This window comes from Rhododendron vialii, chromosome 6a (genome assembly GCF_030253575.1).
Source record: "Rhododendron vialii isolate Sample 1 chromosome 6a, ASM3025357v1".
Lineage (NCBI taxonomy): Eukaryota > Viridiplantae > Streptophyta > Magnoliopsida > Ericales > Ericaceae > Rhododendron > Rhododendron vialii.
In genome coordinates this window covers 11654608-11798786 of record NC_080562.1, presented here as the reverse complement: position 1 = coordinate 11798786, position 144179 = coordinate 11654608, and the positions used below count along the sequence as shown (strand labels likewise).

Genomic DNA, 144179 nt, shown 5'->3' with positions numbered 1-144179 from the left:
CTTATCTTCTCTTTTCCCTTATTGTCTTTTCAAAAAACCTTTCTATTCTCATTTTCTTTCTTTTACAGAAAGGCAAAGGAACCAAAATTGTTGATGCCTTTGAAGAAATGGAAGAAGAAGAGGAAAATTCTTCAAAATCCTCACAAGTTCAGAAATCCTCCTTTTCAGCAGGAGAGACACTTGACACCAAAATGGCAATCGATCAATATGAATCTTTTGATACAGCAGTATCAGATCCTTTGGGTCAGGCTGACTAGTTGCCAGAATTACAGGAACAACTGCTACACCAAGAAAATCCTTTGCTGCAGGATGACAGTCCTTTTATGCAGGTTGATGAGGGCTTGGTTCTGATGCCAAATGTTGCTGAGCTTGGTGTACAATCCATTCGACAACCCATTGTCACAACAACTAATCCTGCAACAGATGTGGTCAATGCTGTACCAGGGCGGAAGACCACTGTTGACCCCAATCCCCAACGAACTCAGAAAATTGATTTAAATCAACAGGGCGACGGTAGGGAGGAAATGATTTCTCCACGGGTGGCAAATGTGCCTAATTTGGAGGCTCCATCAGCACAAATCGAAAAGGATTTGGGAAAGAAAGGACCAGTAGAGGGTCCTGTTCAGATTGCCCCCATTGCCCAAACTAGTCCTAACCAAGGAGGTGGACAAGGGGCAGAGGATGTGGCCTCTAGTCCTTCTGGGAATCAAGTCCTATCACCAGCAGGTATGATCCCTGCAAGTATTCCAAAGGTCCTTGCTCTAAACACATCTCCACGCTCAGTGAACAAAACGGCAACAAATCCTGTGGGTGTTGAGGATTCTGCTCACGTTAAGTCTTCTAGTGATTCACTGGACCATCTGATGGAGGAGATAGAGTCGACTTCTCAAGTCTTTCGATCCCTCACTGAAGTTTCTGAATCCAATAGCTCTTTCTTCTTCCTTCAATTCAGTGCAGAGACCCAGAAAGAAATCCAAATATTCTTTGACTTCCTAAAGCTTCCTTTTGAGGAATTAATGACAGTAAAGTCCATAGATTTTAGTGCCTCTGTTGAATCCCTATCACAAAGGCATGTTTTCCCCCTCAGGGAACAAATCATCCTGGAAAATTATGCGTCATCATTAGGTGACAACATCAGCCTCTTTCGATATTACCAGCAGGAAATAAGTCAAAAGCAGGACTTGATTGGTAACCTTTCCAACTTGACAGTGAAGTTATCGAATATGCATGCTGATGCTTCGACTTTAAAGTCGAGACTCGTGGCTATTGATCAGGAAGAAAAGGAATTGTTACACCGATTGGGTCAACTGCAGACTGAGAAAGGAAATCTTCTGGTAACAGTAGGCCAACTTGACAAAGACTTCAAACACTTAGCAGAGGAAGGCAAAGGAGTCTCAGTACATGTCTCTGCTGCCCGTGAGGACTTGCAGAGAAACAGAGTTAAATGTGATGAACTTGTAGTTAAATGGGAGGCTTTTAGGTCCTCCTTTCTGCATGATTGACTTTAGTTTTGCAGTCAATCGACTAGTCTTGTCAGTACAAAATTATAAGTACTTTTGTTTGCTGTTTATTTTCTACCTATCAGCAGGTGGTATGCCAAAACTTATCAATGGCAACTTGAAACGAGTGTTAGGCCTTTCATGGCCCTTCTCGTACTTATTGTTTGGGATGATTTTTCTTACACTAATGTTTGGATTGGATCGAGGAAATACTCACATGTTTGAGTTAAGGACTAAACTCACATAAATGTTCACATAAGAATAAATAGGAATGAATAGGAATAAACCTTACATAATTGGTTCGTATTCCTTTACTTACAAATGTGATGTGAGCAAACCATACAATCAGAACCCTTGATCCCTATATATTCGGATCATGGGCACCTATAATCATGGCAATACCACGTCATGATTAGGGTGACGTTTCCCTTCTACTTTTAGGGAACACGCACAGTAATAAATGACGGTTAAGTACAACAAATAATGTCGTGTTGCAACATTTCAGCCGCTTTACTTTGGGAAACTACAATTGAGAGCCCACTAACCCTATCAGCTGTCACGTCTCTTAATTTCCCCTCGGGGTAACCGTCCACGACCCACGTCTTTGGATCTTCCTAGTCTATAAATACTAACACTGAGGGTAAGTTCAAACACTTGTGCTTCTACATTATGGCCACCAACGTCTCCTCTACTCCTCTCTCTACACAAATCACCCCTGCTCATATCAAGCAATTGGCCACCGAGCTCTCGTGGGCACTCATGGAAGATCATAATGAGTGCAAACGAAGGATTTAGGCTATCCACGATCGAGTGGAGGGCATGGCGCTTCGATTGGAAAAGATGGAGTCTGCCATCAAACTTGTGGTGGCCAACTGGGACACCATCGACTACAAGCCTCCTTCGATTGATCCTGCTGACATCAGGTCCTCCATGGCTGGTACCTCTGGTCAATGGAAAGAATGGCCTAAAGAATAGGCCTTCTTTTGTGGGGGAGTCCTGGTGTGGTTTTCTTTGTTAGATCTCACTTGAGATCTTTTCCCTTTTTGTAGGTTGGTTCCCACAAGGGGTTTTCTTTTTGTTCTGTTAGATCCTTCCTGGGATCTTTTCCTTTTCTGTTAGATCCTTCTTGGGATCTTTTGCTTTTGTTTGGACTTTCTCTTATAATGCTGCCCTACTCATGGGCAGCTTCTGATTATGAAATGGAAGATTTTGTTTTAACTCATGTTCTCCCACATAGACGGAAAATAATGTTTCAAATATTTACCATTAATGGTCCTTTCATGAAGGACCCCTTCGATTGATGCCAAATGATATGCACCTCCCCGTAAAACTTGGGCAATACGGAAAGGACCTTCCCAATTTGGAGACCATTTCCCGAATCTCCCCTTCTTCCTTTTTGAATCGATTGGGAGGATCGTTTTCCACACTAACTCTCCAACTGCGAAAGATTTTTGTTTTACCCTTTTGTTGTAAGCCCTTTCTACTCTTTTCTTTTGGGCTTGAATTTGGTTTAGGGCGTGTAACCTTTTTTCTTCCAATCCGTCGATGTCCAAAAACATTGCTTCCTCATATTGCAACTCTGGATCATAATGACATGCCACCCTTAGAGATTGAACATTAATTTCGACTGGTAAAACCGCTGCGTACCCATAGACTAATTCGAACGGAGTTACCCTAGTACTATCTCTTTGTGATGTTCTGTATGCCCACAATACTCTGGGCAACAGATCATGCCATTCTCTTGGGTTATCATCGATTACCTTTGCCAAGGTGTTCTTTATAATTTTGTTAGTCGATTCGACTTGCCCATTGGCTTGGGCATAATACGGAGTAGAATTCAAAATCTGTATTCCATATTTTTGTGCATACTCGATAACTTCTCTACCATTGAATACAGATGCTTGATCAACAGTAATAGTTTCAGGAATTCCAAATCTACACAAAAGATATTCCTCAATAAAATCAATCACTTGTTTTTGTGAAACACCTTTTAAAGGTATTGCCTCCGTCCATTTTGTAAAATAATCAGTTGCTACTACCACAAATTGGTGCTGTAATGAAGACGCTGGGTGGATTTCTCCTATCATATCGATTGCCCAACCTCTGAACGGCCAAGGTTTGATAATCGATTGCAACTGACAAGCAGGTATCCTTTGGATAGGTCCATGCTTTTGACATTGTTGGCAACCTTTAGCATACTGAATACAATCAGCTTGGATGTTTGGCCAATAATACCCGTGTCTCTTAATTAACCATCTCATTTTATCACCAGCTTGGTGGGCACCATAGGTTCCTTCATGAACCTCTCCTATGATCCTCATCGATTGGTCTTTGCTAACACACAACAGTAGTAGACCATCAGAAGTTCTTCTATACAAATCCTGTCCTAACAGAACATAATTGATGGATCTGCATTTGACAATCTTTTCTACCTTCTCATTAGGATTCAGAAGATAATTCTTTATTGGATCCATCCAATCATCAGAAACGTCGATTACCAACACATCCAATCGATCTTTTTCCCTTTCCTCTGAGAAGGGTAAAAACCTCTTTTGGATTCTGATCACTCTTTCCGTGTCCCCTTCAGGAATTTTAACTCCCGAAGCTGCTTGGGCCATTTGATTGGCCTCACTATTTTGAAGTCTCAAGATATGCTGAAAACATATCTCGTCAAAGTTTTGAGTAAGACGTCGAACTTTTTCAAGCTGCAAATTCAATAATGGGTGATTGCACTTATAATGCCCTGTAACTTGTTGAATGATCAATTGTGAATCCCCAGAGACTTTCAGATATCGTACATTCAAATCTTTTGCTATTTCTAAGCCTATGATTAAGGCCTCATATTCTGCTTGATTATTCGTCAAAACTCTACTCTCATCAAGTTGGAAGGAGAATTGCAACATTTTTCCCTTTGGAGATGTCAAAACAACACCTGCCCCAACTCCATTGTCTGTTTTTGAACCATCAAAAGACAATTTCCAAGGTCTGAGTTCCAAAAAATGCACTTCAAAGGTATCCTCTTCCAGGGGTAAATTTGGATGCTCAGATAGGAAATCTGCCAATGCTTGTCCTTTTACTGCCTTTTGAGGCACGTATTCAAAGTCGTACTCGATTAGGGCTGATATCCATTTCCCTTGTCTCCCTCTTAAAATAGGCCTAGACAAGATATACTTTATTATATCGGTTTGGGAAATGATCTTTACCCTAGCTAGCAAAAGGTAATGCCTTAACTTAATTGCTGAAAAATATAATGCCAAGCAAATCTTTTCAACACATGAATACCTTCCTTCACAATCATTTAACCTTCTGCTTAGGTAATAAATTGATTGCTCTCGGCCTTGTTCATTATCCTGGGCTAACAGGCTTGCAATCGAACGGTGTGTTGCTGATATATATAGCTTCAATGGTTTGCCATTTATTGGAGGCATCAGAACGGGAGGCGTTACCAATGATTGTTTTAAAATATCAAAAGCTTTCTGATGCTCTTGTTCCCATTTGAAATCCTTTTCTGACTTCAATTTTAATAATGGGGAGAATGCCATTGTTTTCCCAGATAAATTGGCAATAAATCTTCGAAGGAAATTAATCTTTCCCAAGAACTGTTGGAGCTCTTCTTTATTAGTTGGGGCTTGTGCTTTCAAGATAGCATCAGCCTTAGTTTTATCAATCTCAATTCCTTTTTGATGCACCAAGAATCCCAAAAAATTTCCTGCTGTAACACCAAATGCACATTTCAAAGGATTCATCTTTAAATTGTAACGCCTCATCCTTTCCAGAGTCTGTTCAAGATGATGCAAGTGCTCATCAACTGAATTTGACTTTACAACAACATCATCTATATAAACTTCCAAGAATTTATGTAGAAAATCATGAAAAATCAAATTCATAACTCTTTGATAGGTTGCTCCTGCGTTTTTTAATCCGAAGGCCATAACCACCCACTCGAACGTCCCTATGTATCCAGGACATCTAAATGCTGTTTTATGTGTATCTTCTTCTGCTATATATACTTGATTATAGCCAGCATTACCATCCATGAAGGACAGCATTTGATAACCTACCGTTACATCGACTAGCAAATCAGCAACAGGCATTGGATACTCATCCTTTGGTGATGCGGTATTTAGGTCTCTGAAATCAACACAAACTCTAACTTTCCCATTTTTCTTTAACACTGGGACCACATTTGAGACCCATTCAGCATATTTGACCGATCGAATGAACTTTGCCTCGAATAAACGTTCCATTTCTTTTTTTACTTGGGGAAGAACGTCATCTTTCATTCTCCTGGGTGCTTGTTTAAAAGGTACATAATTCTCTTTTATAGGTATTTTGTGCTCGACTAAAGATCTATCTAAACCTGGCATTTCATCATAACTCCAAGCAAAGCAATCTTTAAATTTACGCAACAAATACTTGAACTTCTCCTTTATTTCATCAGGCAAAGTGGCATTTACATACGTGATCTTAGGATCTTCTGGAGTTCCTAGATTTACTTCTTCCGTGGGATCTTTCACTTGGGTCCCATCATCATCCAGCTTAGCCGGTGCTGGTTTCAAGTCTGCTAGACCTAACTCTTTCATGTTTAATGGGCTATCATCAAAAACACATTCAGCCCAATTACAAGAAATAGGCTCGTCTGCCTGCAACTTTCTGTCAACAAAAAAAGAAAACAACCTCCTAAAAGTGGCTTTAATAGTAGCCAACTCTTCACTTCCTGTATTGAATAACTTTCTAAACATTAAAAACTTTTTGGTCGCTTTTGACAGGCCTTGATATAATGTTAGGCCTGGTGAAATCCTTGCTTAGCTCCTGGAATCCTTCCTTAATGTATGTGAGGAATTGACTCTCAGTTACCCCAACTTGGTTAGATCTGACTTCTGAGTCTTCTATCCTTGTTGGCCACAAATGTTCATTGTAGAGATCTGCTTCGATATTATTGGTCTCTGCTTTGAATGGATGTCGGTCTACCCAAAAGACCTCCATTCCTGTTGCTTCCTCCTGCTTCAGAAAGATCAAAGCCTGATGTAAAGAAGATGGTACACAACTATTTATATGGATCCAATCCCTGCCTAGCAAGGCATTGTAATTAGATGAAGAATCGATTACAAAAAACGTTGCATTCATCTTCCTAGTCCCAATTTGAAGTTGTAAAGATATAACCCCCTTAGCAGGAGAACATCCTCCAGCGAAGTTGCCCACTGTGACTTCTGTTGGGATCAAATCATCATCAGTTTTATTCAAGACTTTCAACATCCTAGAGGGTAATATATTGACTACTGCCCCATTATCGACCAACACTTTTGAAATAGGCTGGCCATTCATATGCAGTTTAATATATAATGGTCTCAAATGCCTTATGGAGGCATCATCAGGTGTTCTAAGAACCACGATACTGTTTCTGTGTTCATCTATCTTGACGTTAATGGGCTGTGACTGAGAATGCTTCTTTTTATCCATTATTTTTACAATCGATTGGGTGGTATCTTCGACGTCACCTGCCAAGTTCATAGGCTGATTTGGTTTTGCCTTGAACTGCTTTGGCAGAACTAAAATCATATTACATTGATAATTTATAGGTACTGACCCGAATTGGATTGCAGCCAGACTTTCACCAAAGGTTGCAGATCTCTGCGGAGATGGGGAAGCATCTTTGATCAGGTCTTCTTGTTCTGAACCCTCGTCAAAGAGATCATCATCGTCTGCTTCCATGAGTTTCTGGAATTCCTCCATTTTCTTCTTCAAGCTCTGCTTCAACTCTTTCCTACCCTTTGGTTGGGCAGTCGACTGGGGAGAAATTGCAGCATCACTTTCTTGCCCCCCATGCTTGAGAGTTGGTTTTCTCTGCACACTGGCTTCTCCTTGCTCTCGGGTCCACACCATGTTTGAAACCTTTGATGGTTCCACTCTTTCTCGTGGTTCAAAAACATGGTCCCATGGATCACCATAAGCCTTGGCTACAAATTTCCTTTGAAGCCTCCTCTTCTGTGAACTGGATACTTTGGTATACCAACCCTCTGCTGGGAATTTTGGGTGGTTAAGCGTGCTCCAATCCTCATGATCATGATTAGGCGGCATTATCATCCTGGGTTGGTGCAACCCACGTCCATAAAGTCCTCTTCCTCGTGGTCCAAAACCTCTTCTAGAACCAACACCCCTTTGATTAGGGTATCTCCCTCGATTGGGAAATTGGTACCCTACTACTTCAAGGTCTTGGCAAGAAGGTACCCAGGCCTTGCAGGCACCACTGGGTGTCCTCTAAATAAGAATGGTCCGTCATCTGGCCCATAGCAATGCTCTGACTCTATTCTGTTAAAAAGCCCTGGATCTATGCCTTCATAAATCAGTTTGGCTCCAACATATATTTGAAGATCGTTTCCCCCCATTGTGTTGAACCTCAGTCCGGACTTGGAGAATGCACTTTTCTGCTCCTTTTCTGCTATGATTGCTTCTCCATACTGGACCTCATGTCCACACCTGATACAGAGGTAATCATTTGGGAACCTGGAAGTATGAGACTTTGCTGACTCTTCTTCAGTCTGCATTTGATCTTCATCCCTCTGCTTTTGTTTCTCAATATTAGAACCCAACCTTTTAGCTAGGCTGGCCGTCACCATGTTCACTTCAATCTTTGGAAACGGATTGGATTCAATACCCATCTGGTCCTTGTCACCTTTAGCATATTGCAGCAACCCCTTCTGGATCAAATCCTGTACACAAGTCCGAAATGTGACACAATTGTTAGTATTATGCCTAAATGAATTGTGCCATTTGCAGTATTCTTTTCCTTTTCTATCTTTATCAGAAGGAATAATATGCCCAGGACTGAGGGTGATAAACTTTTGTTTTAACAGTTCATCAAATATTTGGTCAGCTTGTGCTAAGTCAAACGAATACTGTCTATAATTTGCTTGCCCCCCACGCCTATTGGGTTGGGATGAAGGCATATTCATTGGTTTTTCTGCTTTAACCAGAGTGTCACAAATTATGGGGGTCTTTCCCACAACTTGTGCTACATCGATTTCAATATCTCCTTCTACATCTTGGTAATACGTTCCTAGAGATGTATTCTTTAATTGCTCTTCTTCCTGGAGAATAGCTTCAAATTGGGATGCTCTCATAGAAAGCTCAAATAGATATTTGAAATTAGATCCATTAAACTGCTTTTTAAAGTTAAACTCGAGACCATCCTGAGCTATTCGAACTATCTCAGTCTCTGGCACATTACAGTGGCACTGGTTTCTTAATCTCTTAAACCTAGTTAAGAACTGTTCTGCCGTTTCATTTGGCCTTTGTTTTAACTTAGCCAAATCAGCAATCGAAACCTCTGGTTCGTGCTTAAAGTATTGAGCATGAAATTGTTCTTCCATATCTTGCCACGTATGAATGGAATTTGCAGGTAAACTTATGAACCACGTGAATGCTGTTTTAGTTAATGAATGCGGGAACAATTTCAATTTAAAAACATCATCCAAGCCTAGTTCGCCTAACTGCAGGCAAAACCGGCCCACATGTTCGATTGTTTATTGGTTTTCCATACCACTAAAGAGTGATAACTCAGGTATTTTATATCCCCTTGGTAAAGGCACACTGTCAACCCAATGTAGGTAAGGCTTCCTAAACATAGGTTTCTCTACCCTGCGCAGCCCTGGTCCGTATACATCTTGAATGACTTCTAATATTTGCGCCCTATTAATATTCATGGGATCTGGGGCTCTAAGAACATTTGGTACGTGAGGTTGTACGAAAGGGACGTTCTGACCGTTTCCATTGCCATTATTTGGCAAATTGTGAACGTACTGACCATTATTTCCATTATTTGACACAGCTGGCATAGTATGGTACGTGTAATTGCCATGATTTGGCACAGTTTGTGCAAAACTGTATATGTGCTGACCATTGTTCATAACATGGACCCCTGTGAAACCATTTTGAGGATTCTGACTAGGATTGATACCATTAGTTTGACCGTTCCCACTACTGTTTCCAGCTTCATATATAGATGGAACATTCTGATAAAAACTGGTTGGCCTTGCAGACCGTAAAGCAGTTGGAGCTACAAATGGTCGACTATGCATATTCATATTTGAGTCAAATACCGGATTTGAATATACCTGTTGAGGGGCCTGTCTAGGCAAATCACCGGTTTGCAACTGTTCATGAACTACACCATTTGCATCAACATCTATGATAGATGGAGGTGTAACCACCCTTCTCATTAGGGTAATCAATTCCTGTGCCGCTTCGTCTTCTGGGTTAGACAAAACCTGTGCCAACTGCCTGGAAAGGCTCTGTATATCCGTTGGCGCACTCAAGCCATTTCCTTGGCTATTCTCTGGCATCCTTTGTTCAGAATGCATCACATCGTTTTGGGTTTCCAAGCCTTCATTCTGAGGCTCTGTTGGTCGGTCACCTTGCTTTCTTGTTGCCGATGCCATTACTTCCAAATTAGTAAGAGCCCTCCTTCTAGCGCCAAAATTGTTTGTCTATTTTACTTACAGTCGACGAATCGACTAAGAGTTGATGAACGTGCTAGAAATGTGGGTGTTTGTGGTGGTGGAGTTTGGTTCCTTGCCGTATTTCAGGACTTCTTTGGAAGCAAACTTAATGAAGTGAATGGAGATGGAAGAAGAACAACAAAATGGACTTTATTATTCCTCGAGGTAGAAGTCAATCGACTATGAAAGCACAATCGAACAGACAGTTACGTTACAAGCTACTCCTAGAGCAAGAAATGTAAAGTATAGATAAAAGTAGAAGCCTTTGGGCGATTGATTGGGGGTTCTAAATATCTTCTATTCTTGTATTTATAGGCTGTCATCGACTTGAAATTCAAATCATATGGAATTCCCTGCTTCGATTTGAATTAAGTGGCTCCATGCTCCCTATTCTTGCTCCACTATCTGCACGAGGCGGTTACTTCTCCATGATCTCACATGTTCCCAACGTTGTAATTACTTCAACTGCCTGCTTGCATTAACTGTCATGCCCACGATCTATATGTGACGCGTATTCTGAAACATGTTCAGTTGAATATCAACCGTCGATCAGTCCACTTAATTTTTCCTTAACAACCTTCATACTGCATTTTATTAATTAGTCTAAAACGTGTTGACACGTGTAACATTCTGACCCAATCGATCATATGAGACTAAATACTAAAATATGGTGTAAACACGACCGTATCTCCTTTTAATTATTTGAAAAGTACAGTTGTTTCCTTAAGTTTTATTAAATCTCAATCAATCGACAAGGGATGGCTACCTAAGAGCCCGTTAAATTAGTAACAACCCAAGTTTTTATTCAACATACATCACCGTCTCTGTGGATTCGACTCCGGATTAACCGGATATTATGCTGCGTCGGTTTCAGCCCTAGGCTTGGGGCAACCCATTAATTTAGGTTTAGGAAACCGCCAAGCATTTTTGGCGCCATTGCCGGGGACGGTAACGTGTGTTAAGAATTTGGGTAGTTTTTGTTTTTTTATTTATTTTCCTTTTAGTTATTTATTTTGAGTCAGAATAAGTAGAGGTAGGCAATCCTTCATCGTAGGAAAGCAATCACCTCTAACCTATTTTTATTATTATTGTTGTTGAAAAGAAAAAAAAATGACCAATTTTGCGAGGTGGTATGCAGGTTATGCAAAACAATTTGATTTTTCAGTGTCACTTCCTATATTTTATGGTTTGACCTCAAAAAATCCTTTTTCGCATGTTCATGACCTTGAGAAAGCTTTTGCTAGCGATGAAGTGGCTCTTTTACATGTATTTCAAGCATCTTTGTGTGGTAGTGCTCAAGATTAGTTTAATTTTTTGAGTCCAAAATTGACATGGAATGAGATTTAATACAGTTTTTCAAAATAAAATATGAGACCTCGTGTTGTGACTTTGCCTAGGGCCTCTAAATGCATTGGGCCAACCCTGCCTAAATTTTCGATTGATGTGGGAAATGCCGGCACCTCCATTTCTGGTTGAAGAAGAGACCATGAGCGGCTAACACTTGAGCAAGATGTTGAGTTCTGGTTCCGGTTGATGTTGGATGTTGGAAATATGCCGATGGTGGAGGAGGACTGGGCGTGGTGGTGGTGACACCACATATCTCTTTGAACCCTTGCTTTTGGGGCTGCCACGACGCCGTCACTGCCATTTTTTCTGATAGTTATAGAGCGGAGGTTTTGATAGTGAGTTGGAGTTGAGTCAGTCAACATGGCGGAATAGTCTTGGGATGGTTCGGAATAAAAAGAGCAAAAAAATCATGACATAACATATCCGAACTTACACAGATTAGGTAAAAAATATTAGGATTGGGATAAAACCAAACCTAAAAATGTGGACCGATCTCTAATTTTCTACTTAAAAATAAACATTTATTAAGGAACAATTTAAAATAAAATAATGAATTCTAAAAAAAAAAGAGGGTGTACCTTTTTGATAAGCTGGTCATTTGACTCATTTTATATTTTAATCTATTTGGACTCGTCAGTGTATGCGTGTTCTTTACAACCCAATCATCTGCTCAAGGTTTGTAAATCTAGAGACACTACGACGTCGCATATAGTACTGGGAGCGTGTAATTAAATTTTCCTCCAATCTGAAAGACGCGTTTGGTGTGTAACGCTCTCTCCCTCTCTCTCTCTCTTACCAGATACCAGCTAATAGCTATGATAGAGCTTGGCTGGCCACTTTCCTAGCAGGTTCATTACTCACGGTACACACACATCCATATGATCAATTGAGACGCTGCATATAAATAGCCACCACTACACCTCCATTCACTCACCACCAGAACAGAGCAAACCCCAACTTAGACACACTCTTCTCTCCTCACACCCTTTTTCTCATCTAGATCAAAAAAAAAAATGGCATCTTTCATTCCTAAACTCCTCCTACTAATCTCTCTCTTCCCATTATCACTCGCCACCAGAAGACTCACCGAGTTATTCATACCACCCACTACACTCATGCAATACCACGACGGCCCTCTTCTCGTCGGGCATATCAAAATCAATCTCATTTTCTACGGCAAATTCACTCCTTCCCAGCGAGCCATTGTTTCCGATTTCGTTGCCTCGCTCTCTTCTCCCCCAGCTCAAAACGAGCCGTCGGTCGCCACCTGGTGGAAAACCACCGATAAATATTACGAGAAAGCGAAATCGAAGAAATCCACCCTCTCTTTGGGTAGTCAAATACTCGACGAGGACTACTCGTTGGGAAAATCCCTCAAGCAGAAACACATCAAGCAGTTGGCGTCGAAGGGCGATCAGATGTATGCCATCAACGTGGTTTTGACTGCCGCTGACGTACTTGTCGAAGGGTTTTGTATGACTTGTGGCACCCATGGGTCTTCGAAGAGTAGCGCCCCGATAAACGGCAAGCACCATAAGTACGCCTACATTTGGGTCGGTAACTCGGAGACTCAGTGCCCGGGTCAATGCGCTTGGCCGTTTCACCAGCCTATTTATGGACCACAGAACCCACCTTTGGTCGCGCCCAACCAAGACGTGGGTATGGATGGGATGGTGATCAACCTGGCTAGCCTATTGGCCGGGACTGCCACGAACCCATTTGGAAAAGGTTACTACCAGGGGGAGGCCGGTGCTCCGATGGAGGCCGCGTCGGCTTGTTCTGGGGTTTACGGCACGGGAGCATACCCTGGCTTCCCGGGAAATCTCTTGGTGGACGCTTCAACCGGTGCTAGCTACAATTGCCATGGTTCTAATGGGAGAAAATACTTGGTTCCGGCTATATTTGATCCAACGACGTCGTTGTGTTCCACTTTGGTCTGAATATATAAGATGCTAAAAAAAAGTTTATACGGACGATAAAGCTACAGGAAAAAAAATGTCCCAACTCATTCTTTAATTTATTGTGTATAGTGTTACTAAATCATTTGAATTAAAGGTTGCACTATTTATGTGGTTCTATAAAAATTTTGCTCAATAGCCAATCTATTTCATAGTCCTGATCCATTGCTTTTTCCAATACAGTTTTGTGTTCAATATTGTTCTATCTCTTTGCATGTACCTGTTTGGAGGAAGTAGAAGGGTTTGAAGTTTTCCCTGCTTCGGGGGCGCTCCTATTCTCTATCATTTCCATGGGAAAATTCCCTGCATCATGCCCTGGCACGGCAAAATCTTCCTTCCCACTTTTAAATCAGTCATAATTAATAGTCGAATATGGGCCGTGATTCGGTCAACAAATTGTTCAAAACCTATTCGTGATATGGTTCCCAGTTTCTTCGGCTGTGGAATGGTCCAAACCAACTCCTAGGTGTAACAAATTATAAACACTGATGGCTCCCTAGACCATAACGGCTTTGGTGTGGACGAAAGCTTGCTGATGGACAATGAAGGTAATTGGATCTCATGTTTTTGTAAAAACATTGGGAAGTCTTCAATGGTGGCAGAAGAACTTTGGGCTCTAAGGGATGGCCTTAATCTGGCCTGGGAAAAAGGAATTAGCAACATAGACGTTGAGATTATGCTTTGCATGCTCTTCATTTGATGAAGGAGCAACAAAATTCACTGCATCCACTCTCACTTGATTTCCGATTGCAGGTCACTTCTAGGGACTCGAGATTCCAATCTAGTTCAATCAGGTATATTTTCAGAGAAACCGATGAATGTGTGGACTTTCTCGCAAAAGAAGGCCTCAAAGCCAATCTTGGATTAGTTGCTTTTAATTCTTGTCATTCCTTTCTAGTACTCCCTTCGTCCCTTATTTAGAGTCCAGTATTTCATTTTGGACTATTTCTTAATAAGTGTCAATTTTGTAAAGTTAGTGGGTAAAAGTTGGTGAATTGTCTATTTTGTCCCTAAAAGTATATTCCATTTTGAAAAGTTAGTAAGTAAAAGTGTAATGATGATGGGTAAGTAGAGAAAGTGGAGAAAAAAATTGATATGAAAGATATAATGATGATGTCTTTTTAATAAGTTGGAATTACGAAGCGGGACACTTAAAAAGGGACGGAAGGAGTATTTCAATTCCATGGAGATGTTGTAGGGATTTTATATCCCAGAACTAATATTTCCTAATTAATTCGTCATATGCAGTGAGGTTAGGCTAGACACTATAGCTTATGGAGTATCTTAAAAGCTGTTGATTTGGGCACTCCCTTTTTTGTTAACGCAACTCTTCTGTAAGTGTATTTTTGGTGCAAAAATATACTTGCAAGAAAGTGACGTTAACAAAAAAAGAATAAAAAAATCATTTCCCATAAGATTATCGAGGCTTCTTTTGAGGTTGATGCAGGATAATTTTTGAGTTTTCACTACCTAAAAATACCTAAATTGGACATTTGCCTAAATAGGCAAAACGGAGTCACTCCGTCGGAGTGTGGCATCTCGAATTTTTGTTGACGATGCTCTTGAGTGCCAACTGGGATGGTCCAGCCCCCACAGCGTCCAGCCTGTCCCGCTACTTTCCCCTTGGTTTCTTCTGCAACGTCTCTCTCTTGGATTTCCCAATTGGTCCTTCCCATAAATGTCCTATTCCATCTTTCTGAAACAGGAGTCAAATTCCAATGGTCTTTTGGTCATTTAAAAATCCACCAGCTGCAAAATCCGCACTGTATCTAAGCTGTAATCTCCTTTTTGTTACATAGTGGGGGGCATCTCTTCACAACTTTACCTTATCTTTACTACTTACATAGTGGGGGGCATCTCCTTTTTGTTACATAGTTGGTGACTCGCCCCTTATATGCGTAGATTTCAAAACCCAATGCCAACTTGCTTTAAAATTAAAATTAGCTTTTCCACCGGTTTTAAAAAAGACGCGTATGAGAGAGTTCCGTTCTCTCCCTTTCTCTCTCCTCTTAGCAGTAAACAGCTAAGAAGACAATGGTCAGGTCAAGTTTTGGCCTCTTTCTCAGCACCTTCATCACTTCTATCCATATATCAAATGCAACCCCTGTATAAATAGCCACCACTACTCCTCTATTCGTTACACCAGCAACAAACCCAACCAAAGATCAGAGCTACTGATCATTCCTCATATCTCTCTCTCTCTCTCTCTCTCTCTCTCTCAACCCCATATTTTCTCATCTAGATCAAAATTATGGCGTCTTTCTTTTCCCAACTCCTGATCTTAATCTCCCTCTTCCACGTCTCACTCGCTGCCAGGAAACTCACCGAGTTGGTCCAAGATCAACCCAATACACTAATGCAATACCACAACGGCCCTCTTCTTTCTGGCAAAATGCCAGTCAATCTCATTTGGTACGGCAAATTCACTCCTTCCCAACGAGCCATAGTCTCCGATTTCGTCACCTCGTTGTCTTCTTCCTCACCTCAAACCCAACCATCTGTCGGCACGTGGTGGAAAACTACCGAGAAATACTACGGCCTAGTTAAATCCAAGAAATTGTCTTCGCTTTCTCTCGCTCTTGGCAATCAGATACTTGATGAGAACTACTCCTTGGGAAAATCGCTCACTCAAAAACAAATTGTGCAATTAGCATCAAAGGGAGATCAGATGAACGCCATTAACGTTGTCCTCACATCTGCCGACGTCACCGTCGATGGGTTCTGTATGAGCCGGTGTGGGACGCACGGGTCTTCCAAGGGCAATGTCCAAGCAAAAGGGAAAAATTACAAGTTTGCCTATATCTGGGTCGGCAACTCAGAGACTCAGTGCCCGGGCCAATGCGCTTGGCCATTCCACCAGCCCATTTATGGACCACAGAGTCCACCTTTGGTCGCACCCAACCAAGATGTGGGTTTGGATGGAATGGTGATCAACTTGGCTACCCTTTTGGCCGGGACCGCCACAAACCCATTTGGAAATGGCTACTATCAGGGACCTGCTGATGCCCCATTAGAAGCCGCATCGGCTTGTCCAGGAGTTTACGCCAAGGGAGCATTCCCTGGCTACGCAGGGAACCTTTTGGTGGACTCTACGACGGGTGCTAGCTACAATGCTCATGGTGCTAATGGGAGAAAATACTTGGTTCCGGCTCTTTTTGATCCTGCCACATCGTCGTGTTCCACTTTGGTCTGAATCGTTTGATGTTAGAGATGTGTACGAAAGGGAAAAGCTATATATAGGGCGAGCAAAAGTACTTCCGAATTACTTAGGCATTCATTTAATTCATTTTGTATAGCCTTGTTCAATATAATTGTTGCACTATCTATGATATGATTCGAAACTTTTGAAAATTTTGAACTCCACTTTAGAGAGGCTTACCTTAGTCTTCGTTTTGTCTGGGTTGTCTTATTTTAGTCCGTATATTAGACCAAATGATAAGGGATATCCGCAATTCCAAAACCTCATACTCAAATTCCAAGATATTGAGGCATAATTTAATTCCTACATAATTTAAACACAACCACAATTACAACCAATGGAAGTTCGATGAAAAATAAAATAGAGAGAGATACGCAAGATATACATGGTTCAGCAAAAACTACCTTCTCTATGCAGAGGATTCCGTTGTTTTCACTATGAGAATTTCTGTACAAGTATACTTGGATATAAAATAACCCACAGCCAACTCTTATACACTCACTCATACAAGAACACACTCTCACCAAGTACTAGACTTACCCTTGCACACACAAAATTTGCAGTAGAAAAACCCGTGTACCCGGTGACTCGCAAAGGAGCTGCCCCCCACACACGTACTATTTTTCTTCCACTCTTACTCTCTCTGTGTCTACAGAAAAACTCTCCCTCAATGCCATTATATACACCCACCAACCATGCATTAATAAACTTATACAAGTTCAATTCCCAGCAAGAGAAGTTGGAAGATCACGGCAGCTAGCACTTCGGAAGAAAAAACAGAAAATGGAACCATGTGCAAGACATTGACTTAGGTGGAATTCGAACAACACCATTGGGAACCCCAACCATCCCAACAATTACAACAATCATGTTTTCGACTGCTGAAATAGAGCACTACTATATTAACATGTCATCCTTTGGACTTGTCTCTGTTGCTAGGTGAATATACAAAACTGTCAACTTTTTATTTTTTGGATGGCTAGTCATGATGTTGTATTTCCATATAAATGTGTCGATAATTATATGTTTGAGGAGAGATATAGAGGAATTCTTTTCAATTAATGTCTGTTTTTTTTTTTTTTCACTTTCATATTTTGGTTGTGCTTATTTTTACCCAATTTGGAGCTTCTGTTGATGGGTTTTTTCTTAGAACACTCACTATTAATCTGATATGTTTGGAGATGTATAATGTACTCTCAGATCTACATTTTTTTCCTTTCCTTATATAATTTTTCGTCATAGTGATGCAGAGCTCTCTTTGATTCCAAATCACTCTCTACCTTGTCACAATCAGATTCGATTTTGTAGAGAGAGAGAAGGGTGACTAGCTTTGGTGGTCGTCGGTTGGAAAATACTGCCAAAAATGGTTTCAATGGCGTTTAGGGCAAAACTTTGGGTTTCCTTTTTACTGTGATTTCCCAACGTCTTTTGGACCAAATTTTGAACTGTAAACTATTCGGGTGTGCGCCTACACCTAAGCATCGCAATCAGTAGAGTACTTAAATGGTGTACCCATAGCTTTTTTGGTTTTTGAAAATATAACCACACCGAGCAAGTCTACACTTCCCGATTGGGAAATCCCGATCGGAATCCCGACGTCCCGCTGGGAACGCTCCGGCCACCGGACGGCCGATCCGAACCGTCCAAAAATTTTAAAAAAAAATCGAGTGGGCCTCCGCGAGAATAAACGGCATCCAACATGTGTAAGTGGCCGATCCAAGCACTCCATTTTTGTGTTTGGATCAGCCAAAAATGAAGTGTTTGGATCAGCCAAAAATAGAATGCTTGGATCGGCCACTTACACATGTCGGATGCCGTTTATTCTCGCGAGGGCCCACTCGGTTTTTTTTTTTAGAATTTTTGGACGGCTCGGATCGGCAGTCCGATGACCGGAGTGTGCCCGGCGGGGCGTCGGGATTCCGATCAGGATTTCCCGATCGGAAACTGTAGACTTTCTGAACCACACCAGAGTGCGAAATTTTGATTTTTCCAAAATCTACGTAGGTTGCACCTTAGGAATCAAGATCGATAAGTAGGCAGGATCCGGATCCAAGTAGGCAGGCTAAATAAAGTGTCCGAGGGTACATCTGAGCATTGATATAGCGGACTGAGTTGAGTTAGAGAATACCCGTAGCCAAATTGATTCACTTAAAAACTACTCCCTCCTTCCCGGTTTGTTTGTTCTCTTTTTGAGTTTTTGAGAACGTTTGACCTCTTAAAAAATTGTCTATAATTTTCAATTCGTAATATTTTTAATATGCAATATGAATCTTGTTTGATAGATCTCAATTAGTTTTATTATACAAAATCTTTAAAATCATAAAAAATGTTATAAAATGTAATATATAAGTATATTTTTGAAAAACACAAATTTCGACGATTGGACAAACAAATTAGAACGGAGGGAGTATGTTTTATCCGCCTAACTCTACCCACTCTAAATTTCAACCAATAATATTTGGCGTGGGTTGGATTGGCTCACGGAGTGAGAAGATTGATAGGTTTTTTGCACACCCCATATAGAAAAGAAAAAAAAAACCAAAATACCATAGAACACAACTATGGGTACCGAACTTTTGGGGTACCGAAAGTTTACATCAGCTAGTGGAGTCCATTTTTTGGTCCTACAAAAATAATCTGAACCGTTTATTAAATTTAAAATAATTTTAAAATCAGCTCGTTAAATATGCATAAGTAGTTGATCCAAACTTAAAGTTTTCATCCAGAATCCATGATCCTAAATTCTGAATGAGAAATATAAAGATTGCATCGACAATTTACACATATTTAATTGAGTTGACTTTTTGCAGGGTCATTCAACACATTATTTTTGAATTAATGAATGATTTAAATTATTCGTGTGGAATCTAAAACTGAGCCCCGCAAACTGTTGTGCATTTTGGATACCCCAATAGTTAGGTACCCTTCGCATTAGTGTATAAGATATGTTGAGGTTGTTGCACATACTGACATACTCTTCTCGGGAAAAAGAAAATAAAGAGTGAGGCATCTCAGGTTTTTGATTGACGACGCGCTTGACTGCCAACTGGGATGGTCCCGCCTATTGTCACAACATATAGGGTCTCAAATTAAATTTCTAAGCGGATCAAAAATTAAATTAAATTTTTAAACACAATTTTCAACAATATTTTTTTATTTATCTCTTTTCATTTATTACTCTGAAACCTTTCTCCACTCATTATTCTTAACCCTCGCACCAACAATTTTAGTAGATTGAAAATATATTTTAAAAATATTTTCACACTCGACCTTACGCTGTTGCACCCTTTCATGCTACCGAGTACGTGACCTTAAGTCCAGCCCAGACAGCGTCCAGCCTGTCCCGCAACTTTTTCCTTTATCTTCTTGTACTGGCTTTTAGCAAAACGTGTCTCTCTTGGATTCCCCAAACAGGGGTCAAATTCCAATGGTCTTTTTGTCAATTAAAAATCCACCAGTGTGTATTCCGCTTGACCAAAAAAAAATATCCACCAGTGCGAAGTTCGCAATGTGCCTAAGCTGTAAAGTGTAATCTCCTTTTTGTTCTGTAGCATAATACTCCATAATATAGTGGGGGCATCTCTTCACAACTTTTGTTTATCTTTGCGTCCCTATTATAATGAGTTCACATCCAGTCTGACTCGACAATTTTTATTTTTTTTGAATGGCAAATCTTCGTTAAAAAATCCAAAACGGAACAAAGATACAAGAATAACGGGATTACAAGGAAAGGACTTGGACAAAACCCACCTAAAATCTACTACACTTGGAATCACACCACAAGCAAACACAGAGACAAATCCAAACCAGAAAAAAAAAAAAAAAAAAAAACATCTCTGAACCCTAAGAAGCCGGCTCATTAGTGAACAGAAAAATTCCCAACGATAGTGTACGGTTCGTTGCAGAGATCTCTTATATGACTAGATTTCACAACCCAATGCCAGATGAATTTCCAGCAATTGTGTAGGATTCGTCGTAGGGATCTTGAAGGGATCTCTTCCATGACTAGATTTTGTATAAACTTTATATCCAAAACAACATGGAACTCTATTTCCTTTACATCCTCCCTTACGTGTAGCCGCATTTTGAGGTCTATCACGTGTGACCACTTTTGGGTCTTATCATCGTGCAACCTATTTGCTCATCTGTCATCGTGAGGTGTAGATTGTAAAAAAAAATTTAAAATGTGGGGGGTGAAACGAGTCCCGCTCTGATACCATGTAGAAACTTTATATTCATCTCAAAATCAATTGACAATGAGTAGAGAGGTCACAGATGTTATTAAGTGATCACTCATTCCATTCTCAAGCAATGTGGGATTCATTTCCTTAACATCCCCCTCACGTGCAGCCGTGTTTGAGGTCTGTCACGTGTGGCCACTTTTTGTATCCTATCATCGTGCAGCCTTTTCTCTGGTCTATCATCTCGGGGCGTGGATTGTGAATATATAAAATGTGGGGTGGAATGGACCCCGCTCTAATACCATGTAAAAACTTTATATCCATCTCAAAACCAATATTGACAATGAGTGAAGAACTCTCAGATGTTATTAAGTGATCACTCATTCCACTCCCAAGCAATATAGGATTCCAATCATTAACATCCACTCGCGTGCAACTACGTTTGAGGTCTATCACTCATCCCCTCAATGTAGGGATCTTGATGGGATCTCTTCTATGACTAGATTTCACAATCAAATGCCAACTTTCCAAAAAGTTTGACACAAGACCAATAAATACGAAAAAAAAATTAGATAAAAACAAAACTCGAAAAACCCAAAAGCTCATTAAAAAAAGCAAAAAGAAACAATCCCTACCTAGTTCGTTCAAGGATTTTAAATTTTAAATTCTATTCTCTCTGCACTCATAACCTCTAAATTAAAATTCAAAATCCCAAAACCAACGAGGTAACGTTAGCTTTTCCTCCGATTTTAAAAAAGACGCGTATGAGAGTTCCATTGTCTCTCTCCTTAGCAGGAAACAGCCAAGGCAATGGTCAAGTTTTGGCCTCTTTCTCAGCACCTTCCCCACTACACGGCTGTAGTGCAAGAGTACTACAGCATCCCCAACCCCTTGTTTGTATCCATATCATCGAATGCAACCCCTGTATAAATAGACACCACCGCGCATCTAATCCATACATCAAACCCACCAAAAATTAGAGCCCCTCGTCTCTCTCTCTCTCTCTCTCTCTCTCTCTCTCTAAATTTGCTAATTAAGATCAAAAAAATGGCATCTTTCTTTTCGAAACTCCTGGTCTTAATGTCTCTTTTCCACGTCTCACTCGCGGCAAGAAAACTCACCGAGTTGGTCCAAGATCAACCCAATGCACTCATGCAATACCACAATGGCCCTCTTCTTTCTGGTCAAATGCCAATCAATCTCATTTGGTACGGCAAATTCACTCCTTCCCAACGAGCCATTGTCTCCGATTTCGTCACCTCGCTGTCTTCTTCCCCACCTCAAATGCAACCGTCGGTCGGCACATGGTGGAAAACCACCGAGAAATACTACAACCTAGTTAAATCCAAGAAATTGTCTTCCCTTTCTCTCACTCTCGGTAATCAAATACTTGATGAGATCTACTCCTTGGGAAAATCGCTCACTCAAAAACAAATTGTGCAATTAGCGTCAAAGGGTGATCAGATGAACGCCATTAACGTTGTCCTCACATCTGCCGACGTCACCGTCGATGGGTTCTGTATGAGTCGGTGTGGGACGCACGGATCTTCCAAGGGCAATATCCAAGCAAAAGGTAAAAATTACAAGTTTTCCTATATCTGGGTCGGCAACTCGGAGACTCAGTGCCCGGGCCAATGCGCTTGGCCATTCCACCAGCCTATTTATGGACCACAAAGTCCACCTTTGGTCGCACCCAACGAAGATGTGGGTATGGATGGAATGGTGATCAACTTGGCTACCCTTTTGGCCGGGACCGCCACAAACCCATTTGGAAATGGCTACTATCAGGGACCTGCTGATGCCCCATTAGAAGCCGCATCGGCTTGTCCAGGAGTTTACGCCAAGGGAGCATTCCCCGGCTACGCAGGGAACCTTTTGGTGGACTCTACGACGGGTGCTAGCTACAATGCTCATGGTGCTAATGGGAGAAAATACTTGGTTCCGGCTCTTTTTGATCCTGCCACATCGTCGTGTTCCACTTTGATCTGATCCACTTTGGTCTGAATCCTTTATATGGTAGAGATTTTAGGATGGATAAAGCTATAAATGATTGTTATAGATGGGGGGAGGGGGAAATTACTGCCACATCGTCGTGTTCCACTTTTGTCTGAATCCTTTATATGGTAGAGATTTTAGGATGGATAAAGCTATAAATGATTGTTATAGATGGTGTGTGTGTGTGTGGGGGGGGGGGGGGGGTGTTATAGATGGTGTGGGGGGGTGGAAATTGTTTGAATTGCTAGGCATTCGTTTATTTATTTTGTATATCCTGATTATTCAATATAATTGTTGCAGTATCCATGATTCGAATTTTTAGCTAAACTTCACTTTGGAGAAGCTTAGCTTAATCTTTTTTTTTATTTAGTTGCTTAGATTAATCTCTATTATAAAACAGAATAGTGTGGGGACAAGTTGTTAGAACGGCTCAGATTCATTTGATTCAAAAGCTGTAGTGCATCATTCCACTTTCCGGTTAAGTGCCCATGATTTTCACTTAAATCACACAACTACCATCCCCTTTTAACGGGATGCGTCGTGCCTACGGCACGGGCTAACACTAGTCCATTTATAAAAACAAAGGGTAAATTTCACTGACCACTCTTGAGATTTCCTACAAATTTAGAGACCTCCCTAAGGTTTCTGAATGACACTAACCTTCCTTCCTTTTTAAACTATTATCATACCAAGATTTCTACTTTCGTTAACTAAATCATTAACGGTGTTAACTTTAGCTCTTAAAAGACAAATGTGCCCATTAAAATACATTATACTCCTAGTCTTCTGAATTTTTTTCGTAATCTCTAGTTTACATTTTATGTACCGACAAATATTAAGTTTTATTTCATTAGTTGAGTTAGGACTTAGGAATGAATTAGCCCAGTTTTTTTATTGAAAAATTTATATAAATGGTCCTCATAGTTTCACCCGAGTTTCATTTTCATCCTCCAAGTATCAATTGCAACTCTTTAGACCTTCAAGTTTGATTTTTGTACCAAATTGGTCCAATTGATAACTTTTGTCAGCCAAACTGAACAGAGGCTGACAGACGTTATCAATTGGACCAACTTGGTACGAAAACCAAACTTAAAGGTCAAAAGAGTTGCAATTGATACTTGAAGGACGAAAATGAGACTCGGGTGAAACTATGAGGACCATTTATATCATTCTAATGTGCGTAAAACTGCGACAAAAGCTTAAAAATCGCTAAGTGAGTGCTTTCAGAAGTCCCTCATCCGACCAAGACACTTGAATCATAAATTTTCTGACAATATTTGAAAAAGAAACTCACATTGTAATTTCAGCGGTGCTACAATTCTCGACCGAAGGAATCCCGACTGGATCCCGATGGCATGCTGGGCCCACTCTAGCCATCGGACGGCTGATCCGAGCAGTCCAAAAAATTTATAAAAAAAAAAACCGAGTGGGCCAGTGCGAGAATCAACGGCATCCGATGTGTGTAGCTTGTCGATCCTACAAAAAAATAGAGTGTTTGGATCGGCCACCTATACATATTGGATGTCGTTGATTCTTGCGTGGGCCCACTCGATTTTTTTTTTTAGAATTTTTGAAGGCTCGGATCAGCCGTCCGGTAGCTGAAGTGGGCCCGGCGCACCATCAGGATCCCTTCGGTCGGGAATCTTAGACTTTCTGTTGTAATTTTGTGCATATGAATCTATGATAGAAGCATTCATATTAAACCAATCTTAACTCACCACAAAAGGCATCGACCTCTTTCCCCTTAGAGTTAGAAGCCATAGCTGTTACTTGAACTCACTAGTCTGAACTGTTGTTATGCTTAATATTTGAAATCTTAAAACTAACAAAGTTTAGATAAAATAATTTTCTAAACATTCTATGCATCTTCTTTTTTTAAACATAACTCCTTAAGCTTCAATTTCACTAAATATTTGACCCACGTTATGTAATGAAGTTATGTTTGTCTTTCTAATCTCGTTCCAAGTTTGGTTCATAATTTTTTTGCTTTGTTGTTTCTCTCACTAGCTATCACAAATAAATAATCAAAGTATATTTGATGCAAAACTAATGAAAATACAAAAATAAATAACAAATAAGATGAAATTGATAAGTTAATCTAAATCATCCATAACTTAACTAATAAAATACTGGTAATTTATATTTGTTACTAAATAAAATTATAATTGCGAGGAGGATAAAACAAAAACACTTGAAACATAATCTATTTAGAAGGGCATTTTTGTTTTTTAAGAATTTAATTTCACAGTGTCGAGTGATTTAGGTAACGGAAGGGAGACTCTACGTAATAGTTTCAAAAGTAAGGAGGTCAATGTCATTTTAGAAACCTCAGGGGAGTCTCTGTATTCGTTAGAAACTGCAGAGAAGCTAGAGGTCAGTGAAATTTACCAAAGAAGATTTGTGAAAAAAAGAAACGAAAAAAAGGAATTGTGTCCCACATATTCAAATTCCAAGATATGGAGGCATATTGTAACGACCCGGATTTTCGACCCAATTTTTTTTAATGCAAATTTATATTGTTAAATTCCTAATTCAATAATTAATTAGATTGAATAATTAAAATTTATTATTATGTGTACAATTGATATTATTTACACTATTGTATAAGATATATATTTATACTTTAGATATACATGGATACATATTCATCTCTTATCTTTCCTATCTAAACACTAACTAGAATTCTATTCAAACTAACTCTCTACTTCCCTCTCACACTCTACTACCTCTATCTTTATCCTTCAAACTACTCCCTACATTTAAGGGATTTTGTTCCCCTCTCTCTCTCTCTCTCTCTCTCTCTCTCTCTCTCTCATCCTATACATACACGCATCCACATATATTAGAATTAAAGAAAATCCCACCAAATGTGGCACTTGTCCCCTATCCATCTTATCATTATCAGTATCTCTCTCCTTCACTCTCCTTCCCTATCTCACTACTTTCACACTTATCCTCTCACCTTCTCACTACCTTATTTTCTCTCATTATACATACCCACATAAATCCAAAAATTGAACACCAGTATATTATTTCACTCTCAATTCTATTGTTGAGTCTAGAATAGATATATATATATATATATATATAAACGGATTTCTACATAAAATCCCTTCGTACATCATATTTAGGTTCTCAATCAACCGCTACATCACCAAGCATCCACAAACCACCTTCTAATCATTTCGAGTTAGTCTCGAGTCCCTCGCCGCCGCCGCCGCCTTTTTTATTTTACCGAAATCGTCCGCAAACTAGTACCCACTTTTTCGGCCGGATTTAAGGTAGATTAATCTCTATCATACCATCTCCTAAGTATATTTAGTTCCTAGATGTTAGTTTTAATGGATTATAGTGCTAGAAATCGAGCCCATGCATCAAAACCCATGAGCCGAGATTTTTCTCTGTTTTTTGGAAAGCTACTGTAACTGAACGATGAGTTTTAAAAATGTTGTGCTAGAATTACACTTAGGTCCCTGTACTTACTTCTGCACTAGATTCGACCCTAAACTTGTTTTTGACTTATTATCATCATTTACATTTTAAAGTATGAAATGACAAATGCATGTTTATCCATGATTAATGTTAATATGATTATAATGTATATAAGTATACATTAACTAAACTGTAGGTAAAATAGTGAACATGCTAAAATAAATAATAATCCATAAGGGACTTATAAATGGATTAGATGAAAAGAGAAATTAGTAGTAAAAATGAAAAAAACAAAAAAACAAAAAAAAAAAGTTAAATAACTAAACTTATTGTTAACTTAAAAGATTTGTATTAACTGTTATATTAATGTCTTACTAAGTGAAAGTGTGAGGTGAATTGATAAAAATTAGATATGTCCAAGTATCTTAAGGTTTACGAGATGCTACAAGATTAATAATCTCAAGTATAATAAAGATGGAAACGAAACCTATTCAATAAAAATATAATAATCCAAAAGGCACTAGCCCAATCCAAAACCATTACGTGTTTAATTACTTGCACATATCATTTGGTATATTTTGTTATGTCATTGAAATGTATCATTTGTATGCGTTATCTTGTTATTGATAAATCATGTTGTACGTGCTAGATTGGACTTAAGTTCACTGGGTGGTTACGAGTAGTGAATCATGTAGATGATGATAAGTAAATGGAAAATGGTAAAGTATTGAAAGTGTAAGTACTGTATGGATTGTGAATTGAGCCATGGCGACGGCAAGGGTAACCTATTGGGCCCTGTGTTGAAATGGGTTACTTGCGGGGCCCAGTGATGAGATATGTTGCGACACTAACGTATGATACGTCATGGAAAGTTTCTCTTCGAGAAAAAGAATGGGTCCCATGAGACGGTTATAGTTAGTGAGACGTTAATATATGATACATCATGGGAAGTTTCTCTTTGGGGAAGAGAATGGGTCCCATGAGACGGTTACAGTTAGCGTGGGGTAGTGGATGCCCGACCTTAATGTACGATACGTCATGAGATGACTCGATCCTCCTGTTATGGTCTTAAGTGAGAACATGCTTGTAGAGACCCGCAAATTTTTTCTATTTTCTTTAATCGTTTAATATGTAAAAGATCGTATTTGCTTTAAATTATATGTTTATTAATGAAGTTATTCGGATACGTTTACCGTTGTGTATCGGACATTCGGAGAATAGTTCGATTTTGAGTTTCGGTGTTGAAATGATGTGTGAAAGTGTTGGTAGTAATCGGGGTTTGATTTGATGAACGTTGGCAAAAAATTTCGAATCTATCTTTGATGTACAGGTACAGCTTTTTCCAGTACAGGTACATTGCGGCCAGAAACTGTGAAATGCTTAAATTTCTGGGTACCTGTACCGGTACTATCATTCCACGGTACCGGTACATCATGCAAAATTTCTGATTTTTCAGCACGCATGACAGCTCCCTGTAAATAACCCCCTTTCCCATTTTCACACTCAAAACCCTCAAACCAGACCTGAAAACACCCCTCTCACCTACCCAACTCTAATCTCACCCAAAACTCTTGATTTCAACATCAAATCTTCAAGATCTAAGGGTTTTCTTCCTCAAAATCACAAGATTCTTGCATTTGGTGAACCAAGGGTGAGCTTTGTGTTCTTGTTCTCACTCTTTGAAGCTCTATCATGTTTTTTTCTCTCTCCTCTCAATTATTTGTTGATCTTTACTTGTTATTCATGTTTTTGGACTTTATTTGCTCTAAATCTTATATCGAAGCTTGGGTGAAGCTTGTCTTTGAAGGATTCAAGCTTATTGCTCTTGGTAGACCTAGGGTTTTACTTAAAACCCATCTAGGTAGGAATTTCTTACTCTTGTTATGCATTTATGTGGTGATTGTATAGCTAGATCATGCCTTGCTTCGTTGTTTAAGGTTGTTCTTTTCATTTCCGAAATTCTACAAAATCGGTCACTGTTTATGGAGATTTTTCGTCATCTTAAACTCGGAAATAAATTTTGGTTCCTTCATATGAAATAGAGTAGACTTAGAGCCCATTCTAATGCCGCTAGAATCACCCAAAACCGTGGAGAATTGAATTAATGGTGGATTTTAAAATTCTGGTCATGAATCTGTCTCGTTTTCTGGATTTGCGCTCAACTTCGAACAGCCATAACTTTCTCGTCCGATGTCCATTTCATGCAAACTTTATATCGAATTGAAGGTCTTGAAGTCAGCTTTCCATTGCCACAATAATAGCCTTAAATGTCTTAGTACACAGAAAGTTATGACCATTTGAGTAGAGGTGTGTCAATCTGCCAATGTCTGTAGCTACTCCTAACATTGTTTTCGTTCCGTGTTATGGCTCCCTGTATGGTTAGAGCATGTTTAAGTCACTCTCGAGTATGATTTCTTGTGCCCCAACGGCTTGTTGTTTGATCTTGTCTCCTGGCACTCGTTAGAGTATAATATTAGTGTCGTTAGGTGGGGAATGTACTGTAAGGTTGATTAGGAATAACGTGGATTTAAAGTATTTATTAATATGCAATGAGGTAATCTTATGAGTTTGTAATACATTGTTGATGATGTATGAACGAATGTGAATTTGAAAAATGATGTTAGCTTATATACTGATTGATAATGCTTTTATGTTTACGTGAGTTGTGAATTCTGAATTGAGGGTTCTGCAATGTAAGGTGTGGTAATGCAGAGACTCTAAAGGGCCCGCAAAGCAAGGTGTTGTAATGTGGAAATTCAGGTGGAGAGAATTCAATGTGACGCAAAGGGTGGTAACACAGTTGAATGTCTCGCATGATGAAGAGAATTTTGATTGACTTCAGAAGTCTATATTGATGTTTGGATTATTTGTAGCTTGGGATTGTGATTGTCGAAAAAGAGAATGAAAGGTTGGTTTTATCAAAGTTTTATTAAAGAAAGAAATTTGGATTTTGAAAAGAGGATTTTTTTATCAAAAATCCTTCGGTATTCTTGAGCGAATCAATGGATCCGGTATTTGGGCACAAATCAACGAACTCCGGTATTCAAGTTCGAATCAACGGAGTTTGACCCGTAATAGTCTTGAGTTTTCTTAAAATTGTTTTGGAAATTGTGGGCACGCGCACCAAAATTTTCAATTTTGTTATTTTAAAATATCGGGTGCGGCCCTCTTTGGAAAGCGCGGTGAAACGCTTCGATTCAGAGTCGCCACTCGGGTTTTGGCGGTGAGAACACCCAAGGAACCGAACTCGAAAACGTTTGCCACGTTTGTTTGATTTTGAAAAAAGCATAGACCGGTCCGTCGTCGCCTTCGATATCTGAGGTTCGGGAGCCAGATTACGAGAGGGGAAGGGTTTTATGGCACCCCTCTCGCCCAATCCAGAGATCGGTCTCTACTCAGGTATTTTTGTAAAACCTTTACATTTTTCTCTCATTTGATTATTTTTTAGCCAGTTAGGGCGGGCGAACAGTTAATGGGGGTTAAAACTGTAACAAGTTGCAATTACGTGACAAAATGCTTTATGAATGACTTTGCTTGCAATGATAAATATAGATTGAGAACGAGCACTGGGGAACCCGATTGAATTGAAGTACGCTGCCCTGAAGGAACATGAGCAGGGTCCGCACCAGCATGCACTGGCCGAGCCAGTGCGTGCCAGTGCGTGCAGATATGACCTGTGCACGTCACAGCCGAGCTGGCGTACTCCACTTGCAAGGCTTCATAGTCTTTGTTTGCAACCCTCTGGGCTCTGGAAAGGGACCAGCGCACACCCAGGGCAAACCACACAGTCAATAGAGCAGAATATATATAGCTACAGATAGATGAAATGGCTTGAAGCCATAAAAATAGACAGGAAACCGCCTAAACGGAGTGGGGACGTAAAAGAGGCCAAGACTGAGCTAAGATGCAAGGGTCAGCCACTGGATCCTGGGACAAACTGCCGTACGCCAGCTGTATAAAGCCGTACGCCACTTTGATCCTGGTCCAGTGCTTGGCTTTGCATCATCTGGGTTCTGGAACACGACCAGAAGGATCCCAGGGGCCTTCTAAAGCGTAGGAAAGCAAATATTGAACGCTATAGCTAAACAGTTCGAGGATATAGAAAGCAGTAAACTGGTTGTTATCATGCTTAGGTGATTGACAGAAATGTAAGTAAGCAGAAATGACGATCCATGATCCCCACGCCAGTAGTGCTCATACTGCCATTACTGGCGTACGGCGTAGGTGTACTGGCGTGCGCCATGTCTCATCTCATACGATTATTGTATTTTACCAGTTTAAGGCCAGGACTAGTATTGTTTACTAGCCTGGGCCTTACTGGTTCCCTTCAGGAGTCCAAAACAGAAAAGAACGTAAAGGTGGTATACCTTTTCGTATTTGAGGTTTGAGGATGGTATGGAGCTTAAAGGTGGAAGATGAAAGTTTAGAAGGTAATTGGATGTCAGTAGGATATATGGAAGTGAGTTGCCTTGCTTTCTCTTTCAATAGAAAATGAGAAAATAGAGAGCAAGAGAAGAGAAGAAGGAAGATGGCACCTCTTGATGTGGCTAACCCCTTGCAAATGAATGCAAGGGGGGTATTTATAGGGGAGAGAGAGACTGAGATCAGGCTGGACTAAGGCCTTGTTTGGCTGTTTCAAGGCAAGAAGGGAGCCTCCCATGCATTAAATGCATGGGACTTGCCTTGATGGGGGGTGTAGGAAAGAGAGGGAACGCCTCTGCCGAGAGTAATCATCAGGGATACTGTGGTCGACGTCAGGGTGGCCACCAAAGTCTCGTCCATGTGGCTGAATAAAGTTGATTTGACTGGTATTGACTGGCGTGCGCCACATATTGACTGGCGTGCGCCAGTAATAACTGAGTCAACGGTCGATGACCGACACGTGGCAGTTCACTGGCGTACGTCATCCAGGTACTGGCGTAAGCAGTTGGGTTTTGCTGGGGCTGTTTGGCTCTGGTTTTGAAGGGTTTGAAGTGGGTTTGAAAGAGGTTTGGGATGCTTAAAGCTCAAACACACCATCGTCCTCAGACTGTTCTCGACCATTAATCATCATTGGGGAAATAAAAAATCGAAAAGTAGCGCTATTTGGACGGTCCAGAATGGGGTGTCTACAGAAATCAAAAGGAAAGTTTTATGAAATGAGACTCTATTGTGAGTGGTATGAGTTGAGGAAGTAGTTGTGGTGTTCGTTCGAAAAGTTATCAGATGATTGAACTATTGTTGTAGTTTGTTAGATTGATACGAGTTTCAAAGTTGCTTCTAGTTGATGCATGAATGGTTAGGGACATCTGTACGACGTCCAGGATTTTTCGATTTTGGTCCGTTTTTTCGTAGTGGTAACTCCTGTATCTCTCGTTTGTTTTGTTAAAATTCATTCACTCTAGTTGCATGCTTCATCGTATTTTCATATAACTTGAGTATAGATTTTTCTACTAGGCTAGTGTAGCTCAACCTATCATTTTCAGGTACAAAGTAAGGAAAGTGGCATGGCGTGCATTTAGTGCTTGTTAATCATATGTTTTGAATGTATAAAAGCGGCGACATTTTGCATATGACTTGATAGAAATTTTTGAAAGAATGATTATTGTAAATTGTAATTCTATTTTGGTATTTGGTGACTTAGGGCCTCGAGTCAGGACTGTAATTTTTAAATTTAACTTTGAGAATGGGAAAAGATATGTCATTTGGATATTATCGATACTTTAGTTATCATTTTATTTATCGAAAATAATTATTATTTATATTGAAAATCGTGGATGTGACAAATTGGTATCAGAGCATTAGGTTTAGAACACCTCGAGACCGTGTGGAGACTTTTAGTCTCATGGGTTCAAAAATCGCTACATCTTTTTACAAAACCATATGCGTGCTTGCATGAGCGAGTCAGTACATTGATATGACATTGCATATGTATCACAATAGAATGGCGCAGAGTTGTTGATCTATGATGGATATGTTGGAGACCTATATCATGTAGTGATTTGATTAATGTTGATAATCTCGTTTCTTATACTTTCGCAGTAGAATGTCGTTGAGGCGTGGGTTAGGTAGGGTAAGATCTAGGATCATGATTATAAGGGCCGAAGTGTTTCCAGGAAGGATGAGGCGAGTTGGTGTACTAAGGAGGTAAAGATGTTTCCTGAGATAGTTGAGTGTGCGAAGGGAGTTAAAATTCTAGTGGGCATAGAGAAGTATGAACATGGGGGATATTAGCTGTCAAGTTGCTAGTGCGGGGTTATCTTCCGAGAGTGTTGAGAGTTTAGGAGGGAAGATACCAAGAAAATTGTGTCAGTCTTTGCAAGGCCAGCAGGGTTTGAAACCACTTTCTCATTCTGAGACCCCAGGAGTTGTCCTCCAACCTCAGATTGTGAGTCATCAATGTCGTTAGTCTGGTAATATTCGTTCTTAATGTCCATGGCGTGAGGGATCTTATTATACTTGCGACGAACTTGGCCACATGGCAAAGAATTGTCCTTAGGGATTGAGAGTACATGGTAAGTCGAGCTCAATGCAGCAGGATAAACGTACACCAAAACAGTAACAGATGCAGTTCCACAGCTAAACTACTATTTCCTACCATTCCTTCTAGTTCTCATAAATGTCAGTTGTTCGAGGTGTCCTCTTTCATTTGTTGTTCAGTTCATTTGTTAGTCATTCCGTCTTAAAGTAATGCCTTTGACTTCTTTAAGTTGCGTAAAGCGAGGATTGATTTGATTTGGGAAGGGATTAGTTGTATCCATGATGGATGGTGACGTTTCGAACGTGATCTTATTGGAGTTGTTTCTCTTGTTACATTCTTTTATTGGCCTAGCTGAATCTTGTTAAAATTGTACCAAAGACTGTTTTCTGCAGAATTTGTCGTATTGTTGACCCGTTGTAATTCTTGACATCTTAGTTAATTATCACACAATCCATTCCTAGCTTTTCTTGCAAATATTCGAAATCTTATGGCGAAGCACCCTATGAAACACTTGCTATTGCTGTTGGTGACTGTTTCCTGTATTTCATTCGAAGTTTTATTCTGACATCATCCTGCTTGAGATAAGTTTTCATTGGTCAATTTAGATCCTTTTGTGGCGATTATCAGTTTGTTCGTTTGTCACCATTATTCTGCGCAAGTTCTTGTGTTGCTACTTTAATCTATTAAACCCAATTTGTGGTCACATATTTTATGATATACAAATTCTGTGGTGTCGTTAAATTCGGACTTGTTGCTATTATTGCTCGTATTCGCCTTGTATCTGTCTATAAGCCTAAACCTATTTAGGTGGTTTGAGTTTCCTTGTTGGAGCTACCAGTTTATTTGTTAGAATGTATCATCCTACACAATTCTCATGTCAAAATTTGAGCCAAATCGAGTGGTGACATGTTTTTTGATACCCATTTGTTGGTTCTATTAAATTCGAGTTCACTTGTTGTAGTTGTCCTCAATGTCATTCAACTCTGTTGTGATTCCTCGACTCTGGAGGCATATGATGGTTCGTTCTATAAATCTCAATCCCAATTTGTTAGAAATATTGCTCAAATTTGGTATTGGACCAATTTTCAACCTTGTATGAGTTGGATTACTAGGGATCTGTCTTATTATTTGTGTTCGTCCTCAGTAAAGTTATGATTGATTGTTTTAAGATTCCTCGGATTATCATGAGTTTGTACGATGGTTTGTTGTCTAACTATTCTAAAGATCTCATGTGTCATTTAGATTTGGGTACTTTATTACCATTCTCGTATTCTTGATCAGCTTTGTTTGAGTTTTGGAACTCGCTTATCCCATTTGAGATAATCAAAGAATTGTGTTGATCATTATTTTCACCCGTTGCCACTCGAAGTGGGAAGATTCACGTATTTCGTAAAGTACCGCCGCATTGAAGCTTGTATTGTCTCGGGAAGAAAATGAAGCGTTCACCGCTAGAAGAAGAGATTAGGTATCGGATACGGCGCGTGTCTTTTGGATAGCCAGGCGACAACCGATGAAATCCAGTGAGAAGAGCCGCTTGATCACCACACCTTCTAAATGGAAGTCTCGGGAAGTCAATTGGATTATCAGGTTACACTTAGGTGGTAAGATCTCTATGGCGAGATAGATAGTCGTGTATAGAAATTTCGTAATCAAGGGAAGCTTAGAAATAGCGTACCGTTTGGAAGTGTCACCGAAACTTTTGAGCATTTGTGATGCGTTATATATATGTGTGTGTGTGTGTGTGTGTGTGTGTGTGGATAATAAAAAGGTACCAGCCGAATCCATTGCATGAGTTAGAAAGGTCCGAACGTGAGTTAGAAGTCGACGTGTCCCATGGTGAGAGTCCGATACGTATCCTAAATTTGCGTAGTCAAGTGTTGAAAGGTAAGCCGATGCCATTAGCGCGAGTTTACATGAGAGAGGGGGGAACGAAGTTAGAAAGATATACTCGTGTTTGTTGTGGTTTAATTGATACGAATCTTTGCTACAAGTTTTGACGGTTATTGAATTGTTGTATGATGGATAGCAATACGATTGGAGTATGTTTTTACGTTGCTTGGAATGATAGGGCATGGTTTATAAAATTTCGAGGACGAAATTTCTTTAAGTAGGATAGAATGTAGAGACCCGTAAAATTTTTCTATTTTCTTTAATCGTTTAATATGTAAAAGATCATATTTGCTTTAAATTATATGTTTATTAATGAGGTTATTCGAATACGTCTACCGTTGTGTATCAGACATTCGGAGAATAGTTCGATTTTGAGTTTCGGTGTTGAAATGATGTGTGGAAGTGTTGGTAGCGATCGGGGTTTGATTTGATGAACGTTGGCAAAAAATTTCGAATCTATCTTTGATGTACAGGTACAGCTTTTTCCAGTACAAATACATCGCGGCCAGAAATTGTGAAATGCTGAAATTTCTGGGTACCTGTACCGGTACTATCATTCCACGGTACTGATACATCATGCAAAATTTTTGATTTTTCAGCACGCATGACAGCTCACTATAAATACCCCCCTTTACCATTTTTCACACCCAAAGCCCTCGAGCCAGACCTGGAAACACCCCCTCTCACTTACCCAACTCCAATCTCACCTAGAACTCTTGATTTCAACATCAAATCTTCAAGTTCAAGATCCAAGGGTTTTCTTCCTCAAAATCACAAGATTCTTGCATTTGGTGAACCAAGGGTGAGTTTTGTGTTCTTATTCTCACTCCTTAAAGCTCTATCACATTTTTTTTCTCTCCTCTCGATTATTTGTTGATCTTTGCTTGTTATTCATGTTTTTAGACTTTATTTGCTTCAGATCTTGTATCCAAGCTTAGGTAAAGCTTGTCTTTGAAGGATTCAAGCTTATTGCTCTTCGTAGACCTAGGGTTTTGCTTAAAACGCATCTAAGTAGGGATTTCTTACTCTTGTTATGCGTTTATGCGGTGATTGTGTAGCTAGATCGTGCCTTGCTTCGTTGTTTGAGGTTGTTTTTTCATTTGCGAAATTCTGCAGAATTGGTCACTGTTTATAGGGGTTTTTCGTCATCTTAAATTCGGAAATAAATTTTGGTTCCTTCATATGAAATAGAGTAGACTTAGAGCCCGTTCTAATGCCTCTAGAATCACCCAAAACCGTTGAGAATTGAATTAATGGTGGATTTTAGAAATCTGGTCATGAATCTGTCTCCTTTTCTGGGTTTGCGCCCAACTTCGAACGGCCATAACTTTCTTGTCCAATGTCCGTTTCATGAAAACTTTATATCGAATCGAAGGTCTTGAAGTCAGCTTTTTATTGGCACTGGAATAGCCTTAAAAGTCTTAGTACAGTGAAAGTTATGACTATTTTAGTAGAGGTGTGTCAATCTGCCAATGTCTGTAGCTACTCCTAATGTTGTTTTCGTTCCGCGTTATGGCTCCTTATATGGTTAGAACATGTTTAAGTCACTCTCGAGTATGATTGCTTGTGCTCCAATGGCTCGTTGTTTGATCTTGTCTCTTGCACTCGTTAGAGTATAATATTAGTGTCATTAGGTGGGGAATGTACTATAAGGTTGATTAGGAATAACGTGGATTTAAAGTATTTATCAATGTGCAATGGGGTATGCTTATGAGTTTGTAATACATTGTTGATGATGTATGAACGAATGTAAATTTGAAAAATGATTTTAGCTTATATACTGATTGATAATGCTTTTATGTTTACGTGAGTTGTGAATTCTGAATTGAAGGTCCTGCAATGTAAGGTGTGGTAATGCAGAGGCTCTAGAGGGCCCGCAACGCAAGGTGTGGTAATGTGGAAATCCAGGTGGAGAGAATTCAATGTGACGCAAGGGGTGATAACACAGTTGAATGTCTCGCATGATGGAGAGAATTTTGATTGACTTCAGAAGTCTATGTTGATGTTTGGATTGTTTGTAGCTTGGGATTGTGGTTGTCGAAAAAGAGAATGAAATGTTGATTTTATCAAGGTTTTATTAAAGAAAGAAATTTGGATTTTGAAAAGAGAATTTTTTTTATCAAAAATCATCCGGTATTCTTGAGCGAATCAACGGATCCGATATTTGGGCACAAATCAATGGACTCTGGTATTCAAGCTCGAATCAATGGAGTTTGACTCATAATAGTCTTGAGTTTTATCAAAATTGTTTTGAAAATCAAAAGGAAAGTTTTCATGAAATGAGATGAGTTGAGGAAGTAGTTGTGGCGTTCGTTCGAAAAGTTATCAGATGGTTGAACTATTGTTGTAGTTTGCTAGATTGATTCGAGTTTAAAAGTTGCTTCTAGTTGATGCATGAATGGTTAAGGACATCTGTACAACGTCCAGGATTTTTCAGTCTTAGTCCAGTTTTTCGCAGTGGTAACTCCTGTATCTCTCGTTCGTTTTGTTAAAATTCATTCACTCTAGTTGCATGCTTCATCGTATTTTCATATAACTTGAGTATAGATTTTTCTATTGGGCTAGTATAGCTCAACCTATCATTTTCATATACAAAGCAAGGAAAGTGTCATGGCGTGCATTTAGTGCCTATTGATCATATGTTTTGAAGGTATAAAAGCGGCGACATTGTGCATATGACTTGAAAGAGTAATTCTATTTTGGTATTTGGTGACTTGGGACCTCGAGCAAGGATTGTAATTTTTAAATTTAACTTTGAGAACGGGAAAAGATATGTCATTTGGGTATTATCGATACTTTAGTTATCATTTTATTTATTGAAAATGATTATTATATGTGTTGAAAATCGAGGGTGTGACAATGCTTAGTACATAACTTAGGTGCTCTCACCTAGGACCCTGGTACAGGATAAGCAAAAGGAAGGGTAGACCCATGAGACGGTTGTAGTTAGTGAATGTGGGAGGGAAGGATCTCGTGGAGATGATCTTTAGATTTCATGTAAGATGATGGATAGTAAAGAAAAAGACGATGTGCTATAATTATGTCCCTCTCGCGTATTATCAATAGTGATATTATTATTGTTATTGAATGTTAATTGTAGAGTAAGGGGTTGATTGTATTGGGATTATTCTACAGAGTAAATTATCAATCACGGATATGTTTGTATTCTGGTAAATCGGTTACTTCGGTGATCAATTTGGCAGATGGTGCAAGGTTCAATGATGGAGTAGTTTGACACAAGAGGAATACCAAGGGCGAAGACCGAGGATGCTTGAAATCTGTATTAACACTAGAGTCGCTTTGAAGATGTTAAAATAAAATGTTAGATTTTTTTTATTTTTAAATGTAAATTTTGTATAACGACAAATAGAGGCCTAGTAGTTTGTAAAATTCAATGTATTTTAGGGTTAATGCTTTCGAAATTTCGTGAAAAATCCCGGGAATATTCAAATACTAGGATATAAAGGCATATTATAGATTCGGGAATCCTGCAGTGAGCAAAGTCACTATAAGATTTTTGTAAGCAATTTCAGCCGTCCACAAATGTTTAAGAAAAAAACTCTAATACGAAAGAAAATAAGTATTCCTTGTAAGACTTTGTTCTAAATCCAAACCGTTAGATTGCAGCTAAGATGCTCACTACAATCCAGTAGTGACTTTACTCACCAAGGCCATAGGGTCCCAGGTTCGTTTGGACGGCCAACCCTAGGGGTAAACATGGTCCGGATTAGTTCAGTTTTATAGTAAATCAAGAATTAAACCAATACCAACGAATGATGAATTTTGAAAATCAAACCAATCCATAGAATGCATTAAACCAAACCATAAAAAAATGATTTGGTTCCGGTTGGAACCATGGTTTGTCTAAAAAAAGAATATCTGTCTTTATAAACTATTTAAATTATTACTGAGAGACATATTAAATTAGTCATTATTAGAAAAATCAGTTCTTCTCCTATGTAAGGAATATAGTAAAGAAAAATCAATTAAGAGAAAACATAAAGGCTAACAAAGAATGCATATTATTGATCGGGAAAGAAAGATATGGATGCAATTTGCCAATTTATATTTATTATATTAAGTTTAGATAGAATTGGAATATAGTTTCACCATACAAATTTAGAGTATTAGAGATTAGGAAATTAATTGACTATGACTTAGACTAGTTTTATTTGGTGTACCTAAATCGTGTATATATCAATATGTATACATACATACGGTTCAGATCGGATTGGAATCCGAACCGTTAACATAAATCCACAGACCAAATGATTAAACACGATTTATAATTTTTTGAAACCGGAGCCAAACCACACTTATAAAAAGTGAAATCAAACAATGCGATTTGGATTGATTTGGACTGAATTCGCGGATCGATGATTTTTTTCTCGCCCCTTGCCGAGTCTTGTGGCCAGCAGGCTCCCCAATTCCGTTTCGAATCCAGTCATTTAAGATATCTACAGCTAGCTAAGCTCCGGAATAGAGCGCATCATTTTCACGGTTTTTGTACAGCTGCACCTCCCAACCCAGTCCAGCCTGTCCCTCAGCTCCTTTTCCTTTCTTCAATAGCATTGATATGCCTATGGTGAGCTCCATGCGGTGCTCATAGTCATAGACCCCAAGCAATCATAAATGAGGTTTTTGACACGCAAAGCATTTTCCTTCCTCTTCTCTCTCTCTCTCTCTCTCTCACACATTCACAAATTGGTCCTTTTTCTCCTAAATGCCATTTCTTAATATGTTCTCACCGAAGAGGAGTAATTTCTAAGGGCATTTCGGCCAATCTGTGACTGTAATCCACTTGTCCAAAGTCCACACTGTACATAAGCTGTAAACCCGTTTTTTTCTGTAGCTCAAAACAGTAGGTGGCATTGACCCAATGAAAACTATACATCACCTAATGCTTCCCACCCAACTGGATAGACTCGTTCAAATTTATGCTCGGAGGAACTTGCAAGCCACTTGGGTGGTTGCTCTAACTTCCTTTAGTCAGACTAGGTCCAACTTTTCTGATTTGAGATTCTCTGTGCCGAAAAAATGTTATTCCTGTACCGAGTGCATTTGAGTCGTTAGATTGTATGAGTTTTGTATGTTTTAACATAGTAGGAGAGTGCAAGTTGGATCTACATTCAGCTCACCTCCAAACATTTTTGTACAAAGCTCTCTAAATCTAACAATTTTGCCCCACCCTAAATCATTCAAACCTTTTCGTACGTCTCCCAGATAATATCTGTGAAAACATGAGATTAATCATAAGTAAAAAAAAACATTAAAAGATTATGTAACTGGAAAGTCCACGTGATTCTGCACATATATATATTCCTTTTTAATAAAGTTATTTATATTTGAACTAATTTCGTTTTCCAGAAATGAGAAACTTCATTGATATCAAATAAGACGGTAACCGTACGGATACAATCATACAAATGACCCACCAGTACAAACTACCCAGCAAACAAGACCCAATCGAAATGAAACAACACATGACTAATCAAACACCCCATCAAGGTTCAAAACATGCGCACATCAAAACCAGCCGTTCAGGGGAAAAAAAAAAAACAGCCATCAATACAGAACAGGTGAACTTCAATACACGCAAAACAAAGGTAAGGAACTAGAGGCAAAGTTAAAACAATGGAGAGCATGGCCTTGATTGATTGATTTCTTATCTTAAAAATAAAAAAGACAAGTTACTATTGCATCTGTCTCATTATGTTTGATCATATTATCAATTTGTTTGCAATTTTTCAAAATTAGCAACCACAAAAGACCAAAAATTTCATTTTACCCCTTCACTTTTAAGTTGAAGGAAACACATCTATTTAATGCTAGTATTTAATTTTTTCTCTAAAGAATATTTGGAAGGAAATTGATTTTAGCACTCTAAAAATTAATTGAGGGGTTCCAAAACGACGTCGTTTTGTGTATCAACACAGTTCAAGTTTTGAAGCCCCTCCATCAATTGTTGGAGTGCCAAAATCACAATCCTATTTGGAAAACCAAAAATTTGAACAATTAGCAAACAAATTAGAACGAAAAAGTATATAATTATGAGCATGGATCGGTACCTGGAAGTTTGGTTGGAGAAATTTGTTGAACAGACAAAAAAGTAAGATGAACCCGGCCCGTTGGATAGTTTTCCTTCCAGCATTAAAGAAGACGCGTAAGAGAGTGTCCCACACCACCTCTCTCTCTCTCTCTCTTACCTCTCTCTCTCTCCCCATTACCATTTTACAGCTAAGGGATAGTAAAGTTTCTGGCCTCATTTCTCAGCAGCTTCAAAGTTCAAACATAACGCCCATCCATACCAATTCCAACCCTGTATAAATAGCCTGCTACTACGCCTTCATTCCACACCACCAACAAATACTACAAAACAAAACCCAACTCAGAGCTCTACTCATTTCCCTTTTCTCTCTCTCTCTCTCTCTCTCTCTCTCTCTCTCTCTACCCATTTCCTCCTTAAGATCAAAACATGGCTTACTTCGTTCCACAACTCCTCCTCTTAATCTCTCTCTTCCAACTCTCATTCGCAGCCAGAAAACTCACCGAGTTAGTCCAAGATCAACCCAATACACTAATGCAATACCACAACGGCCCTCTTCTTTCCGGCAAAATGCCAGTCAACCTCATTTGGTACGGCAAATTCACTCCTTCCCAACGAGCCATAGTCTCCGACTTTGTCACCTCGCTGTCTTCTCCCCCACCACAAACCCAACCATCGGTCGCCGCGTGGTGGAAAACCACCGAGAAATACTACAAACTAGCCAAATCGAAAAAACCCTCGTCACTTTCTTTGTCCCTGGGAAAACAAATGCTCGACGAGAATTACTCGCTGGGAAAATCCCTCACGCAGAAACAGATCGTGCAGTTGGCGTCGAAGGGCGATCAGATGAACGCAATCAACGTTGTACTGACATCCGCCGACGTCACCGTGGATGGGTTTTGTATGAGCCGGTGCGGGACGCACGGGTCTTCCAAGGGTAATGTCCAAGCAAAAGGGAAAAATTACAAGTTCGCCTATATTTGGGTCGGTAACTCGGAGACTCAGTGCCCGGGTCAGTGCGCTTGGCCGTTCCACCAGCCTATTTACGGACCACAGAACCCACCTTTGGTCGCACCCAACCAAGATGTGGGTATGGATGGGATGGTGATCAACCTGGCTAGCCTATTGGCCGGGACCGCTACGAACCCATTTGGAAATGGCTACTACCAGGGCCCGGCCGATGCTCCGCTAGAGGCTGCATCGGCTTGTTCCGGGGTGTACGCTAAAGGAGCGTTCCCTGGATACGCAGGGGAGCTTTTGGTGGACCGTACCACGGGTGCTAGCTATAATGCCAATGCTGCTAATGGGAGGAAGTATTTGGTTCCCGCTTTGTTTGATCCGACTACATCGACTTGTTCCACTTTGGTTTAATGAGTTTGATGTTATAAGATGTATATGACTAATCAAACTATGTAGAAAGGCGGTGAAAAAAGAGAGGAAAAAAGACACAATTGTGTACTTAATCATTCATTTATTTGTTTCAACTTGAAAATTAAATTACATAAGATTTGATTCCGAATATTTTTTTATTCGACCATTTGCTTCCAAGTTGTGTATTTTCTTCAATTTTGTGGGTTGACAGACTCTGTAGTATCAAGCTTCGGGAGTTTTTCCCAAACGTGCCAGCAAAATCTTTTTCGAGGTAAGTTCCAAATTTCGTTTCATACCGAAAGGCGTAAGAAAATTGATCAAGAGACCATGCATGAATTGGAATTTTTTTTTGATAAATCAGGTGTCTGGGTGAACTTATTCAATTATTTGTACATTGACTAGTCCTGGAGGCCCAATCTCACTTCTTATTCGCAGGGAATCCAATTAAAAACACACTAGGAATGCCTATATCCAATTTAAGTGAAATATGTACATAGATGAAGGCCAAGAGTACTTCATGATACGCGACTGGGGCAGGACTGGAACGCTGGATTTGCAGGCCCGCAACCTTAGGAATGGCAACGGGGCAGGGCGGGGTGGGTTTTTGCATACCCTAACCCTGACCCGACACGGCCCCGACCCCGACTAAGTATTTTTTGGGTACTCCCGTTCCCATCCCGATCGGGGAACGGATTTACCCGCCCCACCTCGCTCCGTAAAAAATTTAAAAAATTATCAACATAAAACAAAATAATTATAAATAAAGTGATATTTTAGTATAATTGTGAAATATAAAAGTAAGATTAGAAGGTTTTTTTATTAAAATGATAAGAATATTAAGGTAAAAATATAAAAAATTCAGTATAATGATAATTAGATTAGTAATAAAAGTATAATTTTATATATAAATGCAATTCGGGGCGGGCAATATCGGGGCGGGTTTAGGAGCGGGGAACTTTCACCCCAAACCCGGCCAAGTTTTAGATTTTTTTACCCCGACCCTATACACGAAAATGGGGTGAAAACCTGCTCCGTTCGGGCAAGGCAAGTCCAATTGCCATGCCTAGCAGCCTGTAGTCCAAGATATTCCATTTTCCATTCGTCTCATATTCTTGGTCCTGTTTCAATTTTTATGTCACTCAAACAATTATCTATATGTCTCAATCTATAATATTTTTTACGATTTCAAAAGCTTTGTTTAATAAAATTATTTAATCAATCAAACAAGATTTATATTTGATATAAATTTTTTTATAAATTAAAAGATATAACCAATTTTCTTAGAAGTTTCAAATAGTAAACAGAGTCGAGAATATGAGACAGAAGAAGTACATGTCTATTCTGGGTTAGTTTGGATTCGATCTGGGCGTTGGGCCCAAATTTCTGAAATAGCACATGTGGATCTTGGTTGGGCGTAGGCTTGTTGGACCTAAAATTTGTTATTGGACTTTGGGCGATTGATTTATTGGGCTTCCCAAACAATTCTAGTGCAGCACCACTTTATACAATTGTCTCTACCGTTGTATATTAGGAGGCAGACGCCAACTAAAACCTCTAGCAATTTGATGAGGCGGCGAATCTGTTTTAAGGACATCACGTGATACACGGGCCTCGATTTGATTTTTCTAATTTTTTTTAATTTAATTCAAGTTTATTACTACTGTTTAGACTCACACTTCAATTACTCCCGTCACTATAAGAGAAATTATTCAATGTCCATCATGTAAAGTTGAGCATGAATCTGGTCCATATATTCGTACAAGGTCTACACATTTGAGAGTGAAACCCACATCAATTGTGCTCAACCACGTCCCATGGGCATTGAATATCTTCTCGATCATCACTTTAATTGTCTCTACCAGCCCCAGAACATGAACCACAGCTCATAGCAACTTTGCCAACCTCATTTCCACGCCTTCAACAACTCCGTGTCTCTGCTTTTCAGAGAAAAAAAAAACAAAAACAACAACAACAACAACAACAACTCCGTGTCTCCGTCACCTTCTACGGGTCTGATCAGGGGATTCCCAAGCCTGAGCTCCAAGAATATGCCCGAACTAGGATCATCGAGACCGGCCCCAACCATGATTCTAAGAGTAAATGAAGAAGAAGGATCGGCCGGCTCAGTAGTTCAATTTTCCTTTCTTGATTACAACTGAATACATTCATCCTCCTTATATTCAAAGCTACCAGCTACATAAGACGATTACAACTGAATCAATCAAGCCAGAGTCCCAGACCTAATTACACGTGTTTTCCTTTAATTTTTGTAATTCTCCTTTCAAAGATTAATAAAAACCTTTTTTGCCTTTCAAAAAAAGACTAACAACATTGCTAACTAACTAACCAACTTTTACAAACAGCCAGAACTGCCACTTAATGAGTTTGGACTTAAGAAAAAAAAAAAACGTTCAACACTCAAAGACTTAGTAAAAATGTCTACAATTTGAGTTAATTTACCAATATTTGCACCAAGATTTGCTCACTCAATACTTTTTCTCAAATGAGTGTTAATCCATTACAACATGCTTGATTCCAGCATGAAAGATAGGATTAGAAGGTTAGGCACCCCAAGGAAACCCTAGCCGAAGAACTTAGAGAGAGAGATTGTTACGAGTTGACTGCTTCTTTTTACCACAGGTAATTAGATATCAATGAGCTTTCGCAACTTACGGAATAAAGTTTGAATTACAGATATTACAAAAATGCATTTTACTTTTTAAATTACATTTTACAGACCGATTAATGTTTCTGGGACGGAGTAATTTTTAATATATATATATATATAGGAGTAACATGAAATTGAAAACAATATTCATATGATAAGTTGAATTTCACAGCATATTTGGAGCTGAACAATTCTTTATTCGATTAGTACAAAACGATAGGACAAACAAAGGGTCGAGATGGAGTACTATTTACAGATCATAACTATGGCCTGTAAAGCTTTCCTCTTACGTATAAAAGTTTGAAGCTTTTCTACAGATCATAACTATGGCCTGTAAAGCTTTCCTCTTACGTATAAAAGTTTGAAGCTTTTCTACGGCTTCAACTTGTTACAGTTTCGACTTACCAAAAAAAAAAACTTGTTACAGTTTCTCTTAAGCAATTTTGTTTTGACTGAACAGACTCTCCCCCTCCCTCTCTCTCCCACGAGTAACTATTCAACAATCTCAACGTATCATATGTCATTGTTTATGTTATATTTTTAATCATTTACGTAGTAATAAATTAAATAATATGAATATATTTCTTTGTACGATTTAGATTATTTATTTATCTTTTGCCAAAAATACGATATGATAATGTGACGTAATACTCCTAGAGTATGCTATAATAATTCATACTACAACAGTTGGAATGGAATAAAAAGGACAACCCCCTACACCATCTGTCCCCACTTGTACCATTGAACACTGATGGAGGAAAAGGTGCTCTGACTTTCTCGACTCGTAGTAAATAAAATAAAATAAAACAAGCAACACCTCCGGAGTTGGAATGCCAAACGGGGTGAGGTAGGGCGGGACGGGGCGGAGCAGATTTTGGCATAATATCAATTCGAATCCGCTTCGGTATCCAAAAATTTGATGAAAATTCGTCCCGTTTGGGAGTGGGTAGGGATTGGTTCGGGGCAGGGTGAATTGCCATCCCTACTGGAGTGGAATAATTTTTTCGGCTTGCTTGGCGACTAGAGATGATGCAATTGGACCGACCCCATCCCGTCCCGAACGGGACAGATTTTCACCACATTTTCAAGTATCGGGGTAAAAAAACTAAAATCCGGCTGGTTTCGGGAAAATAGTTCCCCGCCCCAAAATGTATTTATTTATAAAATTATACTTTTATCCTAATCTAATTTCATTAATACTTCAAATTTTATATTTTTACCCTAATATTATTATCATTATACTAAAAAACCCTTATATTCTTACCTTTATATTTTCACCATAATACTAAACTAACACTTTATTTATATTTATTTTGCTTTTAGATTAGCAATTTTTTTAATTTTTACAAAGCGTGATGGTACGAGTAAATCCGTTCTCCGATCAGGACAAGAACGGGGGTACCCAAAAAATACCTAGTCGGGGTCGGGTAATAATTTCAGGTCGGGGTACGCAAAAACCCATTCCACCCTGTTGCTATTCCTGTAACGACCCGGATTTTCGACTCAAATTTTTTTTTTAATACAAATTTATATTGTTAAATTTCTAATTCAATAATTAATGAGATTGAATAATTAAAATATATTATTATGTGTACAATTGATATTTATTTGCACTATTGTATAGGATATGTATTTAAACTTTAGATATACAGGGAATCAGTGATTCATATTCATCTCTTATCTTTCCTATCTAAACCCTAAGTAGAACTCTATTCAAACTAACTCTCCACTTCTCTCTCTTATCCTATACATACACGCATCCAGATACATTCTCACCATGTACATACATGCGTCCACATACATTAGAATTGAAAACCCCCCCAAATGTGGCACTTGTCCCCTATCTTTTTATCATTATCAGTATTATTCTCCTTCCTCATTCCACCACTTCTATACTTATCCTCTCACATTATCACTACCTTATTCTCTCTCATTATACATACCCACATAAATTCAAAAATTGAACACCAGTATATTATTTTACTCCCAATTTTACTGTTGAGTCTAGAATAGAGAGAGAGAGAGAGAGAGAGAGAGAGAGAGAGAGAAAAAAGAGAGAGATAGAGAGAGAGAGAGAGAGAGTTGTGGCCGTAGGTGTGTGCACACCATGAGTTTCGTGGGCACACCGCTGCTGCGGGCCTTGTCGGAGTGCCCCCGGACGCTGTCTCGAGATTTCAAAACCACCATGGCGATCTACGAACACCGTACAACACTTATTCGGACTTAGAATCACGTTTGAGGTAGTTTTCCGGAAACCCAAAACTTTAATCTGCATTTTAATAGAGTTAAGACTTAGATTTAAAGTTTATTGAAGATGATGACCTGCTGTTAAATTGTTAATTTATTTTTAGTCCTGTTTATATTAAAATTCAGTTCGATTGTACTGGAATGATTAGTGTTATACCTTATGAAAATTTATGCTCGTTTAACAAGTGTTTGATTGCGAAATTACTATTAATGATGCATTGTTGATTTGTATTTGAGTGGACGTTTACGTGTTTAATAAATTATTGGGGTAGATAAATATTTATGAAATATTAACAAGAATATTTTATTACTAAAAATTTATTTAGATTGTAAACAAGAAATATTTTAGATTATATATTAGTTAATCTTTAACTCTAATAAATATTGACTAGAATAGCCTCGCATAATTTTGTTGTTATGAAAATCTCATATTAATATTTAATATAGTTAGTAAATACTAAATTTAGCAATAAGTATTTTCCAATAAAAATTAGTTTGTAAAATCTATGAATAATATGAGAGTTAAAGAAAATGTATAAATAGTAGAAATGTTTTATAAAATTTCTAAACGAGAGAAATAGACTTAATTTTAAGTGTAGTAATTAATTGTTTGACTGAATATTATTTTGTTACTCGCATGATTAATTCTATGGCAGGATAAAATTTATTGCATGATTATGTGTTGTTGACATGTTAGTAATTTTAGTTGAAATGTTGAACCATGTGGTATTTTGTTGTGGTTGTAGATTAGACAAATAGGTTCCCCGGGTGATTATGAGTAGTGAAAAACGTAGATAATGATAAGTAAATGGAAAATGGTAAAGTATTGAAAGTGTAAGTACTATATAGATTGTGAATTGAGCCATGGCGATGGCAAGGGTAACCTATAAAGCCCTGTGTTGAAATGGGTTACCTGCGGGGCCCAATGTTGTGACACTAACGTATGATACGTCATGGAAAGTTTCTCTTCGAGAAAGAGAATGGGTCCCATAAGACGGTTATAGTTAGTGAGACGCTAACGTATGATACGTCATGGAAAGTTTCTCTTCAAGGAATAGAATGGATCCCATGAGACGGTTATAGTTAGTGAGACGTTAATGTATGATACGTCATGGGAAGTTTCTCTTCGGAAAAGAGAATGGGTCCCCTGAGACGGTTATAGTTAGCGTTGGGTAGTGGATGTCCGACCCTAATGTACGATACGTCATGGGATGACTCGATCCTCCTGTTATGGTCTTAAGTGAGAACATACTCGGTATATAACTTAGGTGCGCTCACCTAGGACCCTGGTGCAGGATAAGCAAGAGGAATGGTGGACCCATGAGACGATTGTAGTTAGTGGATGTGGGAGGAAAGAATATCGTGGAGATGATCCTTAGATTTCATGTAAGATGATGGATAGTAAAGAAAAAGACGATGTGTTATTATTCTGTACCTTTGGTGTATTATGAACTATTATATCGTTGATTTGCATAATGTGGTATTGGGTTTTAGGATTTCTACTTGGTGCATTATCACTCAGAATACGTTTGTATCCTGGCAAATCGTTTGCTTCGGCGTTCAATTTGCCAGAGTGTGCAGGATTTCACAATGGAGCAGTTGATACAGGTGGGACCCCCTGGAACGGAGTCTGGGCCAACGTTGCTTGGAATTCGTGTCAAAACTAGAGTCGCTCTGGAGTTGCTTTTGTTACATAAATGTACATAGATTTTTGTATTATTTTGAAATTGTAATTTTTGTATAAGGATAAATAGGGGCCTAATAGTTTGTAAAATTCAATGTATTTTAGGGTTAATGCTTCCGAAATTCCTTGAAAAATCGGGTCGTTACAATTCCTATTCACAACTGGCACCTTGGCCTAACATTACTCTCTCCGTCCTGAATTGCTTGTCCATTTTCACTATTTGGGATCTCTCAAAAAATTATCAATATCTTTTAATTTGTAATACTTTATATATTCGATATGGATCGTGTTTGATAGAACTCAATTAATTCTATTAAAGAAAATTTTGAAACCATAAAATACATTATAGATTGTGAAATATAAATAATTGTTTGAGTGACACGACTGCACAAAAAAGACCAGCAATTTGGGACAGAGAGAGTATTATACTACTGTGTTTAGTATTTTCTTTAAATTTTGTTTTAATACTTTTTCTGTTAATACTAAATCAAAATTTTACGGAATACTTATTGATTCATCTAGATCAGAGTCATCTAAAAATGAAAACTATTGACAAAAAAAACTTGAAGTAACTTTGGATACAAAATAAATTAAAGTAGATATATAGGTCTTTTTAATTGGTTTGGTCTCTTTTGGACCTTTTAATTTTTTTTATAATATTTTATTTAAGAGATTCATCTAGTCTGAATGAATTAATAATCTGAAAAAACTGACCCAAAAACTAACAGAACTTCATAAAATATGAACATAAAAAGCTAATAATAAAGTTGGCCAAGCCCGCTAAAATTCTAATATGCTCTTAACTACTTAAAGTATTTCTACTAATCAACCATTTTAATAGAGTAAGCCTAACATTTTATTTGCCTTCCAAATCAGGTTAACCGGACATCTATAATCATAGGATTGACAAGTTTTATTTTACAGTTCATCCGGCCGGAATCATGCTAATCATTCATTTTTTCTAAAAAAAGATATGTTGTCCAAACATGTGATTATAGACATCCGATCAACTTGATTTTTGATGAATATGCTCGACGAACTCTATAAATAGATCATAATGATAATATGTCAGACGAGTTCTTTCGAAGCGTACTACAATCCCTAAGTCCAATTAAAATGGAGTATGTGGTTACAAAAGGTACGTACATTAATTTGTCCTTCAATCATTAGTTAATTACCATTATTGGCTCGTAATCAAGGCCAAAACACTACCTGATATATGGGAGTTAATTATAATTCAATTTGTTTCCAAAGTTTTAGTCTACGAGACATAGAATCATAAAGTTTTTGTTAACGGATAACAAAGCTTAATAAGTTATACATGTTCTATAAATATTCACCGTCAAAGAAATGCATAGACTTGCATCCAGAGGGTAAAAAAAAAAGAATCGGGAATGTGGATGGTGGGATTGATCTAAACTGGGACTTGGCCTGGGCTTTAATTTGGCCCCTTGAGTGGATGGTGGGATTGGTCTTGCAGAATTAATCTAGGTACGTACGCGGGCGTGGTTGCCCACCTAAGTTATAATAAAACAATGCTACATACTAGAGTTAATTGTATCAACAATGAAGAACATACACTTGTACCTCGAAATAAGTACATTTCTAAATCTATACTTGATTTCTTTTATAGATCATCGGGCTCTAAAAATATACTTGATGAAAACCTATCACTTTTTAAACAAAAATTAAAAGTACTAATTTTTTTTTTCGCTTAATTTTCTTTTGCCGGAACGATTGCAAGTGGGCATAGGACTTAAGGTACTCTCTTGAGAATCATATCATATGGTTTGGGAATATATAGAATGAAAAATAGCAGAAGGGAAAGAGGTAAAAGGAAGCTGCCATTAGAGGATCAGCATCATATCTCAAGATGGGCCCTGTAATTCATGGCCGGAAGCCCAAAATACCATCGGGAAATTACTGGTTCCCCCTTTTGGGAGCTTGTCTTGTTCCAATCTTTTTTTATGTCTCACTATTCGTTTCATTTATAAGTCATTCGTGCGTGAATAACATAATAAGCATGTGGTTGATGTTGACAAATGCGGACGTAGACATACTTTGTTACTTTTTGTATATCAATTTTAAAAATTCAATATCTTTTATTACATATATTGTAAAATTTATAATTTTAGAATTTACTCGATGAGATCTATCAAACAAGATGTATATTAAATGTGAAATTTTGTATAGAAAAAATAATAATTTTTTAGAGTGAATTGTTTGTTATAGGATCGACAAAAAAAAATTTGTTTGTTATAGGGTAGTGTGAATCGTGTATAATAAGGGGTGTGAATTGTATGCAACAAGAGTTCAAGGGGGTGTAAATTGTGTATAATAAGATATGTGAATTGTCTGTTATAGAGGGTTACATTCTACATTTTAGGATGTGAATTGCATGTTTTGGAAAGTGAATTGTTTAGAGGGGTGTGAATTTTGCATTGGATGAGTGTAAAGTTTTTCACTTGGGGGATGTAAATTGTCTAGAAGGAGTGTGAACTCTTCATTAATTAATGGAATAAAATAACTTTTTTACGTGTACACAATTTCATATTCAAATGGATCTTGTTTGAAAGATCTTGTCGAATACGTTCCAGATTTGTGTTTTGTTTTTGTTTTTTTTGCAAAATTGAATATACACAACAAAAATTATAATTGTTTAAAGTTTTAGCTATACATGAGCTATATATAAATACGTGTGTGTGTGTATGGACAAGTATAAAGTGTTTCTTCTCTTTTAGCTCATTGTTGAATTTCCTTCTCTCTTTTTTTGTCAAACGGAAAATCCTTTGAATTTCCTTCTGTATAGAGAAAAAGAAAGAAAAACAGATAATAATAAAAAAAGAGAAAGAAAAAGTTATGATTAAAAAATATTATTATTTGGTGGTTTTCAAACAATCTTCACCACTAATCAAATGTCAATTTATTTTTCAAATCATCAACAAAAAGTAATGAATCCTGTAATATTAACTAATAATACATGAACTGAGACACTACAATGTAATATTCCTTCCGCATGGAATAATTTTCCCAATGCTAAACTCAATGCCCGTGGGTGGTGGAAAAAAAGGACTTGTGTGATTAGTGTTTGACAATTGATGAGTCTAGATAGATACCCAAAGACAAAAATGAGACTGACTAGTCAGAACCCCAGATACCATAATGCAAGGGAGCTAGCCCACAATAATGGACTTTGAATTTCTTTTGGGGACAGTCCTAAATTGTTGAACTTTTTAGACAAAATTAATAGTAAAGGAACCTTAGGTGGCTATTTAGACAAAATTGTTTAATGAACTTTTTTTTTTTTACAACTAAAGTGTTCAAGCCACCTTGCGCACTCTTGAACTAATTTTGGTGAGCCAATTCTACCACCCACTCATAAGGTGTATTACGCATTTTATCATTTTGTTTTCACTAACAAAAAAGTTTTAACATTTTATCATTTCGTTTTCACTAACAAAAAGTTAACATAAACTTTTTTTGCTATAGTAACTCTACACACAAATTTATCAACAACTTATTCACCACCGGAAACATCTAACAACTTCTCAACCACAAATAAAAATCTATAAATTTTTCACTACTGGAAACACTTCTGAGTTGAAGTAAATTGACATAGTTAATTGTATTACTTCAACAAATTAATTACAGTTTTACCGAATACATAGAAATCACTTTTTTCCCTATTATAGAACATTTAGGTACTCATGATCCAATCACAAAAAATCAAAAATTGTGAGGCCATCTTTGAATTTGACTGAGACAACATTATTATTAGCATATCCGAGTATCTAAATACGTGGTAATATAGACTACAAGACTTGGGATTTGCCGTCTCCCCAAGCACAGCAAGCTCTGTTGTATCTCTAAAATAGAATTTCATCTCGAGCTCAAAACTTTTATTTAAATCGTTTATGTTGTAAAACTTGACAAGTTAAATATTCTTGAAATAATTAATCTCGTCAATTCGATACCGGTGACTACGCCATCAAACAAAATTTATTATGGAGTGCAATCCAAAAGTCTGTATTGCCATTCATTCTTTCGAGAATAATGTATTCTGGCCACTGAGTTGAGATGTCGGATCGAGTTGATCTTTGGTTAGAACTTTTACCCAACAAACTCTATAACATGAACGGTTCGGATCAAAATTTTGAAATCAAAATGAACTCAGTGTGGCACTCACAACCAGGGCTGTAAACGAGCCAAAAATTCGAGAGCTTGAGCATTAATAAGCTGAGCTTTTAACGAGCCGAATTAGCCATTTACTAAACGAGCCTCTTTAGTCGAGCTGAGCCTCCCTTAACGAGTCAAATTTTTGTCGAACTACTGTATTAAACGAGCAGAAAACTCAAGTTCAAGCTTAGCTCGTTTACTAAACGAGCCGAACCAAACTCTCGCGTGGATTCGTTTACTGCACTTACAGCAGCCGGAACCCCGTTTCCTTATTAAAAAAAACTTTCACCGCATCTACCCCCCTCTTGTCAATACATTTCTCATTCATCTGATTTCTTCACAGATCACAGTAAAACTGTCAATAGAAATTGCATTCACAATCGCAAATACTAGCACCACTTTTTACCTTTTATCTATCTTCACATACAAATCGTGGGCTTTGTGGCTTTTACTCTTGTCTTTACTCTTCTTGTTCCATCTCTTCGTGTTTCTTTGTTGGTGGTTGCACTGCACCTGGAATGGTAGGTGGCCTTCAGTAATTTTTGCCTTGTAAGTGTAAAATCCTCTCTCTCTCTCTCTCTCTCTCTCTCTCCTCAGTTTCTGGCGGATAACTCGGTGGCCCTTTAGCTCATCCGAAGCATAAAGGCCGAGTCTTTAAGCTTCTATCGAGTTTTGGTAACTCGCATGCCTCATTCCTTTTCCTTTTCCGTTCTCATGTAAGTATGAGTTTGTTTTATCTTGCTTTCACATATAAACGCCTCTGTATGGGTGTTTATTTATTGATTTATTTGATCTGATTATTGCTTTTTCCATCTGGGTATTTGTCTACACAGATGTTTCCTCCCCCCCCCCCAAATTGGCTCTGCATCTGATTTCACTCCAATTTTCTCTCAACTTTCTGGCCTATACATCTCTCCTTCTGAACTTTGTTCTTCACTCCGATTGATTTCTTTCCCCTTTGGCTCCCTTTGGCAAATATGCCTCATTTATTTCCCTTGTAATTTTCTTGCCCCAATTTATTCGTAGAACAATATTTTCTTTTGGGTTTTGAATCCATTTTCCTAATGTCTGGAAAAAAAAAAATTGGATCTTTGGAGGGGGCAAGGGGTAAATTCTGAAAATTGATAGGAATTATGATTTTTGGAACCTATTTGTCCGTATTACAGTTGTTGGTTTTCCTCTTGTCATGGATCTGGTACTTCCATCTCTTTCAATCTCTAAAAATTTCTTATCCACAACCACAAACCTGTTCTGATCTGCAACAGTGGTCTTTGTAAAATAAAATATTAAAAACAAAAAGGTCACATTTTTTCCTCATGCCCACTTGCTTTCTATGTATTCTTTTTTCGATCTTGAGGAATCTTGATATTCACAACCCAAAACTGATGAAAATGGACTAACCTGTGAAACCTGAACCTCATTTCCTTTTCTTTTCTTTTTTTTTTTCTCTGAATTTTTTATGTGATGTTTTAGATGGACAAAGGGGCTGATTATCGGTGCTGGGACGAGCTAATACCCGATGCGCTTGGGTTAATTTTCCGGAACCTATCCCTCCAGGAGAAACTAGCAGTGGTGCCTAGGGTTTGCAAATCATGGGGCAAAGTGATCGCAGGGCCTTATTGCTGGCAAGATATTGACATTGTTGAGTGGAGTGATATGGCCGAGCCTGAGCCTGATACCATCGATCGGCTGCTTCGGATGCTGATCGCGCGAAGCTCCCCCCTTCGGAAGCTCTGTGTTGCTGAACTCCAGAATGACCTCATGTTCTCCTTCATTGCAGAGCAGTAAGTAGAAGTACAGTATTCTGTGATTTCACATTTTTATTGTTTAGCTGTATTTCCGTGATTGAAGGCGTGCTTTTCTGCATAGATTGGGCTTAGGCAGCGTTTGGTTTGCTGGTATGATTTTGGGAATGAATTGAAAATTGGAATTCCAGCCATTCACCTAAATTGGTGAATGATGATACTCTTTGTAATGTACATTCCGATGTTTTTAGCAAAGGAAACGTCGGAATGAGCATTGGAAGTGAATGATCATTCTATTTCAGCTAAGAAAATGCTGCATTAGTTACCGATTCGGACAGGAATAAAATGGAATCCTAATAGTCTAGTTTGATACTCAATCAACTCTTCAAGACATCAATAAGAGGAAACTATTGATGAAATTTCGGTGCTTAGGCAGTTGGTGTTTGGGCTGATCCATACTTGTAAGGTTATATGATTTACTGATCCAGACCTGATTATGATGAAACCGTTGGCCCATTTTGCTGCTTATATAAGGTGCAAAATCTCTGCTACATTAGATTGACCAGAGGGTCAGCTATTATGCATAGACTCTTCCAAGTTTCTTGGTATCCGAGCCAGAATATGGATTCTTTCATAAGGAACTTAAGGAAGGGTGCTATAAATGCATGACATGCATTCGACACAGTATTGCATCCTCGTAAACACCAAGCTCAGTGCCTTGTAAACGCCACTTACAAGTGTAAAAGGGTACAAAGAAATACGAACAATTAGGCATGTGTCCGTGTTTTTAGGTAAATCAGATGTTAAGACACGTATCCGGTATCTGCACCCTACATCTGTACATGATGGCATGTATCATAGCTTACTAGTCCACTTCTTAGCACTCTCTTCTGAATCAATATTTTGGGGTCAACCTTGTACCCATCTTTATGGTACTTTGGTCTTGTATAGAAGCTATTGTTCACTATTTTTTTTTGATAAGCCTATTGTTCATTTATAATCGAGAAATAAAATCTTTTGCCTCAATCTGAACAGCCAAAACATGTTAGCTTTCCTAAGAGACCGAAACCCAAGAACAGTGGAATAATGAAATTCTAGGACTTCCAATGAATGATGTCAGAATATGGCAAAACGCATGGGAAAAAATCACGCAGCATTAGCAAAACCAAAGTTGTGTTAGCATGGAATTCTTATTATTTGACATTGCTCGACAACTTTTGTTTTAGAAGGAAGTTTACGTTTTGATTCTGTAATGGTTTTTTTTTACAAAATAGTGAAGCGATCAATTAACATAGTAAGTATCTTGATCATCAATTATTATACTGTTATGCTCGTAGATACGTTTTAGTCCACGACTCCACGTTTCTACATATTTCTTGTGCTCTTCAATTTCCTTGTGTCTCTTGTGAAATGTTTCCGAAATATTTCTCTTTCTATGTTTGCCAAAACAACAAACCGAAACGAAATCTTGATCCTGAGTTCTAAGTGATGGTTTAGTTTTGTATCGTTTTCGGTTTTGCTAGTGCCAGTTCCCTCCAGACGTTACGACTGCCCAGAAGCAACATAAGCGACATAATTGTCGAACAGGTTGCCGGAAGGCTTTCAACTGTCACCTCCCTAGACTTGAGTTACTGTGCCAACATTGGTGCTCGTGGTTTAGAAGCCATTGGAAAGCACTGCAAGTCGCTGACTGGGCTTCGCCGGAACATGCACCCAATAGACATGGATGGAAAGCTTTCACAGGAGGACGAGGCTCATTCTATTGCTATCACAATGCCAAAGCTCAAACAGCTCGAGATAGCTTACCTTCTTGTCGAGACCGAAAGTGTTCTCGAAATCATCTCCAATTGTCCTGAGCTCGAGTTGTTGGATTTGAGAGGGTGTTGGAATGTGAAGCTCGATGAGAAACGGTTGAAAGAAAAGTTTCCGAAGTTGAAGGTTTTAGGGCCTGATGTCGTGGACCATTACGAGACGAACAACTGGGAATTCTGCTCCGACTTCTCAGAGTCGTTTTACGACAGCGACAGTTTTGAAGGGATGTGGGATGACGACGAAAGTCTGGAATTGAGGTTTTATGAAGGGTTCGATGACGATACTGTGTATGATTGGCCCCCATCTCCTTAGGCTCTCTTGCTTTCTCCCCTGTGAAATTTGTCTTCTTTTCCTGTGGCTGTTTCTTTCTGGGTTTTCTTGCTTTGGGACTTCTATGTGTTATATATGGTTGTATATGTTTCAATCCAATGACACTTGTTGGTCTTTATGTTTCACTGCCAATGAGTCATTGTTATTAGTTCTTGTTTCTCTGGCTTTGATTTACCTGAGTTCTTCTCAGTGGACAATACACTTTTTGTCCAAAATAAAAAAAATCAGATTGATTTGTTGATTCTTTCAGATACCGAGGTGCGCCCATAGTGCATTGGTGCACTACGGATCTCCCTTGGCATATGGAAATGCTTTACGAAAATATACGAACTTTTTTAGATCATATTTCTCAGAAAACAAGTGGGCAAAAGCGTACGTGTCCCCATCATGAGTAGAAAGCTAGAGATGAATCTCAAGAAACTAGATACGGATGCGACATGAAATGCAAACACAAATAATGAACAGCTCGAATCATTTGTGTGAGACTCGTAGTGGGCTCCACAACCGATTTGTGCATAAAATCTGTCCCTTCTTTTGCTGTATGTAGCAGCATTGGTTTTATTTTGAGGAAACACAAACATATATTCATAACCAAACACTACAAAGGACCCCAAAAGGTCCAAACAACAACAGCAAAAAAAAAACAAATAAGAAAAAAAAAAACAAACGTCAAAATAAAAATTTGTCAAAAATTAAAAGTCCCAGTGTTGGAGACCACCGATCTGCTTATGGATGTTGGCGGTTTTATTTATTTTCAAAAGAGGAAGGAAAAAGTTGACATTGTTGATGTTCCCATTAGAATGGGGGCCAGCTGCGGACTATTGTCGACATAGTCCAGACTTTGACAAGTCCCATGATTTTTTTTCTTGGTGAAATGTCCTCATGATTATGATTAAAAATGGGTAGATTTGGCTTACCAAAAAGCGATAAGGTCCTAGTATTAATTTCTTCAAGCCACCATAAAAGTGCACAGAGATTTATTAGCTTTTGGGTTAAAAAGCATAGGTGCTCTCTCTTTTCTTCGTTGTGGAAAGACCAAGCAAAGAAAGCAATAATATGATTTGGAAATTCTAAATGTTCTTGCTATTAGTATCAACCGAATATTCAACCCCATATATTCCCCTATTTTCTGATATCTAAGACTTTTAAGATTGATGTGTTACAAGTATTTTTTTTATCGGCAAAAGATGAATTTTATTAAAAATAGAAACATGGAGAAGGGGATCCAACAAATAGTTGGATGATACATCTCAAGAGCAAAGCCCCACCCAAAGGTCTATAAGGATTACACCCAAATAAAACAATATAGCTCAACCCATCACCCAAATAAAGCAAAATAAAGCCCAAAAACACCCTAAACCGGTCCACCCAATCCAGCCCCAAAACCCTAACCCCTTCAATCACCAAATGTAGAGACCGGCGGCGGAAACCGGCCTACGGCAATGACAATCAAAGCAATCAAGGCTGAGGGTAACATAACCACCACCAAACCCAGCAAAGCCATCAAGGTTGTGTTACAAGTATTGAGGCATGTTCCGTTGAGAAAAATAAGTATTTATTCGAACTTGTTTTTTGAATCAAAGATAATTGTGAGAGCATGACTTGTCTCGTAAATCGAGAAATAATGTGGTGTCCTTATTCAAAAGAATTTTATATTTGTTAATTTTGCATCAAATTTGTAGGGATTATTGATTGCCACTTTTTAGCTTAAAAGTGAATATTTCCCAAAATATTTGGGTACAAGTAAATATTTTTTTACTTTTCTGATTCGTCTCGTCAAGACGAATCAATAATTCACAAAAGCTCGGCGCAAAACTAACAAACGCAATTTTTTTTTGAATAAGGACCTTAGCAGAACCTAGCCTTAGTACTTAAAAAATAAGAAAATCTTAGCGGAATAGAGCCTGATAAAAGTATATAATATGGTGAATTATACCCCAATATACACAAAATTTCTTCTAACTTGCCAAGAGGCCTTTGGACTAATGGCGTCATGAGTACATTTAAGATGTAAGGAGAAAAGAGATCAAGAGTTCAATTCCTCTTTTAAGGTAGCAATCTAAACTATTCTAATAATACTGAATTGCGTTGATCATTGAACAAAAAATATCCTAGGTTTGGAATGTAGGAATTGCATTCAATATGTTTGTGCATGTAATAGATGTGTGTTTGTGCATAGTACGCCCAACACGATTGAACAACGAAAATTCTCGTAAATGATGAAATTGCCATCCGAATTAGCTAGCCAGTTCATTGGGCTGGATAACGGATTATACTATTATCTAAAAACTAATACAATGAAGGTAAAAGAAATTTGCAGGAGTACTGAGAATGTGGTATTGACAATACTAAGGGGCTGTTTGGAAGCTACATTATTGGATGTTTGAAAGTGAATCCGTTTCGTTTCACTTAGATCTCGATCGGTTAGCATAGATGGAAAAACGTAGAGTAGTTTCTTCTCATGTTAAAAAAAGTGTTAGTACTAAGAATAAGTCCACCAGCATGCCAAATCTTGTCATTGTCAAAACTTGACAAAGCTATTTAATTTTGGTGTCAAATTTGACAGCAAGATGTATTTGTTAAACCTTGTATAGTCCACCAAAACCAAACAATTTTTCCGCCCTCCTCTTTCCTTCGAGAACCAAAAAAAAAAAAAACTAGGCCGTCAGACCAAAATAGCACCGAACAAGCAAATGCAACGCGATGATCTCTTTTTGGGATATTTTTGGGGTAATTTAACGGGGTACTTAGAATTATTGGTTACCATATGGCTACTTTTTTTTATCCTTTCAAAATTTATTTAACACCATAGCTGTCAAAAAAAGAAGACTACGGGCAAAGTGGACATGCTCTAAGGTTCCTAGGTTTTTTTTGATGGGCAACTCTATGTGCCTAGTTAAACCTGAAGGGTTGGCTCGGTTAAGTCCAGAGATTTAGGAATTTGCTCTCTTCTAAGATTTCATGTTCTGAGAGATTGATTCCGTGTGGTTAATCGAGGTGCGTGTAAACTGGCCAGACACGTTATAAAAGAAAAAAAAAAAAAAAACCTCTAAAGATTCTGGGATCTTGTTATGGGCTGTATAGCTTGCCGTGTTGGTTATGCTATATTTTAAATCCGTAGCCAGGGAGTGATCTCTGGCATTGTGCCCCTGAAAAGTTGAGCAGATAGCGTGAGGATGGGCTGTTTATGTTTGTGAGACTAAATTTTAATTTAGTTATTGTGGTGGTCCACATGTTGCATATGACACATTGAGTTTAATGAAATTCTCTGTATCTTTATGCGTAAATTTTTATTCTATAGGTCAAATAGAGAAGTTAATTCTTAAATAGACTTTACTTTAATGGGAAGTAAGTATCAATGTTCATTTTGAAAACTGGTCCTCTCTCTGCCTATAAAAGAGAGTCTAGGTTCTATCAATATACGTGATACTAAAAGGTAGAAAAAGAAAAAGGCAAGAGATAGAAATCCGTCTTCCACCTAGGGATTAATACTCTTGGAAAAATAATGGATGCTTCAATGAATTATTGGATCGCTCAAGTTCTGCATTAATGGATCCGGATATGTCGCTCTTTATTAAATCTTCGCTTATAAATATATTGTGATGATCATGATAGTTCTAGATCATGGTTTATTGAGATTGTTAATTATGAAACACCATTAAAAATAAATTTACATTGTTTATTTTGTTTCATATCTTGATTGAACATCGATAAGTACATGATCGAAACAGATTTGTACAAAAAAAAAATAGAAATTTTAAGTTTCGAATTATTTTTTCATCCCATTTTTCTTGTACAAATCTGTTTCGATTATGTATGTACCTATGTTAAATCAAGCTAGTTTTTTTTTACATAAATGGCCAACTCAATGAGCTCTACAAAATGAATGATTCCGATTATTGTTATGAGTCCGGAATTGGCCCACAAATGCCTAAAACTGGACCAAAAAACTGGAGGAGAGCTGCCCCCATACAGAGTGGCCTAATGCTCTCAGGAATGTCTCTTGCAAAGAAAGGTTAATTGCCAGTCCCTCTATTTTGTTTTCTCTCATTAATCAAAACTTTTGGGCTCATTTTGCTAATTTTAATACAGGTAGTTGGTAATCATGTGATTCATATCTTTGGATCTTGTTCTTTTCTTACAGTGTGTGTGTGTGTGTACGTGTGTGTGTGTATATATATATATATATATATATATATATATATATAAAATATTATCAAGACACCCTTGAGATTTGTGTTTTGTCTATTTCACTCTGGAGGGTTGGGATAAAATTCGATTTAATTACCATCAAAATTTGTGTTGCACATGCACGAGGGAAATTTACTTCTATTTCTTTTGTTGGGCAAACGAATTTACTTCACCCTTACAAATAAGTAAAAGAAGATGGCCATTTATATATATGAAAATGATTTTGGCACTCCATTTTTTTTTATGATGACACTCAAAAACTTGTCTTTTAGTGTAAAAATTATTCATAGCAAGGCACACTAAAAGACAAATTTTGGAGGGCCATCACAAAAAATTGGAGTGTCAAAATCATTTTCCTTATGTGTGTGTATGTGTATATATATAATGCAATTTTGGCACTCCACTTTTAGCTAGTGACACTCTACTTTTTATTTTGAAATCTCACATGATTAAGATACAAAGTAGAGTGCCAGTAGCTAAAACTGGAATGTCAAAATCAATTGTCAAGATGAAGTCACGGGCACCGTTTTTAACAAAAATTTTAAAATGTACTTACGTTGAAGGCACAATTTTTTGTCTTTCTCTAAATAGTTATCTTTGTATGCATCCCATTTCTAGCATGGGTTTAATAACTGATGCAGATCATCTTTGGTTCTCTGGCCTAGCTACTCAGAAATGACTATGATGTAAAACTGTGGTCCCTATGATAAAGTAAAAATTCAAAACATGGTCCCCCTCTCTCCATTCCCATTCCCACTCCCTTCAATTTTTCTTTTCTTTGTTCGCAAACTCATAAGATACTTCAGAATCTGAAAATAATGTGCAGGTACTGTAATAAAGATTGAAAAAGACAACCAAAAGACAGAAATACAATTTCAAAAGGAACCTAAATGCAAAAAAAAAAAAAAAAAGGAAAGAAAAGAAAAGAAAGAAGGACAAAAGATATACATGCCTTGCAAGTTGCAAAGTCTTATGGGGACAATTTTCGATACAGATTTTTACTCTGATCTTAATTGAGACTCTGACAATTGAGCGGTTGAATTGGTCCCCAAAGATTAGTTAGGTGTACGAAAGCTGCCTTGAAAACCTAAATTAATTGTAGCACGTGATGCATAATCACATACTCTGTATTAAAAGACTTGGGATAAATCACAGTTCAACATCAAACTTCCGTAGTATTGTATATCCCACAAGTGGATCCAATGGACCGGTACGTGAGAATTTTAATTAAACATCAAAATGGATATAGTTCAATCAAATAATTTTATTTTTTTGGAAGTGTAAGAGCTTCATTAGAAGGAAGAAAAATTACAAATGTATTATCGCCATGAGATAGAGAGCGCCGGCAACAAGCGAAAGCCATCAAAGCCAAAGGGACAGATTACAGAGCACTAATTCGCAAAACACACAAAGGCCATCAAATGGTAATATCCACTCAACACGGGCTCCAAATGCTCTCTAAAAAGGGTACAAGTCTAGCAACAATATATCTCCCGTTTTGAAAAGATAAAATAGATTAGTCAATTTTTTTAAAATTTTCAGGTTTCGTCAAGCTCACTTTAATTTTCAAATTGTTCATTTGGATGAGCTCATCAATCAAATTTTCGGGTAAAAAAATCATGTTAATTGGTATTTGAAGAACATGATTTTAGAACACATTTATTTTTAAAATAAACTAATACAATTAATAAAAAAAAGTTATTCCAAAATAAAAATGTACTTATCAGTTGTTGATCAATATCTTGTCCCCTTGGCACTGATTTGTCCTTGGGACTACCTCAATTTCTGATCATAAAAGTGAGCAAAAAAAATCTCACACTGAGTTCTACAAAATAAAACAAATTTGATCATAAAAGTGAACGAGATGGAGCTAAAAAATATAAAAATCTGAACTGGTCAAATTTTTTCAAAACTGGAGAGGAACCGGTTGCAAAGTCTAACCTCAGACTTCAGTGTTCATTGTTTTTTTTTTTTTTAACAGAAAAAAAGATTTATTTTTTTCAAAGGGATCAAGAACGAACCGACGCAAGCTTTAGTGTTCATTGTGGACTTCTTTCAAGTGTAACTATGTCCAATCTAGGGGTTAGAGCCTTGGAGATAGATAAGGCCCAAACTGGGCCCAATGATTCTAAAACCATAATGTCAGGAGAGGATTGGGCAGGGGGTACTGCTGGTCTGGTCATCTTACTGGACCTTTATTACTGGGTAAATTTTCGTAGTCGTCCCTTTTAGTTTTACAGTTGTCTCAATTTCGTCCATTTAATTTCAATTATCTTAATTTCGTCCATGTAGTTTGTTTTATGTTTCAAATTGGTAAAATCGTTAACACCGTTAATGAAACTAATGGAAAAATATGATTAAAAAATTAAGTGCTCCAATTTTCAATCCGGTTGAACCAGTGCGAATATCTTATTTTTTGATCATTTTATCCTAGATAGTCGTAATGAATTTTTGGCTCTAAAGCCTTTCAACGAGCACCCGAAGACTCCTTATTTAGTTTCAGGGCTTTCTTAGAGTGCTCATTGAAAGACCTTATAGCCGAAAATCCATTATGACCATTTAAGATAAAATGATCAGAAAGATAAGATATTCGCACTGGTTCAAACGGATTGAAAATTGGAACACTTATTTTTTTACGAGAGACTTAAATATTCATTCTTAGATCTCATCCCATGTAAGTAATCATCTTTGTCATTTTGAACGATTATGTTTTCATCCCGACATTTAAATAAACCCAATTTTACCCCTGTTTATACTAATCTGATTACTATATATATAGCAAAGAATTTTGAGACCAAATTTTAACTTCGCAAGTTCTGAGTAAGAAGATAATGATCCTTTGGCCAATTTGAAAACCATTTCCGTATTTATAGATTTCACATCCCAGAATTCTCGGTCTGATCTAGCTCCAGATCAAAAGGAGCGAAAGGCAGTCATGCCATTCTCCAAAAAAGAAAATACACATGGCTGCATGAAACCAATTGAAGGCCCCAAACTCAGCATGGCGTCAAAATCACCTCATCTCCAGCGCCGGTGGCCGCATCATGATTTTCCGCTGTCCTAGCTTGGGGATGGAGGACGGCAGCAAGGATGGGACGGAATTTTGGGACGTATCATACAGCGGTGAGGATGGGCCATATGGCGACGACGTGGGCAGAGTAGCATTAGGCATGGATCAAGGGCCATATTTCTTATCGTGGCCATGGGTTTGGGTTTTGAGTAGCACTAATTGAAGCACGTCAGTGATGGATTACCGTCTTATTCTACGATTCCAACATGGCTAATTGCGGTGGCGATGATGGAGGAGTGGAATACTCCGGAGGAGCGGTATTTTTATAATCATGATGGTGTATTCATGAATTCATGAATGTTTTTTCATGGTGTATTTCTCTTGGTTTATGAGATCATGGCCCAGACTTGTATTTTTATAATCATGGTTTATTCATGAAATCATGATTGTTTATTTTCCGATTAAATCTTGATTTTTTCTCCATTTAAATCATGGTGTATTCATGGTTTGATCATGATGTAATCTTGAAATCATGGTGTATTTCTCGATTTATGAAATCATGGGTCAGATTTATATTTTTATAATCAGGGTGTATTCATGAAATCATGATTTTTTTTCCCCGATTATATCATGGTGTATTCATGGCTTATCTCTTTTTTTCGATTTGTATTTTTTTTTGATAGTTTATCTCTTTTTTCCTTCCCCAATTATCCCTTTTTAGAATTCCCTAATATTGTGCATTCCTTCCATTTTGAAATCATCTATTAAGTACCATTAAAATTCAAATCCCACCAAGATAGGAAGCAAATATATAGCTATACATACATACATATATATATATATATATATATATATATATATATATATATATATATATATATATATATATATATATATATATATATATCATTAAAAAGGGCAAGAAGGATAATTTACTCATTGAAAGGATGAAAACATAACCGCTAAAAGTGAGCGGGATAAATACTTACGTGGGATGACTTATTGGGATGGATATTTAAAAACTCCTTTTTTTACACCAGTTATATATTAAAAAATATAGTTAAAAAATTAAGTGTTCCAATTTTTAATCTGTTTGAACCGGTGCGAAAATCTTATTTTTCTGATCATTTTATTTTAAACAGTCATAATGGATTTTTGGCTCTATGGCCTTTTAATGAGTACCCTAAGAGAGCCCTGAAACTAAATAAGGAGTCTTCGGGTGCTTGTTGAAATGCCTTAGAGCAAAAAATTCATTACGACCACTTAGGATAAAATGATCAAAAATAAAAGATCTTCGCACTGGTTCAATCGGATTGAAAATTGGAGCACTTAATTTTTTAATCATATTTTTCCGTTAGTTTCATTAATGGTGTTAACGATTTTACCAATTTGGAATGTAAAACAAACTACAGGGACGAAATTGAGACAATTGTAAAATTAGAGGGACGACTGCAAAAATTTGCCATTTATTATATTATCGGGCTTATATGGCCTCAGTCTAGAGCTCAGCTTTCAGAAGTCCTGGTTGGAGTTACCCCAAACACTAGTATCTAGTACATGGTATGATGGTAATGTATGGACAGAACATAGAACTTTTAAATAGAACTACAGATCAAGGTCTAAGGTTTACAAGGGATGGGTTGCAACTTGCTTTGGAGCATAATTTGCAGGGTATTTGTTGTGCGGAAGCAGATTTTACGACTTTGGTGCATCTCCTCAAAGAGAGAGAGAGTTGGGGAACTATGAGTTGAGTAATTAACATTAAACTGATTGCATGTTATTGCTAGACCGGCTTAAAGCAGAAGTGTGCCATGTGTTTCGGGAGGCCAATTGGAGTGCAGATGCAATCGCTAAAGTTAATTTTAGTCGTTATGTTATTTAGACTATTCCAAACTGCATGTATTGATCAGTTTATCCTAAATGATGTAATGGAGTTAAAGCTCCCCATGTTTTAATTTTGTTTATCCCGTAAAGAAGAAGACGGAGAAGGAAAAAAAAAGATTACATTACAAGCTTTTACATTTTCTTCGGTAGTAAATAAACTAAATAATCCGTTTTCTACGAGGGAGTCTTCATTTTAGTTAAAATGCAGACCTCCTCATTTTTCGCATTTTCAGATTGAATTTCGATGATTCAAGCCGCTCAATGTGATCAGAATGTGATTTAAAGGGTATCCGCGAGAAATCAACAAAAAAATGACTGGAAAGGACTTTATCCGAACAATTTTTTTTATAAAACAGTTCAATATCTCAAATCAAGTCTTTTCCGGTCATTTTTTTTTGCCGATTTTTCGCGGGTACCATTAAAATCACGTTCTGAATACATTGAGCAGCTCGAATCATCGAAATTCGATCAAGAAAGAGGGGTCCGCATTTTTAGAGGTCACCATTTGAAACTTTATGATAAACTATATATCAATCTATATACTAAGCAAATGTGTTGAAGTCTCACAAGCCTTCAATCCTAATTTTCTAGATTTTTTATTTTTTTTATTTTGTTTAAATTTTGAGAGAGAGAGAGAGAGAGAGAGAGAGAGAGAGAGAGAGAGAGAGAGATTTTATGAGAATCGAGGAAAAATAACCCAATGCTCTAGTGACACTTTTATGTGGTGGCCCAACTTACCTCTTCACCACATGTTTGTGTGGTTCTCACTATAAAGTATCGAGCCACACAAATTAGTATTTTTTTTCATCTCAAGCATCGAACGGGCACAACGCTAGTTATTCTTAACGGCGAGGATGTGCGAAATTTCTACCTTACTTCCCCTCGAGCTAGGCACATGCAGTCTCCCGAGTTTTTGGCTGATTTATCCTTTTTCTTTAAATGAATTGGAGAAATATTCATTTCTTGAAATATTTTGTAAAAATAGTTCATCACGCATTCATTTTATGAAGCTTGCGTGACAATAAAATCCACGCAAGCAAATGACGCATACTAAAAATGCGTGTTGGAGACATCGTACATCTTCAAGATGCGTTTTGAGAAGGGGAAAAAGAAAAGAAAAAGAGAACGCGCATCTTCTAGATGCGCTATATCCTCGGCAATGCTATCCAACGGTGTTCGCTCACCTCCCTGGGCAACATGGACGAAGTCCAGAAGGAATTCAACAAGTTCCACACCAATGGCGACGGCAAGATATTTGTCTCCGAGCTCCGTTCCGCCTTCAAGGCCCTCGGCGTCGACGCCGGCACGTCCTCGGCCGACGTGACCGACGCCGTGACGGAGATCAACAAGGACGGCGACGGCGCAATTGACCTCGAGGAGTTCGCCGATCTCCACCGCCGCGGCGGCGGCGAGAGCAACAACGGCGAGGTGATCGGCGACGCATTCAAACTAACCAAATGTGATTAACCAACAAGGAAAAATGTTGGATCATCGAATCATATTGTTAGAATTTAGTTGTGACTTGGGTAGATGAAAAGCTCAAAAAAGATTTTAAAAAAATAAAAAATGAAAAGCATGCATTTGAGAAACTTGGGAAAAAAAGCAATGAATAAAAACAGGGGATTCTCATAACATCCATTTGTCTGGCTTTTCAATTTTCATACATGTGTAAGGCAACATCAGTAAAAGAGAAAGGAAATTAAGGATGTGGGTAGTACCTAGGAAGAAGATTGTTAGGGGAACAAGGAGGAGGAGGAGGAGAGAGACACTGTGCTTAGACGCCATAGTCATTGAGTTCAGAGAGAGGGAACAAATTTAGTTTTACTGCAGAGGGAGGATATAGATGCGCATTCTCTTTATTTTCCCCTTCCCAAAACGCATCTCGAAGATGCGCGATGTCTCCAATACGCATTTCTAATATGCATTATTTGCTTGTGTGGATTTTGTTGCCACGCAAGCTTCATAAAAATGACACCATGCCTTTTTATAATGCGTGATGAACTATTTTTACAAAACTTTTTCAAAAATTAGATATTCCTCCAATTTGTTTAAAGAAAGAGGACAAATCGGCCAAAAACTCGCACTCTCCCATCCTATATAGTACATACAGTAAGCAATCAATTTTGACAAAGTCCAGGAACAAGTGACACGTCCATCTCTTGCAAGGAACCCGAGCCCCTGTAGGGAGCAAAAAAGGCTATAATCTACTGTCCAAAAACGACGTTGTTTTGGGGCAACTTACACGCCAGTGGACAAGGCAGCGGACGAGGAAAACATGATGGCGTGGAAAATTATTCAGTGCTTTGCACGTGTCCAAACTGAATCCTGACCCTTAAATCAAATTCTCCCTTTCTCGCCCCTGCACTTCACCAGCCAAATCGTCCATATCCCCTTCTCTGCTTTGCCACCGGTGACTATAATCCATCCTCGGCGCCACCGTCCTCACCCCACCTGCGTTGCAAAATCTCGTCGTCATTCAATTTGGAAATTTTTATTCGGTTTCGACTTGATTTCTAATTCCCAAAGAGTGGGTTTCTTGATCTGTTTTTTCTGTTTCATTTTCGATTTGATTTAGGAATCCCAAGGCAAAAAAACTCAACATTCTGTTTTATCACCGCAAGTTTACAGTGTACTGCATGCATTTCTAGGTGGTCGAGGTACTTGTAATTTTTTTTTTCAAATGGACAATTTGAAACATAGAGAAGGAAAGGAGGGGATGGGAATTTGGGAACACAACCATGTTCAGTTTGGGTTTCTAGATCCAAACTTTCTTTCTGCGCACGGTCCTCAAAAACTTTTCTCCCTAAGTATTATTTTCATTTCTCTTTCTATCTCTCTCCTCTCAAATTCAAAATGCCAAACCGAACAAGGTCATAAAGCTGTGGTAGAGGAGTGATGTTGGCGCGGGAAAGAGAGAGGGTCAGGTTGGGTGAGGATGGCGGAGCCGGGGATGGATTACAGTCGCCGGCGGCAAGCGGAGAAGGGCAGGTGGAGTGATTTCCGATGGTGAAAATGCATTTTATGGGTTTATAAGAATGTGGAACAACAACTTTTAGGGAGGCCAAAGCACTGAATAATTTTCCACGTAATTACTTTTCTCATCCACTGCCTTGTCTGCTTTTGTAGTGTGAGTTGCCCCCAAAACGACGTAGTTTTGGGGCTGCAGATTACAGTCTGTTTTTGCTCACTGCAGGGACCTTTTATAGGTTTGTACAAATTAGTTGATGTTTCTTTTTTGCACCTATTTCCTACCGTGAATAATAAGGGGAGGTTTTCGGTGTCCCCAATTTTGCTCAATTTTTCCAATTGGATCCCTGGTGTGCTGGTGGCCGCATAGTTTAGGGAGGGGTAGTTATGTCATTTTGCTTGGCACACGCGTCAGTGGCCAGCTGTGGGCATCCGGTGCTGTTGTGGGATTTGTGATGCATTTCGTCCGTTGATTGGCATCAAACCAGTACTTGTGTTTCTTTTTCCCCTTTTCTTCTCCTTTCCTTTAGGTTTTGTTTTTGCCAGATTTCTTTTCTTTTGCTTGTGGTGTGTTTGCTGTGGTTGTTTGCTCCGACTGATGGTGAGTGATTTCTTCTTGTTTTGGGTTCTACTTTGGGTGTGTTTGGTTTGGATTTGGCGCGCTCTTCCGAGGTCAGCTTCAAAGGGTTTTTGGGTGGTCAATGTTGGGGTTTGGCCATGAGTTTTGTGCCTTTCCCCCTCCCTTTAGCTGGGTTTTTTGTGCTTCTTCTGTTCTCTCGCTTCTACTATTTGTGATTTTTTTTTTGGTGATTTCTGAGATTTTTCGGTGTTTTTGTTCGTTGGTATTGTTACAGGGTTTGGGCTTTGGTGTTTCGCCTTCGTCTATGGTTCGTTGATCAGGTATGACTTGTGATCTCGATGTTTGCTGCTCGTCTCCTTTATTTGCTTCTGTGGGTTTGGTCATGGGTTTTGATTTCGAACTAAGGTTTAAATTTTGGGTCTTGGATTTTGGGTTTTTTTTTTTTTAAGGTTTTGTTTGTTACAGGTTTCTGTGTTCTCCTTTCGCCCATTTTCTGCTTCTGCTGTGATGGCATTTCTGTTATTTGTGATTTTGGTAATTTCTGAAATTCTGTTATTTGTGATTTTGGTAATTTCTGAAATTCTGTTATTTGTGATTTTGGTAATTTCTGAAATTTTATTGTGTTTTGTTCATTCGTTTTTATGTATATTACAGGGTTTTGGCTTTCGTGTTTTGCCTTTGTCTGTGGTTCGTTAATCAGGTATGAATTTTGATTGATGTTCGTTGCTCGTGTTTTCTTTGCTTTTGTGTGTTTTTTGATCATAGGTTTTGATTTGAAACTAAGGTTTTAATTTTATGGGTCTTGGGTTTTTGGTTTAATTTTTTAACATTTTTGTTCGGCATAGGTTTTTGTGGTTTGTATGTTTTAGGTGTGCTTACACTTCGACAAGTGTGATGTTTTTCCATTTGTTTTTAGTGTGAATCTGATGCGTATGGCTCATGTTTTGTTGGCATAACTGAATTTTTGTACATAGTTATAGTTAGATTTTTATTTCCCACCACTACGGAATTTCTAATCTTGGGACTGTTTAGTGTGAAGAATTAGCAGAAAATTCACTGGTTAAAAAAAACAAGAGCAATATTACTGAAACAAGTTAAGATGTGCCCAGATCGTATCACTTCAACCAACTTTTGAACCACCTGCATCCTACCATGGGAAAACTTCTGTTACTTATAACCTCGGAACCAAATCTTTTGCTGTCCATATTTGGCAACCTATGAACTCCAAAACTGTATTTCCCTACTTTTGTTTCTGCATGTTCAAAGTACCCTACTGCACTACAAACTTTTATGACATTGTAAACCTACATGTGATGCTTCTCGTACCCACAAATGACCAAACTTCTACTGTTATGGCGTTTTTGTCCTCTGTGGCTGTACTCTACCCATAATGCTCCTATTTTAGTATCGTTTATTTCCTCATATCTCTGATTCTCCACCATGCTACTGATCTTGGTGGATAACAAGGTAGAATTTTGTCCCACTTTGTTATCGCAAAAAGCTTCAGGCTCTCCTGTTGGTCTTCACCCAAGCTGCCATGTGGAACTGAGTTGTTTATTGGTTTCTACATTGTGATGAAAATTTATCTTGATTCTCCCGATTCCATTACTTATTTATGGCACCTACTTCACCATATTCTTCTCAAAAAAATGCTTTCTGTTGCTGTTTACTACTACTCTTAAGGAATATCTGCCTAATTCTGATGCTCATGTCTATTGCTTTTAGATTGAACTGTCTTCTGCTATGCCTGCTACTGCTATCCTGCCATTATTACTTCTGTTTTGGATTGGATGCTCTTAACTGATGTTTCCTGCTGATGACTACTGCATTAGGTCCAAAACTTATCTATTGTTGCTTCTGTTTAATGCTATAGTTGCTACTGCTTTGCTACCATTATTAATGTTGTTTTGTATGGACAGCTACTGGCCACTGGTATGCTGTTTTTAACAAGAATAAAGTTATTGCAGAGGAACATGACCATATTCATTCTGAAATTTACATATTGAAATCCAACATTTCTTTATCACCATAAGTTCAACCAGCTTTTGAACCGTCTGCATTCTGCCATGGCAAAACTTCTGTTCTTTATAACTCCTACACCAAATCTTTTGCTGTCCATATTTTGCAACCTATCAACTCCAAAACTATATGTCCCTACTTTTGTTTCTGTAGTTTCTACGTACCCTACTGCACTACAGACTTTTATCACATTGTAAATATAAACCTATATGTCATGCTTCCCATGCCACCAGCATATTTCATTCCTGATACGATCTTTATTCGTGGGACTGTTTGGTGGGAATCTGATGTTTATGGCTTGTGTTTTTGTTGCCTGAACTGAATGTGTGTACTTATAGTTAAGTTTTTATTTTCCACTCATTGGGATTTTTCGTTTATGGGACTGTTTACTGCCAAGCCTTCATTTATATGATCGAAAAGGGTAGAATATAAGTGCAGATGAAACCATATTCGACTGTTAAAGAACTATTTACGATCGGCTTTTACAGTTGGGCCATGTGAAACAATAACATCGTATCAATTTAGAGCTCTAAGAATGATCACTATGGGTAATAGAAACGAAACAAAGACTAAAGAATATTTACATGGCTGTGGGAATTATCATATGGTGAACTCTTCCAAATCAATTCTTCTGCTTTTTGCTACGCTTACTTTTTGTTTATTATTATGCTCAAGGCAACGGGAATGAAAACTCTTGTCTGGTCTGTTTTGTCATGTGTCTTATGTTTTGCATGTACCATTTGAGCAAAATTAGTTTTGGGTACGTTCATTATTCCTGCTATTACCTTGAAGCCTTTGCTGGTATTACCTTGAGCTCATTGGAAAGGGACACTGACCATATTCATTCTCAAATTTCCATGTTTGCCGGTTCTAGAGAATGATCGACTAAACTCAGCTCAAGCCAAAAGAACTATTCAAAAAGTTCATTTAAGAGGTCTTTGTTTTCTGTGTTATGCATCTCTAGATATCATTGTTGAATTGTGCAGAGATTTCAACTATTTGGCAGTTCATGTGGTAATTGTTAGATCTTTTGTATGTTGGTGCTTTTACTTTACTGGTTAATTTTGGTTATTGAGCTGGTTTTACATGTCTTTGATTTCACTGGGTCAATTCCAAGCATAGCTGATGAGGGTAGTATGTTCGTATAGACTGTCGAGGATTGGTTACTTGTGTCATGTGGTGTTGACGTTAATTTTGAATACAGACTGGGTGACATCTGAGTGAGGATGGTGAAAAATTGAAGAGGCATTTCGAATGCGTTCAAGTATGACATTCTTGGAGGTGTAGTCTAATGCTGTAGTTCAGCGGGTGATAATAGAGGCAGTTTTATCATGTCGTTTTCTCCTTTATCCTCCTTTTTCCAACTATAGATTTTAGGGAATCATTTCAGCTTAAGTTCTGTGCAACCAAAAATACCACCACCTCTCCCTCCCTCTCTCTTTCTTTTTCTAACCCAAAAATATGATAACAATGTAATTCAATGGGCACAAAACTCGTGCCATGCACGAGACCGGACCTAGTAGAAAATTAAATAGCAGTTATCCGGGTGATGCAAAATGATCTTTTGAGTTATATATAACCTCATGGTAATTTTGAGTTGACCGGTGATACCTCATGGTAATTTATGTTTAGACAAAGAAAAAAAATCTGGCCAATAAAAAAAAAAAGAAACAAAATTTGAGTTTGTTGATCGACCCATGGTGTACAACGCTTTGTGTAGGAATGTAGGAAGTAGGTCCCAGTAGGCCGGTTCCACAGCATGATCCAGGAGGTTCTAGTTTCTGAGTTCTCTTGTTACCGGAAAGCTAACAAGGTAGCTGATTTGTTAGCCAAGAATGCAGCCATCACTCAATGTTTTTTGTTGTACATTGCACTGCACCCGAGTTTTGTTACATGCGTTGTACAAGGATCAGAGAGACAAAGAGGAACATGAGTTCCTCGTTTTGTAAAGAACTATCACTCATGTACTCCTTTTGACTTAATATAAGTTATGCTGTTGATTTTTTAAAAAAAAAAACCTTGGTGGAGAGGCTATGGGAAGATGCAGAGGTGGAATTTGCTGATTCAAAAGCTAAGGGCGCTTCAGGTGGGATTCTATATACATCCGTGGAATAAAGACTCTTTCTTGGCCCATAATGTTATTTCCAATGAGCACTGCATCCTTATCAAGGCACCTTTAATTTTTTGGTAACATTCATCATGTAGTTATGAATATCTGTGCACCTAATGATGCTACTGGAAGGAGAGAACTTGGTGTGTGGGAGGTGATTTTAATGAGATACTGTAACAGACAATGGGGTGGGGACAGAGTGGGGTGTTTGAGAATGGATTGAGGCATGAATGATTTTGTTGAAGTAATTGATCTGCCTATGATGGGTAGGCAGGCAGATAAACTTTCATTGTTAGCTAGAGATCGATGATCGGGAGATTTTTTGGGATCTACTGAGTACATTGATTATTGGTTACGTGGTTCCTCTCGTAAAATCGAAAGTTAGGTGTTAGTGTAATTACCAGTTTTTCAGCAGCAAATATAAGATATATCTCAATTACAATAATGAGGTTCTGTTGGTGTTTCCTACCCTAAAACGTACGGTAGAACCTTTTATTCACAATTTATGTTATGCCCTAGTCTTCCAACACAAAAAAGCAAATATCTATGTGCATAGAGATTTAACAAAAGTTGGTATGGTCAAGGCATGTCAGTTAGTGTAGATACTTCTTCCTAAGTTTCGGGTTTAAAATCTCTTAACTGTTATTAATTTTTATATGGCCAGTTTACATGCGATTTTGCACTGGTTGTGATTGTGCCATTTGTTATGTGCGCATAAATTGATTCAAACAACTCGATTCATCAAAACAAAATGGTAAGAAAAAGTTCGCTGACTTGGCGGATGCGTCATACAAGACTCGAATTTGCCAAGTCATTGTGCTAATTGTGCAATAGTACACGTGTTAAGGAAGGGGGAAAGAGATGTGTGTGTTTTGTGGTTTTTGGTTGGTGTATTAATAGAGGTTGGGGAATGGTGTAACCTTGCAAGTAAGTGGGGAGGTTACGTGATTAGTGAATTAGATGGATTAAGTCAGAACACCCTTTAATAATCTCTCTATTTAAAAAAAAAGCATCAAACAATGATAAGTGTAGCCTTTGTCGAATTAAGTAAGGGCGTTTTCGTGATCTCAAATCAAAAAAGAAAAAAAGATAAGAAAAAGGTAAGGGTGTTTCCATGATCAGATGTTTCAGGCATCACTTTCGAGAGGACCGTCTACTAATGAATTAACAATAAATCTGCATGAACAAACTCTCTCACATTTAGGAAAGTAAAACCCTAGCCGCAGCCAAGAGTTCCCCCCCCCCCCCCCCCCCCCCCCCCAGGGTTCTACGTTAGAGCTCACTGCCGTCATCTAACTAGAGAAAAAGAATTCTTCTTTGACAGGTGCTCTATTTACTGAATAGCCTCATTATCCTCTATTGTCGAGATTTTGTCTCATTGCCTTCTTCGGACTGGGGTCTTCGTCTCGTTTGATACGTCCACCAATTATAAAAGGAACGGTCCCTTTATCGCTTCCTTCTGATCGGAGTCAACATCAATTTCATCACTTCTCGAAGTTTGAATTGCGAAAGGTAAATAAAATATTTATATGATATACATAGGAAAGATATCTCATGATTTAGAGAAGTACTAAATGCGGCAAACGTTTAACTACTCGGATTTATGCTCTCAGAATATGGTCTACCCAATCTACCCAAGGCCGAGTGTTGAACCTATGCTCTGATACCATTTGTAACGCCTCGATTTTCGGGAGCAAAATAAAATAATTCTTTAGGAAAATAAACAAAAAATTTCAAAATAAAGGTTTAGCTATTACAATCTCAAGATAAATTTACTGATTCAAAATACATTAACTTCAGAGCTGACTCTAGGCTTGACACGAATCCCGAGCATACTCGATCTCCGTTTCTGATATTCTTTCCTTGTCGAACTGCACCATCATTGAATCCCCTCTATTGAATCCTGCGCTCTTTAGCAAATTGATCACCGAAGCAAACGATTTGCCAGGATACAAATATATCTGTGAGTGATAAATCACTTAGTAGAATAATCCAACCCAACTACCCCCCTTACTTTACAGCTAGCAAGTAATAGGGTAATAAAGATGCGAAAAGTAGAACATAGATTTACAAATACCAATTTATTACTATTCATTATTCTAATGTGAAATCTAAAATCTCAACCACGAGATCTTTCCTTCCCAACTGCTAGCCATGCTCGGTTCCATGAGATCACTTCCCTTTGTTGTCGCAGATACACCTAGGTTATATACCGAGTGCGCACCCCAATAACTACAACAAAGGGAAAACTTATCATGTCTGAATCACAACTAGGGTTCGCTTATCTTATACACCACTTCACAATCATCATTGGACTCCCGCCAGTTTCAATCTCATCATAAATCTCATCACATCTCAAAATCCCGTCTGCAGGCAATCTCTAAAAAGAAAAACTTCTCAATTTATCCATTACCTAGCACCGTCTAAGTGAATTCTATTTCGCATACCACCCCATGTCTCTAGGGTCCAATCTAGCATTCAAATCAAGTAGTAGTGCAACATACAATTAATCAGATAATAAACAAAATAATTAGTAAGTAATGCAATCACGCAACTTTTTATGAATGGGTCGTTGCCCTTAATCTCATATGGCCAAGATGATAATAAGTAAGAACTTTTAAAAGAATTAAAAAAAAAAATATATATATATATATATATATATATATATTTCAGGCTCTCATTAATTATTTCTAAGTAATTAGTTTGATTAAAAACTAATTAAATACATTAATTAGGTAAAAAAATATTAAAATAATTAACATGACCTTAATAAGAGTTCTAAAGGTCCTATGCAACCAGTTGAGTGTCAAAAGTTGGGTTCGGAGGGTCGCAGGATTATTTTAAATAAAGATATTAACAAAAGTTGTCAAAAGTAAAAGAAATGGATAATAAATTATTTAATAAATAAAATAGGTCGAGGTTAATAACGTTTCATCTTCGGAAGGTAAGGAGTCTAAATAAAATTACTCGGGCATTACTAACAAGGTTTATAAGGTGGTAAGATAATTTTAATTGGAAACACTGTAAAAATAATAATAAATAGTAAATTAAGTAAAGAAAAAATAAGAAACTAACAAGATATCATCTTTGAGATGCGAGGAGTCTAGGAAAAATAGTTTGAGTGGCAAAACGTTCTTCAGAAAGCCGTAAAGATTTTTCGTTTGTTAAATCTTGAAAGATAACGAATAAATAATTAATAAATAGATAAATAAATAAATAAAATATGATATTAGCAAGGTATGATCTTTGAGGTGTGAAAAGTCTAGGAAAAATAGTTCGGATGACAAAAATGAGGTTTGGAAGGTCGCAAAGTTGTTTCGAACCATTTTTAATGAAACCAGTCCAAGTTCGCGATGAGAGGTCCAGCCGCACGGTCTGACTGAGTCAAACCTTGCGGTCCGACAGAAAAAGACTGGACCTTGCGGTCCGAAGGTTGCGGCCGCAAGGTTGAGAGCAGAATCGATTTTTTTGTTGTTTCGAGATGGTTTTGATGCATGGGTCCATTTGGGGCATAGGGTTAAACTTAAAAACACTTAAATACACTTAGAGAATGGTTGAATAGGATTATAATACTTTAAATCGGATCGAATTGGTTCAAATCGAAACTTGGAATTTTGGAGAAGACAACTTCGGGTTTGATGACGGGGAAACTTTGGAACCAAATTGGATGATGTTTGGTGATGCTAAGAGTTGTGGGAAGAGTTTGGAACGATCGAATTGGATTTCGGTTGGGTCTTGGTACAAAATCCACTTTTCTCTCTCTTACTTTCTCTCTCTAAAACTCCATGGATTGGAGCTTGGTTTTCTCCGATTTTTTTCTCTTTTGGACTGGTGGGGTGTGGGGAGTATCGTGGTGTGCCCTAGGGTCGAAGTGATGGGGTATTTATAGGAGAATTTTGAAGAGGGTGATAAGATTGTATTAATGAAAATTCTATCTCTTGGGCTTTGAGATGAACGAGATAAGGACAAATATATGATCAGGGAGAAAGTAGAGACTGAGTAGGAGAGGGAGAGACAGAAGGAGTGTGCATGCATGCATGCATGCAAACTGAAAAAAAATAAAAATAAGACAAATAAGATAAGATAATTATATTTGTATATATCTATTAAGGAAAAGAATTTTATTATTACGAATAATACTTTTTAAATGATATTATTAATGATAAAAATTACGAGTTATTACAACCTATCCCCCTTAACAAAATTTCGTTCTCGAAATTAGAGTGTACCTTTAGGAGGAAACAGATTCGGATAGTTGGCGCGCATAGTATCCGCTCGTTCCCAGGCTGATTCCTCAATTCCTCGATGTCGCCAAAGGATTCAGACAAGTTGAATGGTTTTGCCTCAAATGCACTTCTCACTATAGTCTTGGATCTCCATTGGCTGTTCCTCGAGATTGACGTCCTCGTTGAGTTCGATGTTTTCCCAATTATTGATGTAGGACATGAATTTTCGAAGCATAGACACGTGGAGCACGTTGTGGACTCACTCCAGTCGTGGTGGCAGTGCCGAACAATATGCTACTTTCCCAATCTTCTCCAAAACCTCAAAAGGTCTAATGTAGCGCGGTGATAGTTTCCCTTTCTTTCCAAATTGAATAACTCCCCGTTGTGGCCGGATTTTAAGGAACACATGCTTTACAGTCTAAAAGGTTAGTGGTCTAGTCCTCTTGTTGACGTAGCTCTTTTATCGACTTTGCGCGGCCAAAAGTCGTTGGTGAATGGCCTTGACCTTTTCTGTTGTCTTTCGAACTAACTTTGGTCCTAATAGGCTCACTCCTCCCTATTTAGTGCAACAAACCGGCGATTGACAGGGTCACCCATACAAAGCTTTGTATGGTATCATTTTCATGTTGGATTGATGGTTTGTTGTTGTAGGTAAACTCAACCAGAGGCAGATGTCGTTCCCATCTTCCTTTAAAGTCCAGGACACAAGCACGAAGCATCTCTTCTATGATCTAGATCATCCTTTCGGATTGTTCGTACATTTGTGGGTGAAATGCGTGGCTAAGATGAAGATCGGTTCCTAATGTTTTCTGTAAGCTATCCTAAAAGGTCGACGTGAATCGTGAGTCTCGATCACATACAATGGATACGAGTACACCGTGCAAGCACGTGATTTCTCGAATGTAGAGTCAGCTGAGAGTGTCCATTGAATCCGTCATCCGTATTGGTAAAAAAAAATGAGCGGATTTAGTCAAATAGTCGACTGTCACTCAATTGGCAGTGCCTGATTGTGGAGAACTAGGAGTCCTGTCACAAAATCCATAGGGATGTGTTTCCATTTCCATCCTGGTATAGGTAATGGTTGTAGGGTCCCATCGGGCTTCTGATGTTCTACTTTTACTTGTTGGTAGGTGAGACATCTCGAACATATTTTGCCACGTCCTTCTTGATTCTGCCCTACCAGTATATTCGGCATAGATCTTTGTACATCTTGGTGCTCCCTAGGTGGACGGCGAAGTTGGAATGATGAAACTTCTTGAGTACTACTTCCTGAAGGGTACCGATGTTTGGTACAAAAATCCCTTCCTAGAAGCGAAAGCTTTTATCAACATGGATTTCCTATTCAGCTGCTGCTTTTCCAGTTAGTAGTTGATATCTTCTGCGGTTGGCTATAACTTGAATCCACTGATGGCTTTCCATCATCTCTCATTCTCTGGTAGCTAAACTAGTCATTTGTCATCGGTTCTTGCGACTAAGCGCATCAGCGACAACGTTTGTCTTTCTTCGAACTGTTCTCCGTATAGATAATGTTGCAAAGACTTTAGGGCGAACACTATTGCTGCCAGCTTCAAATTATGAGTTGGATAGTTCTTTTCATGTGGCCTCAATTATCGGGATCCGTAAGTGATGACCTTTCCATTTTGCATGAGTACAGCTCCCAATCCATCTTTGGATGCGTCACAATACACTGTATATCGCACGTTTCGTTTGAAAATGATCAAAATAGGCGCGTTGGTTAATCTCTTTTTAAGTTCTTGGAACGACTTCTCACATGCTTCATTCCATTCGAACTTAACCCTTTTTGGGTTAGTCGCGTCATTAGTTTTCCCAAGATGGAGAACTCTTAAATGAATCTTTTGTAATAACCCGCTAATCCCAAGAAACTTCTAATTTTGAACACCATAGAGGGTCTTTTCCAGTCCATGTCTGTTTCTACCTTGCTGTTGTCGACTGAAATTCCTTTCTCTGACACCACATGTCCTAGGAATTTGACTTCCTTCATCCAAAATTCGCATTTGCTGGCCTTTGCATACAAATGATTGTCTCGAAGTACTTGTAGGACAATTCTCAAGTGGTCTTCATGTTTTTTTTCTCCGTTGGAGAGTATCCAAGAATGTCATCAATTAACATTACCACAAACTTGTCCAAGTACAGCATAAAAATTTTGTCCATCAGACACATGAAAATGGCAGGGGCATTGGTTAGACCGAACGGCATGATTGCGAACTTGTAGTGTCCGTAATGTGTGCGGAACGCCGTTTTAGGTATATCACAATCTCTGATTCGCAATTGGTGGTATCCGGATCTTAGATCAATCATCGAGAATCATGTCGACCCTCTCAATTGGTCAAACACGTCTTCTATTCTCGGAAGAGGGTTTTGTTAATTGTGACTGTTGAGTTGGCGATAGTTAATACAAAGTCGAAGTGTTTCTTCTTTCAAATAGGGTAGGAGCTCCCCATGGTGAGATACTTGGTTGGATAATACCTTTTTCTGAAAGTTCTTGCAGCTGCGTTTTCAACTCTCGTAGCTCTACTAGAGCCATCCGTTATGGGGCCATTGGGGCCATACCGGGCTATAGCTCGATGGTAAAATCAATTTCTCTTGGTGGCGGTAGTCCTGACAATTTCTCAAGGAACACGTTCTAGTATTCGGATGACCCAACTCCATACGATCTATTTCTTTCAACTTGAAGCTTGCTAACCATTTAGAGGGCTTATCACGCCACCTTGCTTTGTGCACGTTGTGTGCAGAAGGGTCTTATCTACCCCCCTTAAATGAGTGAGACCTCATTTGCGGAAAATGATCTTTCGCTTCTCTTATCACCTTTGATAATAGCGTGAGGGGCTAATAGTCGACCCTTGACGTCAAAATCAATTCTTCTTGTGACCTAAGAATCACAAGCTAAACGTAGGCCAAGACTCCTTCTACTATAATCTATCCATCGAGGGGCGTTCGGAGCTTGAGGTTGGAGTTTAGGTGTAGTCGATGATCGCTCGTACGAGTTGCACAACCCAGTTGATACTCTATCTTGCGTTGGGATTTGAGTTGGCATTGATCTCGGAATTCACCTAATCATTGTTGTCGACGTAGGCTACGTTGTCATTGGCATTAGGGCTACGCGTATTGTCCTTGTTGGTGGGATCGACAAAGTGACCATAGAGAATGATATCGTTGACCCTTTGTGCCGATCTTGTAATGACTGCTCTACGAGGTTAAGTTTAGGGTCTTGAGGTTTCTAAATATCTGGTTCTCGAAAAGGAGTTCGTGCAACAATGTTCTCTCACTGATCTTTCTCTATTTGATCTATTTTTGACCGTTAGCTAACTAGAGAAAGAGAATTCTTCTTTGACAGGTGCTCGATTTACTGAATAGCCTCCTTATCCTCTATTGTCGAGATTTTGTCTCATTGCCTTCTTCCGACTGGGGTCTTCGTCTCGTTTGATACGTCCACCAATTATAAAAGGAAAGGTCCCTTTATCGCTTCCTTCTGATCGGAGTCAACATCAATTTCATCACTTCTTGAAGTTTGAATTGCGACAGGTAAATAAAATATTTATATGATATACATAGGAAAGATATCTTGTGATTTAGAGAAGTACTAAATGCGATAAACGTTTAACTACTCGGATTTATGCTCTCAGAATATGGTCTACCCAATCTACCCAAGGTCGAGTGTTGAACCTATGCTCTGATACCATTTGTAACGCCTCGATTTTCGGGAGCAAAATAAAATAATTCTTTAGGAAAATAAACAAAAATTTTCAAAATAAAGGTTTAGCTATTACAATCTCAAGATAAACTTACTGATTCAAAATACATTAACTTAAGAGCTGTTTCTAGGCTTGACACGAATCCCGAGCATACTTGATCTCCGTTCCTGATATTCTTTCCGTGTCGAACATTTTATTCCCTGATACTGAAGTTGCTACTGTACCTATTTTTGAAGAATGCTTCGAACCCGGACTGAACGCTTCCTGAGACTCAACCCTACTTCATCTTCGCCCTCCTGCCTTTCCAGTAGTGGATTCCGCTCATATTCGAAATTCTTACTTCACGAGAGAGATACTCACTATTGAAGGGCATACCCACGGGAGAGATACCGAAACTAGAAGCTTTGTTGTACCGCGCTCATTGACTTTCTATCAGAGGGGTTGACGTTCTGCACCGTAGGTCAGAAAAGGAAAAAGAGATGAGAAGGTAGGACCATCATTGAATCCCCTCCATTGAATCCTGCGCCCTCTGGCAAATTGATCACCGAAGCAAACGATTTGCGAGGATACAAATGTATCCGTGAGTGATAAATCACCCAGTAGAATAATCTAACCCAACTACCCCCCTTAATTTACAACTAGCAAGTAATAGGATAATAAAGATGTGAAAAGTAGAACAGAGATTTACAAATACCAATTTATTACTATTCATTATTCTAATGTGAAATCTAAGATCTCATCCACGAGATCTTTCCTCCCCAACCGCTAGCCATGCTCGGTCCCATGAGATCACTTCCCTTTGCTGTCGCAGATACACCTAAGTTATATACCGAGTGCGCACCTCAATAACTACAACAAATGGAAAACTTATCATGCCTGAATCATAACTAGGGTTTGCTTATCTTATACACCACTTCACAAACTACTTCACAATCATCACTGGACTCCCGCCAGTTTCAATCTCATCATAAATCTCATCACATCTCAAAATCCCGCCTACAGGCAATCTCTAAAAAGAAAAACTTCTCAATTTATCCATTACCTAGCGCCGTCTAAGTAAATTCTATTTCGCATACCACTCCATGTCTCTAGGGTCCAATCTAGCATTCAAATCAAGTAGTAGTGCAACATACAATTAATCAGATAATAAACAAAACAATTAGTAAGTAATGCAATCACGCAATTTTTTATGAATGGGCCGTTGCCCTTAATCTCGTATGGTTAAGATGATAATAAGTAAGAACTTTTAAAAGAATTTAATATATATATATATATATATATATATATTTTTTTTAAGGCTCTCATTAATTATTTCTAAGTAATTAGTTTGATTAAAAACTAATTAAATACATTAATTAGGTAAAAAATATTAGAATAATTAACATGACCTTAATAAGAGTCCTAAAGGTCTTATGCAACCAGTTGAGTGTCAAAAGTTGGGTTCGGAGGGTCGCGGGATTATTTTAAATAAAGATATTAACAAAAGTTGTCAAAAGTAAAATAAATGGATAATAAATTATTTAATAAATAAAATAGGTCGAGGTTAATAACATTTCATCTTCAGAAGGTAAGGAGTCTAAATAAAATTACTCGGGCATTAATAATAAGGTTTATAGGGTGGTAAGGTAATTTTAATTGGAAACACCCTAAAAATAACAATAAATAGTAAATTAAGTAAAGAAAAAATATAAAATTAACAAGATATCATCTTTGAGATGCGAGGAGTCTAGGAAAAATAGTTTGGGTGGCAAAACGTTCTTCGGAAGGTCGTAAAGATTTTTCGTTTGTAAAATCTTGAAAGATAACGAATAAATAATTCATAAATAGATAAATAAATAAATAAAATATAATATTAACAAAGTATGATCTTTGAGGTGTGAAAAGTCTAGGAAAAATAGTTCGGGGGACAAAAATGAGGTTTGGAAGGTCGCAAAGTTATTTCGAACCATTTTTAATAAAACCGGTCCAAGTTTGCGGTGGGAGGCCCAGCCGCACGGTCTGACCGAGTCAAACCTTGCAGTCAGACAGAAAAAGACTAGACGTTGCGGTCCGATGGTTGCGACCGCAGGGTTAAGAGCAGAATCGATTTTTTTGTTGTTTCGCGATGGTTTTGATGCATGGGTCCATTTGGGGCATAGGGTTAAGCTTAAAAACACTTAAATATACTTAGAGAAGGGTTGAATAGGATTATAATACCTTGAATCGGATCGAATTGGTTCAAATCGAAACTTAGAATTTTGGAGAAGACAACTTCGGGTTTGATGACGGGAAAACTTTGGAACCGAATTGGATGATGTTTGGTGATGCTAAGAGTTGTGAGAAGAGTTTGGAACGATTGAATTGGATTTCGGTTGGGTCTTGGTACAAAACCCACTTTTCTCTCTCTCACTTTCTCTCTCTAAAACTGCATGGATTGGAGCTTGATTTTCTCTGATTTTTCTCTCTCTTTTGGACTGGTGGGTGTGGGGAGTATCGTGGTATGCCCTAGGGTCGAAGTAATGGGGTATTTATAGAAGAATTTTAAAGAGGGTGATAAGACTGTATTAATGAAAATTCTATCTCTTGGGCTTTGAGATGGACGAGATAAGGACGAATATATGATCAGGGAGAAAGTAGAGACTGAGTAGGAGAGGGAGAGACGGAAGGTGTGTGCATGCATGCATGCATGCAAATTGAAAAAAAATAAAAATAAGATAAATAAGATAAGATAATTATATTTGTATATATCTATTAAGGAAAAGAATTTTATTATTACAAATAATACTTTTTAAATGATATTATTAATGATAAAAATTACGGGTTGTTACAGGAATGGTGTAACCTTGCAAGTAAGTGGGGAGGTTAGGTGATTAGTGAATTAGATGGATTAAGTCAGAACACCCTTTAATAATCTCTCTATTTAAAAAAAAAGCATCAAACAATGATAAGTGTAGCCTTTGTCGAATTACGTAAGGGCATTTTCGTGATCTCAAATCAAAAAAGAAAAAAAGAAAAGAAAAAGGTAAGGGTGTTTCCATGATCAGATGTTTCAGACATCACTTTCGAGAGGACCGTCTACTAATGAATTAACAATAAATCTGCATCAACAAACTCTCTCACAGTTAGGAAAGTAAAACCCTAGCCGCAGCCAAGAGTTTCCCCCTCCCCTCCCTCCCTCCCTCCCTCCCCCCAGGGTTCTGCGTTGGAGCTCGCTGCCGTCATCAACTGGTGTTTGCAGCCATGATGCAGGATGTTGCGGTGACGGTGACGATCAGCGATGGTGCCGGCGTTCTTCTTCCTCGGCGGTCTTTTGATCACCGGATCGTCTTCTTCATTCTCTCCAGAGGCGGCGTGGTCAGCGGGGTCTCTTGGCGTCCTATCATGTCAATTGTTAGGGTATGATTTTGTTGGGGTTCATTTTGATTTTGTTTGTTTTGTCCTTGTGTTTCTCCCCTACGGGAGTCTTCTTCACCCACCATTCAGGGGTTTTGTTGTTTTTTGGATGTTGGTTTGTGTGAGTTGGGTTATGTGAGATGTAGTAGTTGGTGTGTGGTGTTGCACTACTACTCTTCTTATGATTTGAAGGTGTGAGTCTTCGGATTGCTTACCCACCTGCATGTTTGGCTATTTTCTCCCTTGGGAAGAATATACCCTATATTGTAAGTTTTTCTTTATCAATGGAAATTCTAAACTTTTGGCAAAAAAAAAACTCTCACATTAAGTGTGGGATCATGAGTTAGAATACCTTCTGGTTGTATCTTTGGCTTTCTTTTCTTTTTTTTTTTGTCAAGCGGAAAATTTATCTTTGGCTTTCAAGGACGCAATTTATGGAAAGACGTTGAATTCTCTTTGGTGGTTAACCCACTAATTCTCCGGTAACCTTCCACTGATGTATACAATATTGTCATTGAAAAATGGATGATGCTTTCTATGACAATATGCTTCAAGATAATTTTTTGCATAATCATTTAATAAAAACTCAAATATTTTCCCTTTCCCTCTAAAACCAAATTACCATATGATATCTAACATTTCTTTGTAAGGCAATTGGTACTGGAGTAATATATGCAACAAATCAACAACTACGTGGTAACTGAGGACAAATAGAACACTAAGTAGTATCGTACACCTTTACAAGCGCGAATCATCTTAGGTAAGATTAGTTAGAGTTATACATGATGTTGCTACATGTTTTAAGAGAAAAACAACATGTTAATTTCGGTACATCTATATTCGGATTGGAAGTGAATTCAAATCAGCTATCCAACAACAATGAATTAATCACCAAGAGTGGAGTCACGATTCTTTGTTAGTGGGCTCAAAATTCTAGCTATGGCCTATAGTCAGACATTTACAATTTTTTTTTTTTTCAGGTGTAATAATTGGGAGGACATAGTTTCAAGATAATGGATAGGGAAACCAAAATATTGTAATGATATGATATCTCATTATATAAATTCTGACTTCCAAAAAAGCACAAGCAAATTTTCGTATATTTAGCATGATGCATAGAAAAATACAACAGAAGATTTGTTTGTTTGTGTACACAAATTTATCGTCTATCGACTTATTCTCTTTTGATTGGAAAGTCAGTTCTATATAGTTTGTATGGTAAAAAAAAACAATCTCAGTGTTGGATTGGACCATAAAGGCAAGATAAGGCCGGGATAACTTGTGATGCATCTCATAGGGCAAAAGCTATTTACACTCAGTGGAACTTGCAGAGAAATTTTTGATGACTTTGTTGGAAGTCTTGGGGGCAATTTCTATCTTCAATGAAGTTTCTGGGACAATTTTACAAATTTAGTGGGTTTAATTTCTAATTTCATATTAATTGATGATTAAGCTTTTTAAGGTGGGTGGTTTGACCTCACTTGCCATTTAAGCCCCTCCCACTAAGCACTTATTTTTTGAATTAAAAGTGATGTATTGTGAGAGATGGGCATGTCTCATAAAGCAGAAAATAAGTACTTACAAAATAAGAACCATAGCGGAACGAGAGTCTATAACACATCCATACAATGTATCCAAGAGCAAGAGAAAAGTATAAGGAGTAGTAGATATGACGATTTTTCTACTAGTATGGTACGTATAAGTACAGGTGAGTTACCGAGTACCGTTTTAGATTTATCACTATTAATTAGTGTTATTTTCTCACATAAAAGAATTTATAATATAATGTACACATTTATCAAAAAATAATTTGGTATTTGTCCAGTACCTTCCGGTATTTATCCAGTACTGACCAGTATTGCTTGGTTCCTGAAAAAAATTAAAAGTAGTCTGGTACCATTCGGTATTGGCCACTACTAACCGGTATCTCCGGTACTGACCAGTATTTGAGGCAGAATGAAATTAGAAGTGTAGAGTACCGGATTTGGACAATACTGATATGTACCGTCCAGTATGGTACGGGATACATAACCTTGCTCTCAACTACTGCTATTAATTGTATTAGTACCAAATATTTATTGTGTCAAATTAGCCCTTGTTTATTAGTACCAAATAAAAATTTTAAAGTCAACGCTTTATGTCTGCTTGAAATGAGATATAATGAAATATTTACTGTCTCAAATTCCTAAAATTTTGCACGTTTTGTTTTGGTATTTTTGTTCGCATTTTTTGAATTCTTATTGCATTAATATTATATTTTCTGAATTAATTATCTATCTTAATAAGAGGAGTCTAAAAAGTAAAAAAATTATTGCAAAGGCAAAAAAAAATTCAATAAAGACAAACAAAATAGCAAACATGTGATACTTTTATCTATACTAGTATCATCTTACATCAACTTTTATCCACATTTCTATGCTTTTTTATTTTTCTCGTCAAGACGAATGAATTTCAAAAATTACAAGGAAAAGCTAAATAAAAAATTTCAAAAAATAAAAACTATCAAAAAAATACCAGTTAAAAATTTGGGAAGAATGACTAGGAACAAGTGTTTGTCTATATACTATAGGCCACCAATTGGTAATTGCGAAAGTGTTTGTGTATAGTTGATTTTCTTCTAAACTGGAGTAATATAAGAACATATATTTTATTTGTGTAGAGAGGTACTATTAAAAAATATCAAATCATCAATCACTGATGTATTTAATGTTTACTTCCCCTAAACATTAATGGTGGTTGTTATTACAAAACAATTAATGGGGGCTATAGTAAATGTAAATTTACTGTATTTATTACGGTTAAACTAATGCCCAAGGGGTACTAAAATGTGAACGATTTTTGTCATTCTTGTGGGCTAAAAAATGGCCCACGAATGGTTCAAATTGGTTAGAGACCAACTTGTTTGTACCCTTGCCTAGAATATTGTTTTGGGGCGACTGATTAATTCTCTAAAAGAAAGCATATTTTCCATACTAGAGCAACGTGCAAGAGAAACGAGTCCGACTCTTTTTTTACTATAAGTAATTGGATTAATAAATATTTTCAGCATGTTCTTAGTAGGTATTAATTATTAAAACACGTCATTGATCGTCATTTTCCTATGAATTAATTGCTTGATTAGATCGCTTGTCCAACATATACCATCAAGCTTATTAAAATGAAGGAAAATAATTAAGATATGAATTCAAATAAAGATGTGTTTAAAATCGTACAATATGCATGTGTAGTTCTCATATGTATTTAATGGGGCACGTATGGCTGTATGTAGTTCACGACTTCAAACACTTTTTTTTTTTTTATCGAAATCGGTATCCTAACATATATGTGTGTAGCATTGGTATTAAACAAATTCACGAGAGCAATAAAGACTTTAAATTTAATCATTGGTTTAGTAGATGATATTTAATCCTGAAACATCCCTTCCTTTTTTTCTAAGATAAATATGATTCATTTAGAAATTATCTAACTTTATAAATACCAACTATGTATATTTGATTTATCATATAGTCTTACCTTGGGCAGTTAATCCACGAATCAAATGAGGCCAAAATGAATTGTTAAAATTTTTATAATGAGATTCGCAATGAATCTTCTGCAGTCGGTGGTTTGGTCGAGTACAAAAGTGTCATATTTAATTATTTATGAATGACGAGTCGGTTGAAAAATTCTAAAATCACAAACATTCACACAAATATTTATATACATTCATATTTATCTGTGTTCCACATACTAGAGGTGTAGTGTGTGGGAGTCTCTATATGTGAATACAAGTGTCTATCTGTAGAAGTATTTGTGTAAGTGATTGTGATTGTAAAAAATTGTAAGTGCGTTTTACTCGGGTTTTGGTTAGAGACTTACACAAAATTCAAATTGTTCGTTAATTTTAAAAGAATTTTTTGAGTAGTCTTACGAAAAATCAATTTAATTGTATATAAGTGGTTGATCAAATCCTCAAAGTTTTCATTAAGAATTTAGGATCTTAATTCTGAATAAAACTTACAAAGATTGGACCAACCACTTACACGTATTCAATTAACAGTAAAGCTACAGGTACATCATTTGTTGTACAGCAGCCGTGCACAGACCACTTTTGCGCCCGTCTCGGGTCCCGCAAAGATGATCGGTAAATTTTGAAGCAAAGTTGGATGATTCGTAAATATCCTTCCCGATATCGGATTGAGGTGATTTTTTACAGGGATCATAAACAAAGTATTTGAAACAAAATGAGCGGCTCCGATCATCTTTGCAGGACCCGAGAAGAGTGCAAAAGTGATCAGTGCATGACTGCTGTACAGCAAATGTGTAGTAGCGTTCTTCAATTAATCTAATTTTTCATAAGGCTACTTAAAAAATTATTTTAAATTTACTGAATGATTTAGATAAGTTGTATGAGATCCAAAAGTGAGCATCACATGCCGTCGGTACTTTTTTCCGTACCCCAAGTATGGGTACCTATAGTCGGACTCGGAACTTGGGTTGGTACTGTGACATCACCGTGTTGTCCAAGGCGATCCCGATTCGCTCAAGTCTCGTTTCCTTGATCGGAAACGTTCACTTTGTAGGGCTTGTTGAATTAAAGAAGTGTACAAAAAATCAGCTCGATCGGTTATCATTAAGTGCATGATCGGTACACATATAACTTAGCAATAATGGATTCTTGTAGGTTTGATCCAGTATTTCAAATCCATTCTTTTGAAAATAAAAAAGTTTCAATCAAACATTTCATCATATCCAATCAAGCTGATTTTTTATAAACTTATTTTATTCAACAAACTCTACAAAATGAATATTTTTTAATCATTAAAACAAGACCGAAATTGCCCGGGACAGCACGGTGCTATCCCTGGTGCTGTCCCATTCACCAACCCCCAGTTCGTCGGACTCACCCCAAAATAATTTGACTTTTCGTTCCCTCCATTGTTCGTTCCACGAAGTATATACGTAATTTACCCCTATACCCTTTCCCAACTACCCCCGCCACCCACGGCCTTACCTTACAAGCTCTCCTCCCCCCACCCAACTCTCTCTCACCTAAACCTCCTCCCCGACCCTTATAAAACCCCCTCCCCTTCTCTCCCTCCTCCCTTCAGGTACGCTCTCCAAACGAACAGGTGCCTTCTCTCTCTCTCTCTCTCTCTCTCTAAACCAATGGCGCTCTCAAGCAGCAGTAGTTCTCTCCTCCCAACCAAAACATTGTCCCATCACACCCACCAATCTTCTCTCCTACCTTCTTACCCAACCCACCAACCTTCTCTCCCCACCAAATCCGTCAGATCCATCAAACCCATCTCCGCCGTCCATTCCCCCGATCCCTCGAAGCCAACGAAACCCACGCCGACAGCCGCCGCCACCGCAGTCGCCGCCGCATCGACGACGGTTCCGAAGAAGAAGTGGGCCGTCGACAGCTGGAAATCGAAGAAGGCGCTGCAGCTGCCAGAGTACCCGGATCGGGAGCAGCTGGATAAGGTCCTCGAGACCCTGGACGCGTTCCCGCCGATCGTGTTCGCGGGCGAGGCGAGGAGCCTGGAGGAGAGGCTGGGGGAGGCGGCGATGGGGAATGCGTTCCTGCTGCAGGGCGGGGATTGCGCGGAGAGCTTCAAGGAGTTCAATGCCAATAATATCAGGGATACGTTCAGGATTTTGCTACAGATGGGTGCCGTGTTGATGTTCGGTGGTCAAATGCCTGTTATCAAGGTCTGTTTCTTTTTTTTTTTTTTCTTTTTGTCTTTCTGTTCATTACTTTTCTAATCTTCGTTTGCCGTCCTTGAATTGCCGGAATTACATTAAATGGAGAATTAATCAATACTCCAAAGAAAAGTTAATAAAATCGAACTTATCAAAAAAAAGTTAATAAAATCGGTTACTATACCGAGGTTGGATTGAACTTTAGTGGCATACGCGGCAGGTGGGAAAGCAACTACAATTCAATAGATTCTTTAGACTCTTTCATTTTTTTTATTACCACTTTAAGCAATTCATTTTGTCAAAAACAATTTATTAATTTATAAATTGTAAATAGTAGTATTATATTTGGTGATGGGACAATTTGAAGAGCTATTTTCACTAATTCATCAATCTTTTTTAGCAAGACATTTTCAATAGAAAATTCTTTTTTAGCAAGAGAATTACACTAAAATAGTCTATGAGGAAATCTCCAACTCAGTCATTCTCTCTCCGTTTCTCCATTTGAAAGGATGAAATTAACATTTTTTTATTAAAAAAGTGAATATAGGGAATTTTGTTATTCAAACTAACTCCAGTGAGAAATCTCAATATCTCATCATTCAAATACTTCATCAGTTTTTTCTCCAATCAATATTCACTTTCATTCTAAATATGATACTTTTTGTAATTTATATTCAAAAAGTAAATTTTGGAGGATCCTCCATTTAATTTTCTCTTACTCTATATTTGGTTTGTCAAATTTTATAGTCCAAAGTAAAAGAGAAAATAGAAGGCAGGTTGGAATAAGAATTTCCTCCAAAATGGGGGGGGGGGGGGGGGGGGAGGGGGGTTGTGGCGGTGTTTGAAATAAAGAATAGGGGAATAGAGGGTGGGTTGGGGATGTTTTTGAGGGGGGGGGGGGGGGGGGGGGGGGGGGTGGTGGTGGTGGTGTTTGAAATAGAGAATAGAGAAATAGAGGATGGTTTGGAGATGTTTTTGAGCTTATTGCCTCCTATGTACGGATACGGACACAAACACAGTTATAGACACGGGATGTTTAAAAAAAGGGGACATGAGCAGAGCCGGGGAAAATAAATAACATTTATTTATACCAGTGGAAACATAGTTATTATATTATATATGTAGAAGCATGAAGCATCATATATACATATATTTATTTATTTATTTATTTATTTTTGAATAGCATATATACCTCAATATTACACTTTTAACCTAAAATATTTAAAGTAATACACATTTTCCCCCGAAAAGTTTATAAAGATTGCATATTTAGCCCCTGTTGTGTCCCTAAATGCGTCCCTCTCGTGTACCCCGTGTCACAGTCGTGTCCCCCTGAAAAAAAATTAAATTTAACGGAGGCGTGTTGGACACGGGTACACACTGGCTTCTAGGAGTGTTGGTGCTTCATAGATTACCTCTGTTAAAGTGCCTTTCATTGACATAACTCGTTAAACGTAATTTAGTTTTGATTTGCTATCTTTGATAGCCTTGGGTGATGCTAATGCTTAGGGCTCCTTTGTTATACATTATTTGATAGAAATACATAATATGTTAAACAAATTTATTTTATTTTGCGTTATTCTCTTTAGACCAATTGAAAATATACTAGGTTAAGGAAAAACAATGAGTTACCAAATGAGTCATTAGCTAGCTGGTCCTAGAGCCACAATTTGTAACTTATTTATCCCCTGATTTCTTCTTTTTCCTTGGAGCATGTCCAATGGAGAGCTATTTTGGGAGCCAAAGCCATATTTTGGCTTCCCGACCTGAATTCTCTCTCCAATGGACCCATTTTGGGAGCCAAAAACTGGCTTGGCCATATCTTTGGCCAAATTCAGTCATGAAAACGGCCTGGGCCATTTCTTACAGGGGTTGTGATTTAAGGGCTCTTAGCAGCAATTCAATGGCTGTGACACGCAGTGTTCTAAATGGCGCTTGGCGCTAGTAGGGCGGAGACCCACCTCCAAGCGCCAAGCCGCCTAGGCGGCGCCAAGCAATTCGGGGTTTTTTTTTTTTTTTGATGAACCATTATCCAATCAAACTATATTCTATATTTCTATGTATCCAAAGTTTAATGTTCAAACTTCAAAGTACAAACCCATAATGTAAAGTTTTTTTTTTACAATCTGTCATAATCTGTTTTTTTTAACAATCTATTTGTCGTTATACAATCTGTTTTTTTTTAAATACCAAAATAAAAAATAAAAACTCAAATCAGAAATACAAAAATTCAGAAATTTCAAAAAAACTCAATCAGGTATATGATCATTGCGAGCGAGCGAGAGAGAGAGAGAGAGAGAGAGAGAGAGAGAGAGAGAGAGAGAGAGAGAGACTCAGAGCCGAGAGAGAGAGAGCTGAGACTGAACTAAAGAGAGAGCCGAGAGAGAGAGAGAGAGACATACCGGCGAGAGAGAGCCAGAGAGGGACGATGGTGTCAACTGGAGTTCGTCTGCTTCGTTCGTCTGAATCTCTGGAGCGTGGAGTATTGAATGAGGATGTAAATGTAATTGTAATAGATATAGATATGATTTTGTAAAATTATATAATAAGCCCTTTTAGTTTTTGTACTTTTGATCCTAGCCCTTTTACATTAATAGTATACAATTTAGGCCTCCAAAGACGCCGCCGAGCCCGCCAAGGGCCGCCAAGGCTGCCAAGTCCGCCTAGGCGGCCGCCAAACACCGCCAAATCTCCTTGGGCGCCAAATCAAACGCCAAGGGGTATTGGCGTGGCAGCGGGGTACCTCCAAGCGCCTTGGTGGCCGCCATTTAGAACACTGGTGACACGTGAATATGATCCACCGGCTGCAAGTGGTAGCAGCCAAATAAAGGCAATTACTAGTGAATAGTACCTGAGTATTTATACTTTTATAGCTAGTTACTGTAACAAAAATGGCTTCACCTAGCCCCTATTGAAACTGTTGGAGAACTCAGTTTATGTATTTGATTAGTCAAAATAGCTAACAATACCATTTTACCCGGCCTCTTGGAAATACCATTTTACCAAAAACGACTGGGAAATCCTTGTAATTACCTATGAAACCAACTACTTGGTGTTACCAAGTCGGGTGTTTGCTTCTGCTTCACTGTCCTTAGCTCATGAAGTTTTTGGAAATAATAACTAGGTCAAACTGTGTATGCCACTGTGGAAAAAAGGTATTGAAAATCGCAAAACAGGGGGAAAAAAAAAAGAAGAAGAAAGAAAGAAAGAAATGATCAATTCTCAGTATATTTTGATAGTTTTTAGTTTCCAGCTTTTCAATCACAGGTCCAACAAACGGCCACATAATTAAAAGAAACAAACAACTCCACAAAGCCCCATAGAAGAGGAAGAAATTTTCGACTTGTACTTGCAATATTGGCCCCTCCTGACGTTCCAGTTGAGAGTTTACAGGAGTATCCTACCTTTTAAGATTGTGTTTGTGTTTCTTTGAATCCGGATTTTGGGTTTTTGGTTGTTTAGGTGGGAAGAATGGCGGGTCAGTTTGCGAAGCCAAGATCGGACCCACTGGAGGAGAAGAATGGTGTGAAACTGCCAAGTTACAGAGGGGACAATATAAATGGAGACGCATTCGATCTCAAATCAAGGACTCCAGACCCAGAGAGGATGATCAGGGCCTACTGTCAATCTGCAGCTACTCTGAATCTCTTGAGGGCTTTCGCCACTGGAGGGTATGCTGCCATGCAGAGAGTGAACCAGTGGAATTTGGATTTCACAGAGCAAAGCGAACAGGGAGACAGGTGTGCACTTTAGCCTCTCGTGTCTGTCTTATCTTGAAAGCATATTCTTCGGACGTACTAATCCTGTGAACATTTTGAGTTTTGGGTTTCATATACTTTCTTAATCTTTAGTGTGGCTTCTGCAATTTGATGCATGGAATATTGGACATATTGGTGAGATTGGAAACCTATTTAGGCCTCCATCCATATCACTGATGAATCTATGTTTTGGAGTGTATCCGATTAATAGCCGTGGCCCGTTATGAAAGGCCTTTTCACCAACGGTTTACATATTGACAGAGTTGAATCAATAGGCGAAGAGTAGAGAAGCTGCCTAATTTCATATATTAAATTTGAGGTTATAAGTAAGCCACATGGGACAAGTTATGATCCACATGTAGATAGGTAAATGAAGGATCGATTATATAGGGAGGACCACAGAACAAGGTATACATTTAAGGCCAAACAATGGGGCAACCATCTAGAGAGTCTTATCCAAAACCCTCCAAAAGCCGCTTTGAGACCATGGTAAAACATCAACTCTAAACCGATTGGCAATAAGGTGAAAGGCATCCAATCTCATATACTCGTTTTACCGGTGATAATTAACTGCTATGAGACTAGCTTTAACAACCTATGCGTTACCTTTTTCTAGCATGCCCATATTGATACGTTCTATGTAAATATCGTTTGCTACGAGGCATAATGGGATTTTGAGCATACCATAGCAATGCACCACTACACTACTCGATATCCCTGTCGTAATAAATGACGACTGATACCAATTCATCTAGTGAGAATATTTTAAATCCTGTTTTATACCTTGTGATTGTAGTTTCATTAGAGCTTGTATTGTTATTATTGCTTACCTTTTTTCAACTGAAATTATGTCTATTGACACAACCTGGTTTTGTACAAGAGCTGGAGTCAGTTAAGCTATCTATACTTATACTGTAAAATAATAGGTTTGTTGTTGATGTGGCACGTCAGGTACCGAGAACTAGCTCACCGGGTTGATGAGGCACTTGGATTCATGGCTGCTGCGGGACTTACGGTTGATCACCCTATCATGACGACGACTGAGTTTTGGACATCACATGAGTGCTTGCTCTTACCTTATGAGCAGTCACTTACTAGGATGGATTCTACTTCTGGCTTGTACTATGATTGTTCTGCCCATTTCCTTTGGGTTGGGGAACGAACTCGGCAATTAGATGGAGCCCATGTTGAGTTTCTGAGAGGAGTTGCGAATCCCCTTGGTATTAAGGTACATGTTATTTTACTGCAATTTCTGTGCTTATTCTTGTTGAATATTGGGTTTGCGGGGTAATCTAGTATGCCCTTTTTTTGGTTTCATTTCTATTGTACTTTTTTCTTTGTTTTGTTTCTTTCAATCAGTATTATTGGTAGAAGATTAGGCAGCCTAACAAAAATGCCTTGATGCCACAGGTGAGTGACAAAATGGATCCAAATGAGCTAGTTAAGCTCATTGAGATTTTCAATCCTGAGAATAAACCAGGAAGGATTACAATCATCACAAGGATGGGAGCAGAGAACATGAGAGTGAAGCTTCCTCATTTAATTAGGGCAGTTCGTCGGGCAGGGCAAATCGTAACATGGGTCAGTGATCCTATGCATGGAAACACCATCAAGGCTCCTTGTGGTCTCAAAACCCGGCCCTTCGATGCCATTAGGGTAAGCGTCCACAGCTCATTCTTTTTTCTTTCTTCCTTCACATATATTCGCTTGTGGGGTTAATATTAACCAAAATGGATTAAGGCCTATGAAATGGTTTCAAGTTGGTGTTACGAACATAGACACAAATTTATGCTTTAACTAATTGAGAAATATGTGCCCTTTAAGTAAAGAGCATAGATGGGCATTTGGCATTGCTTATAGGACAAATTGCCATAAAAGCTGTGATGTAAGTGATGGCTTTGATGATGAAACTTCCGATGTTCAAAAAAAAAAAACTTGTGATTTATGAGATGCTTTTTGCAAATTTTAGTCAGGCTTTGACGAATCTTTGCTAGATTTTCTGCTATGGTATTTGCGTCAATGCAGATCGTCCTTGTAATTTCTTTTACCACAACAGCAGTTTTAAGCCTTTTGTAAATGTGTCAGGAGCTGCAAATGACATCATTCATCAATGTTGGCTTCTACTAGATACTTGCCCATGTGCATGTTTTATGAAAAGGGGTCCATTGTTTTGGCATTCTTTTTTATCATCCAATGAGCTAGATAATTGAGCCTTTTTCAATCTTGAGGTGGGCAACTACTCCTGTAGTTATTCATAAATAGACAATAGGTGAGCAATTAGTTGAACCACCTTGACTTGTGAGCATCATGTAACTTACAGGAAAGATCTTCATTTCTATTATTCATGTAGGACAATCCTTGGGTAGGTGGGTGGGTAATGTGTCCTTCCGATGAGTTGGCTTGGCCCTTAAGGCCTATTTTGTTAGGTGGAACCTTTTTTGTTCTGTCAAATTTTCTCTCTTTTATATTTGTCTCCTGCCAAGAAGAGGGAATTGTTGTCCTCTCCACCTGCGCCTTTGTCCCATTTTGATTATCAGAGTTGTTCATTATGTAGGCCTGCAAAATTATCGAGTGAATTAGAGATTGGTAGCCATCTAATGAATCGCGGTTGTATTGAGAAAAGTGAATAAGAATTTTAACTGTCAATTCTTCAAAACAAATTTGATTAGATCATTCGGTCAGCTTTTTTTTGTAGGAATGATTTAGAAAATGAACGGCTTGAATTAAGAAAATCAGACCTTGGGCTTGTGGGTTCCGTTTGTCTCCCAGGGCCTCTCCTGTGGTCATCTCCCCAAGGGCTAAATTTGATGGACATGAGAAGTTTACAACTGTTGATGTCAAATTCCCTCTTTTATTTTCTTTCCTTGTCACTCTCGAGCAAAAACCTTTGAGATCATAAAACTCCACAATGATCAGTTATATGATTCAAGTTTATATTTGTTTTAACAGGCAGAAGTGAGGGCATTTTTTGATGTGCATGAGCAAGAAGGAAGCCACCCAGGAGGAGTTCATTTAGAGATGACTGGCCAAAATGTGACCGAGTGCATTGGTGGGTCACGAACTGTGACATTTGATGATCTGAGTTCGCGCTACCACACCCACTGCGACCCTAGGCTGAACGCTTCTCAGTCTCTCGAGCTTGCTTTCATCATTGCTGAGCGCCTGAGAAAGCGGAGACTTGGATCACAGCTCTCGTTAGCATAAAATGGCTTCAGGGCCTTCCACAAGCGGAGACTTGGATCACAGCTCTCGTTAGCATAAAATGGCTTCAGGGCCTTCCACAATGTTGGTTCGTTTCTTCTAAGTTATCTCGTGGATGTATTGCTATTATGATTATTATTTCTGTATTCTGTAGTTCAAGAAAGTGTTTTGTATTTTGTATGTACACTGAAGAAACGGATGGTTTTAGACAAGGTAAGAGAGGGGATTAAAGCAGAAAGCTATGGCTGCATTCCAATTGGAATTCGAGCTGATTTGTTACTTGGTGTCTTGATTCTCAATAGAGAGCATAATAGAACATCAGGGTTGTTGTCTTTTTTGCCTAAAAAAGTTCCAATCTTATACTCTCTCCGTTACTTTTTAAGTATTCAACTCATAAATCCAAGTTGCCGATCAAAAAGGCAACAACTCATAGATCTAAATTTTTGTGGATACTTCATTCCACTTTAAAAATCGTAACTTTTCGTAATAGCCCTTTATGTAGACATTGTTGTGTGGCCCGTGATCCTTGATCTTCTCCTCCGCTGGTGGCTTGATGGTTATTGAGTCTTCTCCTAGCCTGCACAGGAAGCGCACGACTAAGACTTGGCCAGGGGTTGCCCGGCAAGGCCCTCCGGCGAGAGGATAAGTATGTGCAGGAAGGAAGGTAGCAAACTAGGGTTTGAGTGAGTAGTTGCGTATATGAGTGCGTACCCGTTGACAGGCGTTCTCCCTCAGTATTTATAAAGTCCCCTTAGCTTGCTCTCCAAGTACAGGCACATGCCTTGCGTGGGCCAAGCGACGTCATACGTGACGTCACCGAATAGATCTGGTAACCGCTTTTGGGAGTAAGCTGGCATTCCCATGTGCGCTCATGTTTATCTTCTTGTTATAACCGTTTTTACACGCAGGACGACGCACACTTGGCAGCTAATCGCCGTCGGCAGCGTCTATACTCCGCGGGTGGCCGAACACGACCGTTGGCCGACCCTGACGCGCGACCGACGGGAAAAGATACGTTGCTCGGTAACTGACGAGGGAGGCGGCCGAATACGGACTTGACTTCCGCCGAGCCTGCGCCAATGTGGAATGATGATGAATCATAGGGACTGGAGCTGTGCTTGAACTCTGTGCTCGGCACGCATTGAGCTCGGCTCATACCATAGCGAAACTCTATGTTCGGTCTGCTACAATAGCCCCTCAATCTCTGCCGACGCCGAACGCAAGGTGGAGGTTGATATTAGGTCTTGGCCGAACCTACCGAATGCCTAACATGGCCTTAATCTGTCAAAGGTGGGCTTTCGCCGAGCATGACCCGTTTTCTCTTCAGAAGTGATATCAGCCGCAGTTGAAGAACCCTAATGGAGGGATTCCAGGTGTCGCTCCATGACTGGATACGGCCGGCTGGCCAGTTCTGCAAGCTGTCCTTTCTTTGCCACGCGTCATGCACCGAATGGCCAACGGTTCGACGGTGTAATGATGGGCGGGAGTTTCGAATTTGCAACCCTAGTCCTATATAAAGGGCAGTGTGAAGAGGGAGAAGCCACGTTCTCTCTCTCTCTAGAACTCCATTGTCAGAGCTTCTTCTTGCGTTCGTTCATCTTCTTGTTCTTGATTCTCAGCTGCTTCGTCATCAGATCTTGCTACAAATCCCAGGTATGAGTTCGTTTTCTGCTTCTCTACATTCTTCTTGCAGTTTCTTGAATTTTTTCTCCTTTCTTCTAGGCTTTTTGGTTCTTTTTTTCGTTCTTAGTGAATAGTGCAAGACCTGGAGATGAACGAACTGTTCATCTTCATCTTCAACCTGTTCTTCCGAGCACAGATCACTACGATGTCTGTGCTTGGTTGACGTTGGAATTTGCCGAGCCCAGCCTAGATGCTGACAGGCCGAGCCCCGCTGCAAGTCTTAGTATATCCCGAGCCTGATCCTTCAGAGAGAAAATAGGGTGGGCCAATAGGATTGCCGAGCATAGAGATCCCTTGCCTTCTGGCCAACGACGAGGATTCTCATTGTTTTCTTCTTGTTTGTGTTAGGTCTGGCTCACCCAATCGTCGTTATCTCTTCCGACTCCGAAAGCTCGGGGGACGACTCTGGGAACTTGATTATCTGAGAGTACTTGGCGAGGCAAAGGCGCCGACGTCAATCTTCTTCGATTGCTTCAAACATGTCGGATACTGATGATTCCAATGCCGAGCGTGACTACGAGTACGGCGGGTTTAACACCGAACCAGAGATCACCTTTTCACCCTCTACTAATTCTGACGCCGAACCTGAGCTAGGGCCCGAAGCCGAGTCTAGGTTCAATCCCCTGGCCGAGGCTACGACGTCTTCACATCCTAGGCTGAGTGATAATGTGTCCGAGGATAGGGAGATTGCTGATATTTACGAAAGAGGTCAGATCTGTCCTTACGCTCACTATTTTAGCGGACAGCCCCACGAATACGCAGACTTCTGCCAAACGTACAACATCCCTGACGACGTTGTTGTCAGTCAGGTGGCCAGCAACCGTATTAGAGATAAGGTGGAACACCGTCCCGAGCACATAATGGTTCCCCTTATGGCTATATGTGAAGCTGGCCTCAGGTTCCCTCTTCACCCTTTCTTGAGGGAGCTGCTCGCTAAGTTCGGGCTTGTTCCTCACTATTTCGCTATCAACAGCTTTAGGATAGTGATGGCCGTGATCAAATTGAAAAAACTCCACAACCTTGAGTTCAACGTAGCCGACGTCTTTCATACGTACATCATGTCCAGGCACGGCAAGACCGATCGTAGGTACTTATCGACGCGTGGTGGCAAGGAGCCACTGATAGACGGGCTCCCCGACACCGATAAATGGGCTAATTTCTATGTTGAAGTTAGTAGTAATTATGAATTTGGCGATCAAGTGGCATGACTGTTCTCGGTGCCGAAGATAAAAGATTTTCGAGGTTGTTTTACTTTTCTTCATCTCGCCAATCGTATTTTTTCTTTGGAAACAGCCCCTGACAATTGTCTGGCCATTAACTTTTCACAGATCACCAGTCAATCACAAAGCGACAACAAGACTTGGCCGACGAAAAGAATGTAGAGACGTTGAAGGCCTAGATCTGCCGTGACGCGCCAACGTTATTAGGTTACGACCCTTCGTACAAGGGGAAGTTGAAGAGAAGAGAGAAGGGAACGGGGCCGAGCAAGGAGGTTGGAGGAAAAAAGAAGTTTGACAAGCCGAGCACGAAGGCCAAAGCTCCAAGGGTTAAATTTCCAACTTTGAAGAAGTCGGCGGACTTCTGGTTTCAAGAAAGCCAACCATCTTTTTTCCTAGGTCTGAACGTTCCTCCCCTGCAAACTCTCATTCCTACATTTGCCGAAGATATGGGCAAGAAAAATGTCATACGAATGAACCTCAGAGACGGGGTCTTGGCTCGGAAAAAGGATGCTGCTGCTGCCGAGCCTGCTTCCAAGAAGCAAAAAACTGCTCAAGCAACAATCTCGAATAGACCGCTGACGCCGACTCCAAGAGAGAAGGACCAGACTGAGTCGTCTGCCGCAGGTGGGTCGAAGGCAGCAGACAGATCTGGAGGCTAGGGTGGCCGAGCAATAGTGCAGGAGTTCGCTCCTTCGTACGCAACGTCTGAGGGGCGGATTATCTCTATCAATGACAGTGTTAAGCTGGAGCCCGGTTTAGCCCCTACCATGCTCCAAGGTCTTGCTTTGCCGAACGATATGGCAAAGGTTCCAGATGAGCTCTTGCCGAGTTTGGTCCATGCCAATGCCTATGTTGTATAGGTATATATCCGAGCCCAGCTTTTTTCCTTGTTTCTTCCATTTTCGAGGATATTTGTGAGTTTCGTGTTCCTGATATTATGCAAGCCGGCCAAGCTATTCTTCGTGCTTCTTAGAAAGTCAAACTCTTGACGGCCGAGCGGGGTCGCTTTTATGACGATCTGAAGGTCGAGCGTGAGAAGTCCCGAAGTTATAAAGGGAGCCTCAAAATGGCGAAGGCTCAAATCACCGAGCTGGAGAAGGAGAAGGAGGAGATGGCTGACAAACTTAAGAAGGCCGAGCGTGAGCTTGGTCAAGTCTTGAGGCGGGAAAAGAGAAAGATGAAGGAGGTGGATGAGAAGGCGTATCAAGCTGGGTATGACCGTGCTGGTCTCGAGTACGTGAGGGAGGCTAGGTCGATGGTAAATGACGAAGTCAAGGCGAGGGTCCCGATCGCGTATCGAGCGGGGTATAAGGCTGGTGTGAAAGCTGTCGGCAAAGCGATGAAGATGGAGCCCGATTTGTCCATAATTCCAGCAACGGTGGTTCCCGAGCTCGAACTTCCTTATACTGCCGAGGAGTGTGAGCCTCTTCCTCCCGAGGAGTTCCCAGATAGCGATGACGAAGTTGAAGACTTTTACAAAGGCCGATGCTGAAGGTCTATACGGCTCTGGTGGAGAGAAGGTGGCTGAGGACACACAACAGCAGCCTGTGGTCGTGGAGAAGGATGCAGAGACTGCTGCCGAGGCTGATGCTGTAATGGCTTAGAAGGACATTTCTCAAGCTTGAGTTTGTTGTTTCAGTTGTAAATGGTTGTAGGAGGTTGGTACTAAATGGTTTACCATGCTGTACCTCCCGTTTATGTTTTTCTTCAGCATTTGTGTTTTCCCTTTGGATGAATGGATGTGTAATTTCTTTCTGCAATGGATTTGTTTTGCCACACTTTAGTTGAATGTCTTCATGTCTTGGAAAAATTTTGATTATCTTTGTAGATATTAGGGCTGTCCACCAACCCGGTCCGCCCGACAACCCGACCCGACCGAAAATATAGCTAACGGACGGTTCCGATCGGGTGGGTCGGGTTCGGGCCCAAAATCGAAGATTTCCTATGATGTCGGTCGGGTGTCGGATACACCTGATTATGTCCCTAACCCGACCGACCTGACCGAGGCTTTCGTATAAAATGAAAAAAAATCCTGACAGTCCAGCTGTTCTCCACTTCTCCGTCCCATCTCCTCCTATTTTCAGTCCTAAATTCCCAAAAGCACAAGCAGCGCCTGAACTCCTCCCTCTTTCCCTCTCCCGTCTCTCTCTCTCTCTTTCTCTCTCTCTCTCTCTCTGCGTCGCACGACTCGCACCGACGGTTGCAGACTTGTAGCTCTCATTCATCACCAGCTTCATGATCTTTGACCTCTGACAACGACGAAGCCTCGAAACCCATTTCTTTGTATTTTCGTAGGTAATTTCGTTGATTTCGTTTATTATGTAACGGATTTCATTTGTAATCAGTGAATAAGTTCTGTTTTATCTCTGTATTCTGTAATAAAATGTTCAAATCTCATCTCTTTTTCTCTGTAATCGATTGTATGGACACGATCTCTCTCTCTCTCTCTACTTCGATCTGTTTAGGTTTGAATCTTTGCAACCAGCTCCAACCAAACCGACAAATTCAATCCGAGTGCATTTCGGTCGGAACCCGATGAGAATTTCGGTCGGGCTCGGGTGACTATTTCCCCAATCCGACTATGGTCGGGTCGGGTCCGACCCGAACCGAACTGAACCCGACCAAATCCGACCGATGGACAGCCCTAGTAGATATCCGTAGCCCCCACTTTGGTTTGGGTTCGGCTTAGTTGGTTAGGTTTTGGCCAATCGTTGTAGTTGCTAACTATAGGTTCTTGCCGAGCCTGGACCAAAGTAGTGTAGTAGAATGGAGAGAGTTTGCCGAGCGTGGTTTTGTGCTCGGTATTTTTGCTAGTTTAGTGGATGATACTTAGGTCGGCCACCAAAGTTTGTTGAGTGTCCTTACTTGTTTTTTTTTTTTGGGGCTCGGTCGAGGTGCCTGCTTCTAGGCAAGGTTGTGAGGTTTTGTAGTGTCAGTGGGTGGTTTGCTCACTAAAATGTGAGTGTAACCAGGCTGTGGCCGACCTTAGAGTCTTGCCAAGCCGAACCGGAGCCCAACTTCCAGCCATATTGTGTGTTTTTGGGCTCGGTGGACCTGATGTCCGTTTTTCTTCTTTTGGGCAGCAATAGTGGCCGAAGCAGAGGCATAGGAGCCGTTTGTGGGTGTGACCGAGGTCAACGTTTATGGTTGGCCAAGTAAGCCGAGGTAAAATATAAAGTAAATGGGAGGAAATTTGAAACTGTAAATGACGACTGCCAGATAAAATTTCTTTGACTCCACAATCGTGAAGTACAGGTTAAAATGTAAAAACATGGGCCGAAGCCGATAAAGAAAAAAAAAATGGATAGGCAGTGGCCGAACATGAGGCACACTATTGGAATTCCGGCTACATGTATGCCTTCTTGAGGTTCTGTGCATTCCATGGGTTCGTTAGAACTTTCCCATTCATGTCCTCCAGCACGTAGGCACCTTCACCAGCGATCTTGACAACACGAAAGGGACCCTCCCAGTTGGGTTTGAATTTCTGCTTCTTGCTAGCTTGCACCACCTTTCGCCAAACCAAGTCGTCTGGTTTGAAGGTCTTGGTTCGAACGTTTCGGTTGTAGCCTCTTGCTACTTGTTGTTGGTATTCGGCGAGATTTAGCTGAGCGTCGTCGCATTTTTCTTCTGCCAAAATCAATTCTTGTTCAACTGCCTCTTCATTAGTCTTTGGATCAAAATTCTCTGTCCTCAGAGTGGGAAACTTGGACTCTAGTGGTATTACCGCCTCCATGCCAAATGCCATTGAAAAGGGAGTTTGGCCGGTTGAGCGCCGAGGTGTAGAGCGGTAGGCCCAGAGGACACGTGGTAGTTCCTCAGCCCATTTTCCTCTCTTGGAGTTCAATCGTCGCTTGATCCCAACGCAGACGGTCTTGTTTGTAGCCTCGGCTTGTTCATTCCCTTGGGGGTATGCTGGTGTGGAGTTGAAGAAGCGTATCCCAAATTCCTCACAGAGGCTGGTCAGGTCTTTACTGATGAATTGGCTTCCACTGTCTGATACGATGGCATACGGAACTCCAAATCTGGTAACAATGTTTCGCCAGACAAATCTGCGAACGTCAGCTTCTGTGATTGTTATGAGAGGCTCGGTCTCTACCCATTTTGAGAAGTAGTCTATTGCGGTGATCAGGAACTTGAACCCTCCTGGAGCTGTTGGCAGTTTCCCGACGAAGTCAAGCCCCCATTGTGCAAAGGGCCAAGGACTGGTGATGGGGGAGAGGTTCTGGGCGGGTTGTTTCGGAATGGGAGAAAAAAGTTGGCATGGCCGGCATCTGCGAACTGTGTCTTCGCAGTCCTTCTTCATATTCTTCCAGAAGTATCCTTGGCTTAGTGCTCTTTGGCAAAGTGAACTGCCGCCAGAGTGGCAACCACAACTCCCTGAGTGAAGTTCTGCGAGAATTTCGGGTACTTGTGTTGGGTGGACCACGAGTAGGTATGGACCGGAGATAGATTTCCTGTAAAGTTGGCCGCTTTCAGAGAGCCAGTAGTAAGCGGCCTTGTTTCACACACGGTAAGCCTCTTTCTTGTCTGTGGGCAGGGTGTCGTGCTTTAGAAACGCAACGATCTCATCCATCTAGCTGGGACCGAGTTCAACATTGAGTACCTCTAGAGTGGACTCAAAAGACGGGCGGCCAATGCTGCCAAAGTTGATGGTTCTGAATTCTGAGGTTGTGGATGCTGAGGCGAGGCCTGCAAGTGCGTCTGCGTGTGCGTTGTGTTCGCGGTTGATCTGCTCGATGCCGAAATTTTGAAACTGAGAGATGAGCTTAGCTGTCGTGGCTTGGTATTTCAACATTCGAGGGTCCCGAGCTTCATAGTCACCGAGTACTTGATTGACGATGAGTTGGGAGTCACAGTAGACAACAAGGTTGGTGACTTTCATCGCGATGGCTGAGCGTAAGCCGGCAAGGAGGGCTTCATATTCAGCTTCGTTGTTAGTGGCTGGGAAGTCGATGGTGATGGAGCTTTCATGAAGTGTTCCACAAGGTGAGACCAAGACTACTCCCGCTCCTGCTCCGTTGCTGTTGGAAGCCCCGTCGACATTAAGTCGCCAAGTCTCGCCTTGAAAAAGGTGCCATGGAATGGTCTCGGAGCTACGTTCAGCAACGTCTTGTGGGGTTGGAGCATTGAGTGCCGCTGTGTCTACTGGAGTGAGTTCTGCTATGAAGTCGGCCAATACCTAGCCCTTAATTGTCGTTTGTGGCTCAATGCTGATGTCGAAGTTGGCAAGTTCAACGACCCATTTCGAGACTCGGTTGGAGAGATCTGCTTTCCGAATGAGAGCTTTGAGGGGGTGTTCTGTTAGGACCACGATGGGGTGTGATTGGAAGTAGGGTAGGAGTTTCCTAGCCGCTGAAACGAGAGCAAGGGCTAACTTTTCAAGCGGTGGGTAACAAGTTTGAGCTGGGAAGAGTGTCTTGCTTGTGAAATAGATGGGCTTGTCGTCGGCACCTTCCCGCCGTACAAGTGCAGAACTTGTTGCGTGGGCGGACACGGCGAGATAGAGATATAAAGTTTCAAACTCCTTAGGTTTTACCAACAGCGGGGCCGAATTTAAGTAGTCTTTTAGTTCGGCCAAAGCGGAGTCACAATCCGGGGTCCATTCAAAGCTCCGTCAACTCTTTCCCTTCAAGGCGTTGAAGAATGCATGGCACTTGTCTGAGGATTTGCTGATGAATCGGTTAAGTGCCGGTGCCATCCCGGTGAGCCTTTGTACTTCCTTGATTGTCCTTGGTGGGAGCAAATCTTTAACAGCCTTGACTTGATTTGGGTCGGCCTCAATACCTCTTCGAGTGACAAGGTGTCCGAGAAATTTCCCAGCGCTTACCCCGAACGCGCATTTTTCAGGATTCAGCCGTAGCTTGTGTAGCTTGAGGATTTCAAAAACTTTGGCCAAGTCTTGCAGGTGGTTGGATTCCTTCTTGCTTTTGATGACCAGGTCATCAATGTAAGCCTCCACGGTGTGGCCGATTTGTTCTTCTAACATCTTGAATATTGCTCTGTTGAATGTTGACCCTGAATTCTTGAGTCCAAAGGGCATGACGCGGTAGCAAAAGATGCCATATGGTGTGATGAAAGTAGTTTTCTCCATGTCGTCGGGGTCCATGGCAATTTGGTGGTAGCCACGGTAGGCGTCCAGAAAGCTTAGCCGAGCATGGCCTGCCGTTGCGTCCACAAGTTGATCAATCTTCGGCAGTGGGAACCAATCCTTTGGACATGCGTCGTTGAGATTGGTATAATCCACGCAAACTCGCCATTTGCCGTTTTTCTTTTTAACGACCACAGTGTTGGACAGCCATGTCGGGTATTGTACTTCTTGGATTGCATTGGCCTCTAGCAGACGCTTGACTTCTTCGACAACGGCGTCGGCTGCAGAATGTCGTGCCTTCTGGATGACAGGTTTAGCGTCTTTCTTGATGTTGAGGGAGTGGCAGATGAAATTTGGATTGACTCCTGGCATTTCGTTAGGGGTCCAGGCAAAGACTTCGATATTTTTCATGAGGTATTGGAACATTTCTTTGCGATTAGTCTCGCTGAGGGAAGAACTGATCAAGAAAAATCGGGAGCCATCCTCGTTGATTGGCATTTGGACAAGGTCCTCCTCTGCTTTGTCCTCGGTTTTCTGGCCGACGTCGTCGATTACGGCCACATCGGGGACTTCAACCCATTGTACTTGTTTGGCTTTGGCGAAATTGTGGACGGCAGAGACGTAGCATTTTTTGGAGGCTACTTGGTCACCTCGCAAATCTTCCTGTCTTCCAGTGGCGCCGATGAAGCGGACGACCTGGTGGTAGGTGGAAGCAATGACTTGCATTCCGTGGAGCCAAGTTCGGCCAAGGATGGCGTTGTATGGGCTTGGAACGCCTACGACGATGAATTCGACGGTCATAGTTTTTGAGCCAACGACGACTGGGACGAAGATTCGGCTAAGTGGCCAGACAGGTGCACCGTTGAAGCCGATGAGTGGTACGTCGGTAGGTTGTAGGGCTGACTCTGGTAGATCCAACTTCTCGAAAAGGTCGTAGTACATGACCTCTGCTGAACTTCCTTGATCGATGAGGACGCGCTTACATCGTGGACGCCGATTTGGATGGTGACGACGAGAGCATCCGAATGTGGAGTTTGAACATGTTCAAGGTCACGCTCGGTGAAGCTTATCGTCCACTTGGGTACGTCCTGTGGTCGTTGACGCTTGGATCCGGAACCAACTGAGAGTATCTGTTTGGATGTTGAGGCGTGATCGATGTCGGCTTTGAGGGCGGTTTCCGATGCCTTTGTCATTGGACCGTGGATGACGTGTATCAGCGGGCGCTGTTCGTTGGGGTTGGGATTTGTCTGCCGGGCGGGCGTTTTTGCTCGATCAATGTATTGGTCGAAAGGGCCTTGGGCTGCCAAACGTTCCAACAGCACCTTGTACGGAGCACATGCCATTGTGTAGTGGCCGAGCTCATTGTGATACGAGCACTTCTTCCTCGGGTTCTGATCTGCTTGGCCATTGTCCGTGCTGAGCTTGCCTTGCGGCCACTCGAACCATGGTTGCCTCATGATTTCCTTTAGGAAGGACCAGATGGGTTCCTTGAAGTGGGTGGTTTCGGCCACGTAGTCATGCTCTTTTGGCTGGCGTTTCTTCCCTTCTTTGATGTTGTGTACCTGCTTCTTGGGTTGCAGGTGCTGGGTGATTGCTGGTGCCGGCAGTTGGGTTGCGGCCGAGGTGAAGGATGCTGTCAAGCTCGGGATTCCCTGGGCCGCACGGTCCGCATAAAACTCTTCAAGAGCACAGAATCTTTCCATGACGCCCACCAATTCCCCCATGCCGTGTGGTGGGCGGATGGCGAGTTCGTCGAGGATCTTGCTCTCGGTTTCCAGACCGTTTTTGAAAGTGCGCACAACCCAGTATTCATCGATTCCTGGAATTTCGTTGAATAGCTGCCAATAACGCTCGGCATATTGTTTGAGAGTTTCGGATGGGAGTTTCCTCATCTGGGACAGGGACTCTGGCTCTTTGGCTGTCCTGTTACTGGTGATGAAGCGAGTGTTGAAGGCGCGTTCAAGGTCGGCCAGGTTCCGTATGGATCCAGCGGGTAATTTGTTGAACCACTGGAGTCCAAGGGAGCCGAGGCTGGATGGGAACGCTTTGCATTTGTTTTCATCTCTCGTAGTGCATAGCTCAATGGTTTGACGGGAGTGGATAAGGTGGGTGTAGGCTTCGCATGTGGTAGGATCAAACTTCGTAAACTTTGGCAGGTGGAAGTTGGGTTCGGCCGTCGTGTTGATTATGTGGGGTGTGAAGGGAGAAATGCCGAGATTCTTCAGCTGCCGCTCAAAACCACGGCGTGGCGGCCTGCCGTGCTCATCCGTCTTTGTTCTCTTTGATTCTCTATCTGGAGACTTTTCGCAGTTTTGATGCCGGAGTTTGTCTCGTAGATCTACTGTCACCCGGCGATGTTCGTCAACCGTTTCTCCTCTGTCCTTACGGGATTTGGTCTCGTTTGGCTCGTCAATACGCACGCCCTTTCCGTTTCGTCGGACCTGGTTGCTGTTGTCGAGCTTTTCTGCAGGGATTTCCCCGAGTCGTTCAGATACATGGCGTCCGGTCTGCACGGAATCTCGGCTACGGTGGGAAACCGTTGTGCGAGAGAATTCTGCGCGGCCAGTGGAGTATGTGCTTGTGAACGACTCGGTATCCCTAGTGTTGGTTCGATCGTGGTGTTCTTTTGAGCGGTGTGTTCTAGATGCGGTGGGTTGCTTGAAAAGGATTATTTCTCTAGCGTCGCCTGGTGCCGGGATGAAGCCTAGGCGGTCTTTCACGGATCCGCGTTGGCCTCCCTCGTTCTGACGCCTTTGTGGTGGTGGTGGAGGTGGTGTTCACCTTCTCCTACCCCTTCCTCCGCCAGATCTGGATGCGGTGGGGGTGGTGTCTTGCTGCATGTGCTGTTTCATTTGGGCCACCTCCGCCTTTAGCGCGGCCAACTCGTTATCGCGTTCGTCGTCGCGACGCTATAGCAAACGGATATAGGCCGCCGTTACGTCGTCCGCGACTGGTGAGAGACCGGATCCTGGGGCGAGGGACATGGACATGTGCCTCTCATGGGGTGTTGTGGGGATGACATTTCCGCTAGCGTCTTTGGTCCCTGAGATGGCTACATCCGTCTGATCTCCGCCCATGGTGAGTGGTTTGGTCGTTGTTTCACGGAGGAGTGGGGGGGATTTGGAGGATGCGAGAGCCGGTTGAATCAGAAGCGTTTCACGTCGGGTTCACCAATTGTGTGGCCCGTGATCCTCGATCTTCTCCTCCGCTGGTGGCTTGATGGTTATTGAGTCTTCTCCTAGCCTGCACAGGGAGCACACAACTAAGACCTGGCTAGGGGTTGCCCGGCATGGCCCTCCGGCGAGAGGATAAGTATGTGCAGGAAAGAAGGTAGCAAACTAGGGTTTGAGTGAGTAGTTGCGTATATGAGTGCGTTCCCGTTGACAGGCGTTCTCCCTCAGTATTTATAGAGTCCCCTTAGCTTGCTCTCCAAGTACAGGCACATGCCTTGCGTGGGCCAGGCGACGTCATACGTGACGTCACCGAATAGATCTGGTAACCGCTTCTGGGAGTGAGCTGGCATTCCCATGTGCGCTCATGTTTGTCTTCTTGTTATAATCGTTTTTACACGCAGGACGACGCACACTCAGCAGCTAATCGCCGTCGGCAGCGTCTATACTCCGCGGGTGGCCGAACACGACCGTTGGCCGACCCTGACGCGCAACCGACGGGAAAAGATACGTTGCTCGGTAACCGACGAGGGAGGCGGCCGAATACGGATTTGACTTCCGTCGAGCCTGCGCCAATGTGGAATGACGATGAATCATAAGGACTGGAGCTGTGCTCGAACTCTGTGCTCGGCACGCATTGAGCTCGGCTCATACCATAGCGAAACTCTATGTTCGGTCTGCTACAATTGTCAATACATTTTTAAATTTTATTTACTAACTATTCAAAAAGAAATATACTTAAAAGTGCAAAATGAAAAATGTATTAATTTTTGTCCTCTAACTTTCTAAAATAGATTGTACTTCCCAAAGTGAAGTACGGACTGTAAAAAATGCATGAAGGAAGTAGTCTGGTGGCCACAATCCAAACGAAAATAGAAAGAGCCCAACATCCAAGCTGTCATTATGGTTTGAAGATGTTATGTTTAGGGGGAGTGATTTTTACACTCTCTTTTTTTGATTATCCACACTTCCTTCTTTGTTTTTTAGTGTTGAAAGTGAATGCATTTTTTTTACTAAAAGACAAAAAAAAATGAGTGTAGATATAAAAGAAAAAAAGGAGTGTGAAAATCAATTCTCTATTCATTAGTTCTCTTGGATTTTGGTATATGAATACATAATAAACAAGGAAAATAATTTTTACACTCCCTTTTATAAAAGATGGACAAATATTTCCTGGAGTACAAGTTGAAGGAATTCCTACTATCTTGTATAAGTGGCAATATCGGAGTGAGACACTGTAAAATATTGGCTGGCCTTGCCTTCTTCAAAAATGCTCCGTCCCGTCAACGTTAGGAAACCTCTATCTCCAACTTAGGGAAATTTACACTACATCTCTTGGGACTCTCTACAGCTACGAACGCACGAGGTGTGTACAAGATCGAGATCAGGATACAAAGGCATAATTGGTAAAATATTGTGAACTTTGGACCTTTAATTGAAGCAACTGTTTCTCTCTTTTATTTGGGAAGGCAGAACTTATATAGAGATCCAAAAGGACCAGAGACTGAAACTTTGGTGGAGGATTACAAGGGGAATGAAAGCCAGCAACCCAATTTTGCTCTTGTTTGTAATCCAGTGGACGCCTCTATATGCTATAGCATTACACCATGAAAAACAAAACAAAATTGGAATTCAGAGAGAGAGAGTGGATATCATCTATTAGCGCTTGAATAATCCAATTCCTTTGCCTAGAATTTGGTTGAAGTAGCTTCACTAAAACTTGGCAGTCTGATTCAATAATTGCATCTTCCTTACCCCATGCTCTAGCCATGGAAGGCGATTCCTAACCGCTATATAGCCGGAGTTTTCCTAAAAAAGCCAATTTTTTGTCGTTTTTATTAAAAAGAATCTAATTTGTTACCTTTTGCGTCAAACTTGTTTGGATTATCGGCTTTCTAGGTTTTTTCTTGAATTTTTCCAAAAACGTTTGGGTTTCGACAAATTTTTTTTTACTTTTCTGAGATTACTAATTTACAAAAGTTTGGTATAGATAGGATTAACCTTGGTTAGTGAAAAGGTTATCTCAAAAGAGCAATTAGGGAGTAAGGTAATGTTCCGGTTTACCTCCTTAAAAAATAAGAACTTATTTGCAATTTTCAAGTTTAAAAATAATAAGCTTACTAAAATAAAAAATATGCAATATGGATCTATCAAACCCAGCAAAAAAATTTGAAAAATTATTTTGATAAACCCATTATTTTTAAGTTTAAAAATAAATTTTTATTTTTTAAGTACTCATTTTGAAACGTGGAACTGGGTTTTAATTGGAGTAATTGATGAGGAGGTAAGCACCCATTGGTTAGGCGCACAAACGGGATTCTCTTTTGAGGAGTGTTAGGGACAAAGAAAATAGGCAAAGAAAAGATCCTTAAAGAGTGTACATGAACGGCTTAGATTTACTGTTTAAAGTGTACATGAACAGCTTAGTGTACACTTTAAGGATATTTTCTTTGCCTATTTTCTTTGCACTTAGCATTTCTCTTTCTCTTTTGAACCAAACCCTACACCGCTACAAGTGTCGTAGCAACGGTAAAACGATTAAACGAAGTTTAAGTTGAACAGTGAGGAGCGCAAGCGAGCAAACACACACACACACACACACACACTCTCTCTCTCTCTCTCTCTCTCTCTCTCTCTCTCTCCGAATCTGTAATGTTCAAGTGGCGCAGTTCTGAATGTATTGTTCAAACTCCACCGTCCTCTCTCTCTCTCTCCATGTATTGTTCAAACTAGGGTTTTTTGTTTCCATGCCCTAGCATTGAAACCCGAAGGAGGGTTCCCAATTCCTTGCTTTGTCTCTCTCTCTCTCTCTCTCTCTCTCTCTCTCTCTCTCTCTCTTCGCTAAGCCATCTGTAGAAGAAGACGAAGAACATTCCTTTCTGCTCTCTCTCTCTCCGCTAAGCCGTCTGTAGACAACGACGAAGACGTGGAGTCATCTCGTATTGCAGCTCAATCTCGTTGTGAGTCTTTTATATTCCGCTTTTTCCTTATATTCTTTTGTCTTTCTGATTTTCATGTTTGTGATTTCGAGTTTGGATGATGGGGTTAAATTATGTTAGGGCTTTGTTTGGATTCTCTGGAAATTCGATTTCTGTTAGATCCGTGAGGAAAGGTGTTATTGTTTTTTCTCGTCAAATCTCAATTTCTGCTCAAATTTTTTTTTCCTCAGTTGTGGTTTCGGTTAAGCTCTCGCTGTTGTATTTTTCTGTGTTAGTTGTAGAATGCTAGAGTTGGCGATGAAATTAAATTTTGTAGATTCAATTCTGCAGGCCGCATCCTTTTCCTGAAATCAAATTTTGGTTAAGCTTCGATTCAGCATCTCCATCTATCATCGACTATCTAATCACCATCTTCGCAGACCCAACAATTCAGGTAAACACAGGAACAGAACATTTATTCACCCGTACCCGATGTCGTCCCCATGGTTTCCCAATGCTGTCCCCAAATACTGCATCGTACCTAGTTCGGCAAACCGTAATGGGCCATACCGGTTCCCTGTACACATACGGTGACTTTTTCCGGCGTATCCGTGCTTCATAGGTGGTTGGTTTTTGTTATATGAATTTTCCCTAATATCTAAGATTACAAGAAAAATTCAAATCAAGAGGGCAATGTTATGAATGTAGGTATGGAGCAACACCACGACTTGAGATTTTCCAAGTTTGATTTTATTTCATCGCGAGGGCTAGGGCTTTCTCTTCCCTTTAAATTCTATTATGTATTTTGATTTCTGAACTTTCAAATTGGGTTTCAATCGGTAACTGGTTGGATTTTAGTTTTATGCCAAACACTAGGTTCAGTTATGTGATTCTTCTTGTTGAATGTGTGTTCATTTTTATCTTGTTTGCTGTACACCAAATTTGGCTAGGAGTTATGATTGTTTTTTGTTAATAATAATGGGTTTTTGGTGACGATCTATTCCAGGGTTTTGGTTTCGTTGTCATATGCCTCTCATTTTTTTGTTTGATGTTGAAAATTTTTAGTAAACCATGGTCCTTCACCTCTTCCTCGTAATATTTTTGCTCTCTGATGAAGGATGGATCTAGAATATGTTGGATGGATCTACCAAAGTTAGTGGATAACCAATAAACATGAGTAAGTGACATAAGTGGCTTAATCTACAAAATTGTTTCCGGCAAAGAATGCTCGAAGTCTTCATACTAGAATTAAAGGATGTGTTATGCTTTGTCAAACTACGAAAACAACCACAACATTGGAAGAAATCCTAATCTGTTCTCGATTTCCATTATCTATTTGGGTTTCCATTTTCCTCATGCAATTTTTAAAGGAAAAGGTCATCTGGAAAACAATTGAAAATGAATTGTTTTTCCGTCCTCCGGCCTATATAATGGAGAGTCTTTTTGTTAGAAAGCTTTGGACATGTTTTACAATTGGTTCTAATTTTGTCCTCCAGCTTTTCCTGACTCACGTTGTCTTCTGTGGGATATTTTCGTCTTTTCATGCGTTTTGGGAGTGGGCCTGGCATACTATGCATCACTGTTTGGTTATTTTTCAATTTACTAATTTGGGTTTTCTGACTTACTATTCCATCTGTGTCCCCAAAATTTGGCCTTATTTTGTCTTCTTCTGGTCGACAATCCAAATTTGTGTAGGGTTATTTTTGCCTTTTACGCGTTTTGCTGGTAGCTGTTCCTTCTCTCTCTCTCTCTATCGATCGATCTTCGACAGCTTGCTCATCATCATCATCATCTCCATCATTGTCTCCATTGACTTGCTGGTAATCGTCATCGTCATAATGCGTTTTGCTGGTAATCGTCATTGTCATAACTCGTTTTGCTGGTAATCGTCATCGTCATAACATGACCAAAATTTGCTCCCCAGGTATTGTTTTTTAGGGTTTGTTGTTGTCTGCAGTTCTTATTTCTTGGAATGTGGTTTTGGTTTAGGGTTTTTTGGGATTTTTAGATTCGTTTCGCCGACCTTGGAGCAGAAAGGCCCCCTTTTTTTTCCCGCTTTTACCATCTTGTATTGTTGTTGTCTATTTTGCCTTATTGATCCTTTTCAGAGTTCATATTTTGAGAAATAGAATTCAAGGTTTTGAGTTTGTAATGTTTCTTGTTCGGAAGTTTATTTGGGATCATAGTTGTTTTGTTTTGTACATGTTTTGGGGTAGGTAAAACTGCAAAGGCTTGTGGGCATGCGTGCCCTTTTCGGAATTTCCGGATTCTGAGACGCGTGGGGCCCGGGTCGAGGGAGCGCGAGCGGGGAAGCAAGCGCTCGCAAAATACAGAGTCGCCACTCGGGTTTTGAAGGTCCGACACCCAAGGAACTGTATTTTGAGAAGCACTTGCTGCGCTTTTTGATTTAAAAAAGTTTAAGGAACCAGTCCGTCATAACCATATCTGGGTTCGGGAGCCAGGTTACGAGAGGGGAAGGGTTTTATGGCACCCCTCTCGCCCAATCCGGAGATCGGTCTCTACTTAGGCATTTGCGAAAATGTTTGTTTGCGATTCTGTTTTGATTAATCAATTTTTAGCCAATTAGGGCGGGGGAACAGTTAATCGGGGATTAATACTGTGACATGTTTGCAGGATGTGATAAGATATGGCATGGATTAGTGAGATGACAAGTAATAAATGGAATGAAGTTCAAAACGTCGATCATACATCAAGGCAGCGATGTGTATGATTTTGGCACGAACAAACAGCCAGCTTGCATGCGTGAGTTCATCTGCATGCAAGCAAACCGTCGCGCGACACAACCATATACTCGCGCGAGTATTGACGCTTCACCAATGGTTTGAATTTCACCCCCTTCTGGGCTCTGGAAGGACCAGTGCTCACCCAAGTGCAAACCAAGCAGTTTATAAGTACTTGAAAGTAAACAATATTACAGCAAACAGATGAAAATATTATGAAAACACAACCCCTAAACAGTGGGGGTGTCTAAACAGAGGCCAAGGCCAAGCTGCTCATGCAAGGGCAGTCCCTGGAAGACAGAGAACCATTGCGCGACAGAGTGATACAGGCGCGCAATTGTTCAGACTGGACTTCCAGGAATTGCTTTGCATACTTAGGGCTCTGAGACATGTTCAGGAGCATCCCAAGAGCATTCCAAACCAAGAGGTGTTATAAACTAAGCTAAACAATGATTTTCAACATGCAAAACAGCAAAGCAGTGAGCTAAAGCTCCTTAAAAGACTTTAAAAAGACTATGAACACAATAATAAACTTAAAGACCAGGGTCCCTTCCCCACGTGGTCCAATCTCACGCAGACAGAAGTGTCGCGCGAGTATATGGGACCATCGCGCGAGGGTGTCCCAGGTAACAGCTCTTGAAATCCTGCTAGCTTTAGAGCCAGAACTGGTATCGATTACCAGCCTTGACCCTGCCAGCCCCCCTCAGGGGTTCGAACAGTGAGCAGAAAGATATTATACCTTTGCTTGAGTGTCTTGGAGATGGCTTGAATGATGAGATGGTGAGATTTGGAGGGTGATAATGTGGGAGTGAGTGGGGTGTGAGATGTTTGTGCTTGAGTTTGCCTTCTTCTTTCTTGGAGAGAAATTGGTAACCCTTTGCAATGAAGCATGGGGGGGGGGGGTATTTATAGAAAAAGGGGTTAGTTGGTGGCTAGCCAAGGCCTTGTAACCAGCCAACAAGGCTGGTTAGAATCACTTGGTGGAGAAGTGGGGTGGCAAAGGTGATGGGAGAATGGGGGTTGAGGTGGTGCAAGGGGAGCCCCCCAGAACGCTGTTCAGCCGACGAAAACGGGGTCACATAGGCCTGTAGCCCCCTGACCACCACGCAATCCGGGTGAAAATGACAGGTGTTGACCATCGCGCGAGATAGTGAGAGCATCGCGCGAGGGTCCAGCCAACCCCGCGAGGGTCAATGGTCAAAGCTTTGACTTTGACCACCACCTGGCAAATGGACCATCGCGCGAGGATCCCAGTGTGTCGCGCGACATTCAAACCCAAGGTCCAGGTTCTGATTCAAGGGTTTAAGGGCTAAGAATGGGTTCCTCACATGCCAAACTCAAGCCATTCCAAGTTCTCGAGACTGTTTTCGACCTGATTCATCATCGGGGAATCAAGAAACCGAAGAACGAAGTAAAACGATCGGGAAGTCAGATCGGGGTGTCTACAGTAGTCCCTCTTTGACGGCACGCGGAGCACCATTAGTTGGTACGGGTAACGTCAAAGATTTCTAGACACCCACCCAATCCACCTGAAAGCCGATTTAAACGAAAAGTGCAAACAAGTATATACAAATACCGTGCACCAACGGATCGGTGAGCAGATTGATTGCTGATCCGAATTTGGACGGATAGATCGTCGTTGATTGATAATCGGACGGATGGATCATCGCTGATTCGAATTAGGACGGATGGATCGTTGCTGATTGATAATCGGACGGATGGATCGTCGCTGATTGAAATTGGACGGATAGATCGTCGCTGATTGATAATCGGACGGATAGATCGTCGCTGATTGAAATTGGACGGATGGATCGTCGCTGATTGAAATTGGACGGATAGATCGTCGCTGATTGAAATTGGACGGATGGATCGTCGCTGATTGATAATCGAACGGATAGATCGTCGCTGATTGAAATTGGACGGATGGATCATCGCTGATTAATAATCGGATGGATGGATCGTCGCTGATTGATAATCGGACGGATAGATCGTCGCTGATTGAAATTGGACAAATGGATCGTCGCTGATTGAAATCGGACGGATGGATCGTCGCTGATTGAAATCAGACGGATGGATCGTCGCTGATTGATAATCGGACGGATGGATCGTCGCTGATTGATAATCGGACGGATGGATCGTCGCTGATTGATAATCGGACGGATAGATCGTCGCTGATTGAAATTGGACGGATGGATCGTAGCTGATTGAAATTGGACGGATGGATCGTCGCTGATTGATAATCGGACGGATAGATCGTCGCTGATTGATAATGGGACGGATGGATCGTCGCTGATTGAAATTGGACGGATGGATCGTCGCTGATTGATAATCGGACGGATGGATCGTCGCTGATTGATAATCGGACGGATCGATCGTCGCTGATTGAAATGGGACGGATGGATCGTCGCTGATTGATAATCGGACGGATAGATCGTCGCTGATTGAAATTGGACGGATAGATCGTCGCTGATTGAAATTGGACAGATGGATCGTCGCTGATTGATAATCGGACGGATAGATCGTCGCTGATTGAAATCGTCGCTGATTGAAATTGGACGGATGGATCGTCGCTGATTGAAATTGGACGGATGGATCGTCGCTGATTTGATAATCGGACGGATAGATCGTCGCTGATTTGAATCGGACTTTACGCGGGCAAACCACTGCTGGGGATATAAATGCGCCTTGGATTTTAAAAGTCATCAACTCACGATAAACCCCAAAATTGTTGCAGCGCCTAAGTGAGAACCTACGGGCTCTTAAGGGTGGATAAGCATGATTGGGCCTGTCCAGAAGCTGCATTGGGCCTGGAGGCTCAACCAAACCATCGCGCGACATAGTCACTTCGTCGTGCGAGGGTTACCTGTTCAGGCCTGGGTCTGTTAAGAGCCCAGACCTGGCCCGGATCTGTTTTCTCCCATACAATCGACAGGGACGTTCGAAAACCGCTCACAGCAGTTTCGAACTCCCTCCAACACTATTCTCTCTCAAACTCTCCCTCTCCAACCCTTGATTTCGTCCAAAAACCAAGTAAACCCACGTGCGTATCATCATCCATGGCTGATCACGGCGTTACTCGGGGTAGCGGGGAAGTAGTTGATCGTCCGGAGGACGAGGGAAGACCAATGGTGGTCGAAACAGAGGATCGGCCGGCAATGGGGGTTGTTGTAGACACCAGTGCAGAGGTAGCGGGCGGCGGTGATGGCGAACAGGGCCGCATGCTGGAAATTGGTAGCGAAGGCGATCATCGCGCGACGCAGTCAGACCGTCGCGCGACGGAGGAGGTCGGGGCCGTGGGTCTTGTTGTTCAGCCGTTGGATCCGAGCATGGCAGTAGAAGGCTCGGTGGTGATTGGTGGTGGGTTTGGTAGAGATACCGGCGGTAGTGGTGATGGCACCGGGCCAAGTGAGACCCTGTCGAGGGACCCGGCGAAGGGCAAGGGCGTGGCGGCCGAGGAGGATGAGGAGGCCACAGAGGTTCCTGAGGAGGAGGTATTGTTTCGGCCGGGGGCTACGTCATCAGACCACAGGCCGATCACGAGACAGGATCTTGCGGAGTTCCTGAGTGACGAGAGATTAGCCTGGCTTTTGGAAGAGGATCCCATGATTGGGGCTGCCGTGTTAGAGGCTCGAGAGGAGCGAGAGCGGGTGATAGCCGCTTCAGAGGCCACGGCGAGGGCCGAGAGGGCAAGGGCCGCTGAGGAGGAGGTTTTGAGAGATGCGGAGGCCGAGGAGCGGGTTGGAGCGAGGGGGCAGGGACCCAGAGTGACAGCAGTGTCAGAGGCAGATGGTTTGACTCGGGCTCCATTTTCAGCAAAGGGGTACAGGCCACCAGTTCCACATTTGTTCGTACCATCGGGTCTTGCGGCATACAGGCCACGGCAAGCGGAGTATGACCCCGAGCTTGTTCTACGAGACCCTGATACCCACATTTCGAGCAGCTGGGCTGAGGTAAATTTCTGAAATTCCTCCATTTCCTTTCGTGATTGCAAATTCAATACAATGCATGTGCTTAAGTGCCGAGGAATGTAGTGTAATCCTTTGAAGTAGATCCAAATAGTGACACTATAGTTCACGTTGAATGCCATGCATGAGACATAATAACTTGAACCAACCATCTATTGCCAAGTTGTATTGATTACCTAGAACTTGAGAATGAAAGCCTCACATGCTGATATATCCCCTGTTGCTTGTTTCCGTGTCTAATGCAGGAGAGAGCGAGACAGAGGGACATCCAGGGTTTCGGGGGCGCCTGTAGCTCTTTGGCGTTGTACCAGGGTTTGCCGGAGAGGGTGAGGCAGTTGGTGGACATGGCAGGTTTTGGGGAGTTCATACAGACCCTAACTCGGGCCAGGAATGACCACGCGGTCTTGGTTGCACTTGCAGAGAGGTGGAGGGATACCACCAACACCTTCCACCTGCCGCTCGGGGAGATGACAGTGACGCCCACGGACTTTGCAGCCATCACTGGTTTGAGGGTTGGAGGCGACCCCATCCCGTTTGACTCGGGCATTCAGGAGGACGAGGCGGCCCTGGAGTGGTTCTTGGGAAAGGTGCCCAAGGTTGAGGAAGGGATGGCGAGATATGGACAGTTCACCCGATACCTTGCAAAGGAGGTGTCGACCGAGCAGGAGGCGGAGCAGATGGCCCGGGCGTACCTGTTGTACCTTTTTGGTGCCACCCTGTATCCGAACAGGCGCAGCAAGGTCCACCTATCGTACTTGCCTGCACTGAGGGATCTGAGGACGGCCTCATGTTTTGACTGGGGAGGAGCTGCGCTTGGTGCAGCTTATGGTTTCATGGGGGACTCGTCGAGGACTAAGATGAGCACTGCTGGCTACTGGCGGATTTGGGAGGTATGATCATAATAGAGTAAAGTACATTTTCCATTATGTACTTATCTGTTTGAATACATAAACTGCTCAAAAATATTCCTGCATTGTACTAATGATTTGAACTTTGATAACTGTGCAGCTCTGGGCCTATGAAGTTCTGAACATGTGCCGTCCAGTGACAAAGAGCCTGGACTTGGGGATCCTCCCACGTGCTCATATCTGGAGCAAGAAGAATATGGGAGAGAAAAGAGGGCGAGGCGACCTGAATGGCTTCAGGATATACCTAGACGAGCTCCGACCCTCATAGGTATGACACGACTTTATCAAACATAAATATGCGTCCCTTTTATTGCTTTAGTGCTGTCGCTGACCGATGTTTGCATTGCTTGCTTGCGCAGGTAGAGTGGGATCCTTGGAAAGTGGCAGAGTCAGAGCCTGAGTACTTGGCCAGGAGCAGGGCCGTGAAGGCGAGCAGAGTGCTGCTAGAGTCGGCTTTTGGTTGGCAGTGGTACTTGGGTGACCGAGTGACACGCCAATCACTTGGCCATGCAGGGTTCCAGGTGCCCGGACCGCTTCCACCACGGGCCTCACACACAGGGGAGTACACGTTGGCCGAACTAGAGGTCTTCACGCGGCTTGACACCGACTTGACACGCTATCTACGTCCCGGCATGGACTATGCAGTCTACCAGAAGGAGCGTTTGGCGGGGCCATTGAGAGTACGAGAGTTCAGGGAGGTCCGGAGTCAGGCCCGCGGAGCTGCTGAGGAGAGGAGAGCCGTCACTGCGAGGCAGAGCAGTGGTGAGAGTCGCGCGAGGCGGGGTCCGAGTGGACCTGTGAGGGGTGGGCCACCAGAGTTGACATGGCATATAGCTGTGGTGGATTCTCAGGGTAATCCGGCCGAGCTACACTTAGTTCCTGCCAGAGTTGAGCCAGCGCCTGTCACCGTGCCGGTAAGACATTGTACCCTTCATTATTGTACTTCCATAAAGTCTTGAAATATTGCTCCATTACTTATGTTCAAGTTATCCTTGCAGGTGCCCAATGAGTGGGCGAACGAAGCCGTTCGGCGTATGCTCGCATTGGAGAACGTGATAAGGCGGGCGGCAAGTGGCCTGCCTTTGGACTTGCGCTACCCACCACCGGTAGCTCAGAGATCTCAGGTATATCCTTCAGAGAAACGATACATTCCTGCATTCGGTACTTGATATATGCATGCTTTGCTCGATACATAGTATACTTTAATTGCCGTCAACTTTGAAATTGATTGTACCTGCCTGCAAACATACAATACATAGAACATATACTAAATGTGCAAAATTTTACAATGCAGACTCAGGGACGGGTGGCTCCTAGGAGGAAGAGCGCGAGAGAGCCTCCACAGAAGAAGCTAGCAAGCAGGACTCCTGCTCCTCCACCTACTACTAGACCACAGACGCGGGGCGTACAGCCACCCGTTGTGAGTGAGGAGGCGGCTCGAGAGGCCGTGGCGCGCGCAGAGGAGAGGTATCAATTGAAGATGCGCCAAAGGCCCTCGCAAGACGAGCCGGTCCGCAAGAAGCAGCTGATCCTGCCCGAGGATTCTGAGGAAGAAGAGGAAGAGCAGGGAGAAGAAGAAGAGGAGGACGAGGAGGCGCTTGACAGCAGCGGCTCGGACGACTCAGCCGATGATCCTGGTTTTAGACAGGATCCTAGAGAGAGAGACGACGACGACGACGACGACGGAGATGGTGATTGGTTCGGAGAGGAGTGAGGGCTACTAAGAAGCCTCATTTGTCTTTCCACATCTTTGATTTTTGCTTTTGGGCTTGCGCGCCCGCGTAGATAGGTGGAAGGCCGGAGTGCCTTCGTTGATACATGATACATGTTTTTGGGGCCTGTGTGCCTTTTGGATTTGATGGGCGAGTGTGCCCGAGCTGACATGATGACTTCGAGCGGCCGAAGCGCCGCACGCACAGTAGTCTTCCTTACTTTGACATGGATAGATATGGATTAGCTATAAAATTTGCATTTTCAGTTCATTTTACTCTTGCAATGAACTTAGAATAAATAAACGCTTGCCACTAATACCATGCTTGCATTGATAATGTACCGAGACTGTTCACAAATGCACACATACGTACAGACAGAACTAACTCAGAGAAAAACGAAAATGTACCCCAGGATACGGTCAGGATACGAGGATACGAGGGAATGGAATATTGGATATTTAAAAGCCAAAACCCAGAATATTCTAACTTGGATAAAAAGAACACTTTCGTGAGGTCATGTATATACAAAATGGCCTACGAAAGCCGACGGATTCGAGAAACACCTCCCGAAACGCAAAATTGCCCAAAAACCTTACGAAGGACACAAAAGGGACACGAGATGGGAAAACATGACTCTATTATGTCCCGGACTGAAACCGACACCTCCGTACAGTCATATTAGGTCATCATGACCTGTACGGCCTGAGAGAAAAGGACACGACCCTCCGGATCGAGTTTCAAACTCCCGAAATGCTCATTTGGCCTTGAAACGGGCCACTGAGGGCTCGAAAACCTCGTTAAACGCAATATCTTGAATCCGATGCTTGGATATGGTTGCATAAGCTCATAGTGACTTGCCGGAACCATAAAAGTTGCAAAAGAACCCTTGGAACAGGAAGCGACCAAAATTGGACAGTAGCTAGTGCAATCTGTCAAAATGCAGGCTGAACCATCGCGCGAGGGAGTGAGTATGTCGCGCGATGGAGTGGATATTTCTCACTCGCGCGATGTAATGAGACCATCGCGCGATGGTTGGGCCGTGCCAGGCCACCTTTATTTGACCATCTCAGATTTTTGGACGTCCAAGCCTCATCATCAACCTTTAACTGCTCAGAGTACTTCAGAGGGGTGGGGCAGTGCAGAGATGCCCTCACTTTGAAGAAGAAAACGCCACATGGCATGGATGTTTGCACTGGAAAGGAACGACACTCTATGCATTCTGCCTATAAAGAGGCCAATATTCTGCAAATGAAAGACATTTCTCCCACAGTTTGAGAGTCCCACGAGAAGCAGAATGGCAAATAATCTTCCGGCCTTGATTAGCCCATGGCTCACGGCCTTTGTTGCTGGAGATTGGCTATCATTCCGGTTTCACGGGCTGGCCGCATTCCGTTTCCTTCGCAATGTGAGGGTCCGTCCCGAGTTTCTGAGGGCAGCCCTACAATTCTGGGATCCAGAGGTTCACGTGTTCAGGTTTGGGATTAACGAGCTGTGCCCAACCGTGGAGGAATTCCAAGCATACCTCCAAGGAGTTGCCTCGAGCGTGATTGTCGTGCGGCCTTATAGGAAGAGCATGCCAAAGCTCTTACAGTCAAGTCTTGATATTACTAGAGGAGCGGCCGAAAGTTTGCTAACTGGAGGGCAAATCAACATCATGCGCCTAATGGAGTGGTATGGGCCAGAAGGGGACGTAGAGAATATAGCCGTGCAGGCTCGATGTCGATTTGCCCTGGCAATCGGCGTGCTGGCTGCTTATTTACTGGTATCTCCAAATGGGCAAGTCAACCCCATGCTGGTGAGCGTCGCCGCTCAAATGGGCGCCCGGAAAAATGTGGTACCACTGGTTCTGGCAGAGACACTCATAGGTTTGGATTTGGTTTCTTTCAGCCAAACAGACGTGTTCGGCGGTAGTCCACTACTACTGCAGGTTAGCTTAGTTCTCACTCAGCTCACCTTTTTTCGGCTTTCACACGTTCTGTTTTTACCTCATCTCTCAGCTAAGGCTATATCGAAGCTCCTTACTTGTCTTTTCTCTCAAGCTTTATGTAACTTCTCACTTGTTTTTTCACTCTTGCAGCTCTGGCTATCCGACAAATTGGGATTGCTCACAGCACCGGAAGCAAATTGGCGTCATCTGCCCGGTCGAATGCATCAGCGGGGTATGATCTATCCGGAAATGACTGTGCATCAATGGTGCGCATTTATGAGAGAAATGCTACCGAACGAGATCACATGGTGGCATGAAGCTTTAAACATTCCAGACATGACTTTGAGTTCTGCAGGTTTCGAGAGAGTAGTGATAGCTGGGCTGACCGCCTTCACGTTCTACATCCCTGGACGTATCCTTCATCAGCTAGGGATGAGCCAAGGACTCCACCGAGCTGGGATTGAAGATTTCCAAGTCCCTGCTTTCACTGCCACGACTGGGGCCTGCAGCAACTCAGAGGAGCTGACCCAGACTTCAGTACGGAACTTACGCATCGATATCAAACATGGCTAAGAAGGGAAATCACAAGCAGACAAAACAACAACTGACTCCTGACGGACCTTGATGATCTAGAATGAACCGTGAGCCTGTTAAGGCCTCGAGCACTTTATTCTGTTTTTATGCTTACTCTTTTTAAGACTGCTCAGCCTGTGTAATAGAAGCTATAATTTGAAGAAAGATGAAAGTTCGAGAATTTTCCCCTTTTGATCCAAGTGTTGAACCGCCGTGTCACACAAGTATCGAGTCAACTTCTGGTAACGGGAAACCGTGGATCAAGTTGATGGATTGTGACCGAATCTCACAGAGAGATTGCCTACGTATCCCTTTTCAGAGAATCAGGTCAACACGTAGTTCAGGCTAGGGTTCACTCGAGTATTTTAGCTCTCCTTTTACGCTCTAAATTTTGCCTAGTGCTGCCACTTCGGGTTTTCAGCCTAGCGAGCTTTGATTGATGCCTATTTATTTTTGCCTAAACCGCCTTATCAGGTTTTCGGTCTAGCAGGCTTGCTCTAATTTTTGCTTGGAACCGCCCACCCTTGTGGTTTTCGGCCCAACGAGCTTCTCTCAGGGATAGTATCGTTTGAGTTGATCCAGGTTAACCAGAGAGCTGAATTCGTTGCCGTCGAGATCAATGAGCTGAGCCGCTCCCCCAGAAAGGATGGTCTTGATGATGTAAGGTCCGGAACGTTTGGGTCGAAATTTGCCGCGGGGGTCAAAAACTGGTGCCCGAATCTCTTTTGTGACCATGTCTCCTTCGACCAAGTCTCTAGACTTCACTTTTTTGTTGAACGCTCGGGCGATTCTCCGCTGATACCCCTGAACATGATACAGGGCCCGAAGCCTCCTTTCATCGAAAAGCATGAGTTCAACAAATCTCCCACTGAGCCATTCAGATTCTGAGAGTTTCGATTCCACCATGATCCTCAAAGACGGCACCTCAAGCTCTATAGGGAGAACTGCTTCCATCCCGTAGACCAAGGAATAGGGGGTTGCCCCCGTTGACGTTCGAATCGACGTTCGATAACCCCAAAGAGCTAAAGGCAGTTGCTCGTGCTAGTCACTGGCGGACTCCGCAGACTTCTTGATGATTGTCTCGACATTTTTGTTGGCCGCTTCAACCGCACCATTTGTTTGGGGACGATAGACCGTTGAGTGATGGACTTGGATCTTGAATTCTTCGAAGAGCTCCAGGACCCTGCCTTTGAAATGACTCCCATTGTCTGATACGAACGCTTGCGGAACCCCATATTGGTAGATGATGTTTTTCCTGATGAAGTGAGCGACTTGAACCGCCGTTAGGGTTTTATAAGATTCGGCCTCCACCCATTTAGTAAAATAATCTATGGCCACGAGGATGAACCTATGTCCATTTGATGCGGATGGTCTGACCATGCCGATGACATCGATGCCCCATACAGAGAAAGGCCAAGGCGAAGCCATGCCAAATAGGTTAGAGGGCGGAACATGCATTAGGTTAGCATGAATTTGGCATTTGTGACATCGCCGCACATAATCCACGCACGGAGATTCCATAGTAGACCAGAAATAGCCTTGACGCAAGATTTTCCTGGCCAGCATGACGCCGCTCATATGAGGGCCACAGACCCCCTCGTGGATCTCTTCCATGATTCTGACGGCCTCAGTCCCGTTGACACAGAGCTTGTGCATCCCACAATGAGATCTCCTATATAACTTTCCCCCATAAATGACGTACTGGGCAGCTATTCTCCGCAATGCAGTCTGATCCTTTTTGGAGGCCTCGGCCGGATACGAACCACTCTCGACGAAGTTCCATATGTCATGGTACCAGGGTAGGCCATCATCAACATCATCGATGGCGTTGACGTATTGATAAGCGGGGCGGTCCCGCTGTTCGATTAAGACTGGGCGGAGTTTGACTCCCAAAGGTAATTCGACCATGGAAGCCAAGGTCGCGAGGGCATCGGCAAACCGGTTCTTCAAACGGGTAATGTGGGTGAAAGTCACTTTGTTAAAGCGAGGAATTAGCCCCTCCAAATCCTGATGATAAGGTTTCAACCCCTCTTCACGTACTTTTCAGTCCCCATTGGCCTGAGATACAACAAGATTGGAGTCTCCGATAACTTCGAGCCGTTCAACGCAGAGTGTGAGTGCAGCCTCCATACCCACGATACAAGCCTCATATTCAGCTTGGTTCTTTGTAACGTCGAAGTTGAGTTTGAATGCAAGCGGAATATGAGAACCATGGGGGGCGACTAGCAAAACCCCGATCCCAAATCCTTTCTGATTGGCCGCCCCATCGAAGTAAAGAGTCCAAACGTCTTCGACAACTGTTAGCACTTCCTCATCTGGGAACACGAAATCTGCATCTTCCGGTCCATCCACAGGGTGATCAGCCAAAAACTCAGCAATGGCTCGCCCCTTTACCGACTTCCTCGTGACGTATTCGAGATCGAATTCTGCCAAAAGGAGCAACCAGCGTGCTAACTTACTAGTGAGAGCCGGTTTCTCAAACAGATACTTGAGTGGATCCATTTGAGAAATCAATTTCACTGGGTAAGCCAGCATGTAGTGTCTCAACTTCTTAGAGGCCCAAACCAAAGCCCAACACATTTTTTCCAAGGCGGTGTAGCGCTCTTCAGACCCAACCATTTTCTTACTTAAGTAATAAACGGCCTTCTCAACTCCCTGGTCACCTTCTTGAGCTAGCAAGCATCCCATGGATGTAGAACTCACGGATAGGTATAGAATCAAGGGCTTTCCGGGCACTGGTGGCATTAAGACAGGCAGGTTTTGCAGATAGCTCTGAATGGACATAAAGGCCGCCTGACATCTGTCCGACCATACAAACGGGGTGTCCATCTTGAGTAGACGAAACATCGGCTCGCGAGTTAAGGTTAACTTGGCGATGAATCTGCTGATGAACTGAATTTTCCCTAAAAAGCTTCGCACTCCCCTTTCAGTCTCTGGTGGCTTCATTTCAAGCACCGCTTTGATCTTGGATGGATCGACCTCGATCCCACGCGAAGTGATCATGAAACCGAGCATCTTACCTGCTGTGACCCCAAAGGTGCATTTCTGTGGATTGAGACGCATGCGAAATTTTCGGAGCCTCTCGAAAAACTTCCTCAATACAGGAACATGCCCTTCCCGAGTTTTTGACTTAGCAATCATGTCGTCTACGTAGACCTCAACCTCTTTGTGCATCATGTCGTGCAGAATGGTCGTAGCGGCTCTCTGGTAGGTAGGACCAGCATTTTTCAAACCAAACGGCATGACCAAGTAACAATAAGTCCCCCATTCAGTGATGAAAGTCGTCTTCTCACGGTCTTCTGGCGCCATAAGAATCTGGTTATATCCGGAGAAACCATCCATGAATGAAAGCAGGGCATGGCCCGCCGTATTGTCAACCAGTACATCGATATGTGGCAGGGGAAAATCGTCCTTGGGGCTTGCCTTGTTCAAATCCCTGAAGTCCACACACACTCGAATTTGTCCATTCTTTTTAGGAACTGGAACAATGTTGGCAACCCATGTGGGGTATTGAGAAACCATAAGAAAACCGGCGTCGATCTGCTTAGTGACCTCTTCCTTGATCTTCTGCACCCAATCCGGCCTCATTCGCCTCAGTTTTTGCTTCACGGGTTTGGCATTTGGAAGCAAGGGGATTCGATGCTCCACTATTTCTGGGTCGATACCGGGCATGTCTCGATGGGACCACGCAAAGACGTCACTGAACTCTGAGAGTAGTTCTTTGAAATCGTGATGCTCCTCTGGGGATAAAGTGGAGCCCACTTGAACCATTCGGGGATCATTCTCGTCTTTCAAGTTTATTAAGACTATTTCTTCTTTTAACGGCTGAGCATGCCTTTCGTCTTCCCTTTCGATGAGGGCACGGATTTCCTTGGGAATGTCCCCATCGAAATCTATCCCTTCATCGTCGGGGTCGACACAGTTTATATAAAGATCATTCAAGTAGTCAGAAGAGGATTCCTTCATTTCATAAGACCCTGCAGGGTCGCCAAGTACAAGGGAATCAAACTCAAAGTAAAAGCCATGACGTGGAGGGCCAAGAGGCACAAACTCCGACTCAGAGCTAGACTTAGACTCAGACGACTCAACAGACTCAGTGTCAGACTCTGATACATCATCAATGCAAGTAAGGCGTGGTTTGAAAATGCAATTTTTAAGGCTACCCTTTGCTTCTGTGATGAGGGAGAGGGGATCCTTGAGGTCGTCGGAACCGAGCATGAACACCTCGGCCTCTTCAGCTTCCTTGGCCAAACCCACCTGGGAGAACTCATAAAACAGCTGCTCCAAGCTCCCTTGATCAAAAGACACCAGCCAATCTGTCTTTAGCTTGGGCTGACTAAGCTTCCTTTTGAATTCCGCCCTTGCTGGTTCTTCATCACTGGAGGACCAAGTGTCATCAGCGAAAACCTCAAACCCAGGCAGCAACTCCCCAGTGACTGAATCGACAAAAGGCTCGGGTTGCCCGGTGTAGACATCATTCCGCACCTCGCGCACAAAGTAACTGTCGGGCTCACCATAGAGAGATCGAGGTTTTCCCGTGCATTTCCTTCTTTTGGCATCCTTGGTAGAGGAGGTGTACCCCAAACCAAAGCGGCCCTCGCAGGAAGGAAAGGCAGGGAACTCCGGGATCCCTTGTTGGTGAATCCCAAGACCAAGACCAGGTAAATAGGACATCCTCCTCATGATGTCTAAGGCAACAGAGCTTATGATGAAGTCCCCATCCACGTTGATAGCCAAAACCGAACCAGAAGTGTCGAAAGAGAAACCCCCGAGATCAACGTCTTCCTCGCCGTGTGCAATCCCCAAAACAGGTGTGCCATCTTCCTTAAGCGGGCGAATGCCCGAGTCCCCGCAGATAGTCAAAGTACCGGTAGGGAGTCCCAACATAACTTTCTGATGAAGAGTAGACGGTACAGCCATGATGTCAGATCTGTGAAGCCACGGCCTTCCCAGCAGAAGATTAAAGGTGGCGGGGATGTCGACCACATGGAACTCAACATCCATCTCAAATCCCTCAGCGTCAAGTTTGAGCACGAGCGTGCCCTCGACCACGCGATGAGTGCTGTCGTATGCCTTAACAGCCAGATTGGAAGGTGCAAAGTCTTTCTTGGCCAGTCCCAAACGGTAAGCCACTCTCAACGGGCAAACATTGATTGCCGATCCGTTGTCGATCAGAACAGTGGGAATCCAGAGTCCTTTACACTTAACAGTGATGTGCAAGGGGCGATTGTGATCAACCCCTTCGATCGGTAGATCCTTGTCGGTGAAGACCACGGTGTGCCTAGAAGTAGGCGGGAGAATTATAGATATCATTGCTTCAGGTGTGACATCCGGTTGGATCTCAAGGCGGGAGAGAGTATGGCAGAACTTCTGACGATGTTCGCGGGAGGAACAGATTAGTCCCCAGAGTGATATAGCAGCAGGAATCCGCTCCAGCTGCCTCTGAATCATGTCCTCATTCGGGGAGCTAGGAGGTACCTCAAACAGTGCAGACCTTGAGAATGCAGAAGGTTCGTTCCTTTTGTTAGAAGAGTTGGACGAGCTCCCAGCCTGAAGATTGGAAGGCTAAAAAATTCGTCCACTCCTCGTAACGTTGAGAACGTTCTCTAAAGAGGGTATCGCTTGAAGGTCTTGACGGTCATCCCAAAGATCAGCAGGGACTTCCCCCAATTTGCGTTTTCCTTTGTCAGATGGCGGTGGGGCTATAGGTGCTTCCATGCCTAGATCGAGGTCTTCTGCTAAATCGTTCCACAGCAGCGACTCCCAGAAATCTAGATCCTTAACAGCTACAACCTCCCCAATGGGCTCCGTGTTAGCAATGAATGGGACGTCCCAGAGTCCCCCATCTGCAAGAGAGCGGTTGACAGTCCAAACCTCGGACCCAACTTGGATATTAACCACATCATCAACATCCCAGAGATCTGTTGGCGGAACAAGGTCCGTAACCATAATGCTGTGATCTTCCTCGGTCGGATAAGGTGGTGCGGGGCGCAAGAGTTCCTCGCTAATGATGTAAAATGTAGGATCGTACTCAGTGTTAGTTACAGAGTCAACCAGCCTGTCAAGAGTAGAAGGGAGAAAGCATTCCCCCAAGACGCGAGTTTCCTCCTGAACGATACCCTCTTCTATGAATTGAATCTCATGATTGGGCAGAGCGTATCCTTGAAGAGGATTGAGGTCAAACTCTAATGGAAACTGCCACGCGGGCTCGGGATCCCAATAGTACTCCTCCTCAGGCAAAACGGGTTCAGGCTGTTGAAAAAGCATGTTCAAAGAGAATCCATCCAAAGGGTCAAGCATGTCTGCCTCATAATTAGCCATCCAGGCGTCATACCAAGCATGGTTAAATGGGACATATTCGGGGTTCTGGGGGAAACCGTCTAACTCTAGCTCCGTCCATTCATTGATTATGGGGGCTGTATAATCATCATTATCGGCAATAGCCCATCCCACTGCTTGCATGTCAACCTGCCATTCCGGTAGAAGAGGGACAATAGACCTAAAATGGCTTATCAAACTCGGAGAGGAGTTTGGATCTGTCACATCAAAATACGGGCTGTCCAAGGAAGAAGCAGAGCTGAGCTGCACGGAAGGGATGGACTGGTGAAACAGGTCGCTGATGGAAGCGTTGAACACAAACGCTCCATTCTGCAGGCGTGCGAGGGGCACATTAGGATTGGACGACTGTCCTTCTTCAAAATGGATGTAGAAGATCTCGGCTTCGGGCTGAGAAGGCATGGGCACGACCGTCCTGGGTTGGTCTGTTGAGGTTATATGGTCGGGGGGGTTAAATATAGTGGAGCTATGGTTGATATAAGTGGAGCTGATGGATATTTGGTTGATACGGGGAGCAGGATTATGCTTTGGTAGGGAGTTGGAAAGGATGTTTGGTTTTTGAGTGGGTGGAGGTGGAGCGTGGAGAGTCCCTTCATCTATAAGATCCTGAATCGCATGTCGGAGACGGAAACAGGAGTCCGTAAGATGACCATCCCCTTGGTGGTAAGCACAATAAAGGTTAGCTTTGAAGTTGGGTGAAGGGTTCTTAGGCAGAGGAGTCGGGTCAAGGGGTTTCAGATGCCCTGACTGGATTAACTTCTCCATAACGGAAGACAATGGAGCTTCAAACGCAGAGAAACTGCGGGGCTGAGTGCGGGGTCGGTTATTTTGAGGGGTTTGTACCTGGTTAATCTCGGCGATGCGATTGGCGGTATTGGAAGAGGAGGCGTTAGTGCAGCTGGTTGCTGTGTTGGAAGATCCCCCACTGCCAAACAACGCATTGGTGTTCCCTGAGTAGACGCGAGGCTTTGGTTTCGAAGGGTTAGAGGGCTCCCCTCTCGACAGAATCCCACTTTGCAGCGCATCTTCGATGGCCATACTAGATTCGAAGAAAGTATCAAAGTTCGAGGAGGCTTGGACAAGAACCAAATGCCTAGCATAATCAGGCTGAAGATTGCGAGAGATGATTCGGAGCTGATCTCTCTCACTCGGGCGATTTGTCATCTGAGCAGCCTTCGTCCTCCATCTTTTGAAAAAATCCGCGAAGGATTCCTTAGCTTCCATTTTCGTGGACTCAAGTTCTCGGGTTGTCATCTTGAGCTGGGAGTTGTAACTATACTGCGAAATAAACGCAGCACCGATGTCTTCCCACGTCCTTCTTTTAGCGATGTCGAGCGACAAAAACTAGTGAAAAGCGGGTCCTGAGAGAGTCTGAGGGAACAGCTGGGACATGGCCTCGGGTTCAACAGCCAAGAGTTTCATGGCGGCATGATAGCCATAGAGATGAGTCTTCGGGTCGCCACTCCCATCAAACTTGGCGAGATCAGGCATTTTGAACTTGTCGGGGAGCTTAGCATTAGGATACAAGCAGAGGCGATCTAAATCAATTCCCCCGGCGCTGATCTTTTCAGACTTGGACACAGATTCCTCCAGCTTGACGATCTTTGCCATGAGAGCAGTCATGTTAGGATCCAGAACGGGTCTTGCCACAGCGAGGTTCAGATTCGCAGCCTCCGGGTGAGCCTCTCTCGGGTTGGGCTGAATTATGATCCGCCCTGCATGGTTAGGGTCTTCAACAAAGATTGGTTCCGCATGGTCGTCCTCATCGACCTCGCCTCCCACTTCTGCAGCTGGCGGAAGACAAGTGTTGATAAGGTCATTGAGCCTAGTGAGATTTGCATCAGTCTGAGCACCCCTTTGCTGCAAGGTGGCGATGCTGTTCTAAATGTTCATGAGCATGGTTTCGAGACTCAGTGGTTGCGGATGATCTGCCATAATGGAGGTTCCGGATGAACTTGACGAAGACGGGGAGGTTGGCGATGCCGGGGACTTAATTTCCTGGATGACTGACGGTGATCCTGATCGTAAGGCGGCCAAAAGGGAGCACGAAGAGTCTTCCGTTGTGACTGACTGAGCTTGCAACTTGACTAGCCTTTGAACAGAATTCTGATGCAGACGTTCCCAAGTGGGTTTGGCTTTCTACCTCGATACTTTCCTTGGTGGCGCAATGGTTCAGAATTCTGCTTTGCTTTGCTGTAAGAAAATGTTCAATAAGGGCCCTGCAGCAACCTTACTCTAAACAAAAGACTTTAAAGTGATAATGCAGCCATCATCGTCAGTGTCGCCCTTAGACTCTAAGACTACAGACGAGTCTGTCTCATGATGTTCGGACGCTGCCAAAATCCTCGGATTTCTTTTCGAGAGTGTATCCTCGTTTGAATCGAATAATACTAAGAGATGTCGAAAATAGTCTAAGCCTTTGACTTTTCCGTTCTTGAAGTTTCAACTTTGAACTTGGAATAACTCGGGGTGGATGACGTGATACCTTAACCAGGGCGGCGTAGGCAACACAGTGCCATAGCCTGAGCGGTGTACGTGCTGCGCACGATAACCAGGGTGGTGTGAGCATCACGGCATTCTCTTCGTCGTTCCTTGTTTTCTGTTTGAAACTTCAATTGGGATATAGACAAGGACTTAGAAAGTTTTGATTTCCCAAGGTCTCGTTGATCCTAGGACTTTTCAAAATCTAATAACACGCACCGCAAAGATGCATGACTCTTCATCGGACCTAGCAGCGTCCTAATAAACATAAGACAGACTCAAAAGAGAGACAACCTAGAAGCCGCCCTAAACATGCCCCTACGCAAAGCGGTATGTATGTACAGTGCATGCGATAGGGAAACCAGTAACACGTAGACAGTATATGGGGGTTAGATGCAAGTAGATCTTACCCTGCAGGTACCTGTCCTATTTTGGAGAGTTCTAGTGCTTTGTACATGCAAAAGGCTGGTTTTGGCTCGTAACGGGTTCCTCGGACTAAAGCCAAGATATACCTCCCGCTGCCCGCGTAATCGCTGAGCAACAGTCGAACGGTAGAATGACCTATCATCGTCGGAGGTTGTTGGTCATTCGGGGTCCCCGGGCTCCGGTAAACCGTGCCGGATTGCCAAAACGATCCAACGAGGCTTATCCCACATCGATGCAAATGAGAATGCGAAAGATTGATTTAATGAAATAGAATCGCAAATTCGCAAATGCCCTTTTTCAAATTCGGCTCACTTTATTTAGTCAATGCTTTAGAAGAAACTACACAAGAGAACAATCGGAAGAGTCCCAGATTGATTTGGCCGGACACGAGGTCCCGTTAAATCACCACTCCAACCTTTGGCAGCGCGAAGCTCACCGTTTTGACAAACTTTTGTGGGACTGTTCTCAAGTGTATTAAAATCTAAGCATAGACCAATATTGGTTCGATCCCCAGCAGAGTCGCCACTGTGGGCATGCGTGCCCTTTTCGGAATTTCCGGATTCCGAGACGCGTGGGGCCCGGGTCGAGGGAGCCCGAGCGGGGAAGCAAGCGCTCGCAAAATACAAAGTCGCCACTCGGGTTTTGAAGGTCCGACACCCAAGGAACCGTATTTCGAGAAGCACTTGCCGCGCTTTTTGATTTAAAAAAGTTTAAGGAACCAGTCCGTCATAACCATATTTGGGTTCGGGAGCCAGGTTACGAGAGGGGAAGGGTTTTATGGCACCCCTCTCGCCCAATCCGGAGATCGGTCTCTACTTAGGCATTTGCGAAAATGTTTGTTTGCGATTCTGTTTTGATTAATCAATTTTTAGCCAATTAGGGCGGGGGAATAGTTAATCGGGGATTAATACTGTGACATGTTTGCAGGATGTGATAATATATGGCATGGATTAGTGAGATGACAAGTAATAAATGGAATGAAGTTCAAAACGTCGATCATACATCAAGGCAGCGCTGTGTATGATTTTGGCACGAACAAACAGCCAGCTTGCATGCGTGAGTTCATCTGCATGCAAGCAAACCATCGCGCGACACAACCATATACTCGCGCGAGTATTGACGCTTCACCAATGGTTTGAATTTCACCCCCTTCTGGGCTCTGGAAGGACCAGTGCTCACCCAGGTGCAAACCAAGCAGTTTATAAGTACTTGAAAGTAAACAATATTACAGCAAACAGATGGAAATATTATGAAAACACAACCCCTAAACAGTGGGGGTGTCTAAACAGAGGCCAAGGCCAAGCTGCTCATGCAAGGGCAGTCCCTGGAAGACAGAGAACCATCGCGCGACAGAGTGATACAAGCGCGCGATTGTTCAGACTGAACTTCCAGGAATTGCTTTGCATACTTAGGGCTCTGAGACATGTTCAGGAGCATCCCAAGAGCATTCCAAACCAAGAGGTGTTATAAACTAAGCTAAACAATGATTTTCAACATGCAAAACAGCAAAGCAGTGAGCTAAAGCTCCTTAAACGACTTTAAAAAGACTATGAACACAATAATAAACTTAAAGACCAGGGTCCCTTCCCCACGTGGTCCAATCTCACGCAGACAGAAGTGTCGCGCGAGTATATGGGACCATCGCGCGAGGGTGTCCCAGGTAACAGCTCTTGAAACCCTGCTAGCTTTAGGGCCAGAACTGGTATCGATTACCAGCCTTGACCCTGCCAGCCCCCTCAGGGGTTCGAACAGTGAGCAGAAAGATATTATACCTTTGCTTGAGTGTCTTGGAGATGGCTTGAATGATGAGATGGTGAGATTTGGAGGGTGATTATGTGGGAGTGAGTGGGGTGTGAGACGTTTGTGCTTAAGTTTGCCTTCTTCTTTCTTGGAGAGAAATTGGTAACCCTTTGTAATGAAGCATGGGGGGGGGGGGTATTTATAGAAAAAGGGGTTAGTTGGTGGCTAGCCAAGGCCTTGTAACCAGCCAACAAGGCTGGTTAGAATCGCTTGGTGGAGAAGTGGGGTGGCAAAGGTGATGGGAGAATGGGGGTGAGGTGGTGCAAGGGGAGCCCCTCAGAACGCTGTTCAGCCGACGAAAACGGGGTCACATAGGCCTGTAGCCCCCTGACCACCATGCAATCCGGGTGAAAATGACAGGTGTTGACCATCGTGCGAGATAGTGAGAGCATCGCGCGAGGGTCCAGCCAACCCCGCGAGGGTCAATGGTCAAAGCTTTGACTTTGACCACCACCTGGCAAATGGACCATCGCGCGAGGATCCCAGTGTGTCGCGCGACATTCAAACCCAAGGTCCAGGTTCTGATTCAAGGGTTTAAGGGCTAAGAATGGGTTCCTCACATGCCAAACTCAAGCCATTCCAAGTTCTCGAGACTGTTTTCGACCTGATTCATCATCGGGGAATCAAGAAACCGAAGAACGAAGTAAAACGATCGGGAAGTCAGATCGGGGTGTCTACAAGGCTTTTAGTTGATTTTTGGTTTCTACATGCTATTTGCTTCACGTTATCAATTCTTGCTTCTAGATTCGTTTCCTCAACCTCGGAGAGCAAAGGCTTGGTTTTTTCCCGGTTCTGTTGGTTTGTTTTGCTGATGTCTATTTTACTCGATTGATCCATTTCAGAGTTCATATATTCAGAGAAAAAAAATTACAGGTTTTCACTTTGTAATGTTTATGAAGAAAAATCATGAACGCTAAACCAAGAAATTGGAGTTTAGGCTACCAACTTAAGCCATCTAAATTGATAGACAAGACTTATATTTACTATCCAAACTAGGATATTAACAACCACTTGAGCTCATGTTATCCAAGACTTCAATGGCATGTTTTAATTATCCTTTCTTACATAAACCACCAATTAACAATAAGGCAAAATATACAGCTTTATTCAGAAAAAGGTTGCAAAGAAATGGAAAGCATCCCTCAATACGTATAAGTTCGATTATAGTTCCTACCAAATGACTGTGATGAAAAGGTGCTGATAGAAAGCATCAAGAATTCACTGAGTAAATTGATTGTGATCCAGCATTATTTACAATTGGAGTGAGTTACTTTTGTTCTGTATAAAGTAGAACGCAGCACCGAATTCTTGTCATTGTGTCGTGTTGCTTCTTTTTTGCAGCCACAGGCTCAAATCTCTGGGTCCATTTTAAGGTATAGTTTTTTTTCTCCTGTACGTGTGTATGTGCATTTGTGTATGATATTTTCTTAACCCCGACGTACACATGTTGGCATGGAGAATAGTTATGGATGTTATTCCTAGTGAACAATGACGTATGATGCTCACAAATGTTCTATTACCAAAGCCTTATGTCCTTTTGTCCAACAATATGGTTGAGTATTGATTTAGTCTTTTAGCAGCACGTGTAGGAATGTGGATCCTTTGCCAACCACATAAATTATGAGTGCAACATTCTAAAAGGACATTAAAAGGCAATTTAAGAAACGGTGAAATGAGTTGTAAAAGCATTCATAAGTTACTACTTTTATCCAACTAAAGAGATGATGTAAGTGTAAATCTGCCTAAAACAGTTTGGTTGTGTGCTAAAAGTTGAACCAATTAGGTGTTGGTTGAAGCTACTAATAGACAATTAATCGAGTAGAACCTTGGGTGTGTCAGAGGGAACCTCATAGTGGGTACTTGACGCATGTTAGATAAATTTGCATGGGACCCAAGCCTATGTAATTCCTACCAAAGCGTTGAGGGATTTCATTGTTGGATTTTTCATAAGCACTTTCTATCCAGGCTATCTTAACTAGGCCCCTGATTATGTTTACGCAAGATGGGAAATGAGGGATTTGATTCAAACGAGCCATCACATTGATCAAGTATGATGCGTCAGCTACCTTCCCATTCCTACCAAAGCGTTGAGGCATTTCATTGTTGGATTCTTCATCGTTCTCAACAAAGACTCTGTCTAAAGACAGTGTTGAAGAAATAAAATATTTATTGTAGAATATTTGTTGTCTATAGACTATATTTGTCTTTTGAAGACACATCAAGTAGCTATTGGAGCTAAAGTCATCCTCGTTTGTTTTGACATGCCTGACAAAGTTTTCATTTTTCTGTTGCTATATTCCAGATGGCTCTTCGGGCACCATTAGATGGTGGCCCATGCATGCTACGAAGTAGCTTTGGAGATTGGGAAGTTGCAGCTATGTGCTTCCGCAATGATTCACATCGTTTGGTATACAAACCTTCGAGGAGTTTTGTTTGTAAGTATGCTGAAACATTAGCCATTGATGGACGGCAGTGGGATTCAGCAGTGGAAGTAGTTCCATGGCCTAACAAAATGATTTATGCCTCATTTCTATATCTTTTCCAAATCAGTTAGTATTCTTTTTGGACCTTATATTTGTTAAATCAGGATTTCTTTGATATTTTTGCCTTATTACTCTTTTATTTTTTTGTGTGACTAATCGTTGTCATTCTGCTTGTTGCAGATGATGAAACTTGCTGGTTTGTTAAAAATATTGAAACCAATATTAATGCTGAGTTTGTGATAAGATTTGCTTATTAAGTTCGTTGTCATTGTACAGGGTCATGTGAATGCTCATTTGATATTCAACTTTATACCACGATCAACCTTTAAAGTTCAGGGACACATTAGGTTTTGTTCATTTAGGTATTTTGACTCATCTCATGCTCAGTATTTTGTAATTTTAGGTATTCGTTATGTTGATGATTGCTTTGTTGTCTGCAATCAATTTTGTCAGTTCTTCGCACTTTGCAATTATTTTCCTAAAATATTGGCCAGTGATATTCCATTGAGCAATATATATCTAAATAAATGCTTTTTGTTGTGTTGTTTGTTTAGTACTATGAATACCCAAAAATTGTCTGTTTCTTATGTCCATTCTTCGGCTGCTTGATGGTACATTGACAATGGGAATTTCACTGGCATATTGCTAAAATTGGTATCTTGTTTTCATTCCCCCCCCCCCCCCCCCCCCCCCCCAGTGAAAACACAAAAAGTGTGTTGATTGCAGCATCGTACATACACTTGAAACACAGAGAACAAGTGAAATACAACTCTGAATTTCCTACCGTGAACCTCAAAATTGGGTAGTGTGGGCACACGCCTGATAAGCACCCAATATTGTAGATAGTTGGTGCGCTTAGTCCCGTTTTATGTTGCATTAATCTGCGTTTATGTAGCTTTTATTAAGGTTTTGCACGTAAGGTTCGTTTGAGGATGTTTCAGGTTTTACGCCCTATCAAGGGTGATTTTGATGCCTTGGACATGCCTCAAGGGAGTCCGAGCTTCCAAGACCAAGTGGCGAAGTGCCACCATTCTCTAATGAGCAAGATACGAAGCATCGGGTGAAATTCAGAAGAGTCGGGTGCCAAGCCTTGTAGCTAGAAGCCAATTCTGGAGTTAAGCTTCAGGTATCCATACAACCGTTTTGGTTGTATCCATACAGTGGCCTTATATTTTGGATAGATTCCTACGTATCCATACACCATTCTGGTTGTATCCATACAGCTCTTCTACGGAGCATTTCCAACACAAGCTTAACAGCCCGGTATCCATACAACTGTTTTGGTTGTATGGATACAGTTGGCTTTCCGACAGATTTTTCTGCTTTTTGAACATTCCATTTATGGAATAGTTGCTACTTTTGGGAAGTGCTAGGATTTTTGTTATGAGAGAAGGGTTGGATTGTATAAATATCACACACTCTCTCTCTCATTGGGACCTAGATACATTTTACTTTAAGTCTTTTAATTTCATAACTTCCTCCATAGCTTTTCAAGCTTTTGAAGTTGAAATTTCTCAAGAACACATTAAGGTATTTACGTTACGTTAATTTCTCGTGTATTAAAGTTGTTCGTATGCTTTGGATCCTTTATAAAATCAAGTTTATTTCCAGTTCTATTGGTTAAAAAAATGTTTGTCAATTCTAGCATGCTTTCTAGTCTTCTTAATATGCATGAGTAGTTGATTAGGCTTGGCTACGGAGTGATTAACGTCATGTGACTTATGTTAATCTTACCTTTCTCAACTAAATACTTGAGATTCGGTATGGAAAATGAGCGTGGTTCGCTTTTTATGTAACAAAACTTGTCGATGTTAACCTCCGGTGATCATATGCTAGCACATATGGTTCCATGAGCTATGTCTCGTCTCGTGTTTTCCAAGAGAATAAAAGAGCTCGCTTGTTCTTCATACTTAATTTCTAGTCTTTAATGGTTTCATAGCAAAATCTTCCGGTTGATAGCCTATGCCGTGTGATTCAACCGTGTTTTCGTTGAGAATGGTTAGTTGGCCTAAGTTACGGGCGTTATGAACTTCTACGCCTTGCCGCTTGTTTAATCTAGTTAAAACTCATTTCTAGTCTTTTTCATAAGAGCATTTTTCACCATTCAAAGTAAAACCAAAAGTTGGCCGTCTAAATGCCGCAAACCCTTACATCTAAAAATCCTAGCAAGCTATAAAGACCATCTCTGTGGGAACGATTCCGGACTTCTGGATATTATGCTGACAATGACCTAGCCCTACGCTCGGGGTAATTCAACCTATTTCGACGGTTAGGTTGAGCTGAAGCATATTTTGGCGCCGTTGCCAGGGATCTTTCTTATATAGCTTATTAGCAGGTTCGACAAACCATTGTAAGTATTCCATTTAATTTTCCTTTGTGCATTGCATACTAATTCTAGTGGATACCTCTAACCGATCATACTATCAGCTTGAGGTGTAACGAAGCTAGTGTTGGTATCTATTGCCTTTTGTTTTCTTGTCTTGTACATGAATATTGAGGCGGCGACATAGCCCCTCAGAATTGTCTTGAGAGAGAGGTGGCGGCATAGCCCCTCCAGTCTGTTTTTCTTATTGCAGAGCGGTTCCATAGTTCTTAATTGTTAAAAGCAGAGGTTCATGCTTGTGGTTTATCGTAGTCCTCGCTCAAACCGACTGCATCGCTCTAGCTCGCCACCTTGCGTAAGAAACAGAAATCTCCGAGCTTACTCTCCACCAAGTAGATATTCTCGGCCGTATTCTCCATCAAGAATATCAATGGCAGATGAGGAAGCTGCTCCGATTAGGACTCTTCAGGACTATTTGAATCCAGAATGGGTCACTCAATTGTCACCGATAGTTTTTCCACGACCCACCACTGTTGCAAACACATTCGTGTTCAAATCTGACTATCATCGTTGCATTCCATTCTTCCACGGTATGAAGCGCGAGGATCCGTACCAACATATCCGGGAATTTAAGGAAGTTCTCCAATCGTTCGTTAGCGGGGAGGTGCTTCTCAACCAAGCAAGATTGAGGCTTTTCCCTTTCACTTTGAAGGATAAGGCTAAGACATGGTTTCACTCTTTGAAGCCTCAATCTTTGAACACATGGGGGGAAGTGCAAGATGTTTTTCATAAGAAATTCTTCCCAGCGAGCCGAACAAAGCTCTTGATGGATCAAATCCAGGGTTTCAAGCAACATGAGGGAGAAGCTTTTCACCAGTATTAGGAGCATTACAAGGATTTGCTTTTTGCGGTTCCTCACCACAACTTTGCCTTGTATCAACTGATTCACTACTTCCATATGGGCTACACACAACAAAGCAAGCAACTGCTCGACACCATGTGCTCCGGAGGATTCATGAATAAGTCACCCGACGATGGTTGGGATTACTTAGATGAGTTGGCCAAGAATTCTTTGACTTGGAATTATGAGGATGCTGGTGATAGAGCTATGGCTAGCCAAGGTCCCGGTGGCTCCGGAAAGTTCTCCATAAATAAGCACAATGCTATCGAAACATGGATGGAGCAACTAGCACAAAAGTTGGAGAAGTTGGAGTTGAAAGGGGTAAAGGAAGTTAAGGCAGTGCGAGCGGTAGAGGAGATGTGTGCTATATGTGAAACATCGGGCCATTCCACCGACAATTGCTTGTCCATTCCCACTCTCAAGCAGCACTACAGCAACCTAAATCTTCCGATTGAAGAAGTTAGTGCGGTGAACCAACGATTTGAATCTTTTCCCCAAAACTTCAACCAAAGTCAACGACAACATCCGGGATTCCGTTGGAACAATCAGATTGAAGGCAGACCATCTCAAGCACCTCCCGGTTCTCAAATGCAACCATGGTGGCCTGCTCAAGGCCAAGGGCAGCCTCGTTTTCCACAAGGACCGCCAGGTTTCGCACCGTTCGGCCCGTTTCAAGGATCTAACCAATATCAACCCCCGCCAAGGCGATCTTTGGAGGATACTCTCCAATCCTTCATGCAAGCTCAATCAAATTACAACGAGAATAACACCCAAATGATGGGGGAGTTGAAGAATCAAATGGGAAAGATAACCACATCTATAGGGCTTCTCCAACAAGAAATGGGCAAGTTTCCGACCCAGCCACAAGCCAATCCACAAGGTCAACTTCTCATTGGTAGTTCTTCGGGACCTCCGCCCGAGCAAGCTCAAGTGATCATCACTTTGAGGAGTGGCAAGGTGGTTGACAATCTAGTTGTCAATCCGCCGGCTACACCTATTCTCGAGCCATCATCGACGTCAACAGGTTCTACTTCAACGGAGGAACGTATCGAGCAAGCTCCGGAGGAAGACGGGGAATCTCCCGTTCAAGTTTCAAAGGAGGCCGACACCACTCCAAGCCCACAAGTCTATCCCTTTCCTGCACCCTATCCTTCCCGATTGAAAAAGCCGACTCACCCATCCAAGGATGCCGATATTCTTGACGTGTTCAAAAAGGTCAATGTGAACATCCCTTTAATTGATGCCATTAAGCAAATTCCTTCATATGCCAAGTTTTTGAAGGACTTATGCACCCAAAAGCGCAAACTTAATGTGCACAAGAAAGTGCTTCTTACCGAGCAAGTTAGCCAAATTTTCCAAACGAATCTTGCACCTAAATACAAAAACCCTGGATGTCCTACAATTGCAATTACTATTGGGGGTAAGAGAGTCGAGCAAGCTCTCTTGGATTTGGGGGCAAGAGTGAATTTGCTACCGTACTCGGTGTACCAAGAGTTGGGTTTGGGGGAGATGAAGCCTACGCAAGTTACTCTTCAATTGGCAGATAGGAGTGTCCAAATCCCTCGTGGCGTGGTGGAAGATGTATTGGTCCAAGTTGATCAATTTGTATATCTCGTAGACTTTGTTGTCTTGGATACTTGTCCGTCGTCTTCATCACCATTGTCTACTCCCGTTATCCTTGGACGGCCGTTTTTAGCAACCTCGGATGCCGTAATCAACTGTCGGAATGGACTATTGAACATGTCTTTTGGTAACATGAAGATGGAAGTTAATATGTTCAACGTTGGAGTTCAAATGGGTGACGATGGCGATTGCCAAAATGTCCATCTTGTGGATACCTTGGTTCAAGAGCATGTAGATGAATTCTTGTATACGGACTCTTTGGAGGTAGCTCTTACCTCTGAAGAGGCTGCCTTTCTTGAATCTGAGGAGATGGAGTCTCTTTTCCTTGCTCAATGGAGAAGATGGCGATGAGGGAATTAATGGAGTTGCACCGTGGTTCCCGAAGTTTGAAGAGTTACCCCTTCTTGAGCGGAAAATAGTTCCGTCTAGTGTTGAGCCACCTACTCTTGAGTTGAAAGCACTACCGGACACTTTGAAATATGCGTTCCTTGGCGAGAGCAATACATTTCCGGTGGTCATATCGTCTTCCCTTGAGAAACTCCAAGAAGAGAAATTGTTGGTAGTTTTGCGGAGGCATACAAAGGCAATAGAATGGACTATCGCGGATATTCAAGGCATCTCTCCTTCTTTATGCTCTCATCACATTTACTTGGAGGAGGATGTCAAACCATCGCGCCAACCTCAACGCCGGCTCAATCCAATCATGAAAGACGTTGTCCGAGCGGAAATTCTTAAATTGCTTGACGTTGGGATTATCTATCCCATCGCCGATTCTAAATGGGTGAGCCCCATTCAAGTTGTCCCTAAGAAGGCGGGGGTGACCGTGGTGCAAAATGACAAAGGCGAGCTCGTTCCGACTCGTGTGACTACCGGGTGGCGAGTATGCATAGACTATCGCAAGTTGAATGCAAGCACACGCAAGGATCACTTTCCTCTCCCCTTCATTGATCAAATTTTGGAAAGAGTAGCCGGTCATGCCTTTTACTGTTTCCTTGATGGGTATTCGGGCTATAACCAAATAGAAGTGGCCTTGTCCGACCAAGAGAAAACAACATTCACATGCCCATTCGGGACCTTTGCTTATAGACGCATGCCATTCGGCTTGTGTAATGCTCCCGGCACCTTTTCAAGATGTATGATGGGAATTTTCAGCGATATGGTCGAGAAAATTGTTGAAGTCTTCATGGATGACTTCTCCGTGTTTGGCGACTCTTTTGAGTCATGTCTTACCAACTTGGAGAAGGTCTTAACAAGATGCGAGGAGAAAATTTTGGTTCTCAATTAGGAGAAGTGCCATTTTATGGTCACTCAAGGGATTGTGCTCGGGCATATCGTATCGGCCAAGGGTATCGAGGTAGACAAAGCCAAGATTGACCTTATTTCCAATCTCCCTACTCCGAAGTGCATTAAAGACATTCGCTCCTTCCTTGGCCATGCTGGTTTCTATCGGCGCTTCATCAAGGACTTTAGTGCAATCTCAAGACCGCTTTGCCACCTTTTATCCAAAGATGTTCCCTTTGAATGGACTGCCGCATGTGAGCTGGCGTTCATTAAGCTCAAAGCTAGTCTCACCACACCGCCTATTGTTCAAACGCCCGATTGGAATCTTCCATTTGAATTGATGTGCGATGCGAGCGACTATGCCGT

General features: G+C 41.1%; 7 protein-coding genes and 2 long non-coding RNA genes across 17 annotated transcripts; 8 read left to right on the top strand and 1 right to left on the bottom strand.

Moving 5' to 3' along the window:
- Window positions 1-12277: 12277 nt before the first annotated feature.
- On the top strand, window positions 12278-13428 carry LOC131328883 (protein PHOSPHATE-INDUCED 1-like). The gene has a single exon (XM_058361842.1). It carries the CDS (start codon window positions 12358-12360, stop codon window positions 13282-13284), a length of 927 nt encoding a protein of 308 aa, XP_058217825.1. The 5' UTR covers window positions 12278-12357; the 3' UTR covers window positions 13285-13428.
- Window positions 13429-15300: 1872 nt separating this feature from the next.
- LOC131328882 (protein PHOSPHATE-INDUCED 1-like) lies at window positions 15301-16653 on the top strand. The gene has a single exon (XM_058361840.1). The coding sequence runs from the start codon at window positions 15554-15556 to the stop codon at window positions 16493-16495; it is 942 nt and encodes a 313-aa protein (XP_058217823.1). The 5' UTR covers window positions 15301-15553; the 3' UTR covers window positions 16496-16653.
- A 4982-nt stretch (window positions 16654-21635) lies between these two features.
- LOC131328881 (protein PHOSPHATE-INDUCED 1-like) lies at window positions 21636-22839 on the top strand. The gene is made up of 2 exons (XM_058361839.1): window positions 21636-22660; window positions 22784-22839. Exons 1-2 carry the CDS (start codon window positions 21730-21732, stop codon window positions 22807-22809), a joined length of 957 nt encoding a protein of 318 aa, XP_058217822.1. The 5' UTR covers window positions 21636-21729; the 3' UTR covers window positions 22810-22839.
- An 18053-nt stretch (window positions 22840-40892) lies between these two features.
- LOC131328880 (protein PHOSPHATE-INDUCED 1-like) lies at window positions 40893-42024 on the top strand. The gene has a single exon (XM_058361838.1). It carries the CDS (start codon window positions 40935-40937, stop codon window positions 41874-41876), a length of 942 nt encoding a protein of 313 aa, XP_058217821.1. The 5' UTR covers window positions 40893-40934; the 3' UTR covers window positions 41877-42024.
- A 10934-nt stretch (window positions 42025-52958) lies between these two features.
- On the top strand, window positions 52959-56663 carry LOC131328878 (F-box protein FBW2). 3 transcript variants are annotated; one of them, XM_058361837.1, is made up of 3 exons: window positions 52959-53200; window positions 54125-54435; window positions 55920-56663. In XM_058361837.1, the coding sequence occupies exons 2-3, from the start codon at window positions 54125-54127 to the stop codon at window positions 56518-56520; spliced, it is 912 nt and encodes a 303-aa protein (XP_058217820.1). In that variant the 5' UTR covers window positions 52959-53200; the 3' UTR covers window positions 56521-56663. The 3 variants fall into 3 exon arrangements, with proteins under 3 accessions (XP_058217820.1, XP_058217818.1, XP_058217819.1); XM_058361835.1 differs by having other exon boundaries at window positions 53176-53367; XM_058361836.1 differs by lacking the exon at window positions 52959-53200 and adding an exon at window positions 53399-53622.
- A 12322-nt stretch (window positions 56664-68985) lies between these two features.
- On the top strand, window positions 68986-72707 carry LOC131328877 (uncharacterized). The gene is made up of 5 exons (XR_009200567.1): window positions 68986-69191; window positions 69445-69490; window positions 69825-69870; window positions 70896-71002; window positions 72064-72707. It is a non-coding gene; the product is annotated as an uncharacterized LOC131328877 (long non-coding RNA).
- Window positions 72708-89633: 16926 nt separating this feature from the next.
- On the top strand, window positions 89634-97533 carry LOC131328875 (phospho-2-dehydro-3-deoxyheptonate aldolase 1, chloroplastic-like). The gene is made up of 5 exons (XM_058361834.1): window positions 89634-90304; window positions 93758-94035; window positions 95005-95281; window positions 95464-95709; window positions 97003-97533. The coding sequence occupies exons 1-5, from the start codon at window positions 89759-89761 to the stop codon at window positions 97255-97257; spliced, it is 1602 nt and encodes a 533-aa protein (XP_058217817.1). The 5' UTR covers window positions 89634-89758; the 3' UTR covers window positions 97258-97533.
- Window positions 92027-93758, bottom strand: LOC131328876 (uncharacterized). Its single transcript, XR_009200566.1, has 2 exons — window positions 93073-93758; window positions 92027-92202 (listed from the first exon to the last, which is right to left on the bottom strand). It is a non-coding gene; the product is annotated as an uncharacterized LOC131328876 (long non-coding RNA).
- A 14704-nt stretch (window positions 97534-112237) lies between the features above and the next one.
- LOC131328874 (uncharacterized) lies at window positions 112238-138360 on the top strand. Of its 7 annotated transcripts, XR_009200563.1 has the most exons (6): window positions 112238-112375; window positions 112475-112527; window positions 112636-112787; window positions 136544-136575; window positions 137505-137751; window positions 137866-138360. XR_009200563.1 is itself a non-coding variant. In XM_058361833.1 (4 exons), the coding sequence occupies exons 1-4, from the start codon at window positions 114236-114238 to the stop codon at window positions 137940-137942; spliced, it is 264 nt and encodes an 87-aa protein (XP_058217816.1). In that variant the 5' UTR covers window positions 114185-114235; the 3' UTR covers window positions 137943-138360. The 7 variants fall into 7 exon arrangements, 2 of the variants coding, with proteins under 2 accessions (XP_058217816.1, XP_058217814.1); XR_009200562.1 differs by having other exon boundaries at window positions 112238-112527; window positions 112685-112787; XR_009200561.1 differs by having other exon boundaries at window positions 112238-112527.
- Window positions 138361-144179: the final 5819 nt, after the last annotated feature.

Bases quoted from the DNA above. Each gene is read 5' to 3' on its own strand.
- LOC131328875 (XM_058361834.1), top strand. From the start codon at position 89,759: ATGGCGCTCTCAAGCAGCAGTAGTTCTCTCCTCCCAACCAAAACATTG. The intron at 90,305-93,757 runs GTCTGTTTCTTT...TTGGTTGTTTAG, and splicing joins GTCAAATGCCTGTTATCAAG to GTGGGAAGAATGGCGGGTCA. The intron at 95,710-97,002 runs GTAAGCGTCCAC...TTGTTTTAACAG, and splicing joins GGCCCTTCGATGCCATTAGG to GCAGAAGTGAGGGCATTTTT.
- LOC131328882 (XM_058361840.1), top strand. From the start codon at position 15,554: ATGGCGTCTTTCTTTTCCCAACTCCTGATCTTAATCTCCCTCTTCCAC.
- LOC131328880 (XM_058361838.1), top strand. From the start codon at position 40,935: ATGGCTTACTTCGTTCCACAACTCCTCCTCTTAATCTCTCTCTTCCAA.
- LOC131328883 (XM_058361842.1), top strand. From the start codon at position 12,358: ATGGCATCTTTCATTCCTAAACTCCTCCTACTAATCTCTCTCTTCCCA.
- LOC131328878 (XM_058361837.1), top strand. From the start codon at position 54,125: ATGGACAAAGGGGCTGATTATCGGTGCTGGGACGAGCTAATACCCGAT. The intron at 54,436-55,919 runs GTAAGTAGAAGT...CGGTTTTGCTAG, and splicing joins TTCTCCTTCATTGCAGAGCA to TGCCAGTTCCCTCCAGACGT.
- LOC131328874 (XM_058361831.1), top strand. From the start codon at position 114,236: ATGACCAAAATTTGCTCCCCAG. The intron at 114,258-136,543 runs GTATTGTTTTTT...TCTTTTTTGCAG, and splicing joins GACCAAAATTTGCTCCCCAG to CCACAGGCTCAAATCTCTGG. The intron at 137,752-137,865 runs GTTAGTATTCTT...TGCTTGTTGCAG, and splicing joins TCTATATCTTTTCCAAATCA to ATGATGAAACTTGCTGGTTT.
- LOC131328881 (XM_058361839.1), top strand. From the start codon at position 21,730: ATGGCATCTTTCTTTTCGAAACTCCTGGTCTTAATGTCTCTTTTCCAC. The intron at 22,661-22,783 runs CTTTGATCTGAT...GTCGTGTTCCAC, and splicing joins TGCCACATCGTCGTGTTCCA to TTTTGTCTGAATCCTTTATA.